The following is a 138,397-nucleotide window of genomic DNA, read 5'->3' as shown; positions in this document are numbered from 1 at the left end:
ATTTTAAATGAGAATTTCCGAAAACTTTTCGGTCTTAATGTATATCAGAAAAGAGATAATTATAACATATTCAACACGATATTTGTTACAGTCAGTCCTGGGGTCTCATTACTTTCGTTAGATAGATTAGCTTTCTGTCACTCTTAATCAGTACACCCACCCTGTGGACACTACGACCTTAATTGTTAGTTAATTATGATATTATTTTGAGATTCTTTAAAACGCTAGATACTTTTATTGCAAGCTGTAGATACCTTGGTGAGAGAGCTAAAGACATAATTGCCCAAAAAGTGCGCTTTGCTTCTGTTTAGATCTGGGTATCTGAAATCTTCCACTTTTTTTTCCTCATATTACTTTCCATGCCAATAAAACGTGTTGAGGAAAAGGGATAAACAGTAGGATTGTATATGGGCTTTAGAGTTGTGAGATGAATGTATGGTATTGCAGACAAAGGCTGGGTTTGTAAGTGTTGAGTAACTGTTTAGCATGCAATTGCTCACTTCGACTTTGGGCAAGAGTTGGGCAAGATCAAATCTACTGGCTTAGAACAGTAAAGGTCATAAGCGGTCAGTCTATTGATATGTATTTCATATAAAATGAAGGTGATAATGATTCGAATCATAGGATAATGACACATCCTGACATATATGATGTGACATATGTGATGTAAAGTTTTTAGCAATAACAAATTTAAATATCTGTACATTATTCTTTCCATTTAATGTATCAATCCACCTAAGGACTTATATTCATTCATTTGAATTGAAGATGGCTATCAAATAATAAAAAGTATAAAACATTTTATAAATGCAAATATAAACATTTTCCTCGACAGCTTCTTCCTGCGAAAGCAGCTCCTCTTCATGTCAGAAGAGGCGCACAGGAAAAAATTCTTTTTGTTTACAAAACATGCGTTATAGGCGCACATATTAAAAACACAAACACATCTTGCAGTTACAATCTGTACAAAATACGTACAAATGAAGTATAATTTAAATAAAAGGAGTAAAAATATGTCCTCCTATGATGCTATCAACACCAAACATTATAAACACTCGGTACAGAAATTTTGATTCACAAAACACGCCTTCCCGAAAACATTACACTTTGGTGGATGACAAGTGGAGGCATCGAATCGGTGACCTTTGTCAACAAACGATGAGGTACGATTCAGGAAAATAGATGCACAGCTTCTATTAAATATGCACGAATGCGCTAATCATGCGTCAACTCTTTACGGCTAGAAAGTACTTGTTCACTTGAATTGTTGGGTTTAGTGTTGTAAATAAATTGTTATGGAAAAACAAATACACGCAGAAGACGAAAATAATCAATGTGCACTTTTTTAATATCTGAAACGAAAAACTCCTTCGCTGCTGCTTGCTGGTTAACATACTTCAAGAGTTCATCCTCAACATCATCAATTCCATAATATTATTATTATCGGCTAATGTAAACAAAAGTACAGATATACAAATACTTATACAAATAAGCAATTGCATTCATTTCATTTCAATTCATTTCATTTCAGATACAAGATACAAGATACAAGATACTTGTATGTTGCGATTGTCATGTGTAGTCGTTGTGTTTTTGGTGGGGAGTACGAAAAATTGATTCTCTTGTCTGTCGTCGGCACGGCCAAATAAAAACTTTTTATTGTCTTAACAATGAGATAGTATATTTTCGAATAGAAAACTCTTTTCTTTTTCAAATTATATAATTAAATATTAGGATTGAAACAGTTGTAGTGAATTAAAGTAAAATTTACTTAAATCCTAAGTACTGCAGGTGAAGTGTAATGCATCAAAACGTCCGACTAAAGAGAATTGGAAAATAGTTACCATAAAATTTATGTGAATTTTTAAATTAATATTTATATTCTTCTAAAACTAATTCTATCACTTGTTAAATATTTAAGGTTGATTTAAAAACTGACTTAAGTGTGAATTGAGTTAGCAAAGCTCATGACTTAAGCATGACTTAAGTCAGTATTGACTTAAGAGTTACGACTATGAATTCAGTCAGTGTAGAAAATTATGGATTGATTGAAAATATCAGATATAGATACTATTACGATATGAAGGCAATGATCAACGATTATTCGATATGCAGACGTCTGACGACTTAAGTCACTATTGACTTAAGAGTTACGACTATGAATTCAGTCAGTGTAGAAAATTATGGATTGATTGAAAATACCCAATATAGTTAGTATTACGTTATGAAGGCAATGATCAACGATTATTCGATATGCAGACGTCTGTACTAAAACTTTGGCGGCTGTTAAATAAAAGAAATATAACATACTCCTTAGATATATCAATCTTATAGTGAGTTTCTGTTGCATCATTGATAGTAATAATAAGGAGTAAGAAGCTGAAAATGTTTAGAACGTAGCTTAAATATATAGAAATCTCAGCTTAAAGAGGATATTAGGCATCATATTCGAGATTAAACCTTTTGGAGATGCTTTTTATAATATGTACTATTGACTTTATAAGCAAAAGATGATCAAATATCTTCTTAGTCTTTTTTATACCTATGATAATCTAAATGTGTGTCCTATAATAATATATAAAATTCTGAAAAGTATTGATGTCATAACGGTAATAACTGCAGTATAAACTTTTGTACACCGAAGTAGTTGTTTGTCAAACACCATAGTTTTTAAAATGATTTTATATTGTTATGATTAGGTATATATTTCAATATATATAAATGATTATATATTTCAACTTATTTAAAAAAAAAATGAATAGTTAAATAACAAAGATGCCCAATTACTTATCAGAACAATATTTTTGAACAATAGGTAATTCCACAGCTACGTTATGCAGACAGAATGTCATAAGGTACTAGTTGTTATGTCTGAAGACATGGTATACTCTCTTTAACCCATCGCTCTTAGATGATACCTTCTTTTTATAAATACAGTTAACTTTGGCAAACAGAATATTTTTAAAATACTACTTGCATGGCTTTTAATCGAGATGTGGGTCTATTAATATGTCTTGCCTTGTAGATGCTTCTAAAAGTTTGGGGTTGCAAAATAAATCATTAGCGCTGCCGGTTTAATGAAACACTTATATAATAGTCATAAAAAGTTCATTTAAATTTAATTATATATTTGAAACATCAGGGCAAAAGTGGGAATGATTTAAAATAAATTAAAAAAGTTTGTTCTTTTTAATAGCAATTCACACCACATTGTAAGTTTAAGGAATAGTAAATTGAAATAGTAATTATCATATATACTTTCTTGATTGTATAGGTCTTATATGCTAAAACAGCTACATATATAAATATGAACTTTTGTCCTGAGTGTAGCGTAGAGTCGGTGTTATCAATTTAAATTGAACTTAATTATTGTAATAGGTAACGGCATCGTTCCGTGAATAATATTTGTTCTCTAATTGCATTATTGTTCTGCCCAAAGTCATTTGCAAGTGCATAAAGTCGTAGAGCACCTTGCGGACTCCACTTCAGTGCCTATATCGATTGGGTTCTTTTAGAGTGTACCCTATTCAGCTGAATAACCCTATTTCTGAATAACTTCTGTTGTTCTAGTTAGGCCTACTTGTGCCCTATTTAGCGCTATCAGATGCGTAAGATATATATTATTACAGATTATAGCATTTATGGTCAGTGTGAAATGAGGGCTTATCTTATATTTGATAAAAAAATCTGTATCCTATGAAGAGTGTTGCTCGCAGTGTATTTCAAAATTTGATGAATTACATGTCACAAATAAAAGAAGTGCCTGATTATTTAAAGTTATAGATATAGATTATTATAGATATAGATTATAGATTATTGATTGCAGTTATAGATATCAATGATAAATTATTTATAGAAGTAATGGCTTTCGATGATTATTTTGATTTATTGTTTTGCTATTAATTTTATAGTATTATATATATTGTAAGTATTAAATATACTTGAATAGGAAGCAATTTGATATTGAATAATTGTAGCTGAACCTATAATAACTTTAAGAGTTTAAAAAATACTACAAATTTTATATATTGATATAATTAATTAAATTTTTTAAAGCTTTAATATAGTTAATTATTAAGAATAAGAATTGGAATTGTGAGTAAAACAAGCAGGCAGTCAATTTCTTTTGACAATCTTTAATTAAAAGAAATACCTATTCAAATGCATGTTAGCGTACATCCTTAATAGTCCTTCAATTGAAGCAAATTGACCTCTACACCTCTACACCTCTACATCTCTACACCTTTACCATAAGCCAACTTGCATATACCATAATCTTATTTCTATTCAATTAACTATCTGACGACAACGTTTAAGTATAATTTACTGCTTATTCTTTTGAAGAATGTCCTTTACACTCGCTAATGTCTTACAACTTGCAACTCGTTAAGAATTCTCCACAGCAGTTTCTTTCACTTCACAAAAGCATAAATGGTCGTTCATTTGCACTTTGCAGTTGCTCCCTTGTTCAGCGTTTCCGAGAATTTTGTAAGAAACCAAGTTTTACTTATGCTTCCATTTTTACTTTTTTTTGCTGAAAATATAACTAAATTGCTAAATTGTGTCCTTTCGTCCTTTTAAGTAAAGGAATAATAAAAAAGAATTGCTGTTGTATTCGTACATATAGAATTGTTGTTGTTGCAGTTTGCTAAGAAGGCCAATCAAGAACGTGCAATATTTTTTCCCTGGCAATTTGAAATCATATTAAACGGAGTGTGGTATGTAATTTGCTCTTGCGATGTGCTTCATCAGAAAGGAAATTGAAAATTGCTTCAAAATAAGAGTGGGTGGATGGTTGGTCCCATACTTGTATACTTGTGTGATTCCAGGGAGTTGATGCTTACACATTATGTTCATCATATACAATAAGGCGGTTGATAATATGTGACTAAGAGTACGCGGTACACTAGCCATAAATGCTTGCCTTAAGCATATATTTGAATATAATTTGCTAAATACATGGAGTAAATAGTATAGTATAGTTATATAGTACAGTATAGTATAGTAAAGTATAGTATAGTATAGTCGAAATTATATGAAACTGTTTAATGAGCAGACATGCCGATCGGTTAGGGGTTTATTTTATTGATTACTGTTGTAACTCAGGAGTGGGTCAGAGAATAAAAAGGAAAATGTCATTTATCTGCTCTATAACTGTTCGCCCGGTACAGACATCGTATCAACTTCGATGGTGTCCCTTCGTTAAACGCTTTTTCGATATTCAAAACGCTTAAAGAAGTGAACTGAAGAACGAAAGTTCCTTAACCCAGCTTGTGTGCTTAGAACTGTGATATTAAGTTGCTATCTTGCGAGTTAAGTTGTTATCAGTATCTAACATCTATCACCATTTGGGTAAAATTAATGTGACATGTTTATGAGGCCAGTCACGAAATGTACAGCGAAAATAAAAAATCATTATGAAAAAAGTAGGTGGAATTTATTTTTATAGGAAAGAAGAAAGTAACTTTTATCATTGAAAAAGAAATTGTAAAGAAATTTAGAAAATTGCTCAACTACAAGTAATTTTTTCTGCTCTTTAATTCATTCACTCGACAGCTTCTTGTGAAAATTGCTTAGTTTAATGAAAAGTCAATAAATTGTTGCATGAAGGAAGGAACATTTTGGCTGCTTACGTGGTTTACATTTAATTCATCTCTCGGCAATTGGAAATTAAGTTGATTTTTTATGTTAAGTTTTAACACACTCTGTAATTTAATATTTAATATTCTTTTATTTGAGACAATCGATTTAAGTTTACACTCGAAAAAGCAGTTTATTTAAATAACTAAATATTGGTTAAAATAAAATTGTTATAAAAAGGGAGATACCCTAGTTAACTACAGCAGTTAGTTCGATTTTTCCACGCAGTAAATACTTTTTAATTAATAAGACACAAACAAATGTGTATTCATTGTCACGCGGTTGTACAACTTACAGTGACGTTTGTCGTACTTCCTTACAATTACTTTACTCGCAGCCTCTTCAGCTTTGTATGTCAGTTTTTTCTAAAACTGGCTTAATGTCTTTGCATCATCTTAGTCATTATTGTGGCCTTTTTATGTGTTATATAAAAAAGGTTCGTGATCATCGCTTGAATTCTTGAAGAGTGCAATCCAACTTTGACCTGAGCATATACGAATCGAACATCGTCCATCAGTTTCTCAGATTCTCATCTCGAATTAGATCAAAATTATTCGTGGAATTACTCTTTCGACTCACAGCATTCCAATCAGCCTTTGATACCGTCTATTTTTTCAGTGATCTTACGTAGTAGAAGTCGTTATGAATTTTTGTAAATGGTGATGTAGTCTTACTTTCATGATACAAGTATGGAGTTTAGAGCTTTAAGTAACGTCGGTATAGTGATTGTAAAACGTCAGTAAAACAGACAGAAATGGTTAGGAAATCATTCGAACTGAACATAACAGCTTAAAGACTGCACCGATTATCGCAAGTTGTGCTTGTGCTTAAACTAAAGCTTGTGAATTGTCTAAAAACATACGATTGTATACAATAAAAATATAGTGTAAACGAGCGAAGGATTTACTTCGCTCGAACGAAAGTGATGAGTCGCCGAATTTGGTTTTATCTGCCGAGTTCTCATTTACGATTGAGTTGAATGTGCACAAACAAAATAACCAAGTTTAGAAAGGTCTTTTGAAAATATACACCTTGGGATAGTACCGATCTTGATGGATTCACACAATCGTAGATGGAAACTTTATTTCTAAATTTGCAATAACGGCATTGTTAATTTCCTTAATCCAGGATAAAAGTAAACCTATTCAAAATTCCTACACTCAGTTAACGTGTCTTGAAACTTTTATGAGAATTATAATGGTCCACTGGAATATAATAAGGGATTAGAGTATAAATACCAAATACGATGTTGGCCTAGAGATTCAACGAAGAATCACTCTTGCCAACAGTTACAAAAGTAGCCCTTGGGCTAAGTAAGCAATTGAAATATAAAGCTCTCTTTCGATAAACAAAGAATCATGCTCTACAAATCTCTTATCATGCCAGTCCTGCTGTATGGTGCAGAGACTTGGACAATTACCAACATTGATAAAAAGGCGTTATGAGCATTCCAGAGAAATATTCTTCGGAAGATCTATGGTTCCTTATGCGTTGGCGACAAGTATTGAATTAGATGGAACGATGTATGAAAGCTGTATGAGCTATACCGTAACATTGACCTAATTAAGTGCATAAAAATTCTGCGGCTTCGCTGGCTTGGTCATGTCGTGCGAATGGAAGAAAATGCTTCGGCTAGAAAGGTTTTTGATTCGGTGCCCGCAGATAGAAAACGCGGTAGAGGACATCCGCCTCGTCGGTGGAAGAACTGGCAACAGTAAGCAACTAATCGAGCTTACTGGCGGAGGCTACTCGACGCGGGCAACTAAGTAAGTAAGTAAGAGTTTAAAGTTCTCTTTGATAATATAATCTACAGATAATATACTGTAAAAAAATATTTTCTTGTATATCCTCATCTTAGCACATTCCTCCGTATGGCACTTTTACGGCATAGGTAAGCTCATCTTTAATGCGACAGGCTCCCATTAATATATATGTATCTAAATGAATAAATTTATATAAAATATATCGTTTAGAATTTTTAAACTATTTATTCTCACAGCATAAAATTTTCATTCTGCAATATTTAAATTTTGTTTATTTAGTTGAGTTTATGCCATTATCTGCAATTAATTTCCGCTGTCAATTTTGTGAAAAAAATAGGAAAAATGTGATTTTTGTAAACATTGCAAAAATGCCGCTGTCGACATTTTTGTTTAAACATTTTGCAAATTTTTAAGCAGATTTTGAGAGTGCAATTTAGTATGCATTTCAGCGCTGTAAGAACTATAATTGCCATTGCTAGGCTGGGCGGCCGACATTTTTCCAAATGTAAACAATTTTAAAAAAATTTTCAAAACACATTAAGGCGATATTAACAGCCCCGGACTGTTGTTTAATATTCTGCAATTAACTAAAATTATTGCAGAGTAGCGTGAGTCAATATTTGAAAGAATTTCGGAGGCATGCATCTCAGCCAACAACAAACAGCATAAAATCTTAAACGATTCGTAATAAATTTTACAACCATTGTTTTATTGGGTTTTTTTATTAGATTTGAAAACAATTAAACAATAAAACAATAAAATTATTAAAATGACGCGCTGAACTGTGATGAACATGTGTTGCACAAAAGGCTTAAAGAGCTCTTAAAATACTTACGATCTTCTGTTTTCTGCGTCTGGGTTCCAAATATAGCATTTCGGCGAGTACCCAACTCCACTTGTTATTCTTCTGTAGAACCAACATTGATGCATTGATGCACGTGGTCTTCTTTTTGGCGATTGTTTACATTAAAACCATTTCAACTATTAACACAAAAGGCTTTCGTTTTATGCTTCGTCTTAGACTTCATTGCCGATGCTTTATGCTTTCTTACGAAAATTGTTGGAAAACAATTCTCAATTTTCAAGATTCTAGATGATCTATTTGGGCGGTAGCAAAAATATTTGTGGATCATTGCACATATCCCGAGACATATATACACATATATACATACATACATGCATACATCAGCTATGTGATCTATATGATCTATATATATGTATATGATCTATGCGAGCTATGTCAGGTATGTATCAAACATTTAAATTTGTAAGAACTTTCCTATACACAATGTTAATAAACAAATATTTTTTGATATAATTGTTTTTTGTTGTAGTAAAAGTAAAACTCTTTGCGTTATAGTTTATTATGTATTTTCATTTATCCAAAATTTCTTGAAATGTATTTCAATTTCAATTTCAATTTCAATTTTAGTAGGTTGTAGTTTGTAGTTTGTATTGGGAAGGAGGGGTAGGTGTGTAGGTAGGACTAATTGCCCTGGTGCCATATTGTAAGCGAGTAAATATTCAGTGTAGGTAAATTAAAAGTCCAATTGGATAAACAATTCCGAAAAGTAGGTGTTTCTTGGGTAAATAAAAAATATTATTTAAACACATATATATTTTAGTATAATTTGGTTATGTTTTTGTTTTGTTTTTAAATTGTTTATGAATGAATTGCTTTAATTTACAGTTAATTGTTGTTGTTATTTTTAAATAAACATGGGTGGTCCAGTGCTTGTTTTTAATGAATTAAATTGCAAATAGTTCCATTATTGAATAATTTTTATTTCTGTATATGAATAAACGGCCTAAAATATTTAAGTCTGTTTTAAAAATAAACAAAATATAAATTCGTTAATTAAGTATAAATCCATAATTAAACAAACAAAAAAGTATATTAGAGTTATTTTAATCATATACCATTAATTATAAATCATATATAACTATGTAATTATTCTATAGAATAACATAACCCCTAACAAAAAGTAGCATAGAGAAAAATTAAATAACTTATATATTATATTTTTACAAATTTGACTTTAATGTCTAAAAATAAAACATTACTTGAACTTTCTTTACAACTCCAATAATCACAAGGGTTTAATATGGTATATTTAACGTAGCCGAACATTACCGTCCTTTGCCTGGACGTACTTTTGTTGTCTATCTTAAGCACTTTCAGGTGTTTCTAACAAACCAACGCTACCATGATCTATGCATATGACATGAATTGTATCAAATTCATACCATAAAATCAAAGAGACTCATGTATGAATATGGTTGGTTGGTTGTAGTGGCAGGCCGTTATATAACTTCCATTTACCTCAATTTTACATTCCAAATTCCTCGCAAGAACCTTAGTATAGAAGAGTAGAAACTAAATCCAACCCTCCGAGTTAGGATAATTTAATAAGTCTTACGTCTTCACCGATGAAGAGTCAAACTATCAAAGAAGTATCTTTCTAAGAACATATATCTATATATATAATATGAATATTCAATACTTGCTCTCATAGCGCCTGCAATCATAAATTTGATAATCATGCAAAAATTGAAGAGCAACAAAACCAATTTGTACGATTATGCAAGTGGCTCTTTTGGACTTTTGTTTTTGTGACCGCTGTCGTTGAAATATTCTATCTTAGATAGTAAAAATTATTCATTTATACGATCTTTCGCTTTTTCACTTCATCCTTGTTGATTTCAAGACCAATTATCATTGCTCTTTGCTTTCATTATTTTCTTTGTTTGCTGCTGTGATGTTGTGAGGGCCTCGTATTAATAAGTAATATAGTAATAATGATTTATACTATTTATTTATAAAGTATATACACACGCAATCTTTCCAGAAGTCTTAGGAGAAGTCGTTAAGTAGTCTTCAAATTTTTTATTGTGATTATTTTATAACAAATAACAACGGTGTCAGCCTGGAGATCAGATGAAGAAGCACCATTGCCAATAGGAGCAACTATGTGCTCAGTAAGCAATTGAGGTGTGGAACTCTCTCTCGACAGACAAAAGTAACGCTCTAAAGGTCATTCATTCTACCTGTACTTCTGTGTGGCGCAGAAATATAGTCGATATCATAGATTGATGAAGCAGCACTGGAAGCTTTCGAGAGAAAAGTTCTTCGTAAGATCTCGACTCATTGGTTCTCTACGAGTTGGTGATAACTACCGCAATCAAGTGAACTACGAGCTGTACGAAGCGAAATAACATTCGGCGGCTTCGCTGACTCAGTCATATCGTGAGAATAAATGACGATGCTCCAGTGAAAAAGGTGTTTGAAGTGGTAGCTGGAGAAAGAAGCCTAAGCGCACTTGATGTATGAGACTAGAGAAGTACGTATGAGACAGAAATGCTTGGTAACGGGTTGTTGTAGCCATTTAAGTAAGTAAGGAAGGTCCTATGCGATCAATGCATTGCAATAAAGACATGGATAAAAGATAAACTAGCAATTTATCTTACCCTATGCCAATACTTGCTATTTGAAATGAAATAAAGAATTAAATATTGTGTTCTAGTATGGGAAGAAAACATATCCAACTAGAAGATCATATTGTGCACCCAGTAAGTGATTAAAATATATGGTTTTTTAAAAATGATTTCATGATTTTTTCTTTTAGACTTCAGAAATATTTTGGGTCGAAACTTTAATGCAAATGATTAATGCGTATATTTTTGTTTGTTTATATTACTAAATTAACACTTAAATAAATTGTTTTTGAAAACTTTATGATATCTAAAATAAGATTTTTCCAAAGTAAAAAATACATTAAATCATTAAAATTCTCATAAATCGTAGGCAGGTGTTATGACTTTAAAGAGACGTCAGTAATTTTTCAAAACAAATTACGTGCGAGTACGTCGAAGCTGCCTCGTTAAGTGTTTAAGTAGGTGGCAGGAATGGTATTTGTGAGTCAATATTTATTTTAAAAAATTAGGAAAACTACTTATTATAAACGAAACAAATTACATGGAAAAATAATGAAATAATATAGTAAAAAAAAATGTTCAAGTATATATTTTTAAGTTTCTCCAGAACCATTTTGCCACTTCAGACCTTATCAGTGAATTTTCCACATACATGCAGAAATCGGAAAAGTTTTTTTTTTTTGGCAATACGTAAGACCCATTAAAACTACTAAAATGTGAGATTGCGTTAAAAAGTTATATTGCGCAATTAAAAGTGTTCCAATCGAAAAAGTTGTTCTGAGGCGAGGCAGTATCGCTTCAAGGTCTTTTGATATGTGGTCCAGCTAAATAAATTGAAATGGGCTGGCTTTTAATTGCTACAAAAACACGTATACTTATACGTATTCGTATACGTTTAATGAAAAAGCAATCAGTTCACAAATTTGTTGAAAGCAACGCTAATTAAGTTGCTCCCCCCATAAGCAGTCAACAGATGCTAATGAATTACATGAACTTTATGCGGCACACACTCCCCCCGATGGCCTCATGCAAGATATACGATGCGCCAAGATACGATGCCACACAATTTATTCCAAATAGGAGGATTGAAACTGCGTAAACTAAATTTGAAAATAAATTCAAAAATATAAAATGTAAAACAATAAACAAAATCACAAAACCAAAACATTTATCATTAAAAATTGAAAATTTTTTTTGGTAAATCATTTAAACGCTTTTTTATTTGAAGAAAAATAATCAAAAAAACAATTTTCATAAATTTTATGCGTTTACGTTTTGGTTTAAATACGCGCCAAAGTTTATTCAATTCAAAATTTTGAAAATGATTTTGGAAGTCTTGAGGTGGGTGGCATTATTGTCCCCACATTCACAGCACACACACACAAACGTACACACACATACCTAACATATATCAGAAGTATGCAAACAATGGAGAATATGAGGACATAGCGCCGAAAATAGTTGACTTTTGAGTGTAACTTAAGTGTTAAAGAAATACTATATCATCTATCTATACTGTTAAGGATGACAATTAAGGTCAGAAAGAGAGAAACGGTTAACTTCAGTTTGTGTAATTTTTTGATATTAAAGAATAAATGAAGAATCATAGGTTAGGTAAGGATGGAGTGACAGCTCCCTGCACCAAAGCTCACTTGAGCACATATTATGACTAATTCTGTGAGATATATGACCACATATGAGATATTGTTTTACCTAAAGGATCAATTCAAAGTTAGAATCCGCATTATCTAACCCACGAATAACGCAACTTTGAAAATTATAATCAAGTTGGGAAGTTTTTCCCTTACAAGCTTAATTTTTAAAATTAATTATTACAGTTATGTATAATTATGATAATTAAGCAAGTGTGATATTTTGACATATAGTCCAATAAAGTTATATTATATTATACAGTTTTCTATTATCCATTTAATTCGAACAAGTGCAGTATGAAAAGCAAAAAAATATATTTTAGTCCTGAATCCCATGGTGCAACATAAGTATTGCGTTGTCTAGTCTCTTCGGCGCTCAATCAGTTTTTAATTTGTGAAAGTAATTTACAATTTATATATATTTTTAAAATTTTTCTTAAATATTTTGAAATACTTAAAAGTGTCAATACAAGTCTAAATAAACTACTTTAAATATTTCAACCAAATAGACCACCAGCATATGTCTAGACCACAACAAGTGGGTCTGAGGTGACATACAATTGGCTTGGAATAATTTGTAGAAATTATATAAATCTTAAATTAAAAATAAAATTATAATTTTGATATTTAATCTTAAAATTTTGAAGTTAGACGTTATGTAAGTTTTTGTATAATACAAATTATATTAAATATCTTTTATAACAAATTGAAAATACTCACTTATTCACAAAAATACCACACATATTTATCACATCCTTCTCCGAAACGGTTGTCTGCAGAAATCCAATTTTGTGTTTTTTTTTGAATTCTGTGATGAGAAAATTCTGCATCCTGTTTAATATCCGTTTTACCACTTTTATGTCCAAATATTGTATTATGTTGTAGTAACCGATCACCAGCTGGTAGGTCCTTAACTACGCTCTAAGGGGTCCGCCTAACATTTGAAGCGGTTTTGTGCACATTTAATACATAAAGGCAGACATAAGAACTAACATATAGTAGATAATTTTTATTATTTAATAAATTTGTATAATAAAAACGATTATTATTCCGGATTTCGTTTAAATTATATTTAAATATATTTACATAGATATTATTAATACATTGAAGCGGTTTTGTGCACATTTGGTACATAAAAACTGAGAAGTACGAATTCTACATAATAGATAATTTTGTTTATCAAGTATATTTGTATTTATGAGTATATATTTATTATTTATGAGTATTATTATTCCCATTTTTTGATTTGAAGTAATCTTTCTGATGTTTTATTAATAAACACTAATAATTGTTAATGATTTTGGTAGTGTTTGTTGTTCAAACTGTCAACATATATGCTCTTTGGTTGGTTAGTTTCAGTGACACCCTACCAGATAACTTTCCATGTACCTCAATTAGCGATTTTTCGCCGTTTTGCTATCACATTCCTCGCCAGAATCTCTAAGATAAAAATATATAGATTAAATCTATCCCATCGAACTTCGATAATTATATAGGTTTTTCGTCTTTATCGATGAACAATTCGATAAGCTGTCAAAGAAATAACTTCTTAAAAGTCTATTTCTTCTGGGCGCTAAAGCCGAGCATTCACAGAGAATGTGTCTAATAGTTTCTTTTTCTTGCAGGTTTCCATAACTTCTGTAGTGAGGACTATGAGGAATATACAGTTTCTCTGCGTGGATGCCTATGCACTAATGACTGGAGAGAACTGCAGTTAGCCTTGCAGTGTTTACATGTTCACTTTTGATGGGTTCCCATCTAGTTTTATTATACGTGGGCCATGTTAACCGGGAAGTTACTTTTTAGTTCCTATATTTTTTTTAATTACATATTAATTGAACTGGTAATTTATTAGTGGATTACCTTAACTATTTTTTTGTTGGTTGACAGACCTAAGGGTATGGGATGTATTTGCTTATTTTAAAGCATTAAATATCTTATATTTCTATATTTATATATTTAATTAAAAAGCTATAAGGTTGTAACCTATATTTACCCATCTAAGCTTTCTATTCTTAAGTCTTTATTTTTGTCCATCGTCTTATATACCAAGAAGTTTCCATTACCATTTTTAGTTACTTATTCTGACAAGTTTGTGTTTGTTGGAAAGTAGATTTTGGTGCTCTTCAAGACCCACATAACTGTGTAGTACCACTGGTTCATTATTTAATTGCAAATTTTAACTATTCATATTAGTACTTATAAAGATCTATATCTATTAAGAAATAACACTGATTCGAATCTTTATTTTCAAATATTTAAAAGCATTTTTGAATAATGAAAAATGTCTACCGAAATAATAGATACTAAATTTGCTAGTTTTTTTAAGGATTTAATAAATTTTTTCGCACTAATTTCAGCTACTTACCCAAGTGCCAATGAAAATATAAAGTTGCCACATATTTGCATGTGAATAAATATACGGATGTACGGATTTGTATTATTAAATTTGCTAGCCAGAAAGTAGACATTAGCAACAACAACAAGAAAAAAAAATAGCAAAGTATCTGTTATGTAGATGTATCTATGGAATGTCGAAGAAAGAAACGACATTTGTACTCGGAAACTTTTGGCGTATGACAAATTTGGAACACTAAAATCAATTGACAGTTGAAATTACTTACAAAAACAATGGATGGAATTGAAGACGAAGCATTTTCAAAGAATTTATAAAACAAATACTTTTGACTAAAATTGCTCTCTTTCCATTTAGTTCAATATAAAAAATAGAATAAAAACAATATTCAAAGGAAATGCTCCATTTTCACTAATTGTTCCAATACATTTGTGTAAACAAAATTGTTAATACGGGAACGTCTCGAATGTTGACAATAGAAGGGTTAATTTGTTGGAGAGACAAGACCATGAGTCCATGAGGAACTGTGTACTCGCACAGCGTACAGTACAGTTTTAATGATTCGGTGTGACTGCACGTGTGTCATAAAATCTAATGGTGAGTATCTGTTGGATTAGTTGCACTTACATGTGCTCCTCACACCGAAAACAAACTTAGTGTGCCGTTTATGCGATTTGAATGGTTTTGATCCTTTCATTTTAGTATTGTGTAGTGCATGTAGAATTTGTTTATAAAATAATTTTCTTACAAAAATATTTTTATTTATTTTCATGTGCTGGCAGTCAGTCCGTCATTGACGCGAAGTCAATGTTCTATGTAAGTTGATGCTTTTATGTTCGATGATTTGACTTTGATGCTTCATTTTGTGATCTTGAAAATGAGTTTAGCCGTCAAAGGAAGAGTTAAGCCGTCAAAGGCATTATTGTGGAAAGGAGTACAGCACTCATGTGCTGTAAAATAATATCAAATTACCGATCAAAGTGATTTATTTTAACTAATTTACTGGGTTATTTTTAATTATTCGCTACAATCAGCTCTGCTTGTGGTGGTTTGTTTTTTGGGTGGTCTATTAGAATAAACTATATTCGGTTTAGTTTTCCTTCATCCTAGTAACCAAGTAGAGATTCTTTTGATGAAGGCAAAAGCGAATTTGCCGAAATACATATAGAAATACACAGAAATAAATGTTCAAAATGAAAGTTATAATCTAATAAACAGAACGACTTTACTTTGTTCTAGTAGTTCTAGACTTTTTTGCTACAATCTAAATGCACAATGTGCTACTAAACTTCCTTCAATGTTTTAGTTTGTTATAAAAATATTTTTATATATTTATGTTTTTAATAACAAAAATTATATCTATAACTTGTATTTTTAAAATAAAGTACTTAACATTATGAAGAAGAGAAGAAAACAGAAAAATTAGTTTTAATACAAAAAAAAAAGATCCCGCTGCCCCTTAGTCGGATTAGAGTGTTGCTCCAAGTTCGATTTCTTTAATGAAAGACAGTACAGAGTTCTATTCTAATATACATACATACTTGAATATAATATTATTATTATGATTTCACACTATGATTTAAAGAATTATTTTACCGCTTCATGGATATAGTGTATATCTTTAATACTTTTCTTTTATGTTTTTGAAAATTGTTATTGAACCTTTATGACATAATTTTATTTCTTCATCCGGAGGCTGATGTTTTTTTGTGTAATGATTTAACTTTGATACTTGCTTTTGTGAACTTATAATACAGATTTTTATTTCTTTATCCGATATAAGATGTCCAGTGAAAGGCACACTCCCACTACATGATTTGAGATTTCATTCTATTCTTTGCGAAACCCACAAGTTCCATTTGATTAAGTTGCCAGTTTTGTAAGATGATAGGTTAAACTACAGTATTCTGTTAGAATTTCTACAATGATTTTTTTTCATTATTTTTACTATACTTAATCCTAATATGGATTCCGGAACATGCTGGCATCCAATGCAATAAAATGACAGACAAACTTGCAAGAAGAGAAGCGGCTTCAAGTATGATAGACCCAAAAATATTCTGTGGTCTAGGCAAGGGAACTCCATCCATTCTTATGAACGGCGCAGAGGAAAAAGAAAGAGAATTCTATTGAAAAGGCTACCAAGTCTATCACAATCTTAAATGCTTTTAGGTACGTTTTACGACCTAAAACGCTTCAAAGATTGCACAATCAAAAAATAATCTGAGAATTATTGCGGGATTACAGACCGGTCACTGTAGATTGAATAATCACATATCGAAGCTAGGAATTCAATTCACCTCAGACTGCAGGTACTGTAGACAAGAGAGAGAAATTGGATACCATGTACTTGGGGACTGCCCGGCACTGATGCACAAGCGGAAGAGTGTATTTCATGGATCATAAAGATCCAAGACTAGGAAAGATAGACTCTATACTGTCTTTCATTAAAGAAATTGGACTTGAAGAAACATTCTAATCCAACTAAGGAGCACAATAGATCTTTTACGTCGCAGTGCACGATCCCTACTTTTTATTAATTATAACAATACTATTAATTATATGGCATACAAATTTAAATCATTTTGGAGTGAAGGTCCCTACAACCGATTTTAATTATAATAGTTCTAGTAATCCCAGTACAGCTTTTTTCGTTTCTCTTTGTCTTTTTGAATAGGTGTAAAGAAATAACATACTCCAAAGTCACAGAAAGGTTCCGACAAAAAATTGTATTATTCAATATTCATATAGAAAAATCTGTAATATTATATAAATCAGATACAAGCTTCTTGTTGTTTATAATGTAAATAGACGTAGGAATAAATAAAAAACAAAAAAAAAAGTTATATATATTGTTTTCATATTTTATAATTATTATTAGTCATAATTTCTATCTTCCAATTATTAATTAAGATCACAAAGTTCAATTTAAAATTTTATACAATATGAAGCGATTTGTATACATCCAAACAAAAAGATAAATTTCCTTGCATAATTAGAAATCTTCTACAACCGCAAACTCACCATAGCACAATTGAAATTCACCACATAAACAATGAAGCTGTATTGACTTTAGAAGAAAATGAGTCGTATTTATCTGAAGATTTCTTAAGTTTATTTACACAAAAGCGATGGAACAGAAGCAACTTGGAAGAGCGAATGCGAGTACTAACAAAAGGCGGTGATTTCATTGACGAACTCCCCCTCCTTAGATTAATTATTTGCGTAGAATGCGTGTAAAATCAAATAGAGCACAATATTTGCCTCAAGTTGAAAACATTTAACATTTCACATTTCACATTTTAGATTTAATATTTTAGATTTAATTATGTTGCGCAGCATTTGATGTTCTTCCATGAGTTTTACTGTTTGTCAGGTGTGTGGTTTTTTTACTACCCAAAGTTGTTTATGCTCCTTCACAGCGCACTAAAAGGCTTCGTCTGCCTTTAGTGCTGCTCAATGTGGGTGGCATTCGGCGCGATACATCGATCAGATACATACGTTATTCACTACTACCCTAAGCAAGTGTGAGTGTACCTCGTAAATTATGTAAATTTCTTTTGCTGGCATTTTTAGAAACTTTGTGAGTTAATATCTTGTATGCTAATGCCCCTGCCTCACAGCTTTTGTGGTTACCTCGTTGGCATTGTTGCGGCTAATGATCGCCTCTTCAAGTGCACTCGAGTGAAAGGGATTGACTGCTTGTGAACACATCACATCGAAAAAACGGCCGTAGATTTCGGTAAGTGAGAAAAGTGTGTCACGCAACTACCGCCATTATATTTCGCACAGTATATGACATATATGGATATTATGTATGGATGATATTCTGAGAGGGGTGTTTGTGTGAAATAAGCACACTCGTATTGAGGTAATTGATTGGATTATACTGGTGTTTTCGTTAAAATAAAATTGATGTAATTAATCTGCGCAACTTATAGTAACATATTATTGCAGATAAGCCTAATGAATGCACTGCAATTGGATTCCATTTGTAGAATCAAGTGAGTTTTCATTGCATTTCGTCCAACTGCAAGCAGCTTAAGTGCAGCCTCACAACAGCCTGGTGTGGTTTCAGTTGGCATGAGAAAAATGTGATAATACTTGATAACACTCATAATTTGCTCTAATTGTGCCATCAAAAGTACTTCAAACCGAAGCAACAATCCCGAAATTATGATTTGAACGATTCTTAAGTCAAGTATCAAGAACTTAGAAATCGTTGAACATAGGAATTATCTATTTTCAAGCTCTTTGTACGCTCTCATAGGAAGCAGTAGATACACTTAACACATTTAATGCTAATGTTTATGATAATTTAATCCGAGGGTAAGTTCGACGACCTTTTTAAGCAGTTTTCTCACTCAATAAAAAATTTAAGATTCAATTAAGTTTGGTTTTCATTTAAAAACAGTTTGGATTTTGGCAGATATATGTATTCTGTAGGTATTTTTAAAATATCAACATTGGCTTGGATTCCAATGGGAAAAAAGAGATTTTAATACATTATGTGTTATGTGTTATATATGCATTACAACAATATTATTCAAGTCGTTGTGTTTGGAAATATTATACCTAAGTTCATTTTATACTATTGCATCATTTGAAAAGTGTACTTCGGTTTTTAGCACATTTCAGGAAAAAAAATTTGAATAAATTTATATTGACCACAATATTATTTATGACCTTTTGCCACTTTTCGAATTACATCATAGTTCCATCGGTGTGGAACTTTTGTGGTTTGTCGGCGAAAAGCTTCAGTTAAGTGATTTTCAGCCTTTCATTATGAGAAATTTACTGAGCCCGAAAGAAATAGTAGTAATACAAGGCATGGGATATATATGGTAGATGTATCAAAACTTCCCAATCAAATACTATGAATTTGTTCTGAGTCATTAAAAATGTATGTAGCTTGGTATTGCCTTCATTGTCTTGTTTTGATATTTCTTTTTAAATGGTCAAGTTATGTGCACTAGAAGATCAAATTACCAATTGCACCAGGCTGGAACAGCGGATAATAGACAATTGGTGTTAAAGGCAATAATTAGCTTACTAAACTAGGGATCTGACTATAATGTTGGCTATAATATAATGTTGGCTCTAACATCATCACAACTATGTAAGATAATCTCATATACTATATAGCCTAATAAAAAACAATAATTCAAGGCAAACCATTCTATTAGTCAATATGCGTAGAGGTAATGATTGTGTCTTTATTACTGGAACATCTACAAACTCTCTTACACTTTTCACATGCTCTCATTCTTATATTGGATTAAGCCATTGATGCCTTCTTAACTTTGTTTGCAGTTGATATTTATATGGACCTTATAAAACATAGAAAAGAATTTATAGAATTTATATATATATTTCTCGGAGCGTGGTGCTTCTTTGACAAACTTCAGTAAGTGAACGAAACAACCCACAAATTTTTCGAAATGTTTTTGCTGTAGTTTCATCATTATTATAGTAATAAAGCATCATATAGTGTATTTCTTTACTGACAAAAAATGACAGATAGTTTTTATATCATCTAAGATATGTACTTAAAGATTTTTCAGTTGATACACAAATTTTACTGCAACATAATTTTAATATAACACATTTTCCATTTTAACAAACCTCGCAACGTGATCAATTTTAGTCTGCGATTTATACAGTCTTTTCAAGTATATATATTGATATACATAAATCATATCTGTATAACTAGAGCTTGAATACTTTGTTCCCAAGCCTTAAGTTTGATATCCAATTTACGATATATATACTTTTCCTTCAAAGCATGTAATATACCACAAAGGTTGTCCCTCGTTCATGCACTGTATTTATTCGTAATTAGAAAAATATCGTATTAACCGTAATGACCGTAATATTACGCTTTAGCCATACAGTACACAATAAACGGTCTGGTACATTCGGTTTTTACAAACTCTACAAGTCATACGATTTATGGATTTACTTAAATGGTTGGTGTATTTACTTATACAGTGGGCAAAGACCGTATCATGCTTATTGTACAAAATAAGCAAACATTGACATTGTTCTTTTCAAACTCTACATGGTTTCTGGATTTATTAAAATGGGATGTGTATTAACTTATATGGAACACAAAGATTACATGATGAGTACAGTACTAAATACACGGTTTAGTACTGTACACGGTTTCTGGATTTAGTGAAATGGTGTAATGCATACAGTACATGGTAAACAAATAAGAATATATTTAAATGGTTGATATATTAACTTATGTGAAGCGCAAAGACCGTATTATACGGTCTTTATGATAAACTTTTCTAAGGCAAACAAAAATCCTCTGTAAATTGAACTTTGTCTTGTACAGTACAACAGATTTCATCAAAGAAATATTGAAAGCAGAGTTTTAGGGTGCGTTACACGGGAAAAATATGTTTTCATAATAGCATTTAATATGCAAAGAATGGAATTGATTTGGGTCTTCAGTTAAATTGGGATATCAAGAATTGGATAATGACCTGATAATAATTTGAATTGATTTATAGTAAATTTTTATTTTCGGACTTATTCAAATCAAAAATATAGTTTTATAACCATATTTTTTTTATTTCAAAGAAAGAAATCGTTATAAGGACCTGTAAGAAGATTTTCGCATTCTAAGTGAAAACTAGAACGGCTAAAATTGAAAATCGCAAACACAACAAGGATCACCCTTCAGTTTTAATGAAAAAAGTACATAACACAATGTCCTATAAAATTTATATGAAAGCAGTGTTATAAGTGCTATAAATGTAGGAATAATTCTTGATGCAGTCGTTTGAATTGCAAATTCGAAATTATTAACAATCAGAGGACATGAAGATAGAATCGCGTCTATGGAATACTAGTTAACAAAAGTATTTGGAAGACTGGTCTCTATTAGTACACAATATCAAAAAAAATAACAAGTTCTATGATCGGTTACCAAGCAACGTTAATGGTTTGCTAGTATTTAATAGACCAGTTATTCTGTTGAAAGATGTTTAACACAGGTATGGAGAAGAAGTAGAAGAAAACCAACTTAATCTAGGAGTTGGGAGACATATGCGTAAAAGATTATAAAAATAAAATTGAAACATAAAATACAGCAGAGACCAGAGTTTTATTTAAGGTTGTGTTCCTTAGGAACCAATGGGATCCTAAACATAAATTCAAATATGCAATTATTAGCTGTCCTATTTAATCTTCTCTCCAGGTGTTGCTCTGATAACACAAATAACGAAAACAGATGAATTAATTTGCATGATTTATTGACTAAAATTAGTTTTCAATAAATAACTTATTTAAAATAATTTAGTAAAGTTTTATGTACATATAATTCTATATGTTTTTAAATAAAATTAATTAAATTCAGAAATGTCCTTAGAAGCTTAATAAATAAATGTTTTTAAAATATAATATTAAACGTTTCAATTAAAATTAAATAAATCACATCTTATGAATAAAAAAAAAACTCGTTTAAACAAAATACTTTAATTAAAGATAAAATTTTTAAAAATGGTAATTAACTTTTTTGGCATATTTCATTATAAATAAGTTAGGCTTAAGTACACGTGCACTTCTCATTCGGCTTATATTAATAGGACATTATTAACCCTAGAACGTTAACTGAATTTTGTATACGAGTTTGAGAAACAAAGTTCATTCAACCTTAAACATAAAATTGGGCTAATAAAGAAGTTTGAAGCAAAATTCTATATTATGTGGAACTCGTCGTCGTTTCAGATTACAGTGCCGCTCGAGGCTTTCCCCACAACGTCCATTCCGCTGTAGTACATCAGTGTCATCATTTTCAACATCTTCAGCTCCTTCTTATCCTCTGCTACTGCTGTTGCTGCCATTGTAGTTAAGGATGACTTCTGGTGTGCCGCGGCTGCTGCTGCTGCTGCGGTGTTCAATACCAATACATGGGAGGATGGTGTGTGCCGTTGGATGTATTGGCTGCGTATATGGCTGCGGCTGCTGATGTCTGCTGACTGGTCTTGTCTTTAAAATACTTAAGTCATTAACATTTTCTAAAAAACTTTTATGTGCTGACAATTGTTTCACACTTTCAACATCCTTTTTGAGCTCCTCCATGTCCCGTTTCAGTTTGGCGCGTCTATTTTGGAACCAAGTGATCACCTGTTAATCATGGAGTGAATTAAAACGTGTTCCCACTTATATATGCTTTGGAATACTACTTAGGTACTTACCTGTGCATTGGATAGCCCTAGTCCTGCTGCAATTTCATCACGATCCGCCGGTGATAAATACTTTTGGTAGAGAAAACGCTTTTCGAGTTCGAAAATTTGATGATTTGTGAAAGCTGTTCGTGATTTTCGTTTCTTTTTCGGATTTGGACGAGTAGCAAAAATGTTTAAAGTGGCGGGGTCTGCAAAATGAAAGTAAAAATATAAAATACAATATTTAGTTATGACTGCTAAATCATAAATTTTATATATTTTGCACAATAAATTACAAATATTTAATTTATTTCGAACGAACTACGTACGCGGCATGATCAAAGCTCAATTTTATGTCAGTTTTCTGTTTGGCAACGATCAATCATTTTGTTGGCTTTGATTTTGTTTATGATACGGTCAAAGCCATCAAAATGATTGTATTGTAATTAATTAAATCAAAGGTGTGATTTTCAGCAGCCTAAATAACATTTCGATGTGTTTATATCGGAGATGAATTATGCCTTCTGATCAGCATTTATGAGCAAATTAAGAGGTCAAAGCACGTTCAGCTCAAATTGCTTTAATATGCGACAAAATACTTTCTATTCCATCTGGTGTTGGTTCTACTTTGATTAAATCACAAAAATTATAGATATGTTTATGATTGTTAATAGATAATCGTTAAAATAATAATAACAATAATTATCTCAAAATTAAATGTCAACAACTCTGCGTGAGATATATGCGAGACAAATTATACAAATACAGAGGTTTGAACCAAATTAAGTCAAAGTGCAATGTATGGTTTGTGTGGAAAATGATTTGTGTAAGATGAGGTAGTACCGGCGGAGATGGAAAGCTGACAAGACTAAAGTTCAGTTGAAATTCTGAAAATTTTCCAAAACCGGACTCAAATCTGTAAAGTCATAAAATGCTAATAGTGTTGTAAGAAAGAAGTTTTCCTTCTTCAACAATAAAAATCTCGATTTAGAGTATTTAAGGAGAATCTTTGAAAAGGCATTCCAGGATGTAAATGTATTACGTTCCGCTTAGCAGTTTTTAGAACCTAGCTCTTTCAATACTGTACTGCGATTAGAGTCGTATTTCTACATTTTAAATATGAGACAAAACTTCTAGTGGCAATGACAGCGTTTTACTCCAAAACTCCAATCTTTTTTTTGGAAGGTAGTCCGGGTATACTAAGAAAACTGACTGTTTTAGGCAATGAATAATGCCATGTATCATATGATAAAAATGAAGAATTTTAATCTTGCAACTGTAGAGAACTATTATAATGATATGATTAGATCTGTTGCAAACCTCTATGTCAAGAATCAAGATATAGATTCTTTATCATAAGATTAGTTCTTATTATAATCAAGATTTCTTTAACAATCCATAAAATCTTAATACACACATATATTAATATATAAATATAAAGCATTTCAGCTTAAAGTGTTTTGGATTTAAATCTTATTTAAAGTAAATGCTCTTATTTAGATTTTTGTAGTAATAAGCTTTGAAATGAAATCCATCTTAATGTTATATACTCATTTGTGATAAAATATTTTGGAAATTTCTTTAAGTTCATAAACGTACATAATAACATATATAACACTTATATATGTAGATATTTAAAGTAAGGATATGATTTGTTAAACTGACTAAATAAAATAGTTATCATCTATTCATTGTCTTACATAGAATATCTTATCTTTATCATGTTATTGTTAATAACGTTATAGGTTAAGTCAATTTCTAATTTCTTCCACTCTTTTCCCTTTGGAAACATTATCAATAGCCATTTCGAATACCCATAGTTTTCAGATTGTTTCCTATCGTCTTCAATCTATCTTTTTTACGGTCCAGGTCTTGCTTCTCTTCAATTTAGCATGACTTTTATAACTCTTTCGTAATTCTCTTGCTTGACATTCAACAGGGGTTATACCTAACTAAGGACATTCTTGTGACTTTATTAATTAAACAATATTTACTTTGTAAATTATATCTCTTACTTGCTTTGGATAATTGTAACAGCGCATAGCGTCTATATCTAAATCCCATATGTTACCTTTGAACATGTAAGTTATACTCAGATCAGTATGTTATACATAGAGATCAGTATGTGATTGATCAGTTTGTCCTTTAGTAAGTTTGGGTACGCAGTGTATGCTCTATTGTATACGATAGGATTGTAAAACTCGCATTGTTATTAAGGGTTATTGCTATAGGGTCTTTCGTGACATCTGGACCGTATTAGAAACTTCAAACTACTTTCATGAAATTTTAATGTAAAGATTTCAAGTTACTTTGGCTTGTCTTTTCAATAGAGTGATTATTTAAAGCACACATTCAAGGAGTGACAAAAAGTTCCCGGTGCATTTCGCAAAATCTGTTAATATCGCTATATAAAAAATAGGTAAGCATTTTATTTTATTATACGAGTTGTTGTAAACGATTTCTATCAAGGTTGATTGATTAAAAGATGATTGCATTAACGGTAGCTGGTGCACAGGTAATGCAAAATCGTTGCCATTAATTAAAAATCATACTTCAACACAGCATCAACTTTGAGATATAAAGAAACCAATTTAGTTTATTTTATGAGGTAGTTTAATTAGATACTTCAGTAACATTGTGCTTTTCATAAAAATTGCATTAAAACATGCAACTGTCAGCATAACTACCCACAGCAATAAAATTTTAGTATTGAATTAAATATTTGTTTTGAATTTACCAAACCTCTTCAGCTGAATTTTATAGAGTCTTTAAATGGTCATTATAATGACAGAGCATTCTCAAAGTCATTGGTGGATGGTTTCTATCAATGATTTGACATGAGATAAAAAACAAAAAATATAAATCAGTTGTTAGCTAAGTGCAGTTAGATTGATTTATATTCTGAATTTTACTATAATCAGATATTTACTTTAACACAAATTTTAAGTCACAAGGTTAAGCACACCAATAAATTATATTTTAGTGTTTGAATTATCTTTATCAAGAACATCAACAGTACGTTTGCTCGTCATGGGTGAACAATGTAAGTTGATTACTTTTTAATGAAGAAAAGATAAATAAAGACAGGTCTCTTATGTCATTAGGACAACAAATCCAAAGAAAACTACTGCAGAATTATATAACGAAATAGATAAGAAGTAAGACAATTGGTGTTTTGGATAAGTTCTATAATAACAGCAAATAATTTTCAAAAATGGCAGTCATACCTGAGTCAACCTGTAAATGTGTCAAATAGTAAGTCGTAATGCAAGGTGCAACAAAAAACCATCCTAGTTGTCATAGACAAACTCATGACTGCGCCATCATGAAGTGTGTCGTATTTAAGAATATTATTTAATCAATACTCTTATTGGTAGATCTTTAAATCTTGAGAAAATAAAGGAAATATGCCGAATCCACAAATTCTCATATCCAATTTCCAAGTTAGTTTGATACAGCAAGATGGCTCTAAACTTAATTTTTAGTAATTGGCTTTCAAACAACCGAATGTTCCCCACTCCGGGGTGCTATCGCAGGATCAAAACGTGTACAGCGATAGTCTCTATTTTTGGGGCGGCTAATGCCCCACCGTGAGAGATGGAAGTGCACAATGTACGTTCCTTTTTTATGAAAGATAAGTTGACCATCTTATCTTCACCACCATTGGAAGGAGGATAACTATTTTAAAGCCTATGGTTAGGTATGAATATTAAAACCTTCTAAAAGAGGGATATTTTAACCTACTTTTAAGTGGGTGTTTAGTTGTTTTGTATAGTTTTAGTTGTTAGCACAAAGAATCTGTTCCGCTCCATTGGGACATTAGAATCATATCATTTATTATTTTATACTATTCTAGTATAGTATATGTACACAGATTGTCGACTCTGCTTAGAAGCAGACGAGACTTCCAGTCACATTCTCTGTGACTGCCCAGCCTTGATCTGGGCCAAAAGGAGGTCACTGGATCGAAAACTACTCTCCCCTTCTGACATTAGGAGGTCTTCAACGGCCGACATTCTGGCTTTCCTTCGAAGGTGGAATCTCTTCTGTTCGGTTAGGGTCTGTTGCAGTACAAAAGATCAACCATGGTCGCAGTGCTCCATTCCGTTGGGAGCTGATACCCCGTTTATTCCTATTCCTATATGTACATAGTATAAATATATATCAGTTTTTTGAATTCATTGTATATATATAATTTTAGAGCTCAAGGCTTTACATATATTATGTAAAACTTTTCTATTTTGGCTGAATTAAGTTAAAAATTTTGATTAAAATAGTATCCGCCGCAAAACATCAATCAACAAGAATCACCTCTAACAATACAAAAAACAAATATTGAACTCCTAGCAAATCATAAAGAAAACCAATAAAAATCCTATGGATTCGTGTGCTTGGGAAAAAACTATAAAAAATTTTTGAAGTTTGAAGTCAAACATATGAAATTGTTTTCTGAGGGAATTTTTGGTTAATTTGAGAAAACAAAACAAAGCAATGGCAGTAATCACATCGTCATACGACCAAAAAAGTATCTCTGAACTCCAAATGTGTGTGTTGATGGATGTGATGTGCTACTACTTCAATTTTGATGCTAATAAATATTCAAAAAATACAAAAAAAAAAAAACAAAAAAGCTAATTTATTGTATTTCATAGGTAAAATTTTGTTAAATGAATGAAAATCATTTCGTTGAAGTTTCGTTATGAATTCCAATGAATTTCTCAATCAACACCAAAAGCCACCAAAAGCCACTAAAACTGAAAAATCAAATCTGTTTTGATTTCAATGATTTTTTATATAAAAATTAATGTGCGGATATGGGTGAGTGTGTTTAACAGTGTGAATGAATTCGATCTTTTGATCTCCGGCATGCGATAAACTCATAAAAATCACATTAAAATTAACAGCTACAACAACAACAAAGCTGTGATATAAATACTCAAAGATAGACACATTCATAGAGTTTCTACAATATGGAATGAGTTTTAAGTTCCATAAACGTTTTTGGTCAAAAATTAATTGTATTTTGTTTTAGTGCTCCCATCTGCTCCTTTTATTTGATGATTTCTGTTAAATGAAGATAATTATGTGCGGTACAGCAATTAGTTATCGTGATGAGTTTTTATTTCTTCAAATCTTGGAGTTATACTTGAATAATAAACATTTATATTTATTATTGTCGAATACCCTTTACTTATTTTGGGTAAGGGGTTGATCAAATTTTGAAAATGCAATAACTTTATTAGAGGGAAAAAAGATGTCGGAGTTCATGTGGTACTATACTATATGAATCCCTACTATATATATAAAAGTATTATATTTATTTTTATTCAGAATTGGGCGGATTTATAATTATATTTAGGTTAGATGTTCTACAATTTTCTATTAATGGAGCAACTTTAAAATTGGTTATTTTAAGTGGAACCACTATTTAAATAGGACATTTCTTGATTGAGCTATAAAAACTGCACAAAGTCATTCTGCGGAGGCGTATTGGCTTTGCAGGGATTACGAGATTGAATATAATGGCGTAAATGCGACTCTTAATGAGGATATAAAAAAATAATTAATAATCGATGTCCATGGGTATTTTACAGAATTTGTTACAGTCTGACTATTTGCTGCACTGATAAGACCCAGTGCAGTTCATTGAGTTCGTATCACAGTACGAAGGCTGGGTTACATTAGGTTGAAAGGGTGCGTGCAGATAATACTGTCAGTACTTCTAATTGGAAACATACAACGCCTGTTGTGATATCCTCAAAATTGAAGAAAGATTGCGAGAAGGATAATTTGGTAACATAATGCTGAATTTGCCATACTACTACTTTTAGTTTTTACGACTCCAGATCTATTTTTCCCATCAATTTTTCTGTTCAGAATTCATTAATTTTTTTTTTAAATTATTATTATAATTTTCACTTTTTCTTCGTCGCCATTTGATATATATTTGAGCAAATTTAAAAGACCGTTCTTGTTCTGCGACTAGAAACAAATTCAATTTATTATATTTAAGAATACACAGAATAGTGTTCTTAAGTCTATTTTAAATTTTACAGTAAGAGAGAGATAGAGTGGGAGAGATTATAGACATACATACCACATAAGAGCTGAAAGTAATATAGTGTTGTCATTATATTTTGTTAACAACTGAAACGGAATAGACAATATATAATATTTTTGCCACAGTAGTCGATAAAGCAGCTCCTGGAGTCTTAAGGCGTCTGGAGTGATAATGTAATAGTGTCATTTATTGGAATAAAAAATTTATCTCTCCGCTATAACAGCTGCGCCTTATGTATTAAGATATCGTTTCCATGCGAGATATACCTAAGTTTAACTAAGTACTTAATCTGAGAATCTGAGTAGGTTTTGAATTAAAATATTCCTCAGATGGAAAATTTTATTGTTTAAAAGTTTCTATAAACTCAGTCATGAGTACCATAGAAAAGATTGCCATCTCAACAATATTCTGGAGTTAAACTTTCGTCGTTGAAGTGATTTTGTTTCAATTAAGTAAGTTATAAGTATCATAGGGACGTTGATATTCTGAAGTTAAATTTAGTGGTCTAGAGAAATAGAGAAATTTGTGGTCTAAATGTTTTGTTTCAATAATCTCAGATATGTGAATTACAAGAAGGGATTGGTCTTTCTGGAATATTCTGGGCTTAATGTTCAGTTGTAGAAAAGATTTTGTTGAAATAATGCAAGCTATGAGTTTTACAGGGCAGATAATATTTTGCAGGTTAGCTTTTAGTTCTTAAATTTACAGTATAAGACCACACTAGATACCGTATATACTTGATTGTACATTGGTAGTCATCAGCGATTTAAAAATATTAGTAATTGTTCAAATACTTGGATTTAAGAGAGATGTATATAGTGACATATCAATTAACAAAATCGTTAAAAAAACAATAAATTTTATAATTTAGATTTACACAAATCGAAATAAATACAATTGATATTTTTAAGGATTTTTTCCATTAAGTATGTATGGATGGACATGAAATGCTACTTATAGATAATTAATTTAATCTCTTCTAAGCTACCCGAATACGTGCTACAAAATTTTGCATAATTCCGCCATAATTTAAGGTATTTAATTAATTAAAACAAATTGGTTTCGTGCACGCACACTGCCCTCGTCTGAGAACTTAAGGAAAATAAATTAAATTCAATAAAATTCATTTGCACAAATTTGCAATAATTTTATATTATTTATTTTTATATCATTAACTACTTAAAAGCTTAGCATTTTATTTGTTAATAACGAAATAAAACAAATTAAGAAAAAATTAAATATAAAATTGCATGTCCCGAGCAGCTTTGCGGGATAAACTAGTGAAGTTTAATTAGCGCACTAGAAAGAACTTGGCGTTTCTGAGTAGCTAACAAGGAACGACGGAGAGCTCCTCTTGTTCATTGTACGTGGGTTTTTTCTGGTATATAGTAGCGCAAAATAATAAAAAATTATAATACATAATGTGGAAAAAAACACATTAAGGTAACTAATTTGTATAAAATATGTACGAAGTTTAGCCGCCTGTCATTGTTACTGCCATTCAGCCATTCTGCCATTCTGCCATTTAGCCATTCAGCCGCGCTGTTGCCTTCCATTCTATTAACTGCCGAACGCGTGTTCTTTAATAAAATAAACAATGTATACTGTACGATCCTATTTAACAATCACAATAATAAAAAGCGAAATACATCAACTAAATACATTAACAAATAATGTCATCAGCATAACTAATCATTATGACAGTCGCGTAGACAATTTATTCATGGCCTACTTGTACTACCGCCACTCGCGGGCATCATTTGCTAACCTGACGTGGCTGTAGGTGACAAAAACCAATGGCTTAGGACTGTAGCAATCCACTGTTAACATATACTTGCAGTTACATACCATATACATATATGTAGTATGAGTGTTCATCAACATAGATACATTGCCAACAGTATGGTCTATAGTTTTTCTTTGCCATAAATTTACATAAAAACTAACGTAGGGTGTAACATTGTTAGGCGTTAAAAAGACGGCAAAACATTACAAAGAAGCTGTCAAAATGAAGGTGTCATTGTGGAAGTTGACCATATAATATTTCGCTAACATAAACTCCAGGACACGCATTCCTTTCAGTGGACGTGGCTATAATTGAGTGCATGTTTCATAAAAGCTGCGTAACTAATTAAGACGCAAATGTCGAAAGTGTTTGTGGAAAATTAATGACTTTTTCGAGAATAGAAGTAACCCCACTCTATTCTATATATAAAACATTCTTACAAATGTATCTGTATAGGATATACGATTATATCGACTGCGTGCCTTATCGTATTGATCGCTTGGATTGGTTAATTAGGTTTATTAAGAAACAACGAACTTTTTAAAAAGGGTCGGCAAGGATACACAAGGAGTTCAATCGATTTAATTGAATTGTATGTGTACTTTCAAGGTGAAGGTGTTCATTTATGTGTAATTGTTAAAGTGTATTTTGTCTATATATGCTATGTGCTACTAACATTTATGGTATATGTATCATAAACACATGTATACATATATATATTTATATATATATCTTGATATTAATTCATTCTTCATATTGTACTTATACTATAGGTACAATTAAAAAAGATTTGTGGCGATACAATAGATCCATTTATCTTATATTGATTTTTTACACATATCTGGTTGATACTAACGTAGAGCTGTAGTTCTATTTGGAATTCATGAGGCTTAACTTATCTATGTGGTTTACATCAGGTTAATTTAACTTAACCGAACGTTGCTCTATTGCAATATAATCAAAATTTATAACTTCACATATAATTAATATAAAAAGTGTAATTATGTACAGTTTAGAAATCACTTATAGCATATTGTTTATTCAATAAAAGAATGATTGGGCCGTGGTTTTTACATCGCTCAAATTAACGAAAACGTTTATTCTGCTAAAGAATCTTATAAGTTTTTCAGAAGTTGCATACGACTTCCCATAATATCAATTACATCTCGTCAGCTTTATTTAAACTCGTTAAACGATCAAAATTCTTTACGTAGAGTTCTCACGTCACTCTATATAGCATGTTAATAGCTTAATCTTACTGACCTCTTACTGCTCAATACAATTGCTGTACTGACAGAATAGTGACTACTTGGACATAGACATTTTTAGTAGACCAGTTAGGCGTTAGGTCATATAAGAAAATGAATGTCACTCAACTATTCTGTCATTGCCCAATACTAGGTATAAGCCGTATATTCAAATATAGGTGTCTATATCTAAAGTTTCTTTTGTCAGACAGCCTGAAACAACTGACTTTTTATCACCTACTCGAGCAATGTATTTTAAGAGATGATTGTTCCTAATATCTTCCCACCTCTGACCTAAATTATACATAAATTAAAATAGACTTGCTTAGTTTTCAATTTAATTGCTACACAAACAATTGGTTTATTTTGAGTCAATTTCGATTTCGATATTGTTTCGATAATCCGATATGAACGATGTTAATAATTAAATGCCATATAAAGGCACTTCATTTTTCTTAATTTATAAAATAATTGAAAATAATTGAATATATTGCAAGAAATTTAATTTCTTTTTAAATTATAAAATTTTGATGAAGATGATTTATATTAACTTATATGTTATTTAATGAAAGGAATGCAAAAATATTTTATCTTCTTTATCAGAAGAAATTGCAACAAAATTATCTAAAACTATTCGTAATTTTAAATCATAAAAACGGAATACCTCATGGAGTGGAAGTGGAACAAAACACTCTAACTTAATGGTAGGAGTGTACTCAGAGATTAAAGTATTATTCTTCCTAATTGTTTCTTAATACATCATGACAACACAGCTTTCGAAGTCATCTTGTATCTTAGCAGTAAACAGAAATCTCTTCGCTTTAATCTTCATCGTAATACACTTTTTTCGAGAAAATAAATTAACAACAATTAATTAAGAGATTTCTATCGTGAGTGGCCATCACAGCCATCACAACCATCACAACCATCACAGCTATCACACTGATCAGAGCGATCAGAGTGCTGGAATACAGCAGCTCAAAACACTCACTTTTCTTTTGTGTGAAAAGTGGAAAAGTCAATCAAAATCTGTTAACTGATCGGCTTAAGTAAAAGAAATTAAAACTAATAGCCGAAGATCAAGATTTCTTTTTGGGATAAACAAAACTGAAGAAGAACAGAAATCAATTATGTTAATTAAGTTATGCGTTGAGGGTATTAAAAATGATTCAATTAAAACTTTCTGTAATTCTGAGCAAAAACCAAATCGAAAAAAAAAACAAAAAAAAATTTAATAATCAATTCTGGTCTTTATAAAGTGAAAATAAATAAAATGAAAATTTGGAGTAAAATTCAATCAAATTAAAAAGGTGAGTTGTGACTTTCAAACAAGATCCACATTTGAAGTAATTCATTTTTAAAATACTCAAGAGTCAAGACTCAAGACTCAAGCCTCTATCAACTGAAATTTACAATAAAAGGATGAATCCATAAATCTTTGGTATGAAAATATTTCCGACATTCAGCGTTGATCACACGCTGAACTGCGCCTTTTTATGCCATTGTGTGAAGCATAAATCGTTGTGATCACCAAGAAAACCCGCATGTGAAATTCCTTTCTGGCATTTGAAGATGCTCAGCAGCAGAAGAAGAAAGACTTAATTAGTAGAAGAATTTGACGCTTGATTGAAAACATTGTTAACATTGCTGAGGTTGTATAAGTAGCTGTAAGGTATGCGGGAATGTGATTAGGGAGAATTTCCCTTACGACCCAATCGGTATCGGAATCGGTATTTTTGGTGTTCACAACGGCGTAAAAACGGATTTCGTACACTCAACACTCACTGTTCGGTTTGCGTAGAATTTAACACTTTTTCTTAATTCGATAACTTATATAATATTCAAATTCAGATATAAAAAAGGTTATATAAAACACCGACGGCATATTTCAAACGACCTCCTTTGATATGTGCAGCGGCTAAACAAAGAAGGCTAAAAGGCCAACAATAAAATTTGCTAAAAGCGTTAATTACATTCACAAAAGGATTCTGCGAAGAATTTATGCATATTCATATGGCCATAACAAATACGAACGATAATATAAGGAAAATATTAAAAAAAATATGTGGCAATAAAAAATAAAAAAAAAAATGAAATCGGCGAGTCTTTAGCTAATACCCCATACTTCCCTTTTGGCGGAATCTTTAGATACCAACACTTTAGGTACAAAACAAAAGCAAAAAAAAAATTTTACTCACTGCCCCTAAGTAAAGAGCAGACCTCAGATCGCGTTGTCCAGAAGCTCGAAAGCATAATCAAAAACTAATTTTAATCCTGTTGTGGCGGTTGATGAGGATCAGATTAATATGACTGACTGATTTGATTGCGCCGCATCAACGAAAAAATGAATATCAAAAATGTGAGAAATAAAATGACTATAAATGATATGAACAGCAACAACAACTCCGGCAACAATCCAAGCTAACAAAGACAAAAAGGTAGAAAGAAATCTAGAAATATTTATAAGACCTTAGCTTTTTAGCGGTAGGTCCAGCTTAATTTATTCTAAATGGCTTTAGATTTCTGTGCTCAAATCAGTGTGGAGACAAGGAATTGACTAAATTGGATGATTCAGTATTTGAAAATTTCCCACTATGTTCGTGTCTGAATGTTGTTAGTAAGCAAATTGATGAGTTCAAGCAGGTTATAAAAAACAAACCTTTTTGTAAGATGGATCATAAAAGCGCAATCGCAGAGCAACAAATTAAAGTGAAGATGAGACATTTTAGCCGACAACAGTCGAGCATTAGTTTGGACAGAAGCGCTGGTTACCTTCTATCATATTTCCTGGCATAATGTGCGAGCGGGAGTTAATTAGATGGTTATAAATTAAAATATATTTCTTTAAGAGATTTTATTGTTAGCTACCAGAGAGCTAATGTCAATCTTAGCAAGTTAAGTGTCGAGTATAGTTGTATAATTTATATGATGGAATAATTTTGTATCACAGTTTGATAAGCACATAACATACCATATGTGCATGAGAAAAAAAAATGGTGAAAGGAAAATAGTGTACTATAGATTATTCTTTATTAATTTGTTTGAATAATTGAAATAAAATGAAAACGATTATTAAAGTCCTTATAGAGCTTTTGTATGTAAATCATATAAATTATATAATCATATATATATATCAATCGGTGTATATGGGCAATTCTATATTTCGTAATCGTCAACGTGCCCATGGATCTTTTATTGCTTGACTATGTAATGCAGCATGTATAGCTAATCTACAGGTTACCCATGTCAAATGAAGTTTTCTTCTGCTATGTCCTTATGATGCTATAATGATATTTTGGCAGAAGTGTCCTTCCCCATACTCACAACATGTAGTTACGAGGATCTTGGTGTAGCATATTACAGCTTATCGCTCCATTAAGAATAATATTCACCATTAAAATAAATAGGCTGTAGAGTTTTTCTCTTGGGAATTTTATGTAATTGCTTAATGTTGTTATTTATCATCTACGGTTCTGCACTATGTACTATATATATCATGCAAATTATCATGCAAATTTATTTTATTAAGCGTTAGATTTGTATATCATTTGGATTGTATATGTTTACATTTTTAAAAAGATTTACTTGCAAGGGGAACAGAAATCGGATGATTCATTTCATTTGGATTATACTTATGGATCTGTTTGGAAAAACTTAATCTCTTCTTCTTATATGAAACTAATGTTGAAATTTTAAATATTTGTTAATTTATATATTTCATAAAGATTGCAATGATAGAGAAACCAACTGTCGCGAGGTTACCCGGTCGACCACCGAAGAGATCGCGTGAATGCTGGACATCTAGCTCTACAGAAATATTATAATTTGATATGTCATATAATTCCACATAAATATATCATATTCAATTGTTGTAACAAAACAGAATTTAATCCTTTTATAAAGAAGAAGAATTTTGTGCTCTTATGTAGTTTAGATTTGCTTTTTAACTTTGTTGATGGAACTACCTTAATCCTGCTCTCTTCAACAATCAAGCAAACACCTTACAAGCAGATCTCTCCACTGTAGATCTTTTCTACTGCAATTCGTCTTCATTTTTATCTAAAACATTTGTTAAACTCATGCGTCCGGGAGATGATGACCAGGAACTAAGAACAACAAAAAGGTGTTATTTTAACGACTTTTCTTAATTTATCATACTCCATTGTTCAGTATAAATAGTGGACGTATTCAAATAATTTATGTAGATGCATTAACTGATGTGTTTTTGACACTTCGTACATGACACCGATCAACATGAGCTGATAATGAACTTATATCTACCGTCTGTCTATTCTCCAAATCGTCAGTTCAGTTATTGGCTCTGTCAAGGGACGGACAGAGCGGTGTTTGTTGCGGTGGCATCAATAAAAATTTAATTGATGTTGTCGTAACGAAAATGGCAAGCAGCTCATGTTTTTATGAATTTTATGTGCAGCGGTAGTGAGATGGTACGATGGTGCGGTCAGGAGCGCTGCGTATTCTCCGGCGTTTGTCGCTAATGCTCGTACTTAAAAGGATAGAGTGTAGTAGTTATGCCTTGAGTTCCTGGGTTCTTCCGTTTCTTTTACTTGTCTTACTTTAATGGCTACAAAATGCATTTTAATCAATTTTTCGTTGTTTTTTGTATTACCTCATCTGTTTGCTTAAAGTTGGCGTTTCTTACCTCTGTTCCCTTTCGTTTCTTTCCTTTTCTGGTAGAAAGTAATAAAAATGTTGAAGTGTTGCTTTGTTGGCGGTCAGCGCAAGTGATCGGAGCATAGCAGCCATAAATTCTTAATATTCTTTTAATAATGAAAATGAAAAAGTGTGCATTTCAGTGTTTTGTGGGGATGTGTGGATATGTGGATGTGTGTGTGTTTGTGTTGGTAATAAATGTCGTTCGACATGTTTAATGCGTGTAAATCAACAAAATTACTGTGTGCATGTTTTACGATTGCCTCGGGTGGCAGCGACGGTCACAAACATCATCTTGTACAATTAGAGTTGAACAAAAGCGGCAACAGTTTTAATTTTTGTTAAAAGCCGGCGTAATTAGCTGAACTTTTATTATTTTTTTATTTTTATTGTAATGCTGAACGGTCAAAATCAATTGAGCCCAGGCCAGGCTGGGCTCAATTCAGTTTGATGGAACGATTTCAGTCACGAATTGTTTAAGCATCTAATATTCTCTTTTATACCTCATTATATTCTCAGTATTTGTAATGTACTTGTAATGTATTTGTAATGTAAGTTAGCTGGCAAAGTAAGTCAGTCCACTTTGGAGTCCATAATAATTGAAAAATTATTATAAATTTGTTGTTGTTGCTGCCGCTTGCGTCGATATACTCTGTATGTGTGTGGCACACGCAATAAAACTGACACAAATCGCACAACAAATCGAAGTCAATTCACGCTCCAAGCTCATACCAGTTAAACAATAAATACCTACAAAGCAACATTTGACCTGCTCTGTAATTTTATTTGCATTCATCCTTTCTTTTAGTCACAAGCACAAGCACAAGCTCAAGCTCAAGCTCCTTTTATTTAACTCGCTTCGTAGTTCGTAGTCCTGTCTGACCACTTCGTCTCTTCAGAGCGCGCCTAAAAAGCATATAAAAGACTAAGACTAAGCTGCACAGTGTCGGTTTAGTACAAAGCATCGGCATTCTTTGATCAACACATATAAAATACTATAGCCACGCCCTTTAAAAGGTAGATTAAACGAGATGGCGCTCTACAACGTACACTTAAAATTTTTTTGTATGTTCCACATTAATTTTTTTCTTTTAGGCATGCACACGGGAATTAAATAATACAGTGCATACGTTGGTATGTGCGGATGTGCATAAGCAACGAACGATGGAAGGGGGTTTCGACTGGCGCACTCTTATTGCCTCGATTGCTCTGTTACTCTGTTACAGTTGATGGCTACAGTGTAGATGTTAGTTCAAGCGCACCGAGCTGGCGCAGTGCTGTGCGGTGCGGTGCTAGAGAATTATAGAATTGCAGAGTTGCAGAATTCTGCAAGTTATTCGACTTCGTTTTATTCTGATTCTGAATTTGCAGACTGCAGACTGCGGACTGCGGACTGCAGACTGTGTAATGTGTCTTGAGCCTATGTCTGATTGAAGTCTGACTGTGTACTTTTGTTTTTCAATTCACTGTGCATTTATCGTAACCCAAGTGCATAACTGCAACAACGGGGAAAGAGTGAAGTGAGGACGCACTTGTTCAAGCTTGGTTTGAATTGAAGCGATACTAAGCATGTGGTCGTTGATATGGTAAGTGAAAATTCCGAACAGTCGGTAACTTCAGTTAACCATGGTCATCATCATTAAAATGTGATCAAAGTAAAGTACAGATTTTAAGAGTTGCGCTTTAGTACACACATATTTGCACAATAATTTTCCCTTTTCTGAATCGTACACTTAAAAAATTTTTATATAAAAATAAAAGAAAGTTTGCAAATGTTTTCATAGCTTTATTAAACTCCAGAACGTGGCTTATACATACAATGTATTCAATATTTGATTATATAATCTGAAAAGTGTGCATTAGGTATCTAAAGTTATTTTTAAGTTACGAGTATTGAAACTGACAACAGAAGCTGAAAAAATATTTTTGAGCAGATTTTGAATTTATATCTATATTGTCATTTGTGTCATTATTTATCATCAAGCATAGTTTTTCTTAAACGTAGCAAAACTACTATCAAATGCAATTCTTTTCAGGTCATGGACATTTTTAAAAATATTGGTAAGGCAAACAATCTGAAATGCATATACAGAGATGGAGACCAAGACCACGCTAAACACACTATCTTCAGATGCAATAGATGGAACACCGAAAAATCATTAGTTGAAACAATAGCCGGTAAAATAAATTTCGAAAATATTAAAACAAAGATGATACTATAGAAGAAAACTAGAGCGCCATATGTCGACAAGTTATGATCATACACAAATAAATATAATATCTCGAAAACTGATAATAACGACGAACAGAAATGATCAATAAGCAAACAACACAGGGACCCTACTTGGAAGTATTCACGATGAAGTTCCAGAGTAGAATCGGTTGAAATTCAGAGTAGAAACGGTTGGTATACAGGGGGTTTTTCTTCGATAGTGGTGTGGCCAAATGTGGCGCTCCATTATCGTGGCGCCGTTAAGCATTTTTAAACTCTATCTCTGCAAAAAAAAAAAAAACGAAAAAGGAAAGATTTGACCCTTATTTAAAAAATTCGATGAGTAAATTCTTTATGAAGAGTTTAAATGTATATTGGAATGATCAAAATCCATCGATTACTTTTAATTTTAGTTTTCTTAGATGAACTATTTCATTAATGAATTGTATGTGCCTATTTCGTGATATTAGTTAGTTTGGCGTAAATTTATTTCCAAAGTTTTCGGTGACGAACTGAAACGATCTGTTATAAGATATTTATACCGTATCCTATTTACACCGGTATACTTAGTTCTAGAAAATAGACAATACAGTTCAGTAAAAAATGGTCAACATGGCTTCTGGGTACCTGTTGGGTAGTTCTTTGGGCACTATTTTACACTATTATTAAGTTAAGATATACAATTCAATAAGACTATTAATATAAGCTATCAATTACAGGAGTTTTTTTTGAAAACAAATTACAAATTAGTTCATTAATTTTGGGCTATTTTAACAAACTTTCAAAATCGGCTTCAAATTATATATGTTTATTTGTTTCCATCACAATTAAAGAGTTTAATTTGCTTTGATATGAACATATATACCGATAGTTGGACAGAAAGACACATAACTTAATTGTTTTACCTCTTAGGGATTTTTAAGGTTTCATATATTCTTTAATGTCTGCGTTTCAAAAATTATGATAAACTTAAAATATTTTTCTCGCATATAGAGGACTCTATCAGTTTGAGAAGTTTGCAGTTTCACACAAGTTTCAGAAACCATGTACTTTGTTAGTATAAATTTCAACAATTCAATTTACTGAGTTAATCTTCGGTATAAAAAAAATAATACAATAAATTATTAAATTTAATATGTATACTATACATATATATATACTTGATTATAGTGTCAAAGTGTATGCTAAAAATATTTTTGAAAATTATTATTGCACGTTCTTTTTACAGTGTATCGGAGTTAGTGGGAAAGGATAACATAATAATAAAAGTGAAATAAAAAGCAATAAAGCACATTTGGACGAAATCCATCAAAAGTGTTTCTTATGTGTGCTAAACAAAAGTGGGCTTGACTTTTGTGATGATGAGCCATTTAAGGAAAACTCTTTTAGCTTATAATTTGAGAGGAAGGACGTATTAAACAGTAGTAATTTAAAAACAACAGAATCTTATTGCCACAAATCGCATAATATCAGTTCATCAAAGCAAAAAATTTGAATCATGCTCTCACGCAAATACTCGTACTGGGTAGCATTCAAAAGAAGAGCATTGACCAAAAACTTTCGTGTTATCAAATCCATTAAATGTGGAGCTAATTGAGTTCGATGTCGGCATCTTTCTTCTTTCATAAGTACAATTAATAGAGTATAAATAATAAAGTAGCGTACAATCACATCTACCAATTATTTCAAAATTATTGTAGTTGACGACATAAATAAGGAACTGATTACAGAAAAAAAGTTCCATTGTGCATACACAATAGCAAGATCTGCTTTTAACACAATGCGTCAAAAACATCAACTAGGCTATACAATCTTGTTAACTTCATCCATAGAATTGTTGTACACGTATCTGCGTGTGTATCTGAGAACTGTGGAAACTCACACTTGCTTTGTATTATGACAACCTGTCATAATTACAAGTTAATGCAGAGAGACAGGAAAACATGTAGTGCCAGCTACATATCATTCAATGTAAGAAATTAAAATTATTACGTTGTGTCCATAATAATAATGAACACAAAGTTCATCACAACTGCGATGTTGTGTAGTTGATTTAAAAGTAATTTGTGGAAATGAATCGTAATTCCGTCAAAAAACAGGTGATCCCTTTATGTGTATGTTCAATGAATGAGAATGAATGCAGCAGTAATACTATAATGAAAGACCGAAGAATTCTCAAGCGCATAATGATAAACAGCTCTTTCATTGCTGCAAATGCTAGTATCTAATCTCCCTGTTGGTGTACGAATGCTCAACTAATTCAATATCGTCTTATTGGCAGCTAAGTTTGAAATACCTGCCTGCATCAGCAGTAGAACTAACAAAGCATAAACCTGACTGCCGATATTATGGAATCTCTTTGTGGATGAAGATCGAACGTCATAAGCAGCAACGACAGCGGCAGCAGCGGCAGCTACAGTCTCATATTGGAGGGTGAACCTTGCCACCGCATTGACTTACCTTATTTTACACCTAAAGATCGAAGATCAAAGTAACTTAGCCGACGTAATAATATAAATTAATCTGGGTTTTGTTGAATGAAAATTATTTTGGAGAGAATATGATGTGCAAAGAGAGGGAGAGAGAAGAGATCAGAATGAAATATATTTGTGGTGAGTACAAAGTTCAACAGTAGCGCATTTTGACACATGAAATAAGGCCGATTTGGTAAATTTTCTGAAGTAGACTACGATGTTGAGTAATATAATATAAATATAGATAAAGAGTATAATTTTTAATACTAGTAAAAGAAAATGTAATAGAAATCTCATATTACTAATATTTTGTTGGTGACATGTCTCTTTAAGCAGCTAGATATAATGCAACATATATTTTACATATAATAATGGCTATAATTCAAGATATATGTTATTACAAAATTATCTATATGTTTAAAAATGATTTAAATTGTTGAATCCTGTTTTTTATAAATAATTGATGTAATTCAATTTTCCTATTTATTCATGATAGTTGATCAAAATTTTGGTTACTACATATATGTATCTCAAACATAACATATATGAATATATATAATATAAACAACTAAACAGTTGTAGTTGTTTTTAGAAAAGTCAATGTAATAATCTATGTTACACCAGTTCTGTAAACACCCTTTAATGTACGAGATATCCAATAGGACAATTATTACAGAAACATTTAACCAATTAAAGAAATGCACCTATGTAATAAGCATTATATCTGTATTAATGAATAATTGAATTGTGTTTATAATTGAAATGGAGAGCACAATTTTCAAAAAATTCTAGAGATTGAGTCATGAAGCACCATTTCTAAAGAAATGGGGTTATGTAGCACTATTCCTTAAGATACTCCTGAACAATCTAAGACAAGTGTTTAATGCCATAAGCATTACATTAGTATTACTAAACAAAAACATACTCTAAAACATTCTCTATTTTACACACCATATAACTTCATTGGGATATAAGTAATATATCTATTTACTACCATGGTTCACCTATAATTCGCAACAAAACTAACATTTGTTTTTTCTCTTCAAAGAAATATATTTAAAGTGATATCTATAATTTTCAAAAATATATGTTAGTATTTTGCGAAGTCTATATCATTGCTCATAAATTTTAAATGTAATATATTACAATTGAATTTTATAGTAGTTAACATCACAAAAATCCGAAAATCAAACAATCCGACACTGTTTTATTAATTGGATTTATAGTATTCTTGTATTGTTGCTACCAAATCGCACCAATAAAGAGGAAATTAATCTGACTAAAGCCAGTTAGTCATAATAATATTTATGCCACAATGAATCGCTCCGAATCGTTTCATTTGATTTGTTATAATATTTTATTATTTGTTGGTTGTTTTCTTTAGGATACTAAATCAAACTAAATAGCATAATTGAGATCAAAGTATCTTTGCCGATGGTAGTCAATAAAATGAGTAGATGCTCACATTGTTTAATGTGTTATTATAATACAAAAGTAATGCAAAAGTAAAAATATCTGCGGAATGTTTAAATATACCCACCTACTTTAAATATATAATTTGGTAAATATCTCCTTTTCAAACATGTATTTCATGTACAACATGTTATAGAAGTAACTCAATAAGTATTTTAAAATGAAAAAATAATGCATGAGTGTTTAGAGAAATTTAACAGATCCACTTTCTTTTGCAATGCACGTCAACAATTTTAACTGCAAAATATATTTAAACAAAAAAGAACCACAAACAATTTAATGATCTTTTTTAGCATATACATTGGTAAAAAATGTATCTCATATCACCAACAATAACTAAACTTAAATAAAGCTTAAATAAATAAAAATTATATATGTTATAATCACATGATTGCATGGAATCCTTTTCATTTAAACTGAAGTGGGATTATTAAAAATAAAAATAAATAACTTAAAAATTATTTTCCGAATAAGTTTCCATATAATATTTTATTTTAACATCAAGCAACTTTAAGGAAAGAAGACAATTAGTACGAGAAATCTAATTTCTTCTGAAAACAAATGGATCGTGACGTCAGTTTAGCTTCAACTACTTCAACTATCACATTAATAACAATTTCTGGCGCGATTCATATTTCTCCAATACGTTCTTTATAAGAACAGATTTCAGAAGAGAAGTTATTGTGCTAACTAGTATATGTAATTTTTACATCGATTACACAAAAAACGAATAGTAACTAGCAGACGTGCCAGATATAGTGTCCATTTGTTGTTTATGGTTTTTATGTAAAAAATTCTAATCTGAAAGCACGGTATCTAGAAAACTAAACTGTGTGAGCATATAGCAGAATCAGTTGTTTAAAACAGATGTCTGTTGTCATGTCATTATGTTCACATCTAATTTTGCTATCATTATGAATCCGAACTAGCGAATATAGACGGGGCAATTTACTCGTACGAATGATAATAAGCCCATCAATAATATTTATAATATAATAACCAAGAAATTCTTAAGTAATTTAGAACTATTAGCTAAGTACACTGTTTATGATTAAAATATACTCAGGCCAATATATTTTAATTAAACTAAATAAATATGCAATAATACTAAATATGCAATAACACTAAATATGCTGTAGATATAAATATGCAGTAGAATATCATCTCTCTGCCAATATCTTGGGTATATAGGTATATATTGTTTTGAACTGCAGTTGATTAAATAAAAATGCCCAATATATAAGTCTATAAATTTTTCAAGACAATATTGATTTAAACATTTATTGCATTTACATAGTGCGTATTTTTTTTAAGGCACTAAGACAATTAAGACAATTAATATCGGTGATATAAGGTTTTAATGACTCTCTATAGTTTCAACAAGCAGCTTGTTTAGAAATATAAAGACTGTATAAGAAAATAAGACCATAAGATCTTTCGAAATGTTGATAAAAAACTGTAAGACGAGATTATCAGAGATTTTATTGACTATTGTTTAAGTCTTGAAGTTACCATTATATCAGTACTATGTCCTTTAGAAGAGGTCTTAAACGATTTATTAATTATGTTTTAGCTTTCATATGGAATTACTTGATAATGTGGAATATCTACAATTACTTTTTACCCAAACCGTATTTGTGGTTGATTGTAAGATTTACTCTGTCAAAATACTACATCCATTTAATAAAAGTCATAACAGAGATGAGCTACTTTACTAACATATGTATTCAAACTAATCTCTGTTATTCAATTAGTAAAACTGATTATGTCAATAAAAGTGTCATTTATGTTTGTAATAGGTTTAAGTTGTCTGTATTTCAGAAATTCACATAAAAACCAATAGTATTAAGTGTAACTCAGAATTTGCCAACTTATGTTATCTGTAAGTACATAAGAACTATGTTAAATGAACACAGTATATTCATCAAATTTAATTTTTATGGGTAATCTACTTAAATATTTTATTAACAAACGTCAGTGTTGGGAATGACATGTTGATGATATTGACAGTCCTAATTTTTTCCATTTTTGAGTACTAGAAATGCTGCAACTTCTAACGGGAACTTCTAGTATTAATTCAGGTCAATTAATATTGACTATCATGTATCAATAAATATCACTTTTTTAATATGAGATCACTCTTACCGATATGTATGATATACGGATGTATGTGTATGAATGTATGTTATATAAAACCTATATATGTTAACGCCGATACGATTCTTTGTAGGACATGTTGTAGAACTACTAAAAATCTTGTTCTCCAGATTTGTAACTCTTCTTGCTTTAGCACGAATTAATTTGCAATTTATTTGATGGCTAATAATCGTATAAGGAATAATATTTATGTTTATTAATTCATTGTAGCTGATTCGAGCAAGATTAGTAAATCTGATATTGAGTTCTGCGATCGTAATCAGTGCAGATAAAAGTCATCCCGACGATGTAAAAATTATCACTGGCATAAGTTTCAAGCTGTGATGCTAAATGGCATTACACATAAATTCAACTACAAATTGATGTCGTAGTAAAAAAAAAAAAGAAAAAGAAAAAAAGGAAAATCCCAGAATTAGGTCTTCAAATTAAATAAGACATTTTTTCAAGTTTTGTTAAAAACTAAAATATATAGTATCATACGAATCGCAACTGATTTTAATGATGTTTAGTTACCTAAAATCACTTGTTGAATAGATTCAATGAGAAGCTGAAATGATAGTGTTTCATTAGTGGAAATTGCCTCTATTACGATTATTAACCTCTAAAATACTCGTTTTATATAATATTTTATATGATTTTATCAATTTGCTGCAGTTGTTGTCATATTAATAAATAATATCTAGCAGTTGCAAATTTGATCACTTAGGTGTTCGGTAAATTTCACTTTCTCAGGCTTGACATAAATGTTTCACAATTCGCAATTTGCAACTCCTACTGAAATAATTATAATAAACAAATTGAAACATGACAGTCAATTCATAAATTGAGTGCGATTGAAACTGTCATGTAGTCTAAATCACGTCAGTTGGCTGCAGTTTGTTCGCTGATTTGTTTATATACGACTATCATTTCTATTATGGACTTGCAACTAGTTTGTGGCAAATAAACAAATCCATAAATTCACGTATCGTACAGCGTATTTGAAACTTGAATCTAACTGGATTTGAAGCGATAATCAACATTAATTCACAAACGAGTATGAACATGAAAACCTCAAATAAGCAGCAATACAGAGATTAGCAGATTCTTTATTGGTGAGGTTTGGTTTGGCTTGGAAATCTTATGATATGTGATATGTGATGTGGATTGCATGTTTAAAGTAGATTGAAATGCTTGTAATACAGCGGTTCGATGTAATATGATTTGCGTGATATGAATATAGTGCGACGATATTGTCCGACATGAAAACTAGAAATATTGCAACAAATTTTATTTAACAAAGAAATATTAAATATTATTTAATGCTATATGAACAGAGTTGCCACCATCTACAATTATTGAAGATTATTATTTCAAACTTCGAAAACTTCGAACGATTCATCATAAATAAAATAGACTGAGAGAAAACCTTATTTTATGTTATGAGACTGATCATCATTGGTAAGAAGAACTAAAGTTCTTAACAGTGTCTGATAAACTGCTTATCAGTAAGAACAAAAGATCATATGAACTACACATTTATTTTGTTGAGGCTAGTTGAGTTAGTGCACTTGAGCACTTTTACTCTCTATTAACTGCGAGGTTTCTTCATTACCCCTTTCTACACCTTAACTGGATTATTATTTATCACTTTTAAGTTATAATTGACCTCAGATCTCCATACCTTCCCGAAGAGCCTGTAACCAAATTGAGTTTCTATAACGCGGTGTTGGTAAGCTTATCAGTTGTCGTAAATAATTTCGGGGCGCTATCCTTTATGTATTGTTTGATTGGATTGATCTTGAGGTCCCTGAGAATGTCATTCGTTCAAACTAGTTTTAACTAGTTGTAACTTTTGGAACAAATCGAACGTAAACTCAACGTTTGTTCATTAATAATGTTATCTTAATTAAGAAGAGTAATACCACTGGGAGTGAGTTAACTTATAATTTTTATGTTTCAGAAGTAAAGATTGCGTGCCTGTTTTTATAATAACATTTCCTTTAATTTGATGCATAATGTATATAACCTTATCTCAAAATACACCATTTAACTTAATTGTTTTCTGTTTAATCATATAATAACACGTTTTTTTGTATTATTGTAGTTAAGGTGTGTGCTACCAAAAACATGGATTAAAAAAGTATGATGACTCTATATATTAATGAATAGCTCGATTTACTGCTAACTACGTACGTATGGTTTGGTAATGATAATTTTAACCTCACTGGACGATTGCTATTTATAAAAATCAATAACTATTTTTTTTTAATTTAAATTTTATTATTCTTTTACTCCGGCACACTGCTATAAGCAGCTTTCCGATCTAATACACTGGTATAAGTATTAGAAATACCGATCACAAAAGAAATCAGAGAAAGTTACTTGAAAGTTAACCATAGTTTCCTAATAGATTTATATAAAAAAATTTTAAACTATTATAAAAACTCAACATTATTGCCCAAGACCAACTTTGAAGAAACTTTTTTATGACAAAAAAGTACGTATGATATACGTACGTACGTTAAAAACTGAAGTGGCAACTCTGTTGTGGTTAGGCACATATTTCCTCATGCATATTTATGCATAGTTAACTTCATGCTTAGTTAACTAGCAGTTGGCAATTAGTTATTACACATCACTCCAGTTGCTACCAGAGTGTGTATTTATAATACTAAGAGAACGCCCATAATAATAGCAATTCATATGACATTTGTTGTTATATCGCATGGATTTTTTTCATATTGGAATATATAAAAAGCATAGTTTATGTTTGCGCTACGCGGGATATCGGCGACGATTATAGTCCGACATATTACTGCAGCAAACGTAAAGAGGAATAAATATTGGCGACATTTAAATATAGTAGATTTATTTAATTATAAACACACTACATAAAACCAATATTTATATATTTAAGTCCGATAGACAGAAAAAAATCTGACGACATATATTGTCATTATAAGAACTTGGTCAGTTATTTTAATTAAAAAATTACAAAAAAACTATATTAGTACTACTTTAGCTGCCTTAATTGATAATAATTTCATAATTTATTTAAAGTCAAGAATAAACGGCTTACAGGATTTTAGTTAAGTTTACGATTATAATAAAAATATAATTTACATGGCTGGCCTATTTGCGAAGATACGTCCACAGTTTTATGCATGTTTAACTACAGAATTTACTACACAAAATCTTATTTAATTGGATTTGAACTCGGCTAGTTTAATAGTTATGTCTAATTTTAAGTTTTCCAGAAGTTCAGAAGCTCTGCATATGTATTACCAACTATTACCATTAGCATTCCTAATGGTTAAGAAGAAGCTCAAATCATATTTCAATAATATTTTTAGTACCAATTAGGCAAGAAGTGTTAACGAAATTTTGTTTATACCTACTTTAAAGAAAATTATAAAATAAGTTTATATTCTGGTTACGGTGTTCTAGTTCTTCAGTAATAAAGTGCAATATGTTCCAAAATGAAGATCTTAAGAGGTTATGCAAAAATGTTCAGCAGCAGACAAATACAGATTCCATTGTCTTTTATATATTTTTTAAATGAATTGTGCATAGATTAAAAAAATAAATACATGTATAATAATAAAACTAATACTAAAAACTATAGTTTTACTATTTATGCAATCATTCGGTGAAATATTATTTCTGTACTTTTAGCGGTTTGGGCTTAAAAAATTCGGATACTAAGGTGTCAGAACCTTATCACATAAGTTTCTTAGACGTTATTAGCATTAATTATTTTATATCAAGGTTAACGGAGTGCTCAGATTACATTTTTGGGGGCAGTTCTTAAATTTGTTATTAATATTATATATATTTAAATTTTGAAGTAGTGTTCTCCATATCTGTAAAATTCCGCTTCAAGTAGCGCATCGTTAATTTTTGAATTATTCCATTTTTATTTTTTTGAAATATTGGTTTTGAAATATTGTTTACATACATATCAAATGCAATATTTATTTTACTTTTAATAACTAATATAATAGCTTCAGATAATTTTATTTATTAACTTGGGTTCTTCTATACTTTTAAGTGTAGTTAATATCCATTATACTAATTTCTGAAGATTTTTCGTGGCGAAGCTATTTTTTACAAGGACTCGAATATACCTAAACGTGACGAATCCGTGAAATCATCAGTTTTAAAAAGATATTTTATTTTAGTACCTTTAGGTTTTCATTGCATAGTTCTCAATTGTATTAAACTTAAATTAATTGGAGTAATACAAGATCCAATTTCTTTTAAGAGTTTATAATAATACATAGTGTTTTTCAAAGTTGTCGGTGAGGAAACCCTTGTAATCTCTTTTATTGTGAATATTGCTCTGTTTGTTTCTCTTTTTTACTGACCTGACAGAGCTCTTTTTGTTTTCAATTGATTTTGGATGAAAATTTATTGGTAAAAATAATATATAATTTTATAACACTTATAATTCTTCTTCTCTTTGTATAATTAATTTCATATAAGGGTCACTTATAATGACGATTGCAATACATTGTTGCATTAAAACGTTTTTTTTAAGAAAAGCCGTATGACAGTCCTTTTGGGGATCTTTCTGGTCTACGTATGATGAATGTTAATCCGTGTTATCACAACTTGCCATTACTTCAGCTCACTGAAGAGGATTAGGTGTACAAGGCCACCACTTTAATCTAACCTTACTTTTTGTGTTCATGTTTTAATTGAATAAAAAAAGTCATATCACAACTGTTTTGTTAAATAAATGACATATCAAAAAAAAAAAACTGAATGCCTGTTAAATTATAGTTAAAGCAACTACTTTTGCTCTAATTGAAGTTAATTACATATCTCTTCTATCAGTGAAAATGGAAAATGTTTATTAAGTGCAAAAAAGACTAATTTACTTTATTATTGTATCAGTTTTCATTACAATCTAATGAAAAGTCAGTAGGTAACAAAGTACAATTTTTTAATTCGAAAAAAAAAATCTTTTATTTAAATGCGGTTTCCTTTTACTAACACAGCTGAAATAGATGATATTACTCTTCAGTTGAATATCTTGTTACGGTCAACTTGTTATGTTCTTAGCAGCATAAATAGAATTACTTTTTAGTGCTTTTGTCAACATGTTGTCCATATATAAAAGTAACTACATAATTTATAAAAGTAAAGTATAATTTAATAGATCGAGATAAATGATCATATATACAGATTATCATCATATCTTACAAAAGATGGTAGGAATCCAATTCTGAAGACTTTTGTTGCAGCAACTATCATTGGTACTTGTTCTTCCTATTGTTTGGCTACACACTTGAATGTCCGCGCTTCTGTCATGCAGTAAAAATATGAATTATGGATGTAGTGCTGATGCAATTGAGGCTTATTGTTAACATGACGAGGTCAGTATCCTTTTAGAAATTTTCTTGATTTTGCACTTTAGACATTTTTTTTTAATTCGGCTGGCATAATTGATTAATGATGGGCAAGCGGTAATATAAAAATACTTTCAAGATATGCATTAATAACAGTTAAGTCAGATATAGTATTTGAGTGCAGTGCCGGAAGACTACTACAGCAGTCATTACCGTAGGTTCATAACCAAAATAGATATAAAATGTAACTACATTATTATATACCATACTAAAAATAAAAAAGTACAATATAAGACAAGATAACGTACTATAGTTATCTTTGTTAAGAGTTTTTTAATTTATAAAATTAGTATGAAATTAATATCATTTGATTTAAAATAAAATTCTTTTTTCTAATAATAGTAAAAATTTAAGATAAAATTTATTAGTAAAAGATATAAATTTGAGTGGACATAAGTGTAGCATTGAACAATATCTACTATTGAATCAGTATATTTGCTTTATTAAAGTTGAATCTGCCTACTTACGTGTCGAGTAAATGGCACTTATGTGAAATGTCTCCAATTTGGTGTTCCTTCAAAAGATTTTTAAAATTTTACCGGCACTTGTATTTTTCATTTAACATAAAAATATTTCATTTTCTATTTTATGATAAAATAATACGAACATTGTTCATCTTTTAAAATTCAGCTGCCGTCTGCAACACTTTAAGATTCAATTTATACTAATTACAGACACATTAATTACATTTTATTAACAATTTTCATTAACAAAATTGGCCTCAACCATTACTGGAAGACACAGGCACAAAAATCCCAGCCACTTGAAGTTGGCGTCGTTTCATAAATGTATATAAATAATACACAATCTAGTACTTGAGTTCGGTTAGATTACAATGGGAAATGTTTTCATTATTTACCATGTTTTTTTTATCTGTGTATGTATCATAAATTTACCCATTTGGGGGTATTTAGTAAGTTTTAATTGTAGTAATTATGGATGTAGCCCAGTGAAAGAGTAACAAGCTCGAGAGTATTTGGTCTTTCTTCTGTTCTATTGGCAGATTGCACTCTGTCTTCGTATTTCCTCTTAAATTTCCATAATTGGAAACTTTCTAAATGAATTTCTAAAAGGCTGCGTAAATTTAAATACGTTTTTAATTAATTATCTTTTGTGAGTCTAAAATAAGATAGATAAACAATCAGCTAAACGTTATAAAACGATTTAACTGTAATTAGTACAATATCTTAAAGTTTTGATTAAAGCATTTGGCAACTGAAAGCAAAGTTATGTGTAATTTTAATTTTAATTTTTATTTTTATTTTATATTCATATGATCATAAAATCACTTTACACTTTAATTTATTGTTAAAAGTCGTGCTTGAGAGTCATTGTCATTGGTAATACAAAGTTTCTCTCACATGTAAGGTTCATATATATCTATCTACTTTGTATCTACTTTGTTTTATTTATTAGCGTTCAGTTTACATCGGACATGAAGACAAACAAAAACAGAAAAAATATATACCTAAATGCACAAATCAAAGCGAAGCGAATTGGATGCAGTAAAATTTTCTAATACTATAACAGTAAACTGAACTTTTGAATAGTGTTTGGTCAAACTTATTAAACTTTATATTTAATTTATTCTGTATATACATACTTTGGAGCAATGTTTGGGTTCTAGAATAAAATATATGAACTTACAGATTGCAATATATACAGACTGCTTATTTAAATATTAACAATGCCATATAGTATATATCTTTAGTTTGCAAAAAACATTGAATTATTTACAGAAATCATTAAGCCAATCTGTATGTATGACTTACAGCCTCTTCGTCAAATCTAGAAATCCTACAAAGAGCTAAAACAAAGATTCTAAAAATAATAACTGGTGCACCCTGGTATATCATACATTTCGATTAGGGGGTTCCGATGGTTAAAGTCGAGTTCGAGAGAAGAAGACAGAAACATATTTCAAATCTTAAAAACTATGTGAATCCGCTGGCTAGACCTCTTGCTAATATCACAAATTCCTGTAGACTGAAACGGAATGATAGTCTCGTCATACTGCTTGCCTTAAGATCACCCTGATTAATTCAACTTATAGACCGTGATATCTGGTAAATAAACCCTGGCTTGTTTATATGATTTGTAATATAATGTTATGAATGGTGCAGAGCCCTTCTGCGGGGTAACAAATAGCTTCAAAAATAGCTTATTATGTGAACGGAAGAAAGAAAATCTACTTGAACACTGGAGACCCGATACAGGTATGCGGCAGTGATGAAGATTCACTGATCCTGAACACATCAAAGTTGACGCTATCCTTAATCTTAGCAGAAACGATATTAAAATCTACACTGAACTTCTTACAGGACATTGTAGACTTAATTATTACATGAAGATTATAGGTACGGTAAAAAGTGATTCCTGTCGACTCTGTCATGAGGAGAAGGAAATATTAGAACATATTCTATGCAACTGCCCAGCGGTGGCAAGAAGTAGACTCGATTACCTTGGAAACGGGACATTAGTCTCAAATCAAATAGGTAAAATAGGTTTCAGTTGGGCCTTGAAGCGCACAATAGTTTTTTTAGGTCGGTGTGCATTCATAGCCTAATATTTAATAATAATGTGTAATGAACCCTTTTTGGTTCGTTTAAAGCTGGGGTTGAACTCAGCCGTCCCCAAGGTCCACACAAGAAATTTATTTAGTGAGACCCCGTCACTTCTGATTGCTCTTAATTACAGATACCTAGGTTCGAATACCAATCGGAATCACAGACACAAAGGAATCACTTGACTGAAATAGACACGATATAATACCAGCACGCGTGACTGTTAAAGCTACGTGAGTGGTATTACAGGTCGCTGATCACACGCCCTTCCCTGTTCACTGTTAAAGCGCCCAGGGGCCGGAGACGTTAGGTGACTATTAAAGCTACCTATCGTTTCCGACACTATGGTATAGACTCACGTGACTATTAAAGCTACGTGAGTTATACCCCGTACAACCGAGATTCAGTTACTGTTGAAGCCCTGAATCTTTCTTACCTGTGTCTCTCACTTGTGTCGTTGTGCTGGATTCCCACCTTGATTTTACACCGATCAGGAGAAGCTAGTTTGTTTTGAACTCTATCAAAGCGGTAGTTATACCTATGAGCCCTCGCTATTATACCTGTTTTGCTTTTATTTTAATAAAACACTTTTTTTTCAATTTATTCGCTCGTTTAGTTTTTTATTTTATTCATTAAATTTATTAATATTCATTTTATTATCAAATAAATAGCTAAATACAAATTTAGTTTTATTTTATTTTTTTTTAAATTAAGTACTCTTTACTCTATTTTAAGTCTTTACAATTTATCAAAAAGAGTTTTAAATTTTTTTAAATTCATGTAATAACACATTTACTAATGTAATCCGTTTATCTTACTTGAAAATAATTTTTATATATAAAATTACAATTTATACGTACTCGCAATTTATCAATAAGAGTTTTAAATTTTATATATTAACACATTTACTAGTTTAATCAGTTTGTCTTTCTTAAAACAATCTTTTCGTGCAAAATTTTAATTTATGCGTACTCACAATTTATCAACAAGAGTTTTAAAAATTCAATTTCGATTGTTACAACTCTACTGGTTCAAATAATTTAATTTTTAATTTTTAAATAATTCTTTTGTTTATAGATACGATTTTACACTATTTCTGAGACTATTTAATTGTTTTTGAAAATATCACCGCCGTCTTAGTTAAATAAATTCCGCTGCTGCTAACGCCAGGAGTTTTCCTTTTCACGACCGCACATAACCAGACAAGAGACCTTCTTCCAAGTGTACGCAACTTTTATACCGTCAACGATCAACGGTGCCAGCTGTTGGTACGTTAAAGTTCAACGACCGTTGATCGAAGCTCGTGAACTGATCCCTCTGCAATGCACCAGCGAAAGTCTAGCTTTAGGGCGAATTCTAATTTTTCCCTCTCATGTGGAAGCTGGAACTTGTTCTTTCTTTAAGCTTCGCCCTAGTTCCACACCTTTTCCACAAAAGCTTTCTTCGTTTGACAGCTCGTGTTGTTTTGTTTTGATTTTATTCTATTTTTACAATGTGGTTTCTTTTTTAAAGATAAATTACAATTAAATCAGATAATTATAATTATAAATAATATATTTATCAATCTAAATAAAAAAATAGTGTGTGGTAAAATATGACTATCACTTCCAGTGTTGGAGTTCTGTTGTTGCGGGGTGGCCCGTTGTGTTTTTGGTGTGCCGTGTATCGCGGGAGGCTGCGGTGAGTTGGTTAAGTTAATGTGGTTATCCGTACTTAACAAATTTTATTTTGTTTGTCAAGGTGCATCCATTGCATCGGCAATGATAGTAATGAAGTATACTGACCAAACTTTACCAAAAGTAACTTACTTTATGCAATTATAAGCAGAAGTTATAAGCAACAAACATGAAGATGTACTGGCAAAATATAGTGCTATATCAGCTCAAGGTATTCTGGATATTGGAGCTTTGTTGTTGGGCTGCGGAACCCACGATGTTGTAACGATCAAATTTTTGGTTGACAAAATTTTGGCCGTTACAAATGTTATTAGTCTTTAAGATTCTAAAACTATTGTTAGGCTTTAACATAAAGCGATTCAATAAAGACATGTTATTAAATAAAAAAAAAGTTTACAGAAGAATTATTTTTTTATTAAAACAGGTGCTAAATGTTAACTATATATTTTAGTATATTCAAATTCGATAAATAAACTTGTTTTATTTATTTTCTCTTAGTAGAGTATAATTAAAATTTATCTGTAAATAACAAGACTAAAAAATTGATATTCGAATTTCTATGTTATGCATTTCAAGCTTCAGACAGAATGTAAGTTCCCGTGGGGAGTTCCACTCGTTCATTCTGAACGAGTTCATACTTCAGAAACATTCAGAAAGTTCCATTTCCATTTCCATTATTGTTTGATTAATAATTCTTTTTATTAAAATTATTGTTTTGACAATCTTGTTATATTCAAAACGAAACTTTATAATTTGCATGTTAATGTTCCGTACCCAGTTTGCCTGCGCTCGTTAATAATTTTGCTTGTTAAAACTGTTTTCGAATTTATGTTTTTCTTGTCAGTAATTTAAAAATGCGGCTAATACTTAACATAAAAAGTTAATGCCTTCATTGCCACCTTCATTGGTGTTGTTGTTGTTGTAGTCGGAGTTGTTGTTGTGATGCAATCACACAATTAAAGTGTTTAAAATAAAAATGCCAAGGGGCAAACTGTCGTTGCCTGTACGCGTTTGCATGAGTTTTTGCAATTGCAATTTAAATTGACGTATTTCGGTTCGGTTTCAGCAGTTGGGTTTAGGTCGGGATCATTGTTAGGGAGAGAAAGAGTGACCATTGTTGGAGTTGAAATTTTATGTGTATATAAAAATATTCATTTCTTTCAATTCGTTTTATATTGCATTTCAAGCAGTATTGCATATTTTTCTTGATAGTTACGGATAATATGGAAATTTATTTAGGGTTGCCACACGTACTTCGTGTACTTTCGTTTTGTAGGTAAATTTGGTTAAATTATATTGTTATAAAAGAATAATGTTTTAAAACGGAATATATATATATATAAGAACTTGTTAATAGAGGTGTTGTGTTTGAAGTCAGCAAAATAAATCTAGAACTTAAACACTTGGCTAGCAAGACCAAGGCTTAAAATGCTCTGAATGCTCTGAATTCATTACTATAAGAAAAGTTGAGTGTGAAAAATAAAATTCTGCCTTATAAGGAAGCAATTATACCTATTGCTTCATCCATCGTTACAAAACCTGAAACTGATCAAAATATTGTATTGAACCCTATGCTAAAAGCTCCAATGCTATACCAGAAATAAAGATATACACAAATATTTGAAAGTCGAGACTGTACAAAAGTATATTAAAGACAGAGCGCTGAATTTGTTTGATTCTGTAGTTGCTCACAGTAATTCAGATTTACATACTCTTAAATCAAATGCACTATATATTCCGTCAGGAAGATATGTTACGCTTCAAGCTATACTTTTGTTAATTCATCTAATTGACTTACTATTAATTCAATAGAAGTCTTGTTACATTGGAGCACCTAAGTGGTCATAGACACTATAAAGTCCTTCATTATGGATTTCAAACGGCTAAAATTGCCATGACCGAATTGTTTGCATGCCCACACATTCACTTTGACACCAGGCTATAAGAAAACGATTGGAGAGCGTTCATTGGCGGTCTCAGCTGCCCATACCATTATGGAAAATGACTTCGGGTGGCCATTTGTAGTCTAAAATTTTCGACATTTGTTCTATAAAACATACACGCAAGTGTTTGTGGTAGCTTGTTAACCATGTAAACAGCTGTAATTCGTATGAATTTCACGTAGTTAGCAATATCAGTTTGGCAGATACATCTGTGTGTAGTTGGTAGCACTTCAATCGCTTAACCTAGTACAGTGTGATACTCTAAATCAATCTTTACTTGTTCATAACGTAATTAATGAATATTGTGCACATTTTTGAAAACATATTCCACAAATTTTCCGACTGTTGTGTTTATGATAGCAATTTGATCAAATTTTCTTGAGTAATTTCCGTACAAGTCACTGTTGTAGTAAAAATACGGGAGTGGTAACCTTTAAGAGAAAATGAGTCAAAGAATTGAGCGGCTCTTTGTTTAAGTTAAAAATTAGCTAGTAGGATACAAATTATTATGTTTATTTTTCTCTACATTGTTGTATATTAAGTGTTTTCTAATAACTCTAAGATAAGTACTTAATATTGTAAGAAACCACAATTTACTAGTATAGCTACCCGTATACGAGTATTCCTTATCATATTGTATGAATATTTGTTATAAACATGAAATATCTCATTCTTTTAAATATTTTACTTTCTTAAATACTAACTGTAATTTAAATATTATAGAAAGTTTTATTAATTTTCCATAATATTTTTATTTGAAACTATACGTGCTCCTTTATAAAAATAGTTTTAAACAATTTATTATGGCCTGACATTACACATCATCAAAAACGGTGTTTTCACCTGATCACCTGCTCTGCAACGAATCCGCTTACAAGGTGTGCTTAATGCGTTCACGAAATATGCGTTCCTGCCAGAACGATTGGTCGACGGGTACATCCTCTTCACTAATAAGCGGCCGAGTAGAAGTAGACTCATTAATGTCTCGTAACGGCGTAGCTGTGAATAATTTTCCATCCGTTCATGCAAGTTTATTTTTTGTCGTTTGATCTCTCGTTTGGTAAGCATCGTTGCCAACAATTTGAATGCTTTTAATTCATTTTTATTCATTAATCAAAGTTAATATACAATTTCTGATGCCACTGATGAAATTCTTCTTTTTTCATTCCAAGTCATTAGCTATTAATAACTTTTCTGATTATTATAAAAGTCGTAGACAAAAACGTAAATTATTGCCAATTATTTTAACTTAAACTGAATCATTATGTAAAATGTTTGTATATTAAAAGTTTTTTTTTTCAATTTTAACTATTCTGAGTAGTCGTTGCAGCTTCCATATTTACTATACCTACATTCTTACCAGGTTCATTGTATGTACCGCTGCATTTTATAATAGCACATTAATCTTGATCTATGAGTTTGTTCTTATATGATCTGTTTGTCAGAGAAAATATCAGACTGAAGTTTATTTCTAAATCTATTGTTCTTTACTTGTGTTCGCTGGTATTTCATTCTATTCGGATGATTAATGCAATGCTTAGACGCAATTTTATTGCAACTCAGATTGCAGAAGGTAATGGTATCTAGATAAAAATTTCACCATTTGGTGTGACTTTAAACAGCAATTAACACTTGCGTTACTTTCTTAGCATGTCGCTTGAAGTCGAAAAACGTTATTAATTAATAAACTGGTCTGATGATAAAATGATGGTTAAAGTTAAATTAAAATTCTTTTACGGTCACACAAATATGATATCTACCGATACAGTAAAGAAGAAAATGCATTTCTTTCAATGTCCTTTAGTCCAACAAGCCTATAAATCACGTACATATGCTTATAAATTTTTATATTGCATTTTGTGGTATAAAAAATTTAGCTATGGAATTTATTTTCGAGTCGTACAAAAACAAATTATATTTTGAAAAATTGAACAACAGGGCTTATTTGCGATCCTGTTACGATGGAGATGTAAAGGTACAAAGGTATGTGAAAATTCCTTTAACATTGAAAATTCTGTCCGAATTTCTGTTTACGTAAAGCTTTGATTATCCTAACAATATTTTTACTGAAGAAAATGTTTACTTATAATAAAGTATTCTGTGATATTATTCCTCTACTATTTCGATTCCTCACTATAAAAGCAGAACTATATAAGCAAAACTGTATAAATAAGTCGAAGTTGCAACATTATAAATATAAATTTTATAAATGTATAGTCTAAATAGTCTAAATATATTTATAAATTGATATTTATAAATTGATTCTATTCCAAATACTTAGTCTGGAATAAAAACTCATTATCATATACAAAATATAGCTAATAAATAAAAAATATGCTTCTTTGTACAAAAATATTGTAAGTAATTTATGTAACATTACTTGGTGACTCTCATTATAGTGCTCCTTCATCTTAATCACTATTTCTCAACGTTTAAGAAACTCAGCAATGTCCACTAGCTTATTACTTTTATTCGACTACTGAATAAAATAAAGAAATGGTTTAACTTCTTTTAAAAGAGGAAAAATAAGGTTTAATATTCTGGTCCTTTTACTTTGGAAATAATTCGTAATGTTAAAGGCTGTATACTTAAGCTATGTTGTGTTGCATTGTCCCACTATATCAGTGGATGTCTTCTTGACTGAATGATTACATACGTTTTTTAAAAGTATTCTATTAAATATTTGTAAAAATATTCTGCAACGATTCATTGCTAAACTTATTTCATAGCAAAACATAGTCTAATAAGATATTTTACTGGTAAGTGGAAATGATTATCTGCTTGATTTTTGATTATGTCTGAAGAAAAATAAAGAAGAAGAAGCTTTTCTATACACTAAATTGAGGTTTCGTTGAAGGTGTCCAAGTCTAGTTTCATTAATAACAACGGCTTGAAAAAGATGTGCTTTCTCATCAATAGAAAACATTTGTTTTATTAATAGGTTTTTTTGTTTACTCAGTACACAAAAAGTGATTAACGTAACTGAGTGAATCTCTCTTTCTCTTCTGGGACATAGAATACTTCCTTTAATTGCACTTGACGATCTTTATTAACAGATACCGACTCAAGTTTTAGTTTTTGCTTTTCAGATAATGAGTATTCCTGGAACTGCTTCAATACCGAAGTGATTTGCCCAACGAGATATTGAAGTACGGTGATTTGTCTGCCCACCACACATTTCACTTCAAGCAAAATGAATTGCTTCAATTTTTATAAAAGACATTTGATCTTTAACTGCCACAGTATCTGAAACACCTACAGACAAGTTTTCTATTTATCAGCTAACAAAGATTTTAACGATTAACGTTCAATCTGCAAATGCTCAACTGCACAGAATAAAACAACAAAAAACTAAAGTTTAAGGTTCGCATAGAAATTCTTATAATAAATCAAAGCTGCCGCAGTGGCAGCCACAAAAGTTGACTTGATTGAACCTTCGTTGTAGAAATGTCAAATGAACTATGTGACAACTAAGGAAATTGCGTTATGAGGTGTTTCATTTTGCAAGAGGTTTGAATTTGTATTCAGATTGCACCGTTGGAAGTTTTTCAATTGAATAGTAAATTTTCATGAAAACAGAAAAGATATTCAATTATTGGAAAATCTGTATTACATTATATAATTGACATTTCTTGAATCATTGACTCAATTTGTATAGTTAATGTATACTGTTAATGTTGATTAAGATTTATATGAAGAATTTAAAAATATTAAAGTATTTAATTATATAGTGATAATTTTTGGATATCTTTAAGATATAACGCCGTACAAAGTAGCCGTCTTTAAGAATTTCTGTTCATAATGGATTATTTAAATTAATTAAAAATACTCTGTAGGTGTTCCAGATACTATTATAGTTGAAGATTTAGCATCTTTTATACAAATTAAAGTTATTCATTTACTTATAGTTACTGTTAAGTTCAATATTGTATTATATTTTTGAGATGTAAAACAAATACAAAATACATTTACTTTTTATTATTATTATTAAATAGTAGGCTATAAATGCATCCCGATCTAAAAGATCTATTGGATATGTTCTGATGTTTCTTTTGCTTCATGATAGAGTCGACAGGAATCACTTTCTATCGCACCTAAAATCTTCATTGAATTAAGTCTACAGTGTTCTGTAAGAATTTCAGTAAAGGTTTTAAGATCGTTTCTCCTATGGTTGAGGACAGCGTCAACTTTGATGTGTTCAGGATCAGTGAATCTTCTTGACCGCCGCATGTTTGTTTGGACTCTCCAGTGTTCAAGTAGATTTTGTTTCTCTGTGCACATAATAAGTTATTTGTGAAGCTATTTGTTACCCCGCAGAAGGCTCTGGAACCTTCTTTGCTAGGGAGTCTGTTATTTCATTGCCCTCATGTCCTTCATGTCTCGATACCCATATAAGAGTAACATAGTTCCTCCATGCTAGGGTATTGAGAAGTTGAAAGCATTCCCAGACCAACTTTAATTGGAATGAAGAGTTTGCTAAAGATTACATTTACTTTAGTGAGGTGATAGTGCTATCCAGAATGTCTCTTTTATTTCTCTAGACACAATTTTTGCAACAACTAATTAACTCGAGTAGTGACGATACTGAAAGATTTCAGTGATTCAGGAATTTTAGAGATTTCTTCAAAAAGATTATCTTTCATATTTTAAAAGATTTTACTTTTATTTTTTGGTAAAAGTAGCGATTGAAATGGTACGTTAGATATCACGTGATTTGTATACATTATGTACAAATGTATTTTCAACTGAATTTCAAGTGAAGAGATTGTAATATAAAACATGAAAAAGTACATACAATTATAAATTGTGAAAGTATTAATCGTAAGAGAATTATTTATAATTATTAAAAAGAAAAATAATATAGTTTGTCTGACTGTTTAATATAAGAATTGCATAAACAAAAATTAAAAGTTAATGCAAAAAGTGAGGGGTGTTAGGATCTTTAAGTGCTTTATTATTGTACGAACTTCACCCACGGATTAGTGATTGAATTTTAGTGTTTAAACTATAAACACTAATTTATTAGAAATCTTAATAAATTAAAGATTGAATCAACTTGTTTCCTTATAATAAATATCAACTCACTCAATAAACAGACTTTTAAGAAAAGGAAGGAAAAATTATTAATAAAATTAATATAAAATATTAAACTTATTTATTGCTCATATAATTGATTAACTTTGATTGTCGATATTTAATAAAATTTTTATTTTAAATAAAACCCTATAGTCAAGGTGTTTCAAGTGTAAACAGTTTCGTACATACGATTTCCTTTTAATGACTTGTACGCTTAATTTGTTTGCAAAATTTGAGGCCTCCCATACCGTTGATGAAGTTATTATGATATTGTTAGTCCAAACCTAATTTTGTATCCTTTCCGATGTGCTTGGCTTTAATGGTTGTTCATAGCATATATACGAGATGGTTGTTGCAGTTTTTATTGTTGTTTTTATAATATTGAACGTTTGTTGCAGTTTAGAGCGGTCTTACTTTGATGATCACAACGTAACCGATGTTGACGATGACGATGATGATGACGACGACGACGACTATGACGATGAGGACGAGAACGGCGACGATGAAGTTAAGGCCAAATTTCACAATTGTGCCAATTAACCAACACCGGCAAAATTGTTGGCCAACACCTTTAAAAAATCCCGAATGCAATAAGAATTTATATTGGGTTTATTGTTTGCTGCTTGCAAGGAAACTGGAAGATTATGCAAAATTTTAATAAAAAACTATACAAAATGTTGGACCACCACTAGGAACGATTTGTGCACTTTTTAAAGGCGTTATTAGTGTGTTAAAATTAAATTTTTTTCAAGTTATTTACTGTAAACTAAAATCTTATAAAAAGTAATTAGAGTGAGCCGCAATTGATGTTTAAAAGCTGTTTTTATTAAAAAAATGTATAGCTAAATATAAAACTTTAATGAAGTTTATAAAATGTATAGCATGTGTGAAGAGATAAAAGAATTTCTAAACATTTTTTCAATAATAAGATGGTTTCACTAGCACAAAATCATTAATGCCGGTTGTTTTGAGTTCACTGTCTCATATAGAGACAGACATTGGGATGAAACTGTATTAAGCTTTAAAAGTTTATTTGATGAAAATCAATTATATTATCTATAAATCTATTTTTTTTTTAGATTTCTAAAAGTAAGTAAATTTTGGAACTTATGAAAACTTTTGTTGTGTTTGAGAGTGGCAACTCTGGCGGTAAAAGAAGAAGATAGCAACAGGGGATTTGCAGATTTTATTTGGAGGCTAGAAAAAGGCATTGAACTATGAATACGTAGATGAGATTTTGTAACTAAATACTATTCACTACACAAATAAGTTGTTTTGAATAAAAATCCACTAAATTCTTCTACAACAACAATAAGGAGGACACACGGTGACAAAAATGAAACTCAGTACAGTCCGGTTGATAAAGCAGTTAGATTAGATAAGCTAAGGAGATCTTAGCTAGAAAACAATTTGTTGCAAATATAATACTAGATGATGGTGACGAAGATCGTATGATTAAATATAATATTAACCATGGCGGTAGCAGTCGATAGTTTGTTAGGAATATATTTTAAATCCATTCAACAATGGACAGAGGTGTTAGAGCTTTAAGAATGTTATGATTGTAAGAACTTCTTACACATAGCTAACGGATGGATTTTTATTGCTTAAACAATAATTAATTATAATAAACTTAATAAATTTTAGATTGAACTTATAACAAATTAATTAAAGAATTCAGAACTAAATTTATTTATTATTTATATAAATGATTAACTGCAATTGCCGATATTTAATTAATTTTTGTGGTGCCTATGATGATGGATATAGTTTCATTCGTTTTAAAGCGGTTATATATCACGTCTGTAACAGTTTTCTCCAAGATTTTTTTTAAATTAAAGGGTTTTGTCTTCGGTAAATTTGCATACGTGCTTTTGACAGTCAGGTTTTTAGCAGGTACATTTCATAACTATAAGAAAGCGTTACAGAGATCGCAACGAATGATATTTTATTTGATGCAATGTCAGAACGTAACGAAGGTTGCATCAAAACTTGTCAGTCAAAGTGTTTCAATTTTTCAAGGCTCGAGATAAAGCATTGGTATAATGAAATTCCAGAAATTTCATACAAACTTATACAAATCATAGAACAGGTCTGCCAAGATCAGATGTGATCGCAGGCCAATACAAAGGACTGTGCAGTTTTGAGGGACGCAGAAACAAATACATACGTCCATAGTTGTTCTGAATAGAAATAAAAATACGGTTATAATGTTAACTTTAGTTTTATTAATTTATTAAAATATATTTATTTGTTTGGTATATCATAAAAATTAACTAATGTAATTTTACCAAAGTACACCAAAAGAAAACATAGACAGCCCTAACATAGAGTATAAAAATTTAAACATAATAAAAAATAAGATATGAGTTGTTATCGTTGGACTGAAATACTAAATAATATTTATAACAGATGTATTATCTGTTAAATGTGTTTATCCAATAAATTTTATTAACGATATTTTTAGAACACTTTTATTTGTGAAACATTTAATCACTAGAAAATTATAGTTATTCATGAAGTGTAGTACTACAATTCTGAATAAATATTTTTAAATATTTTAAATCATTATATTTATTTCGCAATTATTTTTATGGGGGTGAATTTTAGTAAGTCCGAGGTGAAAACTACATATGCAATTGTCACCAGATACTTTGTATCTGCAACAATCAACAATGCAATAACAATTTAATGGAAAAGAAAAAATTAACTGAGATAAGCACAAACGGTTCCACATTTTCCATGTATTCAACATATAATTCACGGTTTACCAGAGATAAAATTAAAAATAAATACTACTGAAATTGTTGATTGTGTTGTTTAGTTTGAATGTTGGCAACTGGTAAATGCCGACTTCAGCAAACAAACTGACAGATACTCGCTCATAAACAATGCGAACGAAATTACAACTAAAATCGAATGTGCGACGAATGCTTCCCTAATTACAATTTAATTACCAAAAACTTTTCACACACATTGCAGACGGCCTGAGGCAGTGGAGCGTAGGAAGTACGCGTTTCAGTACGAGTATCTACTGCAGCTCCACGAAATCAGAAGAAACTTAGCTGCAGAGCAGAAAGCCTATGGAAAAGAAAAACGCTTCTGTGATGAGTTGAGCGGAAAATATGGCCGCTGAAAATGACACAAAAATGAGCAAAAATATTTATGAATTTCATAGAATGAAATCAAATTAAAAAGCTACGCCGGCGCGCCAAATAATTAGTCCATTTGCCGATTTTGCTCTTGTTACAATATTATGAGTATTTCAATTATTTTAATAATTTTTATTATTGCAATTTTTACACTAATTTGTTCCACTTCATGTATTGTAAATACAATATTTCATCAAGAAGCTTTACTGACAGGTGAAATAGTTCTTGGCTTCTATTTTTAACTACACATGTGACAAGTATTTGTATTTAGAAATTTTTAAGTAACGATTGCATGCTTATCTTCACCAGGACTATTTGAAGTTGATTTAATATGTGTCATTTCATTGTTTTTGGAACCATCCTAAGTTGGTTGACCTTATTAATTACTGTACATGGAAACTTCAAGTATCACCTCAAAAAGATAACTCTTGTTGAGGAAGAAACATGCAGACTATACCTAGAAGAAAAGGAAACAGCGGTGCATATATAGTGCCAATGTTCAGTACTGGCAAGGAGGAAGATGACTGTCTTGGGACATCATTGGGTTGGTGATAACTTGGCAGACATCCTCAAGCTAAATGAGCTGCTTGTAATAACAAGAGATGTAGATGCGAATGGAAGCCTCTCTAGCTTTAAATCAATAACTACACCCTAGAATCGAAGGACGAAAGAAAACCCAAGCCCCAAGTGGTCTACTTCGGCTAATCTTTCACTTCAGTGGGGGCACTTGCTGGACGGTACGTTATCCCAACGTCTCACAATATACATATATAACTCGATATATAAAGAGAGACAAACGGGTTTGAGAACCTTTATTAATCAATAAAATAATGGTACATATTATTTTGTACAGAAAATGGGGAATTTTTAAAAGTTTATTGGAATAGTTTTGATAATTTTTTCCTTAAGTGTTTTGATAAAAAAATTATGAAGAAGCAGAATGTCTAAGACAAATACAATATATTTATTCCCATCGTATACTTATCCTTAGAGACGTTCCTGCTCTTATACAATATGGGACAAGAATTTTCCACAAAGAATTGATCTATAAATGAGGGTGATCAAACATTGATCTAGAAAATGTTGTCTTTTTAGATACCGCTCAGGGAAAAGAAATCCTGCAGTGATTACAGTTAGGGCATTATACAATAATCCACAATAAACAAAAGTGTCAAGTTAATATTCCAACCCGTATAACTAGAATAGTTGGAATTATAATGGTATATACATATTATTGGGTTTCATTACAGTATATATAAAGTAGTGCTAATATTATAAACTAACATTGAATATAGTTTATATGTTATTATGTCGTGCAGAAATTTAAAAGGAAAGTGAAGGAAATTAATTGCTCGAACTGGTTAAGATCATCAAAAAGTTAATTAGTTTTGAATGTTAAAAGAAAAGTTAGAAAGTTAATAATAATTTCTTATAATTGTTATTATAATATACAAATATGTAAATAGTTAACAGCCATGAAAATGTATTAAAATTATAACAACATACATCGTTAGATGGATTTTTTGTATGTGTAAACACATTTAGTCACGTCAGGTATTCTAAAGTAACCTAAGGGCCGGGTTATTTCACATGGGTGCTTTCCTGTAATAATTATTAAAATTGCAGAGCAGTGCAAATGTTGTAAAATCTGGCAACAACTTAAAATTAAATATGGCGTGACTAACTTATTCAATGTAAAAAAGGTAAAAATTATTAATTTAATATGTGTGTGAAATTTTATTTTTTATTTATTTTTAAAAAGTACACTTCATGATTGCACTTTATGAGCATTGTGCAATAATTGATTGCAGTTACAGTGTAGCTCAAACATTAGCTAGACAAATACGTGAATAATTACATTGTTTTTATATATATATTAATAAAAAGTAATTAATAGAATGTAAAATATTAAAAATTGCATTCTAAATTCATTTACTAAAATCTAAAAAATGTAACTACAAATAAAATACTAATGGAATTATGTATTGATGTAATAAATTTATATAAATAGAACAAATTATTAAATACTGTGTATTTTGTTGATTTATTAAAAGAATAAATAATATATTAAACTAAATGAAGGAAAATCAAAATAATTACAATTTGGAGCTTATACAAGTATAATGAAATTTATCTGAGATGCCCGCCATACATATATGTATATAATAGAACGACATCTTGTGGCTTTTAGTTTTAATATACTGGAACTCCTCCGGAATCCTCAAAAATCTTAAATGTAGAATAGAACTTTAAAAAACTATTAAAAAGTATAAAAAGTATAACTGTAGTTGTAACTAAGAATTGTGATAACTATCTGAGTTACCAATTGAGAAATGTTGAACTGTGTATACGAAAATCACATAAAATTGCATCTATCGTCTTTATCTACCTATATCTAGACGGTAGTAGACAGATGGAACTAAACAAGCGAAAATATTGTGATAAAGTTTTCCTTTGTTTTAAAAGCTATTACTAATAATAAAACTTATAATAATAAAAACTGAAACGGCGGATAAATGAATTCGCGGATAACTGAAACCGAGGATAACTGAAATCGTGAAGAACTGAAACAAAAACCACGAATAACTGAAATCACGCATAACTAAGGCATGAATAACTGAAACCACATTAATTGAAACTTAAGGAAATGTAGGTAACTAAAACTGCGGATAACAGAAATCGCGGATAACAGAAACTACAGATATCTAAAACTGTGGATAAACAAAACCTCAGCAACCGTGGATAACTCAGGCTATGGATAACAGAAACCGCGGATAACATAAACCACAAATAAATAAAATTGCAGATTAATAAAACCGCGGACATCGGAGCTGCGGATTTGGATGAATACTGTGTACGACTAGAGTGAGAAAGATGATAGACAGTGTTATAATAATTTGAATTTATTTAAGATTGTCAGTAGTTAATGTTGTACACTGGTTGTTATATATTGTTATGTATGATTAAAATATAAATTTAGAAGTATTTAAAATATTTTGAATTTTGGGTGACGCGAAGCACACAGGGCAATTAGTATCCACACATCAAATTAAAAAATTCATTTTAATTAATTTGTTTTATATTTTTAAAAAGTTTAACGTTTCTAATTTGCTTTTTTATGTAAAATAATCGATTTTAAAATTTCCAATTCAGTTAATAATTTAATTGCTTTTAATATTTTTTAATTAACATTTTAGGTTAATTATAATATTAAAAGAAATTTAATATATTAGATTATAAAATTATTATATATTAATACTTTCAAAATTATTTAACTTTTTCATATACTATATGAAATATCAATTATACATATCAAGATTGCGAGCTAAAACACTCAAAGCTATATCTCCAATAATTATCCTATAAAACAATGCACAATTAAGTTTTCATCTTTGCCGCACATATTAACTGAGGATTTTAATAAGTCTATTAATACCCACTCAGTAAAAATGTATAAATTTAATATTTAATAAAGTTATAATGCCCTCTGGGCTCTTAGTCAACTTAAAAAAGTCATAAACATATAATCAAAAAAAAAAAAAAAAAACAAAAATTACAATAAAATAAAAATAAATACAAAAAATATATTATTATACTTATATGTATAATGTCTAATCAAATTAAAAAAAATAAAATATTCGTCACCATAAAAATGTATGAAAAAAGTGTTCATAAATCAAGAAGAATATGGAAAACAAAAACCATTAAGTATTTAGCAAGAATGATTTAAAAAAATACAATGTTTAAGATGATTAATAGTAAAATGTTAGGGAAAAAGATATAATATAATAATTTTAATTAAAAACCTCCACATAGTCTTCAAATATTAATTCATTACTATAGGCTACCGGCGAACTAATCGTAAATTATGCGAAATACGAGTGTGTCTCGTGTAAGCAATTTGGGCGCAAACATGGTCTTGGCTTAACACTTATCGGTCTTGGCGGTGATTGTCGTGCGGCTAAGCTCATCGGTGCGGCGCTTAGCAAAGAGGCTTGGGCTGGCATGGGTTAATTATAAGTTAGTCTTTCTGATTGAGGCTGATTGAGGCTTAACAACAATAATATTGTAATATTGTAATACTTTAGATGTATTAAGGTTTATTTTAAAAGATTATATTGTAAATAAAAAATAATTATGTATGAAACAACTTTGCGTGTTATTTTATTATTTTTATTATGCATGCCAAAATAAATTAACATAAAAGCATATTTAATATGAATCAAACACCAACTTTTCACACTTACACTTACACACATTCGTCTCAGGCGTTCATACCCAGATATGCTAAATGTAATAGATGATATATGTGTATCTACTACATTAACGTGTTTGCACGCTAATTATCCGATAATTTAGCATGAAGCTTTTCGGTGACTTTTTGGTTTTATTTTATTTTTTGCGTAATTAAAAATTTTTAACACCTACTCTTCTTTGTTTTAATTAAATTTATGCAAAATATACGTACAAATATTTTGAAAATCGTAAGTGAAACAAACTCGTGTGTGTTTCAGATCTCAATTAACAAATAAAAATTAAAAAAAAGTTGTTTCAGTTCAAAATTGTATGGATAAATGTCAAAAATCAAATTAACAGAAATGCGTAGTTGTCAGCCTACTTTTTATGATTTTTTATTATTTTTGAAAAATGTGGGTATTATTATGGAGTGGGCTTAGATCCATAAATTCCCTTGAAAAACATAAAAAAAATGTTCTTGAATTTTATGTATTTGTCAGTATACATTCCAAGTAGTAGCAAAATAGATTCCCTTATTTGAGCTAAATCGATGTCCATGGTTTGATATTTATTTGTAAAAGTAACCATCTTTCCAGATGAATCTTTTCGTCGAAAATATATGTATATATATATTTATATGTACACAGAGATATCCATATGATCTATGCACAATAAAATATGATGTACATTCATTTCTAGCTCACTTTGTAGCGTACATTTTTTCCTCATATTGTAGTAGAACAGGAAATGGCAGGGTATTCTTTGCAGAAAATCTTCACCAAATAGCAAGGCACAATCTTATACACAATCTTATTATTATTATTAAAAGAAGAGATCGTGAACTGCGACCTAAAAGAGCAATTGTGCCTCTTAGTCGGATTAGAGCGTTTCTCCAAGTCCGATTTCTTTAATGAAAGACAGTACAGAGGCTATCTCTCCCACTCTTGAATCTTTATGATCCATGAAATACTCTCCTCCGCTTGTGCATCGGTGCACTTCCCAAGCACATGGTATGCAGTTTCTCTCTCTTCTCTATAGTATATGAAGTCTGAGTTAGATTGAATTCCTAACTTCGATAGGTGATTATTCAATCTACAATGATCGATCAATAATCCCGTAATAATTTTTAGGTTATTTTTTGATTGTGCTATGAAATCTTTGCAGCGTTTTAGGTTGTAATTCCCTAAAAGCATAAGAATGGATAGAGTTCCTTTGCCTAGACCACAGAATGGTTTTCAGTCTATCATTCATAAATCGCTTCTTATCTTGCAAGTTTTTCTGCCATTTCATTGTCTTGGATGCCAACATGTCCCAGAATCTATATCAGGCGCACCTGATTGTTCCACATAAACATAAAATTTAGGAAGAAAAACTTGATATAAAAGTTGTGAGATATATCTACATACCATCCCAATTAAAAATAATAAATTTCAGATTTTATAATTTTCATAATTCCCAAACCATTGATATGAAATAACGCAGTAGTTATCAATTTAAATAACTAAATGTACTAGTAGTTAACGATCTAAAAATTAATTCTATGTAGATAAAAAGGTTGCATTAGATTCAAACTCTCTTTAATATTCTCGTTAACGGCTTATGTAGAAAAATTCTCACTTTCCATACGATTTATTTCATGTCTTTGGTTTATATTTTATACAACGGACAAATAATATCATGAGAAAGAAGTCAAAAAATGGGCAGAGTAAAAAGATAACATACTCGGAAACCTATCTCAGCTTGATATCTCTGACTGGCATCAGTGCATGTAAGCTAGAGAAGTCTAAGGTTAGCAAGACTGATCGTAAGGCTGCTATGATCAATTAAGTAAGTAAAGAAGTGAACATTATATGATGGATAATAGGGATATTGGATCATTGAATAATTTTAATAAAATATTGGAAGTTGAGTGCGTTGGTATTGAAATATATTCCCCATGCTGTTATGGTATCCTTGCCCATGTTAACTTTTTCAATTCAAAGTTGAATATGATTAAATGGTTTCAATAATAAATAATCACGTAACAATCAATCTACTAATAAACAAATCATATGTTTTCCTTAGATTATATCTATGTATTCGGATAGTTTTAAATCAGTGATAGACTTCGAAATAACTTACTTACTGTTGCCCTTCTCTCTTAGTGGAGCATACAGCATCAATGATTCCTCTAAATCTTATTTCGTTGTCTGTTTCTCTAGTAATTTGAGTTCAGGAGTAATATGCGTTTTTAAGCTCCTGGTTCACGGTTCTTCGCCATGTCTTAGCTGGGGCTCTAGGCCGACAGCTACCTTACATTAAGCATTTGTTTATGAATATTTGGATGTGCGATTGAATAGGACCCGAGTTTTTCCACGTTTCGCATTAATAATACAACGTTGATTTCACGTTCGAGTTAAATATTTAAAGCTTAGTACGAGTGTTTGTGTGATTAGACTTATACATTGTTTAATTGCCCGAAAGCTGACTTGGTTTTACTCAGTCGAGCGGAGACGTCTTCTTCAAACTCCGAAATAACTCTTGACAACATAGAGTTTAAACCATAATTATTCTACTTACTAGTGTTACCATAAACTTTCTAGGTAAGCGATTACTAAAATTTTCTCAGTTTAATATAAGTTCTAAAAATATATTATCTAAAGATAATATATATACTATAAATATGATTTTATATGTATTGATTTGTATATAATCATGTGTTTGTTTGAATTTATATGCAAATCACTTGTCTATAATAAAATTTAATAAATAAAATTTACCTCTGAACCATTTAAGCAATACTTCAACATGCATGCAACTATTTGAGTATTTGAGTAAGTTATATCTTGTTAATATTTTTTGTTCAAATTTAGTTTTTCACAACGGTAAGCTTCATGTGAAAATTCCATACCAGAATATTTGTGCTGGCGTGAATAATAAGATCGATGATTTATTGTGCAATACTCACCTACCTACCCAATCGCATATGGTAATAATTTAATAGAAAATTCATCAACATAAATTAAAATCAAATTATTGAGCAACGACAGAAAAAATTATTAACAATTTGTTTTATTACTATTAACATACAACCCATATTTTTTTCAGTCATTACTAAAGTATCTAAAGTGTGTGTAGTAAAAATAATAAAAATATGAAAAAATATTTTCACTACAATATCATTGGATTAGCTTACTATACATTGGCAGATACATAGTACGAGTATGAGTATGAGTATGAGTATGAGACTTCCTTGCGGCTATCGCCTTTTGATCAATTGTTAATTAACCGCAAAACAAGTTGCTAATTGAACTTATACACTTTATTGAAAATCTACCAGTTTATCTTTGAACACATAATGCATGCATGAATTGTACTTGAATTATGCTTTTCTTCGCAAATTGCACTACATTTTAACCGCAGTACGAAAGTATCTATACGTAGTATCTACCATATACGTAGATACATATTCACACTCAATACGCTTCGAGTCTCACACTAAAAAGGAAATCATCATTAAACATTAAAAGTAATAATATGTTCAAATGTATTACAAAAAGGAAAAAAGTAAATATACAATTGTTGATTGTTGCTATTTTTCGTTGTTGTAGTAAGCTTGGGTATAAAAAGCTTCAGCTTCGCAGATATAAAAATTACAACAAATATGTTGGTTAATGTTCAGTGAAAAATTGACGCAGATATTATTAAACAGTTAATACTATTATGTACTTACAGCTCCCCTACTTAGTCTGCGGACCCCATACTCTTTCAATTGACTAATGTGTGTAGTGAGTTGTAATAATTGTCGGTTGGTCTCACAACCGGAAATGCTATTCGAATTCCAACAGCTTGATGCTGGGCACATCTGTGAACCAGCTCATGAAGTGAGATTAAGTTATTAATTTGGATTAAGAGATAATTTAATTACTTGGGAAAAAGTGAGTTATTTCTTATATGTATCAAAACTTGGAAAATGTTTTATTGATATAAAAATAAGAAATATATATCAATATACATCATAAATTAATTATTTTGAATATATTATTATGTTGAGGCTAGTTGAGTCAGTGCAGTTGAGCACTTTTACTCTCTATTAGTGTATTTTTAATTTGTAATTTAGTTACTTTAATATATGATAACTAGATTTTTTTTTCATATTGTTTGCTTACCGTCACTAGATATTTCTCATAGATATACTTTTCTGGGCTCATCAGTGATAAAGAAAATGTGTATCGGTCTGTTTGTGTCATAGTGGCCATAGTAAGTAAATACGTACGATCTTCTGATGTATGGGGGTAAGATTATTTGATATATCCTACCTAATTTTCACTAATAAATACTTTAAAAATTGTGTAATCAGAACTATAAATACGGTACGTATACATATCTATAAAAAAGGTGAATATTCTATCGTTGTATTGCTGAGTACAGAAAAGACTTCTTGCAGAAATATACTATTGACTTTTGGGTTTTCCTAATTCCCACGAAGTTTAACATTTCTGAGCGTTAATTTTTTATTGAATAAACAACGGTTTATTTTCGGTTAGTTTACGTTACTACTTTCGAGAAAATGTGGTTTTAGCTCTCATTTTTCTTCTCTGACACAAAAATAATTGTAATAAATAATAAACACTAAAATTCTATCACGTAATCTAATAGCGCTAAGGATTGTTTCTTACTCCATGCTTTACTATTGCTTTGAAGAATTTTAGTTAAAAAGAGTACTTCATTTAATAATAATAAAAATCTCTAAAGCATCTAAAGACAGCTTTAAAGGAAACTATCTAAAGTGAAATGAAATATTAAAATCCAGTAGCTGATGCTCGCCACAACAACTTATTAAAGGGAACAATTGTGGACGCCGGTTTCACAAAATCAATCGTTAGCAGTTCAAATAAGCTTGGATAACATACTAAATTGGGTTGGAAGGCATGGATGCTTACATCATAACATCATAAGTCATCAGCGGTGCAACAAAGCCACAATGGATTTGTGTGTACGTGCTTTGCGTAAATTCAATTTACCTCAACGAAACTGATTACAAAGTTATAACGAAATTAAACCATCACAACTGAAACAACATCAGCATCAACATCAACCACAATCACAACAATCACAACAATCAAAACAAGCACAGTAGCCACGTTTTTGCTGAACAATCAACGACCGATCACACGATCGATTGTAAGGTCCCAAGCTTAACAAGAAATAAATTGTGCCTTAGCTAAATTGTAGCAACAGCTCCCGATTACGCCGTCCGGCGATGTGCTTCTTTTCTATCAGTAGCACAGCGCAGCGCAGTGCGGAATGAGGAATGCGGAGTGCAGTTCGGGGCTTAAGCTTCAGCCAACGAGCGAGTTATGAATTGAGACGAATGAGATACGCATGCGCCAAAATATGCATATTGTAATCAAATCGGGGAATGCACAGAAAGAATTGCATACGGAAGATTCGTTGGACAAACGTGATTATTTCATAAAGACAGTCAGTATTCAGTATTCAGTATTGCCGTGCGGTGATTTTATGTGCCGTTTTTATTGCTCACAATAATGACGTTATTCGCTGTTCGTCTTTACGCTGAACTGCTCCTCAATGCCGTAATGCGTTAATATCTGAAAGGTAGAAATTGATTTAGCAACCTCAGGCAGCTGACCTCACTACTGTTTTTACGCTTTAAGCAGAATCTCATCAAAATATAATGACAACAATTGATCAGCTTTCAACTAATGGCGCTGATCAATGAAATTACACTCGTACACTGCACTGCGTCTGTAAGTCAAATAGAGTAAGAAATGAAAGAGCTGACGCCGATGATGTCGATGATGTATTACAAACCACTTGGATGAACAGGTAATATACACTGATAATACTGTCATAATTTGCGGTGCTTCGGTGATGATATACTTAAGCTGATATTGAGGTTAATCGAAATGTAAAAGTTACGCGAAATAAAAGAGGAAATCTGCTTTTGTTGGAGGTTTTTTAACACAAACAGAAAATATCATTTTTTATAGTATACTTTTTTTTTCATTTCTATAAATAGATTAATTATAAAGATATATAGTAGAAGAAATCAATTTTATAAACATAGTAAGAGTGATATATTTCAAAAATTATTAATAGCGAGTTGAATAGCGAAATCTGATAAGGTATTTTGATCTTTTTGACAAACATGTATGCATATATTGTAAAGATTAAGTGTGAATATATTATGTATGTTCTTTATTTTATATATATAAAACACAGCTATAAAAATGCTTAACTTATTCAGATATTTACTTTAATATATATCTATATAATATATTATATAATAATTATATAATTATATAATATATATCTGTTTACTATTAAAAATTTTTTATTTAATCGTTAATCTTTGTCTGTATCAGTACAAATAGCGATCAACTATACCGTGACTTCCAATATGTTGGCAATGCTTACAACAATGAAATCGGAAACATTGAGACAGTTGATAGTTATATAGATATCGTCAATGATGCTTAATTCTACGTTAACATGAAAGTTGAAAAGGTGAGAGTTAACATAGAGAGCTGACAAATGACAGAGTCATACGTGATTAAAGTCCTCAAAGTGAAGCAATTGGAACTATATTTTAACAAGTGATGCTGAAAATGTTACTAGTGTCCGGGATATCATAGATTTCAGTTACTCCGTAGAATATATATTCTTTAAATGGTGAAGGGGAAGGAAGGAGCAACGAATCCTCCTGAATTAGTTAAAAAGTCGTTTTAATTCCACATTTCTCGTAATTGTCGTTAAATAATCGTTCATTTAATCGTTCATTAATAAATGCAATTATATGGCCGATACTAATATTAGAAATATCGCCGAGTGTGTAAAGGAATGTGGCAGAATGGCGTGCACAATAGCTTAAGCATGGTTCTTAACAAGCCTACACATAGGCACGACAGGAACTTCGGTGTCTCTTCTTCGAACGCCGGTAGACTCGAACTACAGGAAATTCGAAAGGGCTCCATAGTCAATAGTCTTATTAGGGCAAATATTATCCTAAATACTTCCAATTTACTTCTATGTACCAAATTGGAGGTTATATATTTGCAGTATAAAGGCTATGTAGCTGTTAACGTCGCTTATTGTCAGAGTATTACAGAGAATTAGAGAGAACATATTTGGGTATAAAAACTACCACAGAAATTGTGTGAGCTTACATAGAATATCTGTCATGGAACATTTTTAATCTTAGAATAAAAAATAAAGTAATACGAAATGCAAAGATAATAAAAGTGAAATTAACAGTGTAACATGGACTCTATCTTAGAATGATGAAGTAGCATTGTGAGTTTTTAAGAGAAAACTTCGTCTTAAGATCTTTAGTCAGTCCTCTACTAGTTGGCACCGATTATATTTATATAGTCTATGAAATAAACAGTCAGCGACTTCACGGGGTTGCGTATGTCTTGAAAATATATGTTCTCTCGATGCTCCAGTGAAAAAATTTGTTTGAGCGGTAGTTTGACGTACGAGACTAGAGAAAGCACTTAATTAGCAGAGGCACCTAGAGAGACTTGCTGCGTCAAACCGAAACGCTGTAACGGTTTGTTATGGCCATTTCAGTAAAACGTGAGTAAATCTCATTGTAAGGGAAAACTAAGTTTAAATAAATTATACTTAAAATTAATTGTATTGGAATCTCACTTAATACCGATATGGGATGTTTACATATATTATAAAAATTCTTTGCTTAACAATAGTGTCTTACTCTAATAATTTATTTTAGATGGTTAGTGTGCTGAAGAATTCGGACTCACATTAATTATTTTAGTTTTTTAGATTCTGCACCTACCTTGTTCTTCATCAAAGTTTTTCGTTGATAACTGAAATAGAGCATCTAGCGGTGTATCAAGATTGGATTTCTTTCCAGTATTGCTTCCATCACCCTTTGATTGCTTGGTATTTTTATCACTTTCTATGTTACTATCACTCTCTTCGTTTGTTTCTGCATCTGTTTTAGTAACTTTAGAATCACCGTTCACATTTATTTCCGGAGAATAACAATCACTGCCAGTTGAACCAGAACGAGAAAGCTCTGAACCATCTTCGGAAGCAATTATATTTGTGCCCATGTTCATCTGCCTTAGTAACTGTACCTGAAAATGTTCCTGCAATTGTCTTTGGTAATCCCAGGCGAGTCTTTGCTCATAATGAAGTAGCGCAGGTGGAAAGAAAGGTCTCATCGGTAAACTACTCTGCATGGGATCCCAGGCTTGTAGTGGCATTTTTGTAAGAGCGGACGGAACATCAAGCATTAAGTGCGCTGGTGGCACCTGTAAACGTTCGTTTAAGAGTTGTGGAGCTGCTAGTGCGGGGGTTGTAGGTGATGGTAAGACAGCTAATGAATTTATTTGAGATTCAGTTGATGCTGAGTCTGATACAGTTTTTTGTCCTAGAATATCGTCTATGGAGAAGCTTTTCACACGTTCTGCACAAGATTTTCGTCTGGAGATTGTTGCTGCAGAAGCCAAACTATTCGCTCTCATCGGTGTTTGTACACGTTCGTTTGTTAAACGCAGACGTTTGGGATTAATAGGCCGAAAAGCTGTCATTTGATGGGTGTGTGCAATAGGTGGACTCGGGGATCCAACTGAAATTTCTGACATAGCTGGGCTGCTTGTACGCGGCGGTACAGGTGGCGGCGTATTGGAATGCATCATATTCGCTAAGGAAATTATTTTAATAGGTTTATAAATCATAGAACTGCTTTAAGTTATAACAAAACTTTATTTATTTATGTAGTTCGGGTGCATTTATTAGGCAGAGTGACGATCAGTTAGAGCACAAACAAAAATCATAGCTTCTTTTGCTTTTAATTTAACGTGAGTTGCTAATTGCACGTGTAAGTTTCTGTATTCAGTTTTGCGTCGGGAAAACACGTTAAAAATGGCTAACAGCGCTTGATTTATTCGCGACACCGACAAACTACACGATTAGCGAGAGCGCAACAACTGCAAAAACATTAAAAATATGTGCCAGGCAAACGTTAAACAGGGCCATAACAAAGAGTACAGGCAGATAGTAAACAGTGGGCATAAGGCAAAAATGAAAAACTGGTTTCCTACCACTGAGCAAATTTATTGAATCTTCTCACAAATACATGTGGCTTCTGCTTGATGTTTGATGTTGGCTGCTAGCAGCTTGCATGACGTCATTATGTGCCATGAGAGTGAGTGTGAAAAGGTGGAGCCAACTTGAAATAGTTTTTGAGGTGTACTTCTATGAGTGTGTTGCTATGAGCCAATCATAATACTGTATTTAATGACGTTTTATTGTTCCCTCCACTTTTGTCTGCTTGTTTCGCTTATTAGAGCAGCTGCAGTTTAGTATTGTGCGCTTGACACTGATATACTGCGCTCCTAAAGCTGTCAACAAAACGTCATTAATTTTTTCAATTTGACGTTTGACGCGTTCTTATACTTGCTTACTTACTTATTTGCTTATTTGCTAGCCCATTCACTCGTTCTTTCCTGTTTGTGTTTCGTTTGTGTTTCGTTTGTTGTGTTCTTTTGGGGGTAAATTTATATTATTTATCTGTATACACATAATTTGGTATTGTTGTGTGTATGTATAAGTGTAAACATGTTTATGGGTATACCAGATTGTTGGTATATTTTCCACTTGGTTGCAATCTTAATTATGATAATTGCTGTTTCGTTGGCAGAGAGCTGAGTATTATTCCCTTTGACTATTTTTCAATGCTTCCAAAGAAAAACAAAAGAAGAAAAGCACTCTTTGTGGTCTTTAGCTTCTTGGTTTCAAACTTTCTTTTTATTATTTTGTTTTATTTATTTCTGTTTATTTTTCTGCTTCATTCTTGTTTTGCTTTGGTTTGCGCACTCAATTGTCATCAATAATGATGTCTAGTTTTCCATCCCGTTTTTCTTTGTCGGCTATTTTCGTCTTGATGTATGCGCTGACTTTAGCAATTTGCGAAAGCATTTAACTTTGAAGGTGTCGTCGTTGTAGTCAACCGCTTGCTGTAAATGGCGCAAGCTCTTGCCTTTTGTTTTTTGCAGTGCTTTTTTTGATCTCGTGTTCTTTTTGCTCTTCTACCTGTTAATGTGCATATGCAGAGTAGGTTGGTATATACATATATATAGATTTCTGTGTATATATAGTATTGTCTTAACATATGGCTTCTTCTCAATATTTTTAACTTGTTGTTGTTGGTAATGAAGATGGAGAATCGATATGAAAGAGGATTTGTGAGATTTACGGGGGAACGCATATACATATATTGATTGCAGTAAATCAAATTTGTTTATTAGACTTTGTAACTTAAAATTTCTGCCGTTATCCATTATCTTTTAGTCATTGGCATTTTATTTGCGTTCTTCCAGTTCCAGTTTCAGTTCCTTTTAACTTTTTACTTTTCACTTGCCAAGTGTGTTGCTGTTGTTGTTTTTTCTTTGGCACATTCCATTATTTATTTAAAAATGGTTCTTTTCATTTTTTCTTTTGCGTTTAATTTTCGTTTTTTGTTTGTTTGTGTGCTTTTTGTCCTTCTACGCTTTTCTCAATTATAAAAGTATTTAGCTTTGCATGCAAATGTCTATTTAATTTAGTGTCTAAATGGCTTTCGTTGCCACCCTTTGGCCTGTTTGCGAGTGTAGTCATTTCCTTTTGTTGTTTTTGTTGTTTTTTCTATTTTTGTTTACTATTGTTTTTGTTGGCTTTGTGTTTGTGTTTGTTATTCTACTGAATTTATTTGAAGTTAAGTGAAATTATATAACTGGTTACACTCGTATACACTGCAATCAATAAATTGTTTTTCTTTGAGTAAATGTCATTGTTTTTTCTGGCTTTTTTTATTCAAGATGGTGGATAATGTTAATAGGGGCTAATAGGAGGAATGCGGGCTACATTTTAATTTATTGTAAAAAGTTAATTGATTGCCTCAATATAATTAATTGTCATTAGCATTTGTAAGAGCTTTTTAATTATTTACACTGTTAAATATTATTGTTGAATTTAGTTAATGAAAGTTTTTCGTTTGTGCTTTTTTTTTTAGATGCTAATATCATTATGAAATAGGGTGGTCTAGAAAATCTTGTAAGATTAACCAGATTGGTTATATTATTTTCTAGTACCTTAGTGAAGAAGCTAAAGAAATGGAAAAAAGTGAGAAAGAATATTAAAAATAAGGCGTACCGCAACGTTTTTGAAAGTTAGGTACAACTTGAAAACACCTTAATATGTATATACAAATTTTGAATTATAACGTATGCTTTTTAGATATATAAAAATAAATTGAATTTATTTTTATTGGTAAAGCGGCCTTTGGTCCTTTTTGTATTATTTTGTAACTAATAGGTGATTGTGTTTATCATTCGTATATATGCATAAGGTACACGAAACATTTTGCGCAAATTTAAGTTACAAATTTAGGAGTATTTCGAAGTGACTATAAAAGAAATCATACCAGAAATTGAAGTACAAAAGGCAATAGTAATTCCATCAACTATATTTGCGAATGCACAATGGCTTGTTACCAACGAATCTAGATAGTAGTGGCAGCATATCTAAAGGAAACAATTCTTATATATATTTTTGTTATAAAAAAACAAACAGGTTAATTAATATACTTCAACAATGATAAGAAAACATTGTTGCATTTGATCAACAAACAAATGCTCTTCCATCTCCGAAAAAATTCTGTTGAGGTACAACAGTCCGGAGCGAAGGCGTAATTTCAAAAATCAGGTTAAATATAATTTTTTCATCAACCATTTCCACAAATAATTTCCAAAATCAGGTAAAATATAGTTTTTTAATCAAGCAGTTTAACAAATTACTGCAAGCTATTATATGTAAAATCTATAAGTTTTCTAGATGTCTTGGGGATAAGACATACTGTATGCTTCATTTACCAACGGGTGTCAGGTAACTATCTAGAGGTGCCATCTAGATGCCATTGTCCCCTTCCTCTTTTTCAAACCAAATAAATAAATTTAAAGTGGTATCAAAGTCTAAACTAATCTTTTCTTCTCCATATAATGTTTAAAATGTGAATTCAGTTATAAGGAAAGATTATATGAAACTCAATTAACAGAAATAAAGAATATATGTAAACAAATTAATCAAGGAATAGAGAATTATGTAACTAGCATTGAAAATAACATTTTAACCCTTTGGTTCCCAAGTTTGTTTTTCTGTTTAAAAAATTTACTGAAGTTAATTTTAAAGTTAATAAGCAATATTAAATTAAGATCATCATAATCAAATTCAGCATAATTTATTTAAAATTTGTGGATTTCACAAAAAATTAAGTTACTTATGGTTTAATTGTAACGTTTATTGATATTATCACAGCAGCTTAATTTGAAATTGCTTTAGGGCATTGTTAAGAACTAGAGAGTTAATCTTAATTCTTATTAAAAATCAATCGGACTCTTTATATTCGTCCACAATACGGTCTATCTTTTCAAATGTACCAAGTGCCATTGAGCTGTTCCCTGAAATAATTATTCAAATGCTATAGTTTCATCGATATTAAGTATATTTTTAACGATAATCACTGTATAAGCTGATTAGCTATATAGTACTTGCATTTAGATAAGCGATAAGTTCAGGAGTTTTCACAAGTAAAAACTGCACACTCACACGCAATGCTCCCAAAGCAGTTTTGACATTTCGTCACAGTTTAAATAGAGAACAACCGAGTTAATTACTGCGGACAACACGAAATTAAATTCCAGGCATTGCTCTTTCCGATTATAGATGGACTGTATTAGAACCTTCGTGGAAAAATGAATTGCGAGACTCACTGCTCAAAAAGTATTGTTGACAAGCAGAAAGTGATATTTCTGACAGTTACACATTTTTTGAAGTGCTCTTGCACGCCCATTAAAAAGGAAGCATGACAATATATTTTTGGCAAAAATACGAGTATAACGAGCATTAAACATAACATTCACATTTGTAGTTCTTGGTACCTTGAAGTAGAGCAAAATCTATTCATCTACACGTACAAAACTATCACAATCAGTTGACAACTACATAGTCATATTCATAAGTGTTGACAGCGAACTAACCAAGCCAAAATGTGTCAATTGCAGTTGTGCTATAAAAGGCTCATCCACTCATTCATGTGATGAGGGGCGTGACTAATTTCTTCTTTTTTTTTGTGAAAAAAAAACAAGAATAAATGACTTTATTACAAAATTATTAAGTGCTAGACGCATTAAAATTTGTAAGTAGATTTTGTCAACTATGTTCCGGTTGTCACAAGTATCCATACAGCTGTGTATACTTCCTTCCATAAACGCACAAATGCACAAACGCATAAACGCACAAACGCAAATACGCACATACATAATACAGAGCATAAGCGCAAACATATGAGAATAATCGACTTGAAAAATATTTAATTCCCTCGTGTAATTATGAGTAATGAATATGAATTTGATTATTCTGGTTATGAACAACATTCGGGGTTCCCTTCCATAATATGTAGATACGTGGATATTATTTAATTATGTTTTCAATTTTCGGCTGTGATATTGCAAAATTTAGAGGCGTGACCAATTTATGATTTCGCCTAAAGTCGGTAAGCCCTAACAATGGTGATATGTTTCAATAGCGGAGCAACTAATTATGATTGACAATATGCTATACATAGGGGACGTTCAAAAAATGTAATAAAATGATAAAGTCAATGCGGTAAGCCATGAAAACAATGGAACTGCTATAATAAATGCATCCGCAGTTTTCAGTTGAATGGCACTTCATTATGTTAGAAAGTACAATTTCGTTGAACTTTGTGTCTTCATAATGAGTTAAACGTAATTAGGGGCACAAAATGGCGGAAGCTTGTGAAAATCGCTTAAAAGTGTTAATAATTCTTTTTTTATTGTTTTCTTTTTTCTTTATTTCATGTTATCACATTTTTTATTTCAGTTTAACTAATTTCTGGTTAATCTATTTTATTTTCTTAGGCAATTACTTATATGTTCAAACTCATTTATTTTAAAATGTGCAAATCATAGTCATAACTGTGTAAATTTAATTAAAGAAATTAAAAATTTATTCGCCGTGCAGTAATTAAGTCATAGTTTGTTTATTTAAGAGATAAATTTGTTCCCTCTTAATTTCTCCATTAATCAATTTCATTCTTTATAATTTGATCCGCAAGCTTAAAAATTTATTCTTATACTTAATATAAAATAATCTTACATTGACAAAAGACAATAAGAAAAGTTTGAATTTCATGAGTAATTGTCCCATTTATTCCAGAATATAAATCCAAGTTGATTTTCAGAGGTATTACAATTCTAGATATTCTAAGTATTCTAGGTATTACAATATTTCAAAATCTCACATTAAAAGAATAAGAAAAGTTTATGTTTACTTAATGATTCCATCATTTAGTCGAGATCTTAGCAACCAAATAGATACTAAAAGGAGTTCAAGAATTATCTAATTTATCCTTTCAGGTATAATAATATTAAGAAAATAAATTTTTGTTTGATAAAATTATCTTGAATAGCATTTAAGAAGGAAATATATCACAGCTCTAATGTTATGATATATTTCAGGTTATCTTAATATACTTATATATCAACTTAAGCACATTGGTTTTGTCAGGTCTCTCGATCGATAACACTTTTAAACTCTATAAGTTACTCATCTTATCTGGCTCAGACGCATAGACGCTATCACAGAATGATGAAGTAGTATTGGTAGTTTTCAAGAGAAAATATCTTTATAAAATCTTTGGCCCTGCTATCGCATCTAAATAAACAAGGAGCTGTTGTTTATGTTACGTTGATATTGTGCGGCTTGTTCAGCGGCTTCGCTGACTTAATCATGTCGTGAGAATGAATGCGTATGCTCCAGCGAAAAAGATGCTTGAAGCGGCAGTTAAAGAGTATTAACCGCTCTTGATGTATGAGACTGAAGAATGCTCGCATGCAGCAGAAGTTACTGGAGAGAAGTGCTCTGTTCGGCTAATACCGGATAACGGGTTGTTTGGCCAATTAAGTACTCACTACTACTATTATAAAGGTAAATGTGTTAAATAAGAGTATTTGATGAAAAAAATCTAAAAAACACCATTTGCTAAGGTTCATAAATTAAATGTGAAAATTGTATTAAAAAATAAATAATGTAATTATGTACTCCCATAAAAAATTATTTAAAACTTCATTAGTTTGAAAAAAAGAAAAGATTAAGTGAAATGAATAATTTCATACTCTTCCTGTACTCCATGCAAGGCTTTAAAGTATTCCTACATAAATGAATCATTCTTATGGTATTGAAGAGAGAGCCTTCCTATGGTCACATTACGTTACAGTTGCAACCATTTCAATAGACGCTCTATGTGTAATACGACTCAAAGGAAATGATGATTACGATGATTATATGGTATTTGATATCTCCTTAAATGTGTTGCAAACATTATAACAAGCTATGTATGTACAGTTATCCTTATTGGCATAAGTGAGAAAGGTTTAATTATAATTTATGTCTACAATTATGAATTTATGTTTATAATACTCATTTGCTTACTAATGATAAAAAGACAAAATTATACTATGTTATTACCATAAAACTATGGTAAAAGCTCCTATAATTTTAATTTTATAAAATGCAACTTCTTACATTGCAGTATGCATATTATTAACTTAATCATTTTTAATATAAATGAATTAATTACAAAATATAAAAGAAAAACAAGTTCCAAGTTCAAATACCAGAAAACTCTAGAAGTTTTAACTAGAAAATTTTTACAATTTTACAACATTTAGCAAACAAGATCACACGCAATTCCAAACCGTAGCCTGAGGCTAGAAACTAAAAGCAGGAAGAAATTGTATCTTCTGGCACGGCTATTACGTTTTTAAGCTTACTTTATGTTGCCGATGAGGTGGCATGTGATAAAAAATGGAAATTTTCATAATCTTCCAAGCTTGGCAAGATATGTGTGTGGCACATATAAAGTGTTCATTTGGCTTAAGTTGGAAAGAATCATGTCACATACTCCTAACAAATATGATCTGAATTATTTATGAGTCTCAAGTGAGTATATACTGTTGTATATTCCTTTGGCGTATTTATATAATATATATGGTAAGTATTGTATTTTTGATTAAGAAGCTCGTTATAAAGATTCGTGTGAGGAGCTAATTGATTAAAAACAAATTTATGGATTTTATATGCAGATTTTGTTGGAAAATTTTTATGATTTTAATAAAAATTTTTGATTGAACTTCTACAAATTTTAACCATAATTTTTAAAATTTTTTTCAAAATATATAACTTTAAAGACAATACTTATATGAAATTCGCATTTTGCTGACGTTAGTTTATTAGTGTCTCTGCTGTCTTACTTATTTATTTATGTATGCAGTCAATTCCTTTGTATGATCTTAATTTTATAAATATTTTATTTTTTATTTACTATTAATATTGATGTATATAAAAAATATTTTAAGATATAACAAGCCGATAGTTTAATCTACGTCGACGCCTTTTACATAAACGGCACCTTTTCATTATTGAAATTTTTCTTGATCCGACTTTTCTTTGATGGGAAATATTCTATGTCTATAACAAGTAAGACATATTATTAAACTGCTATAATCAATTTGTCGTTCGTAAAAATAACTGGATAGTCTGAGATTGACGCCAGCTACATCTACAAATTAGAAATTAATATACTAGTTTTATAGAGTTGATGGTGTTATTTTAGTAGTCTGGATATAACAATCATAATAGTGACAGTGGTTATGATGACGAAAGATAGTGAAATGCCAAGAATTAGTCGGATTTATTGAAAAAAAGTATTTCTTTTTACTTTGCTTTTCTATCACTATTAATGCCCATTTTTGCACAAAAATAACTCTTATGGTATAAATAGATCATCATAATACTTTTATTATTATATAATATATTATATTCTAGTATTCTGAAATGTGTTCTTTCTTTATTAATTTTTTATAAGATTCTTAAAGCAACGTAATTAATTCTATAACATATTTAATTTAACATATTAAGTTTAATATTAAATTACTTATAATTGTATAAAAAGTATATTACATTTTCCGTTAATTCCTGGTATGCCAGGTATATAATTCTTTATTCAGTATTCTCAAGCAGTCTGTTAATATGAATATGAGTGGTTGTCAGATATGTAAATTGCTGATTTTAATGTTTTTATTACAAATATCTACTTTTAAGAAGACAAGTTTAATTTGAAGCGCTTCCTTAAATGCGAAAATGTATGTTAAATTCAAATTGATGAACAACCTATTGAACATTAAAGAATTGACAGAATTCAGCCGAAAACGAAAACTGACTACAAACGCAACAAATGAATAAAAGTTGAAAGTACTAGACACACTAATAATTAACATTTGGAAATAGAGAAAAGTTACCTAGTACTATGTTAGAAAGAGACGAGCAGTCTTTATAATAGTGCAATAAATGAATGAGAGGCAAAAGTAATAGACGTGTTAGTTATAAGCATCACAAAAATTATCAACAAACCGCGTAGGAATATTCTAATAATAATATATAAATAATTTAAATTGATGTTTTTATTTTCTTTGCTTTTTAGTAATTTTAAGGATTTCTTCTGAATTTTTTGTATATCCTCTGTTGTTTAAATAAAGAATAACAGTTAATTTATGTATCTTATATCAATATGTATATGGTTTCATGCAATATCATTATTATAACAGTAAAATTATTTAAATTTTGGGTTAAATGATAAAATTGCACTTATATAGACTAAAATAAAGCAGCTGAATATATGTGCAACCACAGGTTATATCAGATGCCCGGCAGTCAGAAACTGCAACCGCAACCACAGCAGCTGAAATGAAAAGAAAAGATTATCGTCCAACCAGAAATCCACTTAAATCGGTCACTTAAGTGACAAAAGTGTTAATGTTGGTTTTGGTATTATAATTTTTGTTTTTTATCAGAATAGCCAACAAATGATTGTATTGAGAGATATCAACTTCAAACGCTATCAAATCTAGATATGTACACTTTGATTCATCACATTAATGACATCTTTTACGTTTTGCGTTTCATCGTGAGCACTTAAGATACAAAAGAGAAAGAGCATTTTAATAACAAAGGCGTTTAATATATTGGATTATAAAAAGCAGAAATATTTGAAAATGCATTAAAAAGCATTGGCCACATACAAAGTGCCGCGCCTCGAGGCTATCTGTGTGGCGTACGTTTTAATATGTGCGCTCATATATCGGCTTAGTAATTTGTACAAGTATATCTTAGTGATAAATCAAATTGCTATCGATAACATAATCGGTAGCTGTTATTTGTATTTTGAGGCATTTTTGAGGTTTCTTTAGCTCCTCTTTGTAGTCTCATATAGCCTTATATTATAATTGGATGCAAATTACAGTTTAACGCTCTTGTGGTATAGATAAGTCTCTAAAGCGATACTTTGTCAAAGTATTTTATGATATTTTCGAATTTGGTATATTTTTTTACATTGTATCTGTTTTTACAGATTAAATTGGTCACCTTTTATCTTCTTCATTAAAAGATTTTTTTTTGTATTTAAGTTTATTTATTTTTCAAATTTAAATGTGTCATGACAACTTGCTACCATATTTTCTTATTTATAACAGTTTGAAAAGTTGTCAATTTTGGACTTTATAAAATGTGCCCCACTTTGTGGTTTGGGACATCTATGCTTTAGGCTTTTTTCCAATCGGTAGCAATTTATTGTACAGGAACAAGTGTGACGACGGAAGCATTTTTAATTAATTATACAAATGTGCTCTTAAACACTGTTTTCGATATTTTTATGTCTTCTGAGATAAGTTAAGAAACGTTGTTCTATATTTGTACATCGAAGACATAATCTTTATCAGTTAAAAAATTTATTGGGAATTGCAGAAGCTCTGCAAAAAATCGGCATGTGTGTTCCACGCTGTGTGATGCAGTGCGCCTCTATGCGCTTGCATGCCAGATCTTATCTTTTTTATTGTGCCATTTCCTTTTGCAATTAACATACTAAAGAGACGGCAACACTGCACAAACTCTGCAGATACAAATGTGAATAATATTGAAATGAATGAATAAAACGCAGTAAAAAGCCAGACTGAGGTGCGCAATATCATGTTCCGCAAAGAAAAATCAGTAGTGATTATGATATTGCTATGTACATGACTTTGCACACCTAAGCCCATGTAAAATTCCTAATTGACAATAAACTGTTGGCAAAAGGAAGAAAAAATTATACCTGTTTTATTTATATTTGATGAGTTGCTGGATCAAGTAGCGCCTTGGAACACAAGCGAGAGTTAGAATATTTGACGATACTACGGAAACGCCATTTGTTTTGAAAATTCGAATATTTTTAACCAGTTAAAGAGATGATAGTATGATAGTAGTACATATCATCTCTTTAATTACATCTATTGGAAGTGGTGAACTTTTTAATAATAACGTATCTATTGTGAACAACTACTGTAGAAATTTTTCCAAAAATCCACAATATTTATTCTACCTAACCGAATATGTAAACAGTTGTTTCTTCAAGTAATTATCTGCCAAAATATTATAAAGTCTAAGAGTGATTTAACAAAATTAATCATTTTGTATAATTTTACTCTTCATAATAAGCTTATTAACTTACACATTTCACAAAAGTGTTGATCGCTTTAGTATGCGGTAACATCATTGGAAGACCACTGCGAAGAAATACAATAACTTGCGAACTTTTTCATAAAAACAGAAACAAAAACAAAAACAGCCTATAGAAACTGATCAGAGATCACATCGATCATACCGAAAAGGAAAAAATTAAGCAATGTCATTTCCACTCTTAAAGCGCCAAATGAGAAGGCACACATGTAAGTGGCGTCATATCGCATACTGAGCTGTACATAAAGCATAATCATGGAACAGATCAACTTACGATCAATTCTTAATCCAACATTGATGATGACGGCAGGCAACACTGATGAGATGGTGATTTCTTCTTATTCATTTTAGTTTAGTATTATTTTTTGCAAACCGGTGTGGTATGTGTATATGAGTAACAGTGTTCGCTAATAAGTAAATGGATGGCTTAAATGCACATTACAGTACTTGATCAGGATTGTGATATACGTATGAAACCAATGTAAACGGTTTTCAAAATTGATGAGAAAAAAAATTGGAATAGTAATTTTGTTCAATTAGTTTATGATAATTGTTTATAATAATGTGTAATGAAAGTATAAATGTTTAAAAATATATTTCAAGAGTAGAGTAAATAAAGTAAGTATGACTTGGAACAAGGTCACAGTGCCATAAATATAATAGCGAATCTCTCCCGTTTGTGAAATCACAAAATTAATATAGAAATGATTAGCAGATTTAAAAACATATAGTATTTATATAGAACTGATATATAATAGTAAAGATGATACAATATTAATTTTCTAAGCAATCAACTGGACGCGATAAAGTTGTACAAATCCAATGTTATAACTGTGACCCAGTAATTTAACTGTTTTTATAAAGGAAGTTAAGATATAGAAAAGTCCAAAAGGATTGCGTGTGGGTTCTTAAGGATAGAGGATTTTAACAAATCTGGGTACTCATGGATGTGCTTTAATAGAAGTTAGGAAAAAACAGTGAATTACTTTACTCTCATATCTGCATGAAAGTGCGACTGAGATTTTCGCTATATATTAAGTCTATATTTAGTTCCAAACTAAATTCAGTGGCTTCTCTGTCTTGGTCATGTCGTGCGAATGAAAGAAAATGTTCCGAGTAGAATGATGTTTAATTCAGTGCTCAGTGTTGGAAAATGAGAGAGAGCAATCCCGCATTTGTGGTAGAAGCACAAGTTGACCAACGATATGAAGGCGCTCAGTAATAATGACTGCCAACAGCAAGTCATTGATAGATGCGGCGGGGAAGGACCTGCCTAGCTGTCAAAAAATATGCAGTGACTGAAAAATAAGCAATTTAAAATATATCTTGATCTTATATATATACCTGTTATAAATATATATAATTTCTTTCTAATTCATTTTCTAGAAAAGAGGAGGTTCAATATAATCTTTAATTCTACTGTTTCAAACTCTTTATGCTTATCTCATTCTCGTTCATAGTTACTTATTTTCAATTTTGGATATCTAAATACATTTAGTGAAGTTCAAAATATTTTCTTAGTTGACTGCAATGAGATAAAACACATTAAAAAAATTAAATGTCATAGGAAGTATAAAAAACGTTAAAGTGAAGAAAATTTTTTACGTGGCATTCTATTTTATATGGAATGGAAAGGAAAGGAAAGGAAAGGAAGTAACCTTAATTTCTTGTGACCCTTTCTGATATTCGCATAATCATCCTGCCCAACACAAATGAAAACTAAATTATGCATACAAGTAAACAGACACCGGCCTATTAGTAATTTGTGCAACACGCAGCGCATAACAAATTTTTGCTGCTCGTAAGACCTTTCCAAACGCACAATCCACATATCCGTACAACACACCACATCGTATTAATCGTATCGGTGTGGTCCATTCATACGTTTATCCAATTTTTTCGTTCAAAAAGTCCAACAAATTCACGAACAAATTCAGTCTACTCATTGTAGTTGTCTTCCTGTTGCTCGTCGCTGGCTGCTTTTGGAGGGCACAGCTTAAGGAGCTTGTTGTTGTGCGGGAATACTGCAGTGTTGTTGTTGCTGTTGCGAGTATTGTGTATGTATGAATATACAATTGAGGGCAGTACGTATAAAACTTTAAACGAGCATGCTTGCTTGATTGTTGCAGTGCTGCCAAAGCTAAAGCCTAAAGCCTAAGGTGTCGGCTCTATAAGAGCTAATTGGAAGAATGTTCAAAGGTGCCGCCAACAAATTAAGAATGAGTTACCAATTTAACTTTTATATCTCTATCATAAGAATGTAAGCATAAAAATGAACATATTTCAGCAGACACATATCCACACACACTCACATTCGTGAATCTAGTTTTGGAGAGCATTAAGTAAAAAGAAGATTACAGACTGAGTGACTGAGTACGATGACTACTAAATTTGAATTGCATTCAGTGCACATTCCTCAATTTTCCTCTAGTTTAGGTATTTGCTATTATAGTTCGGTAAAAGTTTTTGCCAAGTAATATATGACATTCCTAATGATTCATTAACTAGTTATTTCATAGTGGATGATCAACTCATTATACTATGTAATGACTTATTACATTATCTATTAATTTAAGTGTCATTAATATTGGAAATCTTCAACTTTGCATAAGCGAGCTTTATGGCGAACTATATTGTTGGAATAAAAAACAGAAAAGTTCTTAGAATTATTAAAGAAACACTGAGTGATCATGTCATTAGTTCTTTTTAGTGAATTTGTATTAATGAGTTTTGGTACGAGTGTTTATTCACATTCATAGACGCCACTTGATTCATTTGCATCGGAAGTGATTTTCCCATAATTATGGACGTGAATAAAAACTTTAGTTGATATGTGCAGAATACGAATTTCTTAAGCGCCAATTGTTGCTTCAATTGTCAAGTAATTTAATCGTAATTTCTTCCCAGCAAGTTAATGCACGATGGAATATATAAAATTTAATGAATTTAACTATTAAAAGTACTGGAACATAATGTACATTTCCTGCGGAATTAGTATATGAAAATAAATCGTAAATATTACGACAAAATTTCAATTGTTTTATAAGTGTGGAAACCTTCATGATGTATAAAAGACATAAATATTTCTTATTCAAAAAAATAAAATAATTGCCCTAGAGAGTATTGAGTACTATATAATGTAATAGAGTGCAGATTACCGAGAGATATACTGCAGTAAGTTTACGAAGTCCTTCGAAAATTGGCTTAAAAGCTTCGATTCAATAAATGTACATATTAAATAAGATTGTGGTACTATATATCGTGAAATTAATTCATCTTTCTACATTTGGACAACAGCAACCGAAGGAAAACAGTTTCATATTCAAGTTAGGTTTTGTTGGATTGAATGTTCTTAGGCTACATATAGCATAATCAGAGTCTAAACAGTAACTTGTTCGACTTGACCTAGAAGCGCTTCCCATTAGGGTTATAAATTCGCAAATAAATTATATAAATATGATTTGTAAACTTAGTGATTTTCAGAATATCTCTGCTATATATCAAAATAACTCTAATGTTTTGACAGAGCACTAAAAAACAATGTATTTGAAATCTGCGTATCGCAATAATATGCAGTTTAAAAGCTTATTATGCTTTTAAAGATTTCTGGAGGATGATATTATTTAGAGAAATTTTTTTTTTATTTTCTTATTCGAACCTTTATACTAGGTATTTCTTTTCTTGCTCATATCTCTTCAAGTAAAGAAAACATTTAATATGTTATATAGTATGTTAGTAATCAAGGAAGCACACCGTCTAATATGATCCAATAAATTGAGCCACAATAGTAGTGATAATCAAACAGCAAGTATATATATTTTTATATTTTATTATATAAACAAAGTGCAACAATTTATAAATCGAATTAGTAAATACCATATATCTACTAAAACTCTTAATTAATACCTGGGCTTGCCATTCTGTACCTGAAACTCTGATGTATTCTTAAGATATGGATGCACTCCAGGTATTTTGAGATGTGTTTTCATTTTTTTTTCAAAATCTGGAGTGAACTCTATTGCAGTAACTAGATTTCGTGTTAGATCGAAAACCAAATCGTGAAATAAGATATACAGTATACAACCTAAACTAATCTCAACAAAATTCAATTGAAACTATTAATAGACTAGTTCATTAGTCAAATCATTGGCATCAAACACTACTCTTGACTCATTTAAACAAACTATTCATATTTCTCTTCCTCTTCTTAATTAAAACATAAATTCAATTTCAAGAAAAACACTTTTCTTGTTTTTATATCTATAGCTCTTAAAGTCTCTCAGTTTTATTCCTTTTGGTGTTACTGCTTCATTTGTTTAATACTCAAACCACACCCTATAGTACCATAGGTTTTCAAGCTCGGTCGTGATTCTGATACCTGTGATTGCATATAAAGGCTATCATTTGAATATTGTAATCAATTGTTATGTTTTTGTGATGTTTGCTGTAGTAACCATCACATGTGTTTAATATAAGTCTTATATATAAGGCTTTCATCTAGTTGTTAGCAGTTTTTTTTCCGAATTGTCGTACTGAGGGGCTCGGATCCCCTGTAACTTTGTTGGCAAGTGTTTCAAATTAATTTTAACATATCTTAAGCGGTCTTAAGCGAATTTTTATGGTAAATTCATATAGATCTATCTCTTATTTCGTATAAGTTAAACGATAGAGATTAATTATTTTAAAATACAAAAACTAAATGGAGTTAGCAAGAAAACAAGACTGAATCTAGCTGGGATCTTCAGGCTGCTAATCAAGTAATTAAAAAAAATTTGATTCTTATGTTTGAATTCTTATGTTAATTCTTATGCTTGGATCCACAAAGTTGTACTAATCGAATATGCAGATATAGATACATCAGCAGAAACAGATATGCGTATACTTTTGATATTATTATTAAAGATATATGACTGACTGATTTACTCTAGGTGAAAGAAGGGGCATAATAGATCTTATAGTCTACAGACGCAATAATATAGTCTATAGGGGGCATAATAGATCTTATAGTCTACAGACGCAATATTTCCTCTTTAAAATCATTTCAATCATTTGTCATCATTTTTGTATAATAAATAATAATCAACGTTTACTAAAAAGTTAATTCATAGATTCATAGGAAATATATTGTATTGAATTTTCGTAATTCCCCTGACAACTCAAATATGTGCATTAAAATAAGTTCGAAGCGCTAAAAAATATAAAATGAAATTAATATCAAATAATTCCATAAAAAATAGGAAATGTTTGTATGAATATTTTTAAAGTGATAAAAAAAATTTCTCTCAAATTTTGAAATCATAATGGCAAAAAATGACTGTTGGAAGCATTTGGATAAATGATCTTCATAATAAAAATGTACTACATAATTTTACTTGAATTATGAAATAAAAATGTCGCAAAATTTCTATAAAAATATATATAATACTAATTTTGACTTAGAGTTGGCAACTCTATGCTTAAATTTTTATTTGATGCTTCTAAGTGGTTTCAAAAATAACTTTTTATACAATAGAGTCTTAAAAAATTGACAATAATTATAAAAAATAACTGACTTCCACTTATTTATCTACATATTTCACTTTCAGTCTGAATTAAAAATAAACTTTCCATATCTTGCGATATTTCACACCTAATTCTGGAATTTTGTGCCGCTCTTTTTGTCGGTGCACATCAAACACTTTTAAGTCTCCCACGAACAAAATCTGATTTAAAATCTTTGAAAAGAGAAGTCAATAAAATATATAAAAGCCCATAATTATAACAAGTTCAATACAAAATAGAAAATATTAGTCAATTTATGGCATAGAATCGGAAGATAATAAATACCACTCCGGCGCACAAGTTTGTGAAAAAAAGTTGAGAATTTATCTGGAATGGATACCCAGAAATAAGCCGCTCTTTATTGTATCGAATATGTGTAAACATTTGCCACAGTCACCGTGGTTTTCATATAAAAATATTAAACAGGCATTATTATTGTGAAATTAAAACAAAATGAAATTGACCACCGTGTTGAAGAAAACTTTAATTAATTATAATTTTTTTAATTTTCATAATTTACATAGTCTTATTGGCTTAACGATCGATATTAAAACGAGAGAAACTGCTCAGCACATAAAATTTAATTTTACCGAAAACAAGAAGTTGAAATGTAACTACAGTCAAATATTTCATTCAGTCCAGATTCGAGTTAAGCTGAGTATATCAGATACGAGTATATCAGCTGAAATTTAAGTTTTATTAAAGCACACACATTTCCATATACGCAGATATAGATACAACAGCAGAAACAGATATGCATATGCTTCTGATATCATTAGCAACAAAATTGATGGCTTGATTATTCAAATTAGTTCGAAACACAATCAATCGCCACAGCAAACGCGTATAAATTGTGTGGCGTACACGGCGGGAGCACCACGAGCCTTTAACGCCGCAACTGTATTCCACCAGAAGGGAACGGCGTCGTACTTTGATGAAGCCGATATTTTGCTACAAAATCAGAGGAGTTGATGGCGTTGGGTTCAATTACCGCCGAGGTGCACAGTAGCTATGCTCAGTCGTTCTCTGCTGCACGGAAAAACCTCTAATGATTCGAAATCTTAAATATTTTGGTAAGTCCACAGTGGCACTTGTTCATCGCGCGGTGTATGAGTTTTATTAATGAGCAGAAGAGTGAAAAATATCACAATAATTTTATTGTTTTAATTTGAATTAAAATTAATTTGTATGCAAATTAGCTACGCGATCTAAAAATTTTTATTATGACCATAATTAACGCTATCGAATAAAAAAGAAATTGTTATAGATCTGCAGATACCATACTCGCCGTGTGGTTAGTGCCAAACAAAATATTTTGCAAGTTTAGTCACAGCACTAAGATTGAAGTTGAGCCAAATGATTAAATTAAGAGTTAATGAATTTGAATTTTGAAAGAGCCACTAAAAATACTTGTGAACAAAAACAAAATACTCGTATTTTATGAGTTGGACAAACTGTATAATCAGTGCCATTAATTTAAAATATTTATTAATTACGCATTTGTGGCACGAGTTTAATTTAAGCACATAACAATTTATTGATACCAGTTTGAGGATTAATAATTTTTATAATATTCCAAATGAATTAAAATCTCAGGTCAAGCAGAGTAAAATATACCAAGCATACAGATAGATTTGATTTTTTCACGTCTTTATTCATTCCAGATTATAAGAGGCGAACATAACATACGTACCCCTTATGTGATCACAGTAGAGTTTGTAGTTATAGTTTGGCTTATAGCACTTAATTTTTATGCTCATGTCTTTATCGTACATCCTGATTAGGTAAAAAAAGTGTATATAGTAACCTTGTAAATAAACACAAGAGAGGAAGTTTTACTTCAACACAATGAATTTAATGGATTCACCGCAGTTGCAAGAGTGTACACCAAGGATATATGGTTGCAAACAAGCATCCCATTTTAAAGAAGAGACTCGCAAGATAAATGTGACTGGATTATGTGCACCTATACACAAAAATGTACAAATATTGTTCATTGTCTGTAATCCTACTTGAAGTTGGGTTGACAAACTATCTGGTATCATCAAAACCAAAAAAACATATTGTCTAGAAACCAAATGTTTGCTATGACCTGTAAATCCAAATGATTACAGTGCTGATGATTATGGTATATTGCAATTCCATTTCAGTCAATTCCAATTCCATTTCAGTGGTTTTCAAACTAATAATTATAACTCATGAATTTTCCTGATAATAAAAAAATAAATATTTTTATTTTTAGGTTCCTTGCCAATAAACATTCCCTTTGTTTTACATTCACAAATATCTCATCGCGATCTGCTACGATTTATGCTATTATAGTAAAACGTAAGCCAAAGACCAAGGAAGCAAATTTGGAACTGACGATTCGTTCACATATCTAAAAATGTATAAATACATAAGTATGAATATTTATAATTACATTGTGTACATATTTAGATGCTATGGAGGAAGTTTTTTACTATGAGGAGTCATAGTACATGCTGGAACGAGAGATCTTTAGATTTTGTTGCATTATCTTTCCTTCATTGGCTTTCTGGAAATTGGAAATGAATATGGTACATCTATTTTTGAAAACTTTATACGGATATAAAGTTAAATATATAATTTTGTTATGTGATGATTAAAGTATATATACACAACTAAGAATTTGTTTGAGAGATATTATCAACTTTAGTAATATATTGGTGGCTCTGATAAGAGCCTTTTTGTAGCTTTTAAGCATTATTAAATATTTGTAAATTTTTTTTCATAATTTTTATATATTTATTTTTTTTTTAATTTTGATTTGTTAATGTATTATATGAACTCAATTTTTTAATATAATATAATGGATCTTGTCGCAATATTATTTTAAATATCAGCATTCCCAAAACAAATAGTAATGATAGCTACTGCTATATTCCACATCCTAGTTCTGTTGTTATTGTAGACCATAGATGTGCTTTTCCGCATATCATCATTGGTAACGGATTGCTGCCAATCTGTGGCACTTATTTGCAAGAAGTCTTCTTCGCCAATCTGTTGTGTATCTATCATCAGCAGATCACTGCTCAATCATCAGATAGTTCGTAGTTGAATATTTGCTCACGTAAATAAAAGCGCATTCTGTCGTCTGTGCAGCATTTTTCAGCGGCGCAATAAAGTCAAACAAAAGCGCTTTGCATAAAATTAAACTGAAAATGATCATTTAATTGTTTTCCTGGCCCAGCTCTTTATAACATGCTCGGTAAGTGTTTAGTGTATTTGGCATAGTAACTAGAGTATGCTCATTTCTGTGGGCTCAGAGTTTGCGCCGCTGTTGGAACGGGTACCATACCAGCAGCGGCCGCTGCCAAACCAACCATATCTGCTTCATGTATGGGTTTTTTCTTTAGTATACTGAGATCATTGACATTTTCCAAAAATGATTTATGCGCCGAGAAGACTTTAACACTATCAAAATCTTTTTTTAGCTCTTCGATGTCACGTTTCTGTTTAGCTCGACGGTTCTGGAACCAAGTTATAACTTGTGCATTGGAGAGACCCAGAGCAGCAGCAATCTCATCGCGATCTGCTGGCGAAAGATATTTTTGATAGAGAAAACGCTTTTCCAGCTCAAAAATCTGATGATTTGTAAATGCTGTACGAGACTTGCGTTTTTTCTTTGGTTGTGGCCGATTAGAAAAGAGATCCAAATGAGATTTATCTGTAAAATATAAGAAAAAAATATGTATAAATAAATAAATTTTTCAGGAATAAAGTTATATTAAAAATTAATTAATTATATACTGCTGTTAAGTTTGTTAACAAGCTCTGACTTGAACTCAATCTCAATCTATGTCTAAACTAATTATATTGAATGTCAAGTTAACAGATTTTCTCAACTAATAAATTGTATTATTTATAATAAATTATTCAATTTAATCGATGTTAATTGAAATTATTACAGCGAAAACAAGAGTGTGAATAACAATTTTCAATGATTTACTTGACTTTTTAATTACACGAGTACGCCAAGTCGTACTTGAGACTTAGACAAGTTGTAACACCAACACTCGACAAATTGCCATCGATTTCATTAATTAAATCGACTGGTCGAATGATTAAATTACTTTAATGCGCGTATTTTAAATGCAAACATTATACTTAAATGCGATGATTAACGTTCGGAATGGCTTTATTATTTAAATAATAAAGAAAATTATTATTCCTATTATTAAATTGCTACGTGACATGGGAAACCAGCGTATACGTTTGGGGCTAGAAATGTCAAAAGTACGAGTAATTATTTCTAAACGATGCTTAACTGTAAGCTATTAGAGAACTATGTATGTCCAAATGCCGATTATGGAATTTACTGATTAAATAAATTTCGCAAATTTTTAAACAGGGTGTTTACTTATAAGTTTAATTGTTTTAATACATAAAATTAAATTTTATTTTAATATTTATCACTTTATATGAATTTTAAAATAATTTTAAACATAATTATTAACATTTATCTGCTTGAAAATATTTCATACAAGATATTTTTAGAAAGGTTGTAGAATCAAGAGTACACATACAATAACAACCTTCACTTAGTAAAAGTGAATTTAAATTTATTGGATTGCTTATTATAGTTCAAGCCAACTATATTGCGGATACGAACAGACTCATCTATGGTTCCTGTCATCAAATCTATACAAACTAACTAAGGAGTTATGTTACATACTTTAATATATTAAAAAGTAGAAAAATTTATTTTGGACTCCATCCCGTCGAATTTATATAATTTAATTGAAATTTCGTCTTTATCGAAGAAAAGTCTGATAAGATGAGTAAAGAAATAACTTCCTAAATACCTATTTCTTCTGGATGCTAATTTCTTGTGATTTTACAAATTCTGGTTCTTTACTTGTTTTATTCATTATTTGTCAGTGCATTAAGAGGGATTATATCGAGACTATTATTTGAATATGAAAATATTCAAATAATTTTTAACATAAAATTCTTATTATGGCAAAGCTTATTTTAAATATCCAGACAGTTTCAGCGATATTTGGAACGTGTGAGATGTTTATAACACATAAATTTAGTCTTTTTTCCTTTTAATGAATATTGTGTTTATTACTAATGTAATCGAAAAGTTAAAATACTAAAAATTAAATATAAAGAAATAGAAATGAAAAGGGAAAATATATGAGAAGAAAAGTCAAAAAAGTTTGCAACAACAACGTTGTTGTTATCTGTACTTTGGTTTGGTAGGAATTGCTTTGTCGTTATGTAGAAAGTTCTTTTGTGTGTAAGATGCGAAAATATAAACTCTTCCTTTCAAGTGAATTTATGGAAATATAAAAATTTTATATGCGAATTACACTAGAACCATGTGTGGATAGCTCTCCTTTTCAATAATGATTTTATAAATGAAATGAAATGAACTAAAATTTATAAATTTTAGTTACTATTTCAAAGTATATATAGATTTATTCGCAAATATAACACTGTGTTAATAGCAACAGTAGTAGTAGTAGTGACCCTCACTAGGTTTTTGAACTTCGGTACTTCGTATATAAGTGCAAAATATTAACCAGTATACAATACTATACAATGGCCATAATGAAATAGCCCTGTATAAATATTTTTTTTTAAACGTTAACGTTTTAAATGACATTTGATTAATGATGCGGTAAATGCATTTAACAGTAATTTTTTTAAATATTTCTTAGCAGCGAACGGTACATTTTGAGTATCTACAAACCAAACAGTATTTAACAAAATTCAAAGGTGATTATATATAGTTTCTACTTAGCACATCATCAAAACTTGTTCGGCTCACAGGTTGATAGAGTCCGCTGAAGTGCTTTGAGCTAAGTTCATGTTTGATTTAACATTTTGAACCTCTTTAAAAGTAATTTTCACAAATTTTTATACTTTGTTGCTTGGGTAATTTTTTGGTTTCTATCTATTAAAAAATAGTTTTTTTTATAATACATATATATTGTTTTTGTTTTTGTAGAATTAATGGTTTTCGTATTTGTTTATATTGTGGTTTTGGTTGATTTTCTGTTTCTGTTTTTGTTTTTCCAATACTCGTAACTTAAGATTTGCTTCTGTAAAACCGGCTTAATTAAGTTAACGTATCTCTTTAAATTCAAATCCGATATATCTTTGTACACATGTAGATAAAGAATTTCGTATAGACTTATAGACTTACTTAATCACACAAATACACAATTCTCGCTTTTGTTTTAATGTTTTCGGCTGATTTCAAAAGAAATTTATTGCTGCTTTCAAAATTCATTTAGCTACCGATTTTGTTAAGTTTTGTTTTTGGTTTTTTCGTTTTTTTCGTTTTTTTTGTTATTTTTCGATTTGTTTTTTGGTTTATTGACTACTTCACTTAACACGGAGTTAGAAGAGTATCTACAAGATTAAAGTGAAATATTGGCTGTAGGGTTCTTTCGACCAGCTACCGTATTAATTAGATTTTATTTGAAATTATTTCAAATTGCTTTTGCTTTTGTGTAATTCACCGTTTTATGCTGATTTAACGCCACAAAACAATTTGAACTGAAAAAATAAAAAAAACATTAAAAACTCATTATAAAATATTTATCACAGAAACGCTGCTTTCAATTACATTAAGCGGTGTACGTAATCGTAGTCTTTATCGTAGCTCTGCTGGCTCTTCTTATCTTAGTGTTATCTTAGTGTAAAAATGCTTAAACTGTTGTTTAACATGAAACTAATAATGAAAGTAGATACTTTGTAATTACGTTTAAAGAGCATCCTTAAGTGCAACATGCGTAACTCAAAACCTATTAACCACTTGAACCTACTTTTTACTGAAACTATTAAATTTAAGAAAAATTTTATTAGTAATTTATGCCTTCAAACTGCAATTGATCATACTTAAGTCTTGTGTTTTTTATCTAGAAAAAATAATATTTGAAACCTGCACAAGTCTGGCACAAAAACGTAACTAATTTGTTACTTTTACTAACAAACAACAACAAACAACAACAAACAACAAAATCCTTAAAATATTCACAAAAAAAAATATTTTGTCAGTTCTTTAAGTCTAGAACTTCGCTTGCACCCTTAAATGCTAGTGTGTCTCAGTTGCCTCGCTTAGTTCGACCCTAACCTCTGCCTAAGTATCTAAGGGGCGACTCCTATGAATAGTTTGGTGTTAAGGGCGGTTTGTTTTAGTTACATTTGTCAGTTGTTGCCTACAACATAAAATAGCTTATGTTATTATTTCTCGTTTTCCTTATTTATTTATATATTAAGGTTAAGAAATTTTTTTTTAACACTTGCACTGAAATTTGAGTAAGAAATATGAATACTAGCTTTTAATAGAGTTTATCAAATTTTGCTAGACTTTATGGTTACTGCAGAGTGCCTCATATATGCTGTTATTTGGTTCTAGGTCAAAATCGAGTACAGAATTGTACTTATTCTTGGAATTTATATCCAAACTATAGAAGTGAAAGCTATTAATTACTTTATTCTACAATGGAAGAGACAGTTTGTCTGGTGAAATAAGTTTTCCCATGAAAAAGTGAATTTGTTGAGAATGTATTTAAAAAAAAAAAAAAACTGCTAAATGAATCGAATACTACTTTATATATAATATATACATAAAATGGTAACATAAGCTTCTTATATATATATAAAAACTAATTTTTAGTTAATAAAATAAAATCACGAAAACCAATTTTATAAACTTACAGCTTCAAATAGTTGGATATAATGAGATATTTAAAAAAAATATTTTTGGCCTAGTAATTTTAATATGAAAACTGTTTTTATAAACTTACAGTTTCGAGTAATTGGACAGAATAAGAACATATTTCAAAAACTAATTATTCATATTAACTTTAATATGAAAACTATTTATATAAAGTATTAAGTTTAACGGTATATAGTTTGAAAATTTGATATATAAGAAATTGCATTAAGTGTAATATTTTGTATATGATATATCAAATAGTATGTTAAAAAATAACATTGATGTTTTAAAATTTGAAAATAATTTAATATTAAGAAAAAATATTAAATTCAAAGTATTAAATTCATAATTTTGGTACAAAAATTTTGAAATAAGAATATCGTATTAAGAATTATGGATTTAAAAATTCTTAAAGTTACACGTAATTATTATATGTTTACACTTACACTTATTGAACTTTTTCAGCACATTTTAACAATGCTTTTGTATGTAAAATTGTTTCTGTGAAATAATGTAATATAATTTTTTACTACATTTACATTTATTTGCGTTTTTTGGTGTTGTTAACTGTAATTTTCTAGTTTTTACGTTTTGTTGGTGTAATTAACTGGCTCTTCGACCTTTGATTATTTATAAATTTAATTTAAATTTAGTATCGTTGCATTACGAGTGGAGTTTTTACTTTGTAATTGATCCGGGTTCAATTTATAAAGGGAATTTATATGCAGCATAACATTTATGACTTAATATGTGAAGTAAATATTGTAAATAAAATGTTATACATTAATTAATTTTAAGCATTTTAGTTGTACAGAAAATGCAAAAAAATCATTCACAAAATCTTTATATGTAGTATAACACATATGCATAACATATATCCACCACATATATATATACCATATTGATAATTTTTTATATATTAATACGTTTGAAAAATTTGAGATATATAGAACTCCAACATAAAGGTCATGAAATTTTTATTTTAATTTTTTTACAACGGAAAAAATATTAAACTATACAAATAATTTAATTATTTGATATTATTAATATAAATAATATATTTTACTTGAATTATATTAAATATTTAAATATGATAGCAATATGGTATTTGCGATTTTCAAAAATGTTTCTAATAAACAATTTATAGTGTTGTGGAAATACAAGTTTATACAAATTAAAATATTTTATGCTAAACTCACTATTAATATGGGAACATATAAATAATTATTTTACACAACACCCGCTTAATAGTAATTAAATCCTCTTAAAAACGAGGGGACCTACGTGAAACAATAAAATAATTGTAAAATCATAAATTAATTGTGTTGCTGACAAATCCAACATAGTCGTAGGGTCTCGAGAGTCAATGTATCTGTTAGTTAAACATGCAATCATTTCATCAAATAAAAACTAACACGACAATGGCTGCATATGAGGAATGCATAATTCACCATTTGCTACCTAAAACAATAAATTTTATTGCATTTTCATTATGTGTGAACTCATGAATGAGTGATACGAAATTAATAAAATTTATGTAAAAATTTCCAACACCCAGACGAGCAATAGTAGAGGCAACTCGAAAACTCAAATGAACTAGAGGAGTAGCGCAGTAGATAATACTAATAATAAAAAATCGAAAACATCAAGAAAATATTCGATGATTGATAAACGATTTTGTTGACTATAGTTTTTCTACTATATATACATAAATATATATATCTATATCTACATAAACGTATGCGTAAGTTTAAATGCATGCATAGAGTTGCACACTGCCGAGCTCTTCAGATACAATCGAATTATATGAATGAATATACATAATTTTGTCATGAACATGTTTTTGTCACTTTAGTGACAAAGAGATTTCCCTTGTGGAATATTAATAAAATGAATTAGTGTTGACTTTGTGGAAAATTGAAAAAAGTATTTAAAATAATTTGAACTTAAATAGTTTGTATGACTGGAAAATGTGAGTGCGGTAGGTATTAATTGATTTGTGCAGTTATTTGATAATGAAACTCATCTACGATATGTGAGGGTATAATTTGTGGAGATGAGTTTTTATTGAATTTTAAATTTTTTGAATTCATTAAAACCTATCTTCTAATTCATATAATTATTATGAGACAAGTTCAGTTTTATGTATTACATATATTAACATTTTGCTGATATAAACTATCAGTTTATTGAATTGAAAAAAATATATTATAATCTCAAGATTTAATTATGTTTAAAAAATATTATTACCATTTTATCGATAGTATTTAACCCAATATGAGGTGAAGGACCTATTTAAATGCATATATTTATATATCAACGACGAAAAAGACTAGAAAAGTGCAGTGTTGAAAACAAACTAATAAACAATTAAAAATTGAAAATATTTAATTTTTAATGAGAGCGATCATCCGTTTGTGCATCAAATTTTTTATCAAGAGTTCAAGTATTTCAGTGGAGAACAAATACGCATTTTTATTTCCTCTATTGGATATAGTAAGAATTAATCATTTACTTGCAATACTGTACATAAACTTCAATCAGCTTCGACCGGATGCCCATACAGAAGCAAGTAATCAAACTATCTTTGACTATATGTTGGTACCACTTTTAGTTAGGTGACTCCAATCTTGATAAAACGCAAAAATTTCAAAACATCACTTTTAAAAAGATATTCAAAGCTCTTTGATATTTGAAAAATTCTGATATTCACAGCGATCTTTCGTTTGAGACGTAAGTGATCTTGTAACCAACTCCATAAAGATTAGAAGATCTAAAGTATTTAACAGAAGAGAAACTCATTCCATCAATTATTTAGTTCTGATTCGAAGAATTCAAGAGACAGAGTAAACATTTGCCGATATCCGTTCCGTGATACTTTAAACACAAAAAAGGAGTTTTTCAATAAAAGCGATATATAAATTGCCAGGTTTCCCAATATTGAATAAAATAAATAAATACAAAGAAATATTTTGGCATACATTCAGTGTAAAAAGTATCGGGAACAAAGTTTTGTAAAACAGTGCTTTCTTACTAGTGTAAGCTATATGCCTTCCAATATTTTGTGCTCTTTAAAATTATCTGTGTACCTCCAAGAAGAGATACTTTCCTTATTATGGAGAAGCAGAAAATATACCTATGTCTCCGAAAATATCTTCACAATATAGTAGTGGAGGTAAGTTTACTAATAACAAGCGTCCTTGGGAAACACAACAGACCCATTGATGATTAATAAAAATCTGTTGTAGATCAACACTTGCATATAACATATCATAATCTAAATAACACATAATATTAAAATATTTAAGCAAAAAAATACATTTATATAAAGAATTGGTCTGTGACTTCTGAATATGTATATTAAACCATTTAGGAATATAATTAAAAATCTGTTAAAATTAGAATAAGAATGGATTCTAGCGGCGGTGCACTGCGACTATCGTTAATATTTTGTGCTAACAATCGACCCTTATCGAATAGATGACAGTAAGGTCTTAGGATGAAAACCAGAATGTGTATTGTTGAAGATTTCCTAACTTCAGATGGGTACATAAGCTCCCATCTCAATATTATTCTTCCGGCTAATAGTAAATGTGGTTATAGAAAATATGCCCATTGTTTTTATTTGCTTCCCTTGGGAGATTATATTCAAAAAGACAGAATCAATCTATCTTACCAGATAGTAGCATCTAACCACATAATTTTAAAAATAATATTAATTCAACATATATCTATTAATATAGGAAAGGTAAAAGTAAAAAAATAAAACAATACCATTTTAGTTAATTAAGCAATCGTAGTTTTCATCGTATGAGTTACTAAATTTCTTATTATGTTTCTTATTATTATTATATTATTATAAATTATATTATTATAAATTTCTTATTATTATTATAGAGTAACTATCTAAAATTGTCAAATAATATCAATATAATTACTTCTAATATACTTAATATTCGTATAATTATGTGATTATGCAAGTTATATGAATTCCACCCAGTAGTGGTTTGATAACTGATTTTTGCTTAGTAATCATATTCAGTGGGGTCCAAATTCTCTCATTCTCATGCCTAGTATTTTAAAAACTAAAGCGAGTTAGTACTCGTTACTTACAAATAACAAGTACTCGTATATTAGACTAGTAACTAGTCATTAGAGTTAAATGTAAATGCTGGTATGTGTTATTCAAAAAGTCATTAACTCTAATGATTAACTGCGTGTAACAATTAACCACGATGGCGTCAAATTTGAGGCAGAGTACTGGTAGTAAAAATTCATACACCGCCCACTTTAAATGGAAATACGTACGGCTATAAAATTGAAAAACTAGTCGTAAAAAGCAAACTAATTACAATATTATCATCGAAAAGAAAATTACTTTGAAATAAGTGAGTTCATTAAGGGTTACGGTGGGTTACCGTAGGCAGTTAAATGTAGATAAAAAACCTTTATGGAATGCACAAAAAAGAAAATGGCGCACGAACTTATTCACAGTTATACAAGCATATTTACGTAATATTTTTGAAAATATTCTGTTAAGCGATACCTGGCCACACTTAATTTTTGTCTTTGCAAATAATTAGTAATAAAATGACAGAGAAATACATTTGTATATTATCTATTTTTTCTTCTCTATTTATTATCATTGTTTCTTTGGTTCCATGTTTAGAAAGTCGAGGCATGTAATAAGCAAATTAAGGTCTTCATAGATATTTTATTTGCAATTCAGCAATATCGCATAATTTGCAATCATAAGCGCATAACTTTAAACATACCTATTTCAGTATCCCGCTTACTACCTATTCACACTGTTCACATATACCAACCTACTAGTGTAGTGTGCGGGACAGAGCACATAAAATAGAAATAGTCACGAAACTTGTTTCATTCTCAATTTTTATTAATCGACGAGAATTAATTTAAAACTATTTGGCAACATTTTAAATTGGAACAGAATTTTTATTTTTAATTAAATATTTAATTTTATTAATTTAAATGAGCAGTTTAATGAAAAACGCTACTTGATTTGTATTAATTTTTATTTCTATTTTTCTCTAAATACAATAAATTGCCCAATTTTATTTGAACTTGTTTCTATAAATGCTTTAAATAATTTATTTATTTAAATTTGTTTTTTTTTCTTTGAATTAAGTTGTTAACAAATTAAAACACGAGTATTTAAAAAAAATTAATTGATTTCAATGCATTCGGAATTGATTCAAGGTTTATAGGGACTTTTTGATTTACAGCTTCGTTTAGTTAAGTTTATGATATTCTGTAAAGTAATACTGTGTTAAGTAAGTTCAAGGTATATAATTAAAATCGGTATATAATTTTTGTTAATTTAATTTGGTTGAGGTGTTATTTAGTTCACGAGTTCATTACTAATTATTAATTGTGCATCTACATTAATTAATTTAATTTAGTTAGCAACTAACGTACTGGTTTAATGAGTGATTGTAATGACTGTTTGTAACGAATAATTGTTTTTTTGTTACAACTTATATATACTCTTATATATGTAACGAGTAATTTTGCAAATTTAGTTAAGTTTAAAGTTTTAAAAGCACACACCATAGAATGTTTTCACAGTCTTAAAAGATTTTTAAATTGTTCTATGTAACAGTTTATGACATTAATACACTATATTTATATATATACATGTTATATGCATAAATATATAATATTATATGTATATATACATATCAACTAAAATTTTTTTTAACAAAATTATCAGGTTAATTTAGGAAGTATGTGGTTAGAGAATATTTTTCTGAGTGTACTTAAAGCTATAACTTTTAGAACAGATATAAAACCTACTCATATCTACAATAAGTTGTAGAAATAAACAAAAATTAAAAAATGTTAACTATTCTGACTTATCGTTGGACGATTGGTTCTGCGTCTTAAGATATATGTTAACTATTCTAACTAATCGTTGGGCGATTAGTTCTGTGTCTTTAGATATAAGCTAAGACTCAAATTGTTAATTGCTTTAATATAAGGGATTAATAACAATATTAGTTTTTCTATTCATAATTATTATTTTTGAAATTAGTTTATTTGGTATAAAAATTGTCAATATATGTATAGTAAATACAAACTTACCTTGCGATTCATCAAAATCTTTCGTTGTCATTTGAAATAGTGCATCTAGAGGTGTACCATTTGCTTTGGTTTTGTTGTTGCTGGAACTTAAATTGCCAGTATTACTGGAACTATTACCACTTCCTGAAGCTGAGTTACCATTCGTAGAATTAGAATTACCCGAACGTTCACGTTCGTTACCAGTATGTGGTGAATGACGAGTCTGAGCACCAGATTCTCCTGAAGAACGTAAAATTTCGGGGGAACAACAATCACTAGCTGCTGAACTAGAGCGTTCCGAACCACTTTCCGATGGTATTATATCCATACCCATATGGCGTAATATTTGTGCCTGTGCATTAAAATGTTCTTGCAGTTGACGATGATAGTCCAAAGCTAAACGTTGCTCATAATGTAATAGTGCGGGTGGTATGAATGGGCGCACGGGCATTGGACCCAGTAAATGATCCCAAGGTCGCACAATCTGTGCAGTAGGTAATAACATAGCAGCTGCGGCAGGATGTGGCACACCAGCAGCGGCTGCTGCACTTACTACGTCTAATGGTTCTGTACGCGGTTGCAACAAACTAGTAGTTGCCATCGTCCGCGTTTGTGGTGGTGGCGGTGAAGCTGAAGAACCGCGTTTTTCATGACCCAATATATCTGCAATAGAGAAACTTTTCACTCCCTCAATATTAGATTTGCAATTAGCAGCTGCTGTTGTCGTTGTTGCGTTAGTTGTTGCCACTGAAATTTGCACTGGACTGGGGGTACGATCACGAGTATCAGCAGCTTCAGCTGACATGCGCAAGCGTTTCAGCGGCTGAAAGTATTCTTCTGCGACAGCTCCGACGGCTGAGCGCGATATGAGGCCAGCTGCTGCTGCATGTTGTTGCATCAATAATTGTTGATGTTGTAGTAAATCTAAAGCACTATTACGTTGCAAATGGTGATGTTGTGGTAGTGGACTCGGTGCCCCACCGACGGATATTTCTGATTCAGCTGGACTTGCTGGACGCATTGTGGGTTGACAAAGCATTTTTAACATCAATATTATGTTTAAATATTATTTTGTTTATTAAATTTTTTGCGAGAGTATAGTTTTGAATTATTTGTACTCAATTAATTTTTGTTTTTATAAGTGTACAGCTGAATGTGTGTATAAATTTATTAAATATATCACTGTTTTGCTAATTATGTTTTTTTATTTTGTTTTTTTTTTATTTTATTAAGCAAATAAACTTAATTTAATTATTTCATAGAATTGTTCACTATATTTTTTAAATTACACAATTCACTAGTTATATTTCATTAGCTACTCGTACATCTGAACTCGTTAAATGTTCACTAAATACTGAAATCAATCAAACACAAATCAGTCTTCAATCCACTATTCGTAAAAGGCGCTCATTACGTTTGTAATTCTTTATTTCATTTTTCTTTGTGTTTCTTTCATTACAGTTTTTTATTATTGCATCTTTTTTTTCTTGTTTTTCTTTTTGGTAAGCTTGTTAATTTGACGTACGACAAACTCAAAAACACAGCTTGTAAATCCAACAGGACTGAAGCAACCACTTCACTCGACGATTTGCAGTCAACTAAACTAGATTGGAGCTTGCTAACTAGACAAGTTGATTTTCATGTTTTTTCGTTGGATATGTGTTTCTTGTTTGATGGTGGTTAAATGTGTACAAAAATAAAAAACCAGAGATTAACAATGCTATAAAAGCAGAAACCTGAGAGCAATGAGAGTAAATGACGAAGGCAGCTACAATATGTTTGAAAGGGAACGTTACGCGCTGAAAAGAAGAAATAAGCCAACAGTCTGGTTTTTTCCGTCCTCTTTACACTTGCTACATATGAAGAGTATGAAATATGTGAGATTTAAGGTATTTGTCGTTAACCAATCAAACACATTCAGTATAAAAATTGTAATGGTGGTTCCTTTACTAATTATGGCGTTCGTCATACTTAAAAACTATTCACATTTATAAAGCAGAAGCCAGAAAAAGTGTTGTAGGAACATTGTAACGAGACTGTATTTAGTATAATCCAAAATTAGTTTTTTTTCGTTTAATTTTTTATTGCAATGGATTTATGCTGTTTAAAATATTTTACAATTAATTTGTTAAAAAAGAGACTAATTGTGGAAGAGTAATTTAAATGAATATTTTCGATTTTAGTAAAAGTTTTATATTTTCATCGTTTCTGCTGACTAATAAATATTTCAGTTTTAAAAATTTTAATTTTATAATTGAATGAATTTTATTTAAACGTATTTTTCAACAAATCGTATTATATGTCTTAGTATGTATAATTAATTTACCTTAAAATGATTTTTTAAATAAAATTTGAAAAAATTTTAATTAACTTTACATATCCGAACTATATATAAAAATCAATTTACTCACATATAATACAAACTAAACAATTTTTTTTTTAAATAATAATTAATCCAAAATTTTGAAAATGAGTTGAAATAATTTGGGAAGAATATTTAATTATGTGATTTTTTTTTCGAGTTTTTATGGGATATACCATATAGTTACAATAGTTAAAATTTTCAAATATGAGATTATAATATATGAATAGAAGTATATTAATGTTTTAGAAGATTTGATATTAAATTATATTTTATAACACATCACATATGCTCATTAAAATCAAAAATTTTATTTTTCTATAATTATTTATATTTCATAACATGACTTTACAAAGAAAAATAAAAAACTTTTAATTAAATCAAAACTTTGATTTAATTAAGACTTCAATTCTTCTCATACACATTCTACAGTTATGTTATAAATGCATTGAATGCGGAATAAATAATTTTGCAGACATTCCACTTAACAATGTTTTATTGTCATTGATTTATTTAGTTGATAAATCCTCAAATTGAATAAATAATGTCCAAGGAAGAATATATATGTCAGGTCTAGCAAGACAGTATGAACAAAAACAAACACTAGATATCTTTTTTGCTCACATAATATTTTGATACATCGACATAGGGTCTTATGATAGGGTCTTATGATTAGAGAAACATTCCAGTTAAACATAAAACATATATAGAGTATTCTATCCACAGTTGCAATTTCAAGTACTTTGTATATACAGTTTGATAAATGTAGACTATCTACGATATACACTATAAAGCTATTTAGTTTCCAAAATTTCAAAGAATTATAGCGAGTTTAATGATATTTCATCCTTAGTAGTTAGATTAATACTTATTTTCTTCTAAGATACAAAACATATCACATAAAGCATAAGTTTGCCATTGTATTATATTATACATTTACGACTTAGGTTAAATATGCTAAGAATTTACTTTCTTAGTAACATTAGTTAGTTGTAAGATCTCCCATTCAAAAGTATTTTGGTGTTTATTCAAGGGTCTAAGTGCTAACAGGCCTATATGGATCGTTAAGAACATAGTTATAAAATCTAAAGCAATATCATACGTATTTCTTTATTAAGAATGTTGGTATTTATAAAAATTTCAATTAATGGTCAATAAGTAATCTTAGGAATTCCTTAGATCTCCGTCATAAAAACGCAACCCATGCATGGATTTATTTATTAATCTTATTAAAAAAAAATAATAATAAAAAATAATAGTGAAATCTTGTCGTATTACTATTACTATTATTGTTTAAGGAATACTAAGCATCGCGGCTCAATTGACTATAATATATATAATATATTTTTTTTCTGTTCTTTCGTACATGAAATGATATTTTTAATCTTTATTATATATCTATAATAAACTTTGTACAAATATTACCAGTTAACTTCTTACTTCTTAATATATGTGCAATCTATACAATATTCCCTAAGAGCACACAATATTTTCATCTGTATATCTTTATCAGTATTGGCCTACTGCGGCGACGATTAGTCTGATTGCATGGTGAATCGTTAGATACTACCTGCTGCTTCAGCACAGGATATCACCAGTTCGTATGGCGATATCATGCTATCATAATAATTTAAACAAATGTGTAAGGATGTTTGGCTCAATTATGCATTTTTCCTTGATTTGTCTTTTCCGTGCTAAACCCCCATCGATAGAGGCTAATCACAAATATTGAAAGATGTTACGACTAAAGCGTTCTACAAAACGGAACAAAGTAACATACAAAAGGCGCCGCCGTACGGATTGACCCCAGTTTAGATTTATCTTTAGCGCTTCTGTATTTTTTTTATTTTATTGTTTATTCAAGATACTCACAATCGTATCCACTTAACAAGTAAAATTTTGAAGGCTTTGTCTGGTGTGGGAAAATATTTGTGCGCTGTTCTTCTTTCATTTCTAATTTTCTTTTAATTTCTTATAAAAATGTGTTAATTTATGCCTAAATATTAAACCTCATTTTGATGTCCATTGTCTTTTGATAGAAGCGTAGAGGGTATAAATCCTTTCCTAAACAAAAGGTTTTAATAGATTGTTAATTTAATTTGTACACCTGTAGTGCAGAACATTCGACAAGATGCTAATAAATGCATTAAAAGGATATTATAGATACGAAAGGAGTCGCATCGGAATCGCACATTGTGTGTGGTTCTATTCACACGCTGATAAATTTCCATTTCTGTTTCTGTTTCTATTTTCGATTTGACTTATTTAATCATTTAGGAATAATATCTTCTATGATTTCAATTTCAAATCGAAAGTTATTTATAAATGCATTTATAATTTCAATTTAGTCGCTAGTAATTATAAAATATTCATATTAAAGATAAAACTATAAATATTTACGATTCGTTGCAGACAGCTGCGATGATCTGTAAAGGGTACCTCTAAAAGGGGTACAAAGAAAAGAAAAGGTGTTTATATTCTAAAGAAAATAGAAAAGATTTAAGGGATTCAGTATTGTTTCACTGATTAAATTTAATCAACTTTGTGCAGATGCTGATTAATTTACGTATTGTCATATTTAACTTCTTGGCTGCTTTCCAGTCTTGACTCACATTAGTCTGATTTGTTTGTTAATTTAAGTGAGTGTTTTTTAGTTTATTAAGCGAACCCATTTTTGTGTATTTTAGTGTTTTTTTTTGTTATAAATCGCATTAAAGTGTTCAAACCTCAAGCGATCGACCCCACAACACGTTCAATCGCGCTCTCCACACTTTCAAGCCAAATTAATATCTTCAGAAAAGCAACGCAACTGACAAAACTTACAAAACGCACACTAAATACTGCGCTAATGATCGTAAATAACCGATTTCTTTCATGATTATTTTTAATTTTATTTTTATCGAATTTTGTCTTCGTGTTTCATTTTAATTAATTTGAAATGAATTTCAGTTTTGTTTGTTAAATTAGAACGAAAAACGGCATTGATTGTCCGTCTGTTTGCCGCAAATGAGCTCCAAGTTGGTGGTCGGATACTCGTGTATTTGTGGTACTACTCATACCCTGGTAATGTGCTTAGACGTACACACTGGTAACAATAATGTAATTTTATTAATAGGTCGATTGATATAATCGAATCAATTTGGAACGTATTGCTTAAAACAGCTATCCAGCTCTCCAGCTATTCAATGCTATTGAATTTGTTTTAATAATGTTTTTTGGTTTAATTTTCTTCTCATTGGCATTTCATTTTGTAAATTAGTATAATTGAAAAATGGTGGAATTAGTTGGTAGTACTAAGTAAACTAATATTTATTTAATAGAAATGTAATAAAATTTAATGAAGTTAACATTGAAATATTTATGCAGAGCTTTTGATGCAAGTTTTCTTAATTTTAATTTAATTTCGTGGTTTTAGTGTAGTTAGGTAGCACTTTTGTCTTCCCAATGGTTTTGGGAATATAAATTCACTAACGTGTTGTTAGTGATGTTAGTTAGCCGTTTGCGCTACTCGTTTTTTTCTTACTTATTACATAAAAGTTATGTTTATGGTAGCTAAATACAACTAGCTTTGTAAGTGTAGTTATATAGCATTTTTTAATTACGTTAACCCAATTAAAGTAAGTCTTTTGGTAGTCAATTAAACAAAAATTAAAAATATAATGCTTACTACATTATAAAAAAAATAACATTAACAGGACAAAAGTGCTAGATAACTTCGCGATATGCGATATGATATTAAATGATGAAAATAATAGTAAAAACAAAGAAATCATATTGTAGAACAACTGTAGACAAAGTAGCTTAAACTAAAATTATTTAATTATTTATATGTATGTTATAGCTGAAGGCCTCAGTAGCTAGAGCTATATCTATACATATTAATATTAGTTTTATAAACTAAACTATCATTATTAATAAATAAATAAATAAAATATTTATGTTAATTTTGAAGAAACCTTAGAACTTTTGTTTGATATCCTATTTCTAAATATAACATATATTTTTAAAATCTATTAACATATTAATATAAGCTCACTTTAAAATAAAAGAAAGTCTCTTTTAGACTAATCGTTTAAAGCCTCACAAATGATTTTATGAATTTCTTTAAGTAAACGATTTTGAGAATTTATTTATTATATAGATACATTGAGTATATTATGTAGATATGTAAAATGATATATTAAAATTTTTTTTGATGTTTTTGGTATTTTAATATTAATTTCTAATATTAATGCGATTAGTGTCCTGTAACTTTTTATCTTCGGTGCTTAAAACTCCATAAGCGAAAGAAATAACAAGGTGCGCTTTCGATCTGATATTGGATGATGTAGATTCAACGGTACAATTTGTAGAGAAAGTTGAAATTACAGAAACATTTTGATTTCTAGTAGGCGGTACAATAGTTTTATAGTTTGCAGGATAATACCCTCAACATAATAATAATATATAACACATTGACTGCTAACTCCATAGGTAAACCAATAAAACGAAATCTTTTTGCTTATCTAACATTTTGATACCCCTCTCTTGTAGAATAATTCATCGGCGATAACTTTTTATCAGCGCCAAATCTTTTCCTGGATCGTTGTGGGCCAAATATGTTAGGTCAAAAACAATTCAAATTGAATTCATGCAATTTAGCCATTATATCCAACGACTTGTGGCATGGTGCATTGTCTGGGTGGAAGATGACTTTTTCTTCTTCAAATCAGTTGTTTTCTGATTCCCGCATCACCTAGGTGATATAGCGAACGCCTTTGTTATGTTAAATTAGCCTTTGTTTTTTGAGTTTTCTGGTGTTTAATTAGTTTAACTTTCAAAATATATTTTTACATAAAAATAAAAAATGATGTCAGCGTATCCATGGTTCTGCATAATTTACATTCCATACGTTTAATAATATGCTTAGTATTTGATCTTTTATAATAAATTCTTTATATATTTTTAATTACAAAAAAACAATCTTTGTATATAAAAATTTTTGTTTTTCACTATAGCCTAGATTAGTATAGCATCGCAGCCAACACTTGAACCACCGCCCACACTATCTGGTGGAATATGGCTTCAGTCAAATAAACAAATTTGCTATAATTTGAATTTGGGAGCTGTCCAGCAACATTAGGCTTCCATCAAATCAACGTAATTGTCAATTAGTAGACTTTTAACAGCAGCAAAAGCGGTAATTACTGTATCCATAATGATGGCGGCAACAGTAAAATCAACAAAATATTGCCCCCGCTAAATTATTTATATGATCACATCATATTAGCAGCAGCAGAGTTAACAGCAGCAGCAATAATAATAGCAGCAGTATTAATTGCAGCAGTGTTAGCAGTAACAGTAATAGTATCAGCAGTCACTGTATTAGTGACAAGTTGGCTAGACTAGGTTATATGTAAATTATATAGCTTGACTTTGGGTAGAATGTTTTCCTACGCACGTGCGGAGAGATTTCTTATGTGAGAGATTTTTGGTTGAAGCTTACCGCTGTAATGAATTGATTTACACTGAATTTGTTAACTAATTCAATTTTAATATATTACCAATTAAAGTTGCTTTTTTCATTCCTTTCTTTATTTTGAAAAACTAATATCACTATTAAAGCAAAACTTAGTTAATAATATTAAAATAATAAAAATCGAGATATTTTAATGAAACTTGCTACTGTATTGTTTTCTAAACTATTATTAACTATTTTAAAACTTTCTTAATTTATTTGGAAAACATTTTGCACTTACAGTTTAAATCATTGACTGCTGTAGGTAAGTCCTTAGCAAATCTAGTCAGACAGTAATGTTATTTAGAACAGACCTTTTAGCTGTAAATGGGCTGTATAGATCGGGTTTATGTTTTACATCAAAATAAAAACAAATCCGGAGTAAACTACTAATCTATGGGTAGTTTTTCCAAGGCAAGTTATCAGAAAACTTATTTTTTCTTTTATTTCAGCGGTATTCTCCCCCGACAATAGATACTTTCATATCAAGATTTCAAATTCGGTTGTATACATTATGTTATTTCAAAAATATCGAAGAGTTCTTAATATAAACTATTGAAGCTCTTCTGTGGAGGTAGAAACATTATAAAATTTTGACAAATATCTTAAGAGAATTGGTGCATTGGAACATTTAAATGGATTGTTATCAAGAAGAATGACCTCACATACTAGTTATGTCGGACGAAAACCTTTTTCGATAAATCAATCAATATATATTTTGATGAAGCATTTTATAAAAAGGCATTAATGTAAGTGAATCTCTAAAAAATTGTGATTTTACTTAACGCTTATTACTGCTGTTCTCCGGTAAAGTTTTCTAAAATTTATTTCTATAAGTAGTGCTGTACTAGTCATAAATATTTTATTTCATTTCAATACATATGTTATTTTTTCTTATTTTTAATACTAATTGATATGTAATATTTTAATTCACATTTATGTGAAAAAAATATTACACAATAATATCATTACACAATAATAAAAGTAATTTTGATTAAGTCGATACATCGTAAAAGTAAATATTTCAATTCCACGAATGAGTACATATATATATATATATATATATGTAAAATATTTAAATTAATTTAATGACTATTAAACGATTAAAACTTTAAAAAAATTAAAATTTTTTTTAACATTTAAACTAGCAATTAAGCAACAATGATGAAATGTTAACATTCAAACAGGAAATATTATTATTATTAAATTATTAATAGATAATTATTTCAAATTATAAGTATCTAAAAATTTTAAAGTGAAGCAAACAGAACAATGATATATTAGATTTGGAAATTTAAAAAATTAAATTATATACACTATACATCAGATATACATAGGCTTTATTATGTTAAACATCTTATATTATTTAATATGATTAAGAGAAATATAATAATATAATAAATATTTAAATTTTTGATTTGGTTGAATTATGAAGAATAAATATGTGTACTACTTCTATATATTATGCATTATTTATTATAGTATTATTACATATTATGTATTATATACATTAACGTTAAATTATCATGTGAAGTTATGATCAGTTTAAGATCTTTAATAAATAATTAGCAAATAATATATAATTCTATAAACATGGTCATTCCAAAAGTAAAGGCATGTAAAATATACTTATAATGAGTTTTTGATCAATTTTTTATATATATCAGTATAAATTCACTCCTAGGTATTAAATATAAGATAATTGAAATGTCATCGAATCTTACATAGCAGGCAATAGATCACCCACAACTTGTTGGATATTGGTATTCATAGAGCCAAGAGTTTAAACACAATAAGCTTTCGCATAACCTTATAAAAAAACTTAGTTCAGTGGTGACAAATAGCATTATCTTGGAGTTCAGTTCACATAATCAAACTATAAAACTATACGTTAAGGAATTTTTTCACGAAACGAAGCCACATCTTAAGCCTTTCACAATTAGCAGAGAGCTGAACAAATTCTCCTTGATCCACGAAGCCACATCACCCAAACGTAAAACTACACGTCCAAGAAATTTCTCGTGAAGCAAGGTTAATATTGGATATGTTTTGTGACTTTTGGCACAGTCCTGTTAACATCAAATATCTTCCATGTTCATATCTTTCATTTCACGCAAAAATAAAAATTGAAAATTGAGTCATGAGGTATGGAGATGTTAGATCAGTCATCGCATAATCAGCGAAGCTTGTAAGTAATACATGAATTAGTCTAAGAGAAAGAAGAGAACCTATAGAAACTTTCCACCTAAAAAAGAGTAAAAGTGTTCATTTGCACCAACTCGGAAAAAACTCAACATAAGTTGAGCTTGTAGCGGTCTCAATTGATGGTTTGTTATTTTTAAAAAATTACATGACTATTTTAGACTTTTATTGTCCCAGATAGAACAACTCTGTTTAGTGACACATCAACCAAGCAGAAAATAAGCCTCATGACTAAAGAATATTCAATGCAACAATGTATTTACGAGCATTATGGAAGCTTCACCGTTTTCTTAACTTAAACATATTAAGTGGTTGCTAGACGATCCATATTATACAATGGAAAATGTTAAGCTTAACGTATGATGGCTTGAATGACAGTTTTGTTTGACACATAATTATGAAATAGTTCTACCAAATCAAGTTCACGATATAGACAACCCCTTTTTTAAATATTTTGTCGTATTTCTTAAAAAGAATTCATAATGGTTCTTAAACGATCTACATTGCAATATGACAAATTGAAAGCAAAACAGCTTGATGCCTTGGATTATATTTGGATTATATACACATGTCAATGAACCAGTGCTACCAAATCAAGGTTACGAAAGCGATGTCTCTACATTTAAAACTCTTGTCTTAGTTCCTATTAAAACTTTGTATGTATTTTGAAAATATATATCTTTTCAACGTTATTAAGTTGTATAATAGATTAGATATTTTTACTATGTAAAATTAGAAATATTTTGAGGGAAATAGTAAATGTCGGTATGGCAGCGAATGTTGGTATTTACCAGAATTTCGAGTTGGGGAAATTAGGTAAATAAAAAAAATTAGGTAATAGCATTGTGAAAATTTTATAAGATATTTAATAAATAAATAGGTAAATAAATTTGAAAACTTTCAATAGAAAAATAATAAATAAGTGCAATAAATAACTAAATAAATATTTTTATAAGTGAAGTGCAAAAACTCCCTAGGAGATTTCAATTTACTTTACCTCAATTTCTTCGAATTCGCACACGGCCTTAATAAATTTGATAGGAATTCAATATGAATATTAATTCCGCTCCTGTTGAGTATTTTTCGCATATTAATCGAAGCATTTTGCCATTATTCAACTCAAGTTGAGTATTGTTGCTTATGAAATGTTAAAAATTATAAAAATATATTAAAATATAATTAACTAATGACTTTCAATTTTGGGCAAAGCGAAAACGCTTTGTTGTTTTTGTGTAGCACACGTATTTAAATGTTTTTGTCGTTCTTAACGACATTTCAAACTATAGCCGGCCGCAGTTATTTGCCGGAAAGATAAATAATAGACACCGATATTTGCTGAATTATTAGTGAATTTATGTGGTTTTTGCACTATTGTTGGAATAAATTAATACACGTACTACCAGAATTATTAAGCAATTGTACATTTTAACATTTTTTGCTGACTTCGTACAATTTTGTGGTAATTTATTAATATAATTGTTTTCATATTGCATTTGCCGTTGCCGTTTCCCGTTGCCCGTTGCCCGCTGCCGATGCCTGTTGCCACAAATGTTGCTAGTCTCCGAATAAAATTGTTGTTTTTGTTTATTGAGGGCGTAATTTATGCTAATGGATTTTAATTAATGAAATTAACAATTCGTTTCATGTAATTCTATTCGTTTGTGGTTAAATGAATTATCTGACGGACAAATAGATAAAAATGTTATTATATATTAAATGAAATTTGAAACGTTTTATATTACATGGTTTAATTATTATATTATATTGTGTATCATGTCTATCGCACAAATCAAGGTAAGTTATTTTACCTTGTAGATATGTAATTGTTTCTTATGAAAATTGGAATTATACTGCAAAATTTTTAAATGTTTAATAAAAAATCATTATTATGAAATATGCATTATAATATAAAATAAACGTTTTCATCAGAGATAACAAATTATTCATATATTTTTTGAACAAAAAGCTTTAAATAATTTGACTATTATTAGTATTTTAATACGAAGATAAAGAAGTCTGAAGAATTGTGCAACTGGGTTAATATGCTTGAATTAATCACAATGTTTGTCAAAGCAGTCTCTCTTTAATTGCAGGATTATATACCATGGTCATCGGGAGGAGTTCAGTGCGAGTAGGCCATTAAACCCACTGCGCCTCCATTCAATACAAGAAGAAAGATTGAGAATAAAACGGTCCTGCTATGTATTACTATACTTTCTGTGAAATTAGAATCAGATTTAAAGAAATTAATTCGTCTATTATAAACTAAATTTTTAATACTTCATTATTAATAAGTTGTTGTTATTATTGTTATTGTTTTAAGTTGTTCTAACGGATTTGGGGAGCCTCAGATGATGCACTCTCTTTATCAGTAATCTACGTTAAGTCTATCATCTATGATGTTAAATATTGATTATGTGAATTGTTTTTAAAAATCTTGAGTGCACATGGCTGTCTAATCATAGATAGTTATTGGTCTTCAAATTTTCCAAAATGGGTAATTGTGGGTTTGTTTCGTATGAATATACTAAATTGAATATAAACCTTAGTTACTAAATTGAAAAAATGTGACTGTGTTTAAATTTAATTAGGTTACGTTAGGTTGGACGGCGGTCTTGTATGTAAACCCAACTTGAACTCTAACAATGGCCCGTTTTAACTAAGCATGATTTCCCCATTCAAAGTAAACCAATTTAACAAGTATATAAACTCACTAATTTTATAGGATGACAGATCTGTCAGGTCGGTAAAAAAATTGGCTTCGAAAATTGTTTAAAATTTCTCCTAGCCATTGATGGATATTGACACATGTCGTGGAGTACAGTTTTGATCTTATCAACAGAGTTACAATAACGACAATAGGTATTATAATATAAAGTAGATGACAGTCTCATCAGATGTCTTTCTAGTACGCAGTGATTTTTCAGCTGCGATACTGTAACGCTGAGCAGGTTATGCCTGATCCAGTTTGGGCCAGCTTGATTTTGAGATTTAACAGAAGGGTTCATTAGCTCAAATTTATTTAGCTATGCTTAGATATTTTTGTATGGTTGCTGCACTATTGCCCCTTTGTATAAAGGTACCCATTTGAGCTTAAAATTAATTTAAATTAACAATATTTAAATATTGTCTCTAGAGTTTGTAATAACATATATCATAACTAAATTTAATGTAATACGCCTTTTCCGCACTTAACCCATATATGTGCAAACAAATTTTTTTTTGCGAATTTATGTTCTGGAATTGAAGTAGTGTAAAAAATATTAAAAAAGGTAAAATAAATTTAACTTTAATGTCTCAATTTATAGTTAAAGAAATGGGTAAGATCTTATAAGTATATTATATACGTGCGTTATTATTGTTATGTATTTAATTTTTTATTCAGGCGTAGTACAAAAATCTTAACCTTCAGACTGTTAAAATAAAGCATTTTTAATTATTTACCTTTCAGTTATATTTCTACTTGGTACCACTTAATTATGTTAATGAATTGTTAAAATATTTAAGCCCACAAGATATGCAAACAAAAAGTAACACCAGTCAGCGGATAACTTCAAAAGCTACAGCTCCATTTCCATATGTCTTGCTTTCTTTTGTGTACTACCGATATTTAATTTACAGCCACGCGTCCGTGCACTGATTGCAGCGCTTCATTCCGCTTCCCACCATGTAAACACGCTACTCTAAACTAGCGAGTAGCAACTTGCAAGTAGCAACTAATAAACAACTGGTAACCAACTGTAAGCAACTGGTAAGCAACTGGTAATGCCAAGCACAATATTCTATTGAGACATTTTAACCGCACACGCACCAATATTTGAATATGGCAATCAGTCGAAAAAGTGCCCAAACACAGTCGATCAATTCGAGCTTGATCAATAGGGATCACCGAAAATTGTTTACAAATTCTACGAAAACTAAACTACTGCACTCGCACTAAATCAGCGCTAATGTAAACATAAGACGTAGCTAGCTCTCCAGCTCATGTGCACCGCACCGCATCGCACCGCACCGCAGTCTTTGGTGCAGTGTGGCATCATCAAATATTTACATTTTGCTTGGCGTAGTGGCAATGCACTCAGTCAGTCAATTTTCCAAGCGAATACTTAATCGTGCTACCGAGGAAATTATTTATTCTTCGATGGCCATAAATTGGACTGAGTTTTCTTTTATTTTCACGACCTGGCAATGTTGTAGATAAACAAATTTCTTTTAAGATTCTTTAATTAAGATATGAGTGGGTTGTCTTTTGTTTTTCCTTTACTTGAGATACGTTTGAAAAATCTTTTGAATTGTGACAAATTAAATTTTACTCGTAAAGAAATAATTCGAAATTTATTGTATTTTATTGTAAATGAATGCGTAAAAAATTACTTTATTTTAATACTGTACGATCAATAGTGAATACAGTTGTCAACAGTCCAGTCTATGTGGGTGGCATATAACGGATTAATTCTCTACAATTTCTTTTGTGTATCCGAAGAAGACATTAGGTTAATAACATTTAGAGATATTTTGAGAAATCAATCAAAAATTACTTTTATATTGGCAAGCTTAATTGCTTTGCAAATTCGGTTAATTTCTATTTTGTTCGGTTCCGTAATTACGACTCTTATGTTGTGTGTTGTAATGAAGTGTAAATCTTTATGAAAATATAAAAATACAATGGTATAAACTACTTAAGATACATGAAAAACTTTTGGTGAAAGGGTTTCGAAGACAATTTATCTATAGAATTGATATAAATAACTATGCTGTGCCTAACGTAAGAAAAACGTTACATTTTGTTGCAGTGATAAAACAATAAGAATAATCAAACGTATCTCAATTGTTAAATAAAAAATCACATTTAATGGAAGGAAATAAAAACGACTACATCTGTATTGTTGGTGGTCCAAAACTGACAATGGCGAAGCACGAGTGCTGAATAAATTAGCTGCCGTTGCTGCTACTCTTGCCGCGTTTAATAAGTTTTTGCTATGTAATTCCTTCGAGCCCTACGGGATGGCAGCGTGCATTTGGCGCTACTTCCCTAATGGACAGAACAAATTATAAAAATGGCCAGATTATAAGTTGCCAGAAGAGTTACACCGGAATCAAATGAAAGAACTGATGAAAGTAGCTTTCAAACAGTGTTGAGTATTAAAAATTACTAATCACTGCAGCTTGTATTGCTCAGAATCTTGTATTGTAAATGTTGTCTTCTAAGTTGTGAGTCAATGTATCTGTGTTTATATTGTTTTTGCCCGTCCATAATGTCAAGATGTGTTCAAGGTAACGTATATCTAATGCATATAAATCCTTTACTAGTAATTTACAGTAATTTAACATACAAAATGAAAACTGAATAATGTGGTATGGTTTCGCTACCTTGCTTTAAAAATGTTTTATTATTATATATCATTAGACAAATGACAAGAAATAGATCATGTAAAAAAAAAAGATTTAGGATAATGGTAATCAAAAGCAGTACATATATCTTTCAACAGATAAACTATATGAAACACTATTTGTATACAGATATTTGATTCATATTATTATTGTTGACATGTTCAAAAATAACATTTATGAACTTAGTATAATCACAAGAGATTTCCAATTACTACGATCGTGTACTATTGCTCTTAGCTCCCTAAATGATTTGCTCATTTGTTTACTGATGGTTCTTCTCCATGATGTCGTCGGCAGACCACGATTTCTTCTTCCCTGCGGATTCCACTCGATTGCAGCATGAACAACTTCGGTGTTCGGTATTTCCTCTGAATTATTTCTTTATCAATTGGCTATTGGTTAGTTCGTGTTATGAGGCGTTTGATTCATATCATTAATATAAATAACTTTGAAAATAAGTTGTAAATCAAATATTTTCTCACTTCTTCAATCATTGTACACATATTTTAAATGCACATTTTAGGATTCCATTTCTAATAAGTTTGGCTTGTCCTAACATAAGAATCCAATAAAAGTACACGACATGAGCTGGGTTTTATTAGGGCGTTTAATCTTTAATGTTGTCTTCATGCTTAGTTTTATGTAGATACTAAGCAGATTCCACTTTCTTCTGGTGTTTTATTTTCAATGCATCTTGTATTCGATCTCATTTCATTCTTTGATACGAAGCTTCTATATTTTCTACTTTCTTCTACTGTGCTAATATACTTTTTTTTAATATAAATTGTCATAATTTTTATTATTATAAAAAAAAATTAAAGTCACATAAAGTTCGGCTAACTATGAACAGAGTACAACTTTAGATAAAACTGACAATAGTTCTGTACAATTACTTAAGAGTTTCCATTTTAACTACTTAAGAACCTAGTGTAATGCCCTTAGCTAATACAACAAATGAATATTTTAAATCAAATGTCACTATATTTGGTTATAAAATAAATTAATACATACATACATAAAGAATAAAGCCCTGAAGTTATTTATGAAAACTGACAGGTTTACTAACACCGGAATGGTTACAGATCTCAGAATGGTTACAGGCTCCTCGGGGAGGTATGCAGATTTGAGGTCAGTTTTAGCTTAGTCTGATGAAGTGATAAACAATAATCTAGACAAGGCATAGAGAGGCGTTATGAAGAACCCTCGCAGTTAATAGAGAATAAAAGTGCTCAAGTGCACTGACTCAACGAGCCTCAACATAATAATAATAATTTACACTTAATATTGTAAAATTAATTATTCCTTTTCTATTAAATTTGTCAATAATTATTATTAAAATTATGCTGATTACTAAATAATTGCTAGCAGTAATTTTAAAGTACCTATTATAGTTTTTCATTTCAGCTTAAGCCGATATTATTTCATTCTCAGTGAAAGGAATTATTACTACATAGAAATTATAATATATGTATAAAAATTATGACGTATATAAATAAATATGGTTGAACATATGCATTCGTATATTTCGCAATTGTGAACACACAATCACACATTCACATGTGATGTTTCTACTGCTGATTACTAATAAACTTTTACTACAGTTCTTCTCTTTGGTCTTTGGGTTCTTACCAATGTTCAGCATCTTTGGTGTTAAAGTGCTGTATAGAGACTAAAGAATTGCAACGTTCTTGTCTCAAAGACAATACTCGCACGAGTACTGCAAAAAATTTGCAAATGCTGGTTTCAAAGGAGTATTGCGATGAAGAAGTGCAGCACTCGTATTGAGCATAAATGCTGCAGCCACATCAACAGAAGTGCAAAAAAGATATATTAAATTTGCTGTTGGAGCTGAGCGCCATCTCGTTTAATGCCTTCAAGGCGTGACCATAGTATTTTATAATGTATATTGATCAAAGGATACCGACACTTTTCATCTCGACCGACGGATGAGTCAATGTACACCTATTGTTGTTGTATCGTTGTATTATTGTACTGTTGTATCAGTCTTAGTAAAAGTAATGCGAAATTTAAAGCAGAAATATTTAAAGCTGTTGAATTAGTTGTGCTTAAATAATAACAAAATCTTCGGAGTACGAAACAAAAACAAATTGACCAAATCGATTTGCCATATATGATCAGACATTTTTGTTTCTAATTCCTTTTATTGTATATTCATATTTTATTATTAATTTTTAAAACTTATTTCTTTCCGGACTTCTATTTCGAATAAAGCTTTAATCGGCATCTGTTAATAATTAATAAAAGTATTATAAGTTAGTTATAAAAGCGTTCGTAAATTTAAAACTGCTCCAAGGATATATTTTTAATATTTTCTAATGTATTGGTTATTCCCCTTTTTAATAAGTATATCAGATATAAAAAAATTATAATTCGCTAACACTTTGAAGGCGTATGAAAATTGTTATACACTTATGTATTTGATATAGAAAATTATATATAATTTTTTAACCAAATCTTATTTTTGATTTACAATGTGAATTGTATTTTTCTATAATGGATATGTTTGAGGAAAGTGAAAAAATTCAGGTAGTACTTGTACTATGGATATTAAACCAAATAAACCATCAAAACTAAAGCATTATTTGTATAGAACTGGAAAATATATACTGGGAAAAAGTCAGATTGATATTAGATTGATATTGATACTTTAAAGAGATACAAATAAACCTAGTTTGATGTTAACGTCTACCAAAGTAAACTTCTCGTGTTAAAACTGCAGGAAGTCAATCTTGCTTAAAAATTGATGTCTCGTAAGAGCCTGTAAATGATAAGTCCGTGGTTTTTTATTCTTTATTCTTCTTCTTACTTTACAATGAATTTCTTGCCCAATATCCAACATTATTATTTAAAATTAGAATTATTATTTAAAATTTAATACCAAAATGGATTTTATAGATCTCATAATTATATTGATGATATATGTAAAGAGATTGGGAAGGAATAATCAATATAATGTAAAGGATTGCCGAAAAAACACAGTTGCAAAATATATTCTAAATAATTATTGAAAAAGAAGGAATAAAAAGTTCGATGAAGCGCGGAAATCAGTGTCTAGATTGATTTAAAGCAAGGGGCTTTAGAAACTGGTAGCAGAAAACAAAAACTTGGTAAAACTGAAAATAGTTTTAAAACGGATCTATGTACCATATATGTTAGACTACCCACCTGTTATTGATGAGATATATTACGAGTATTTTACTACGTCTAATCACATTTGGATTTGAAGTTAAGTAATATTTATGCAATCATATTATTACAGTAATCACAATATATTTTTAAATAGATGTGTTGGATTTAAAGTTTCAGACTACTGTAGTATGTAGTATCTTTCAGTATTAGGGAATGCACTTTTTAAAACACATAATTTCCGTTGTTTGTATGTTGTTATCTCTCAGAAAATATTGCTTTGATTGATCTGTTTATCATCAGATTGATTGAGCGTTGTGTGTTCATTCGAGGTTTGTATTATTCCACATGCATGTTAATAATAGATAGATAGTTAGATAGATTGTTAGAGTCCTTTCCTGACATAGATTTTCGACGTTTTGTTTATGATAGATCATGTTAAACAGAATGTGGATACTCGCATGCGGATGATCCCATATTATAAAAAAAGGATAAATTCTAATTTACTATTCTTAATATTCTGGACTGAAAAAATTGTGTAGTTACTTATTTTTAAGTATCATAACCAGTTTGAAGTATCATAATCGTTTGAAGTTGATATCTTAGGTCGATTATCTGAACATATGTTTTATAATCTGTTATATTAGATAAATAAAGTTGGAATAAACGATTTATTATTAAATATAAAAATATAAATGTTAAATAAATATTTAATGCTCATATTCTAGGTTATTTCTTATTTTTATTTTAAAATATGCATTAGATGGCATAACATCTGTCATATAGACTAATATGTATTTGCTAAATATTAATAAATAATTATCAATCTATACATGCAAAGATTCTTGCAATTCGTTAGTCATTTAATGGTATTCTATAGTCAAGCGCCTTTAGAATACCAAGGACCTGAACTAATTAAACAATTGCAGTTCTCCAGTTGTAAATTGTTTCATCCTCAAAATATTAACTGAGACGGTTACGCTTAATCTCGATTGAATACTATCAAAAGGTAATTCATTAACATTGGCAATTCGTGTTTGCAAAGGCCTTCTCACAGAATTGTCACCACACAATGGCAACTCTGATTGTCAGCGTAAAATCATTACTTGCAGATGCTCAGTGTAAACGTAAAATTTGGCAGAAGGTATGTCGTTGTCAGTGATTTGATAAAAAAAATGCGATGTTTATGTGGAGTGATTGCTTTGTTAAGATTTTGACACTAAAACTAAATAGTTCAATTGAGGACTTATAGGGTAGTTTTTGTTATTGTGTTACTACAATATCTTTATGGTTATTATTCTTTGTACAGTTTATGCAGGCATAATGAAAATGTCAAATGATTGAAGTTATTTTATCTGAAGTGAATATAATGAATTGCTTACTTTTATGAACTTAATTGTATGTTAGTGTCCTTAACGAATTTTCGTTCAATTTTTTATAGATTTATTTATTACGTTACAGCTAACACTATACTAATCAGGACATTTAGAACAGTTTTATAGAAATACCTCTATTGAAAATTTTTATAGTTTTTATTTGAGTTTATTTTTAAATTAAAAAAATTTATATTCGGGTTTTTACAATAAATTATGATTATTTTGTAAAATATTGTACTGAATAAAAATATTAATGCTATTATATCTTGCATGTAACATACGTATATATATTTATCTTCTATATAATGTATAAAAAATTAATTTGGCTTTGTGTGATTGCAATTATGCACTTTTGCACATTCTGCAGTCAAAGATCCTTTAAATTATAGCCAATTAGACAAATTGGCACAATATTTCCTATATGCAAGTGCTGCCACATCGGAGCAAAAGTCAAGTGAACAGCGTTGCAAGCGCTTAGCGGGGTTGTTTCTCAGCGTTGATTACTTGGCAACTGTTTGCTGAGTTCAACGCTAAAGATAAAGTTTGCAATGGAACTCCCCACGGCAAATTGCAGCAGTGGCAGTTGGTTAAATTATTTACATAGTATTTTTTAAATGAAAAAAAAAAAAAAATAAAAAACATAGTATATATGCACAACATTCGGCAGATCAATTCAATCTTGATTTCATTGGCACTGCAATATTTTGCGGAAAATTTTATAATGCAATTAATATGCAATAACAAATGCATCGACAACTGCACGTTCTTCATATACTCCTATGCTTTGACTTGCAGAAGTCTATTGGCGTTGATGTATTTTTATTATATTTCAATTTAAAATCTATTTTTAATCTTCCCTGAGACTAGACGTTTTTATGCAATTTAAATGTGTTAATTGGATGACAAGTTCATAAATTTTTATAAATAATAATAAATTGTAAAAATTTTTAATATTAAAAATAAACAAATATTAAACACTCCAATCAGTAGCGGCAAATACCTTTGATTCTATCTGACAATAATAATATATATCAATATTTTCATATAGATTTTTATACATGAGAATTATAAATCATCCTATCATCTTAATATTATTGACATAATATATATGAACTGCAATTGCAATCGTGCATTGCGGCTAGTTTTGCGGCAAAAGTCTTTGTTCATTTCAGTAGTGAATTATTTATTTAAAATAGTGTGCATAAAATTGATGGTAATGGTTCTTTATATTTGAACAATTCAATTAATATACGTTTCTGACATGGCTGCTTGTAGTAAATCATAATTCTAGCATAAACAGAAATTGACAATTTTAATGTTGTTTTAATATTTACTTCACTGCACTTAAAAAACGTATAAAGATTTTATTTTATATTCATAAAAAGATGAAGATGTATAGAGATTATGTATAAAGTGCAAATACTATACATACCTTACATACATGTATGATATGCCTTCATTAGGCTTTTAAAATTAATAATCTTTTTGTGATAACACTTAGAGCTCCAAACGTACTGTCATCAGAACCATAAAAACCAGTTCAGAGAATCTGTATAGGAACGAAAAGCTCCATCGTTCTTTCCACCACACATCACAGTAGCCGTCTTTGTTTATTAGTTCAAATACATCTGCAATAACATGCGACAGATGAAAAGATAATAAGTTGTTATTATTATTATTAATTAGCGTCATATATAGAGGATGTAAGTTTACTGGAAGTATCGCGCCCCCTTGGCAACAGTAAAGATGTCACTTAGTTGGTAAAATGCAAAAAACGGGCCCAATGATTACCTAAAAATTACTGACCTTTCTATATTAGATCATATAGGAAATTTTGATATGGCAAAGTCTTCCGTGCATTAGGTGTTGCATTTATAACTCTATTAGAATGTAGGTTTACGGGGAAACATAGTAGATTTGTTTCGCAGATTAAAAACTTTTCATTGATCATTAATTCACTAATATACTTTAGATACCTAATAATAAACAACACAGCGGATTGGTAAATGTTAAAAAATATTGAATTGGTTGAAGACTTTACTTTGCCATGACTTTATTTTATGCCAAGAATATCATGTGTTCTATGTCTTGAGAAGGGGAGTTTAGATTAATTACTTTGATATTGGTCACTCAACAACTGGAACAAATTTCATAGTACCACTGCATAAATAGAATGTCAGTTTTATGTTCCTATTAGTAAAGAAAAGTTTTTTGTTTCATTAAAATGAAAAACACGTTGGATCATTAGGGTGGCTCACGTTATAAGGGGGAAAATTAAAAATGAAGTTTTGAATGAGCGCACCCCCTAGGAATATGCCATTGACCAAAAAAATGATATTCCCAAAGTTTTGGAGCAATAGGATTAAAAATGACGTTGCGCCACTCCAGCAAAGTTGGGTTTTTAGTATAAAAAACAGAAATTTTTCAATTCAAGGTCATTTTTTATCTTTGTTACTTATTTTAACAATTATTAATATATACTCATTTGACAGATAATTAAAATATCTTTTTAATAAGATATTGATGAGCAAAATCGGCTAAAAATTATGCGCAAAACACAATAATTAGTTGAGCGACTGTGCTCTGTTTTCTATTTCATACCTTTTAGCTGGCATGCACAATTACGTAATAGGTATATGCTACGATTTAGTTAATTATTTATAAAAAATTATAATTTCAATAAAACTTTTTTTTTCAGTAATTAATACATTGTGTTTATTATGTTTTATGACATAAATCTGACTATGTGAAGGATAATTTTTATGATAATGTTCGACTACTTGCAGAACATATTGTTTTTCCTCTTCATATTTTGTCAAAATCGAATTATAATCCATCATAAGCCTAATTCCTCTTTCAATCATTTATCATATAAAGTCTGGCACAGAGTTCAAGTGCATCTCTATAATCTTGCGTCTCCATCCATGGCGATGGATCGAAACTGATAAAACTATTAGATAGGCAAAAACGATCAAAAAAATTTGTTATCTCTTCGGTCACGAAATCAATAAGGTTCTTTGAGGAAAATAACTTCATTAGTGGGTTCCCACTCTTTATCTAACCAGAGATAGATAGCTGGAAGCTTGGATCTGTGACCGGTAACTCTACAGTTACTATCTACGCAAATGGCTCAAAGATGGAAGGCGGTACGGGAGCAGGTATCTGCTCGAAAGATATGCAGATAAGACAGTGCTACCGAATCCCTGCTACTTACAGCGTCTTTCACGGCGAGATATATGCTATCGAAAAAGATGTCAACATTAAACAACAAAGTACAATTCGTCCTTCGAATATCACGATTTTTGTAGATAGGCCGCACTGAAAACAATTGAATCTAAATTCCAAGATACTCGCATCACTGATGAGCATCCAACATCATAAGGTCTCTCTTTGTTGGACATAGTACATTTCGAATACTTGGACATAGCAATATTGAAAGGAATGAACTAGCAGATAAGATGGCCTAGCAGATGAGATGGCCAGAAGAGGTTCTGAATTGCATACCGGAGAGGCCGACCTCTCAATACATACACCGATATGTAAACTATTTAGAATAATAGAGGGAATCAATACGGTGACTAACAATTTATAAACTAACCGCGAAGACTGTAAGGTCGCTAGAATCTTAAGGCCTAAGTTGGACAAAAATAAAACGAAAAGCCTTCAAGGTTTGAGCAAACCTGCAGTTCGTGTGCAGGGGCACTGTGCCATTGCGCCTATGCTCCAACGGTGGCGAGTTCCAACAAGTGGATTATACAGGAGTTGCCAAGATGAAGAGGAGGTAAAATCTATCAACCACTTCCTGTGTCTCTGTCCAGGACTTCAAACAAGCCTACTTTAATGTCTTGGGGATCCTTATTTTACTGGCTTGGAAGAGATAACGAAAGCAAACTTATCGAATCTCCTCAACTTCATCTGGAAAACCAAATGGTTTTGCAAGGATAACAAAGGTTAGCAACTCGCATCTCCTGGTAAAATTTTTTAAGGGCATCCCAATGGGCAATATATGTCTCCGACTAGAAGTGCTGACAACTGTTAGCACGTGCCTTCCGAACATAACCTAACCTAGTGTGGGTTAAAATGTTCACACATATGCTCACTATAAAAATGTATATATCTCGTACAAATCATCCGAGTTATATGTAAATTGATCTCTTAAAAGAAATATTTTTAGTAAGTACATGATTTTCGCCATCCATCGAGAATCTTAGATGGCACCTGGGTGCCATACCTACAACTACAAAATATGTATAGCGTAGCGATCCGAAACCTTGCATTTGTCAAGGGCGGAAACTAAACTAGGAGTGATAAATTGAATCGTTCTGTCTGCGTTATCCCAATTTTGTTGAACTGTGTCTAAAGATTCAGCTTCCATTTTGAGACAAATTTCTTCATCGAATTTATTCAAATTAAAATCAATGCAATTTTTAGCCGCTCTTGCTTCGTTTGCTAAAAGGATATTAACTTCAGTCATACTCCCTGTACGACCATTTTCTCTTTGCTTACGAAAAATTCTTGTTTTGACTACTTTTTCAATTCTACTTAAATATCTATATAAATTATTAAGTAGAAATGTATTATTTTTATTTTTTATTTATGTTTCTTCCGTTTCTTGTAAACATTTGCGATAGCATTGTGCATGCCAGCTAAAAGGTATGAAATAGAAAACAGAGCACAGTCGCTGAACTAATTATTGTGTTTTGCGCATAGTTTTTAACCGATTTTGCTCATCAGTATCTTATTAAAAAGATATTTTAATTATCTATCAAATGAGTATATATTAATAAGTGTTGAAACAAGTAACAAAGATAAAAAATGACCTTGAATTGAAAAATTACTGTTTTTTGTCCTGAAAACCCAACTTTGCTCGAGTGGCGCAACGTCATTTTTAATCCTATTGTTCCAAAACTTTGGGAATATCATTTTTTTGGTCAATCGCATATTCCTAGGGGGTGCGCTCATTAAAAATCGCATTTTAGTTTTTCTGAGCCACCCTATTGGATCATACTAAGGTGCAGTTTATAGAATTCAAGAAGTCGGGGCCTAATTATTAAAAGTAAATCGATTTAAAAAGAGTTTATATTAAAGAAAAAGCAATAATTAAAAACGATGAAAACGTTCTATTACATATACGTTATGTTAAGCATAAAACTTATTACAACCACCCCGTATTCAAATATTTTATATGATGATACTAATAATCAAAAACGTCAACAATGTATTATGTAGGCAGCAAACTTTTCTTACTCACCCCGTATGCAAATATCATATATGATGTTAGCGACAAATTAAATGTTTTTGTATTTGACACTTTTCTACTATATATTTTAGGTGTCGTCGTAGATGTTAATGGTCTGTGATTTTTAGTGCATTAATTAATTGAATCAAATATTCATTCGCAGTTTCATGGTGGCATTTTCTGGTCTATGATTATTATTTTAGTACATATACAAAAAAAAATTAACAACAAAATTTACATAACTAAATCTAAATCATTAATAGAAAATCAATTCAAATTAATTTTATTTATAAAGTTCAATAGATGGATTTGATGCAGAAGAGCCTCGTGTGAAATGTTGCATAAAGCAAATGTGAGTTGGGAATAAATGGAAGTCCAAGTAATAATAATAAAGATTATCCAAACTCAGTAGTTTTACTAGTAATTAAGTTGATGATGCTTTGCTTAAGCAATTGTATATGTTTGTTATCATATATTTTAATATTCTCAATTAACAAAAATAACAAAAAAAACAGAAAATTGTTTTTAGAACTTTTTCGAGTTTTCTTTATAACTTGATTTGATTATTTTATTTGCAGATCATACAGTCTATTTGCATTCAAGGCTTGAAAATCAGTATTGTAGTCTTTTTTATTTGGAATCAGCGTCTTTCTAATACATAACCTTTTCAATACCTTTTGGAAATCGTTTAATATACATATATTATTTGTTTTTACTCCATTAGTTTAACACAATCGGCCAATAGGCCTAAGTGGATCCACTAGGGATCGCCGGTATAACCTAATGTAACCAACTCCATTAGTTACATAAAATATTTATTTTATTTAACATTTTATACGTTATATATGCCAAAACTTGGACTGCATTTAATTAATATTTAGTATTCCCTCAACAATCTTTAAATCTGGATAACTTCATAATTAAATAATATTTATCAATGTTAGGACAAATACAGAAATGATAGCAATAACTTATTCTGAAGGTGAAATATTATTAATTATAATATTTAATATAATATTTAAATTTTATAATTTAAAAAATTTGATAATTTAAATAATCTCTCTTTCAAGAAACATGTCTAAATTAACGTTTACATTAACGTTTACATATTGGCATCTTATAAAAGAGAATGAAAACTGCGTACTATCAAAAGTAAAATCGTCAATATCCCGTCTTATGTCAAAGATAATAAGAGAACGATTGTGTCTTAAGCTTTTCATTTTGCTTATTTAGAAGTGGGTTTCAATTAGAAGACGAAAAAATATTTTTTTTAAGAGAGAAAAACAGAAGAGCTTAAAATGACAGTAATGAAAATTATCTCTCAAAAAATATCTGTATATAAACCCAGTTTAAGATATTCGAAAATTTTTATTATATATTGAAATACGTAAATAATAATTATAATTAACGAAAAATTTATTTTTTTTAATACATATTGTCAATGATATAAGATATTAAATATTTAAATGTTATAAACATATAAATTAAGTACAAGTAAAACGTCATTCTTAACAAAATAGAATTTATAGGTCACGTTGTATCATTATTCTATTGGATAATAAATATATCATCAATATAATAGTGAATAAGTAACATGATTGGAGCTTATAAACAATGGGTAATATCATCATCACAAACAGTATAACATATTTTTAAAAAATTTCACACTCGTATATAATTTCCAACCGTTCTGCTTCCACAAATTCTCCATTTATGTTTTGCATTATTCTGATATTCGATACATCAATGAAGTGTTACACATTCCGATTATTACTGAAGTTGGCGAACTTCAAAATCAACTTCAACGAAATTTATGAATAAACTTGAATATACATCAATCAATATCATTAGACACGCTTTAAAGAAGAAACATACCTACATAGGTACATTGGTCTGCTAAATAATATGTGTGTTTGTAAAAGCACGGCAGATATAGTATGTAGTTACGAGCAAATATGCCGTTCAAAGTCGGTAATCAACGATCAAAACTTGGACGTGATCGTCATGTTAATTTTTTTGAGTGATTCACATAACGTCCAGTGGAACGTCCGAGTGGTATACGCACACTTGCACAATTTGTCGGCTATTTGTGCCTGTTTATGCGCGTCTTAAATGTATCGTCAATTACACCTGCTCTGGAACAAATTTACAAAAAGTTTACATTAAGATTCGTTGGTTTTACTACGGTATGAAGTTTACATTAATTAATAAAAAGACGTTTAATATGCCCAGAAACACATTAATGGGTTAAAACAGTTCAAAAACTTTCAAAGAGCGTAAAAGAAGCAAGCCAAACGGCTTACCGTCTTCCAACTTCGAAGTGATACTCTAATTAAGGTATGCCTGTATGTTTGGGGATGGTAGTATGTGTTTTGAATAAATAAATATTTAATTTAATTATATAATGGAGTGTAAAAAAATGCAAACTCAAACTGTATAGTCGAAGGTGTTAAAATACAGACAAAGCAGACTGAATTATGTATCTTTTTACTGGTAGTTATATTTCTGTTACTTTGAAAATGATGAGGGGCACGATTTGAGCTTGAAGAAAGTAAATTTAATATATAAACTATAAATTTAATAAGATCTTTGATGACAACTAGTAAAATTTATTTTAAAGTCATGAATAACACCAATGCAATTTAAGGATTTCTTGTATTTATTACGTTATAGCTTGACAAACACCTTTCTTATATCCTGCCGATCAACATTTTACCAAATATCGTTTAGTTTGTTAACCATATCTGAGCTCCCTTATTTGAATAGGATTCCATGTCTTCATTACCATAAAACCATAAAAGGAAAACTATGAATTTTAAATTGCCAAATATTTTGTTTAGTTGAGAAACAGAGTAAACACCAAAAAAAAAAACGTCATCCTAGAGACTCAACGAGGAATTACTTTTGATAACAAATGTTATTTTGGATTAAGTTGGCAATTAAGAAATAAAACTCTTTCTCTTAATTAACAAAAATCATGTTCTATATGTCTCTTAACATTTCTGTCTCGCTGTATGGTGCAAAAGCTAGAACAAATATCAACTGCGGTAATAAGGCGTTAGGAGTTTTCGAGAGAAAAATATTTCAGAAGAACTATGGTCTAGTAAGCGTTGGTAACAAGTATCAAATTAGATTGAACGATGAGCTGTACAAGATATACCAATCATTGACATAGTAAAGCTTAACTGTTTTGGTCATCTCATACGAATGGAAATTGCTACGGCTAGAAAGGATTTTTATTCCGAACACGCTGTTGAAAAACGTAGTAACGGACGCCCATATTTTTCGTAGAAAGACCAGATGTCAAACGATATAAAACTAAATGATTAAATAAAACTAAATGATATTTGACATAGGTGTTAAATTGATTGTTTTAAAAAAACTTCGTTTTAGACTTTATGCTAAGCCGTTTTAAGTCCATATTTTTTGTTATTGTGGGTAGAACCATATTGAAACCAGCCGAACATATTAATAAATGGATTTATTTGTTCAGTGTTAATATTGGAAATACAGTCAATTGTATTAAAAAATTAGGTCAATAGCTTAAGCCCAGTTCTGGACACGCCTGGACATATGTAGATACGAACAGCGGTCTGGTCTTATCTCTTCGAGTACCAGTAGACAAACACTATAGAAGATTCCATAGGGCAGTCTGAGTTTAGATGCATGCCGTTCTATAACTTAGTGTCCCATAAAGACAGACATTAATATAGATAATACAGATTTATTTCTATTTGCCAAGTCGGAGGCTCTACATTTGGAGTATAGGAGCCATGTAGCTGTTAACCTGACTGCTTAGGAAATCTGAGCACAATTCTTATTTACTTTTCGCAAAAAATAAATCATAAATCAGCTTTTGTCTGTTGATAACAGCAGGGATATTAACACTGAACAAATAAATCCATTTATTAATATGTTCGGCTGGTTTCAATATGGTTCTACCTACAATAACAAGAAATAACTTTTGTTTGTTGATAACAGCAGGGATTGAAATAGAAAGTATGTACTGTTTTAAAATATAAAATAAAATCTTATCCAATAAAAGTTGATATTACTCTCTATATTACTTTGGAAAGAAAAAATAATTGAAGGTATTTAAAACAATAAATTGGACAAAGGGGTCCAACATTGGTTTTCAATATTCTATAAATTTAGCATTATTAACAATATACATATTTCCACATTGCATTCTTTTTTTTACTCGATCAAACATCATATACCGCATTTTTCTACGAATGTATTGTTAATTAAATCATCATAAAAATATAAGAAGAATAGAGTTGAACACAATGTGCCGCTGCCATAGTAGCTACTGTTTATATAATTTTATTACCTACACACTTTTTTCTCAACTAGAGAGAATACGGTTTCCTACACTGAAGAGACCGGCACCGTACGCCTAAATCACGGCCATTCAGCAGTTCCGTTTCGGTTGAGACTCAGTTCTATGTTCTTTTTTATAAGCGCACAGTTGATGCCTTTGTGCACTTCGATTTCTACGTTTCTGTAGAAGAATTGAGTTATGAACCCCTGAAATCTTGTTTGACGTTTTTATTCACACATTTTTGACAAGTGCTGTGTGCAGCATTGATGTTCCTCTCGTTCCTCTTGTCCCTCTTGTTTTTCTATTCTCCCGCGGGCAAAAGGAATTTATTTTGACGTTAATAAATGTCAGAAGATTTGTGTGCTGTGTGTAGTCTGTGTCTATAGAACATTTGAAGTTATTGCCTAAATGTGCGAACTGTGCGGGCTACTTAGGGCCCGCAAGGAAAAATGACGTAATGGTGATGGACAAAGGCTTGGAAAAACATTTTCTTAATATTTGTGAGTTTGATTGCTTTACTTGTTATTTTAAGCAATATGATATTGTCTGACAAAATTAGTAGCAATAAAAGGAAATGAACAAAAGATACACAAGTGCATTTTGATTGTCTTGTGTAATTAGAGGCGTTTTTCCCATATGTTGGATAACATAATGTGCCTCTACAATCGCAACTTAGGTGGCAACTGAGATACACCGAATACTTTTTAAGTCCGGTTTATATTTACTTAAGTTATT

General features: G+C 30.3%; 2 protein-coding genes across 3 annotated transcripts; both read right to left on the bottom strand.

Moving 5' to 3' along the window:
- Positions 1–22,365: 22,365 nt before the first annotated feature.
- On the bottom strand, positions 22,366–78,100 carry LOC119684730 (homeobox protein GBX-2). Of its 2 annotated transcripts, XM_038098832.1 has the most exons (4): positions 76,958–78,100; positions 23,057–23,235; positions 22,900–22,985; positions 22,366–22,847 (listed from the first exon to the last, which is right to left on the bottom strand). In XM_038098832.1, the coding sequence occupies exons 1-4, from the start codon at positions 77,862–77,864 to the stop codon at positions 22,583–22,585; spliced, it is 1,437 nt and encodes a 478-aa protein (XP_037954760.1). In that variant the 5' UTR covers positions 77,865–78,100; the 3' UTR covers positions 22,366–22,582. The 2 variants fall into 2 exon arrangements, with proteins under 2 accessions (XP_037954760.1, XP_037954761.1); XM_038098833.1 differs by having other exon boundaries at positions 22,590–22,985.
- A 19,055-nt stretch (positions 78,101–97,155) lies between these two features.
- On the bottom strand, positions 97,156–109,192 carry LOC119681939 (homeobox protein HMX3-like). The gene is made up of 2 exons (XM_038095252.1): positions 108,146–109,192; positions 97,156–98,026 (listed from the first exon to the last, which is right to left on the bottom strand). The coding sequence occupies exons 1-2, from the start codon at positions 109,170–109,172 to the stop codon at positions 97,608–97,610; spliced, it is 1,446 nt and encodes a 481-aa protein (XP_037951180.1). The 5' UTR covers positions 109,173–109,192; the 3' UTR covers positions 97,156–97,607.
- Between the last annotated feature and the right edge of the window lie 29,205 nt (positions 109,193–138,397).

The sequence above is a fragment of the Teleopsis dalmanni genome, chromosome 2 (assembly GCF_002237135.1).
Source record: "Teleopsis dalmanni isolate 2A chromosome 2, ASM223713v2, whole genome shotgun sequence".
NCBI lineage: Eukaryota > Metazoa > Arthropoda > Insecta > Diptera > Diopsidae > Teleopsis > Teleopsis dalmanni.
Note: the sequence above shows the minus strand (reverse complement) of the source record. Positions and strands in the feature narration are given on the sequence as shown.

Bases quoted from the DNA above. Each gene is read 5' to 3' on its own strand.
- LOC119681939 (XM_038095252.1), bottom strand. From the start codon at position 109,172: ATGTTAAAAATGCTTTGTCAACCCACAATGCGTCCAGCAAGTCCAGCT. The intron at 98,027-108,145 runs GTAAGTTTGTAT...TATATTTTACAG, and splicing joins AGATTTTGATGAATCGCAAG to ATAAATCTCATTTGGATCTC.
- LOC119684730 (XM_038098832.1), bottom strand. From the start codon at position 77,864: ATGATTTATAAACCTATTAAAATAATTTCCTTAGCGAATATGATGCAT. The intron at 23,236-76,957 runs GTAGGTGCAGAA...TTCATTTTGCAG, and splicing joins AAACTTTGATGAAGAACAAG to ACCCCGCCACTTTAAACATT. The intron at 22,848-22,899 runs GTCAGCACATAA...AGTATTTTAAAG, and splicing joins GTTGAAAGTGTGAAACAATT to ACAAGACCAGTCAGCAGACA.